This window comes from Tetrao urogallus, assembly GCF_951394365.1.
Source record: "Tetrao urogallus genome assembly, chromosome: Z".
NCBI lineage: Eukaryota > Metazoa > Chordata > Aves > Galliformes > Phasianidae > Tetrao > Tetrao urogallus.
Window position 1 is genome coordinate 41,481,324 of NC_136816.1, and position 144,179 is coordinate 41,625,502.

The 144,179-nt window shown below is 38.7% G+C and overlaps 3 protein-coding genes across 4 annotated transcripts; 1 reads left to right on the top strand and 2 right to left on the bottom strand.

Moving 5' to 3' along the window:
* Positions 1–1,707: 1,707 nt before the first annotated feature.
* Positions 1,708–22,454, bottom strand: ACER2 (alkaline ceramidase 2; the record flags this gene model as incomplete). Its single annotated transcript, XM_079549040.1, has 6 exons — positions 1,708–1,894; positions 2,555–2,692; positions 7,703–7,840; positions 15,037–15,178; positions 16,105–16,219; positions 22,347–22,454. 6 exons carry the CDS (start codon positions 22,452–22,454, stop codon positions 1,708–1,710), a joined length of 828 nt encoding a protein of 275 aa, XP_079405166.1.
* A 2,850-nt stretch (positions 22,455–25,304) lies between these two features.
* On the top strand, positions 25,305–30,369 carry RPS6 (ribosomal protein S6; the record flags this gene model as incomplete). The annotated part of the gene is made up of 6 exons (XM_079548104.1): positions 25,305–25,310; positions 26,097–26,228; positions 27,079–27,289; positions 27,871–28,017; positions 29,375–29,532; positions 30,188–30,369. 6 exons carry the CDS (start codon positions 25,305–25,307, stop codon positions 30,281–30,283), a joined length of 750 nt encoding a protein of 249 aa, XP_079404230.1. The 3' UTR covers positions 30,284–30,369.
* An 8,267-nt stretch (positions 30,370–38,636) lies between these two features.
* Positions 38,637–114,660, bottom strand: DENND4C (DENN domain containing 4C; the record flags this gene model as incomplete). Of its 2 annotated transcripts, XM_079548908.1 has the most annotated exons (33): positions 38,637–38,773; positions 40,528–40,592; positions 41,656–41,809; positions 43,434–43,551; positions 44,252–44,497; positions 45,358–45,547; positions 47,038–47,220; positions 47,972–48,147; positions 55,561–55,670; positions 57,035–57,211; positions 59,583–60,734; positions 62,022–62,162; positions 62,943–63,068; positions 65,168–65,314; positions 65,647–65,791; positions 67,284–67,412; positions 68,095–68,301; positions 68,796–68,928; positions 70,339–70,469; positions 70,922–70,957; positions 72,081–72,226; positions 73,154–73,372; positions 75,428–75,528; positions 78,133–78,308; positions 78,662–78,806; positions 80,069–80,127; positions 80,744–80,810; positions 81,694–81,935; positions 83,330–83,499; positions 84,758–84,827; positions 85,637–85,889; positions 93,204–93,521; positions 114,561–114,660. In XM_079548908.1, 33 exons carry the CDS (start codon positions 114,650–114,652, stop codon positions 38,637–38,639), a joined length of 5,961 nt encoding a protein of 1,986 aa, XP_079405034.1. The 2 variants fall into 2 exon arrangements, with proteins under 2 accessions (XP_079405034.1, XP_079405035.1); XM_079548909.1 differs by lacking the exons at positions 65,168–65,314; positions 114,561–114,660 and having other exon boundaries at positions 93,204–93,505.
* Positions 114,661–144,179: the final 29,519 nt, after the last annotated feature.

Below are 144,179 nucleotides of genomic sequence, written 5' to 3' on the forward strand. Positions count from 1 at the left end.
ATAAATATTCATTGCTGCAATGAAGTAAAGATTTGGCTGCTTTTGTGATCCATTAATCAATCTGACAGTAGGCTACTTACCCACCTCAAAGTTGTCAAGAAGTTATATCCCCTACTAACAACTTTGCTTTAAGGGTAATAGCATACACATCAGCTTCCATTTTCTCAGCATAAATTTGAATACAAAATTATTTAAAAGGTTTTACAATGCTTGAAAGCTAATTCACCCCAAAGTTCTTCTTAAAAGCCATTTTCCTAAAGATGATATTGTACAGAGTACATACTCATATTCGTAAAAAATAAGGACGTGAGACTCAGTAGCAAAACATAGAGAAAATGTTATTTCTTCGTCTAGTATCCAACAAGGAAATATCACTTAACTAAAAACGCACATCTAAATTCTTAACCTACATACACTTCTGATATTTGGTAGAATTTAAGTAGACCCCATTTTCTCCAAGTAATCACAACTAATATTTAAAAAAACTTACCTGTGCTTTGCACTGTTTTGTTATCAGATCTAGCATTAATAGCTTGCAAGAACCATAGGCATTCCAGAACTTAAATCCCAATGTAAAACTTTAAACTAACTGCACCCCTTACAAAACAAGCTGAAAACTAACAGAAAGCTTGAATCTACTATTCCTTTCTAACGCTGCAAGACTGAATATCACATTTCATTGATTACTGAAATCTGTCTTTTCTCTTTGTTTTTAAGCAGGTACCTATACTACTTATTTTTTTCCTAAATATCATCAGCAGAGCACTACTGGACTACTGTTTATGTCACTTTGCAAAGCTTTGCTGAGAAGTTAACTCTCAAATTAAATATACAGCTAGATACCTCAGGAGTCTTAGCAATTTAACCACACTATCAATTTTGGTGATCTGTGCTCTGACATATTTCTGTGTAAGCTTCAATAACAAATTCAATACCAAACATGTCTGCAGAGGTAGAGAAGGATTTCCACAACATTTCTGTAAAAGGAAAACGTGCAGCATGTTAATGTCCACAAATCAGCGGAAATATAGGAACATTCAAAACCCCTGAATTCCTATTTAGTTTTAGGGACTGGATCTTCTGTCAGCTATTTCCACACTTACACTGTCTAATTGCTTTGAGCCAGATATCCGGTGATAATCATTTTTCACTGGTCTCCTGCTGTACTTGGGGAAACAATCAAATGCTTTCTGATCCAAATTGATGCACATCCAGACTCCCTGCGTTACACTCCGGGATGGGAGGAACATGAGCACGCCCTTGTGGCCGATGTGCAATTACATCTACTTCTCAGCCGAGAAGGACACACACATCAGAGCTGAGGACACAAAAATGGCAGCAGGCCTCTGATAAGTTTCTCTTATAAAGAATGCCTCAAGACAGAGGTTAACAAAACTGAGCCAAGCATGAAACATGATCTACTGCAGGGGCTTCATTTCTAGTTATTGACACTTGGGAAAAATTTTTATCAAATGAAATGCTACATTTAAAAAAAAAGTGCAAAATAGAGCCAACCAGAGAAAATAGTTCAAGGGCTTTCATGTTCCTGTTACCTCTCTCTTCTCTGGAAGTTGCCACCTGTTTCTACGACTTGGGAAGGCTGCTTATCTTAAGAAGATAAAATACAACCCTATTCATTTATCATTGTTTTAGATACTGTTTGAGCTGGAATGAAAGTTGAAAATCCATCCCACTCCACAGCTAACTTCATGTGATCTTCACCGGTGATTTCTTGTGTGCGCAGAGGAGGGTGACGTACGGAACACCAATGAATGCCCATCTCTCACTTGGCCAGAACTTTATGACTGGGCCCTGCTCAGGGATCTCAGAGGCAGCGTCGAAGTAAGCGAAACAGACACAGCCTAGGTAAGCCGCAAGGCAAATCAAAATGTGCCTGAGAATAGAGCAAACCCCCCCACCAAAAAAAGAAAAATTCAGTAACAATGACTTCAATGAAGTTATCAAATACATCAGCATGACTTAAAATCAGTCTGTTACTCTCCTTCTTTTCCTAGTCCCTAACAGTGCTACTATACGCCAACGGGCAAAGAATACAGAGAATACATAAAGCTACAAAACTGGATCATCCTCTACATAAACTGTCTGCAGCTTTCTGGTCTCTTTCCACCTTACAGAGTTGTTTAGAAATGATGAATTATAGCACTTTGGATAAGAGATCACAATTTGCTGTGACAAAAGAAAAAGCTGTTCACTGCTTCCACTTCATCCTCAGCTATTAACTGTGGATGCTTGAGCCTTTATGGTCATTGCTTCAGTTGAGCGGTGCTTTTGATTTTTAGTAGCCAGTAGGGACAGGAAATTCAGTTGCAATTAATCAACTTAGTGTCTGAAGAATGTGATCAGGCAAAAGAGCCTTCTAAATCTGCACCCTGGATAGCGTGAGACTTGCTCCTGGCTTACAATCTTACCAGTAAATCCGTTCAGCACCAACCAGAAATAGCCACTAGCAGCCTATGGACACAGCACAGAATGATACTGTGGTGAGGATCTGTCATGCTTGATTCAAACCGTGGAGATTATGCACAACACTTACCATACACAGTGTAAATAGGGGAAGTTAAATGACGACCAAATTTCACAAAAAGCTTTGTCACTGATCCAGCAGAAAAGTGCAAGCATCCACCAAAGACCTGAAAACAGACCAAGTTTGTACACACGCAGGTTTTCACACCTGAGGAGAAAAATACAAAGAAGCTACTGTAAAACAAAGCAGTATTTGCTTGATTCTTGATGTTCTTTGGCTCTAAGCAGCAGAATATGGGAGGGGAAAGGAGGGGAAAAAAAGGCTAGGCACATCTTTAAAACACCTCCACTATAAATGCCCTGAATGGTGGAGCTTTACTTACAATAATATGACTCTGACGTGAGGCACGTGAGGTTACAAAACAAACCTCTCAATCAGTAACTGTGTTTTGGGCATTATCTTAAATACCAAAGAGCAAATGGTGAGCAAGCACTGAAGCACTGAGGGGATGAGGTCCCTTTCAACCCCTACAATTCTGTGATTCTGTGATATCTAGAACAACTAATTAGTCAAACATCCTATCAGTAACAACTAGCCACTCAGCAATCAGTCAATTTTATTCACATTCTATCTTCCATCAAATTGCAACTATATGAAGATTGGTAATAAAGAGGAACAGAATGAGTTTTTTTTAATTAGTTGGTTGATTTTTTTCCCCTACAGTACTGCAGTTCCAGAGAACTACTAAGGCACAGGAGCAGAGGCATAGGATACAAACAAGTATGTTTCAGTAGACAGTGCAGGCATGCACATCTCACACAGAATTCTTCGCATCGTCTAAACTGCAATTCTCTCCCTCCACAACAAACCATACTTGTTAACACAGAGGTACACTGTAGTGAAAACATTTGCTGTGATCACATGCAGTGAGGTCTGCAGGTAATCATCACCAAATACAATAAGAGATGCAAGAGTATGTGCCTAGCACTGCCTGTATTGCAGATCTATTCAAAAGCTCACAGTTTTATTCCCCTATATGATGCTTTGCTTTTCCATGTCTTGGAATTACACTAAGAACTATGCAGCTTTGCTCAGAAGACTAAAATAAAAAAAGGCAGCATCAATATTCTCTTGAAGTTATTAGCTTGCTCTCTACCCACACTTGCTATTTTGAGATTAGGCCTCTTTGTACCCTTAGATGCACTCCTGATACTTACAATGCAAAGCTAGCTTGAAACATGGGTAGTCCTATGTGGCCAAAGAATGTGTGGCTCAGTTTCCCCGCCTTCTGATCTAAGCTATTATTTGGGATTTTCCCCCATTTTTTCAAATTAACTGTTAAACTCTTAGTGCTCTTCACAAGAATCTGAAATGCTACTAGATAATTCTTGCTTAATGAGCAGTCATTCTCATAGCAGTGATGCATACAATAAGCATCTGATCCAAATCAACTAATGAGATGACAAAATAATTTGTTAAAGTTACTTATTTTAGCTAGTTGTCAACAGTAAATCAGTGACCCAGCTGTCCAGCCAGTACAACAAGGAATACTCAGCCTTCACGGGAAGACGCTGCCCCCTACGTTATTTTGCATTCTACTAGGAGTAGTAATGCCAACTCTGTCTACAACTTTTCATTACATTCTTCCTCATGTTAGACACTCTTAACTACTAGCACCCACAGATAATGCCTCCTGCCTCTCTGTGGAGGAAAAGCAGAACTGCAGCAGCTATCACGGCTTTGCTAAAGGAGTCCAGCTAGGCATTCAGAAAAAGTGAAAATAAAGTACTCTCTACCGAAACATTTTTCTGAATACATTGCAGAACCAATAGTTTACCTTGCTCTGGTGCACTGCAAGCTAAGCAAATTGCACAGTTTTCTCCACAAATCTGTAAGGTATTTTTTAATCTTGAATGCTTTAGATGACATTTTTGAGGTGTTTGGGATTAAGAAACTCCTAAGACTGAGTAGGAGGCACCTCTACAGCCAGTGGATTAATGACAGAAAAACTACCTACTGCTTAATCTTGTTGGAATTTTCTCCAGTGTCCTCTGCACAAATTGGCTTTAGGGTCAGGCATGCTTTTTTAAGTCATCTGTAAATAACATCACAATCAAAATCACACTAATCTTCAGGTATCACAATCTTCCATGACAAAGGCATCTACATGACTTCCACAAAAAATCAATATTCCACATTGTGGAACAAAATGGCTTTTTGTTTGGCTTGAATTCTCCAGTTCATTTGACAAATAGCCTTTAAGAGGCTATAAAAAGCGTGAAGAAAAGACTGAGGAGATTTTTGAGTTGCCTAATGACTTCTAGAGCACAGCTACAAGAATTCATTCTCTTGTGAAACAAGCCAGTGAGAAAAATACAATTTGACAGGTTTATAACAGAAACCATATTGGTAAACTCTCTTCCTATTCAACAGGTTAAGACTAGACTGCTATGCTGAGTGACTGTGCATTCTGACTGAGCAAAGGTTGTGTGTACAGACAATATGGAGCCTTTCCAGGACCCATCTGAGGAATGTAAATAAATATGTGCAATTGCATTCCATTTAAAGTAGGTGGCTTGACCTCAAACAGACAGCTCCTTTAGTCGTGAGTGACCACACTTGTCAGTATCTGAGTAGTTTTATCACCAAGGGGAGAGGTAATTACCATCATTACTTCAAACACTGCTGTATCCCAGACTGGTGTATCCCAGGATATGAGAGACTGGGCTGGTGCACACTTCCAACAGTATTATCTTCCAATGTCATGGCATCCATAACAAAACTTATCAACTTTTCTTCAAATCAGTGTAGTTGCCAGACGTTGATTAATAACTTGACTTTGACACAGATAACTGCCTTGACAGCCTAGTTTTAAACTTCTAACTAGTTTAACCTTTTAGTCAAAGGAAAAGTGAAGTGAGCAAGCTGAAACAATGAAATAGAGTTCCTCCACAATGAGACTGCTAGTAGCAGAATCAAATATGCACAGACAAACATGAAGGCAGTGTGGTCTTCACTGCTCAAGACAGAGATGTCAGCTGAACAAGAATATCCTACCACACATCTGCTCAGGGAAATAGTTACTTGCATGAAGAGGACACTAAATCATACTAATCTGATGATGCTATAATCTTCATTGTTATTTGGCCTGGACCAGCAAACAACATAATCCACAGCTGCTTTCTAGCTGATTGCATCCCTATGACACCCATGAAGTTTTTCTGTTTGAACAGAAATAAGAAAAAAAAGTGTAAAATGTCTCGTCTTTCGGGAGTGAGTATGCATTTAACTGCCTTTTGCTCTTTTGATCATCTTACATCCACAGCATGTCCTTAGCACTCTACTCCATGAGTTCTGCACTTAAGAGCATAAAGCTCTTTTGTGCAAATAGTCTCTCCTCATCAGAAATGAATGAGTGGCAGAAAATTCTCACTTGAAAACAAAGTGTTTCTGATTTGCTAGAATTCAGTATAAGATTTATAACAGCCTACAAAGGGAATAACACTGTGACATATTATACCAGCACACTTATTTAAGCACAGATCAGAAGAAACTTCTCTAAACCAAGAAGTTCTACTTCAGCAACTTTTCCTTTCTTTCCAAAATATCTGCATCACAGATTAAGAACCATAACAGCCTGCCAGGACTCAGCCATGTATCCCCCTAGCGACTGCAGCAGTGGAGAACAGGAGAATCACAGGCATTAAATAATGTCTCAGTTGTTTTTTCTTCAGCAAAAAGAGATGGGATGATCCCACTTCTAATTTGAATTTATCATGGATCAGCATAGCTTAAAATGAAATCAGTAATTATCTGCCTTTTACATTTACATCAAAAAAATACCAAAGCTATTACATTATCCAAATAGGTAATTCAGAGAGCATATATCACTCTAGGTCCATTTTTAATCATCACTTCAAAGGAAGGTCTCTGTGTCTGTAATACTCAAAAAACTGATAGGTAAACTCCACATATTTTAATGCAACATGACTTCCCACATGGAATTTCAAAGAGCAAGTACATGTAGGCATATTAATTCCTAGATATGATCCAACAGTATTCAAACCTTAAAGACACTTAACTATTCATCCTCTCAAGTTTCTCAGGAGCTCATGCCTGAAAAACTGAAATGGAGGCTCAAATAATAGTTCAATGCCAGACACAAATTTCCCTTTGCCCTGACAGTGATCCCCTGGTGCTTTCTTAAAAATAAGACACACCTACTAGCATTCTTAACCTACCAGCCTTCTCCTCTGCATGGAACTTCCATGCTGCTTCCCAAATTTCTCTGACAATAGCAATAGCTGCTGCTTAGCAGAACATCAAAAGAAAAAAGACACAAGAACACTTATTCAGAACATGATTTGCAGATGCTTACACTGCAAGGGAAAGCAACATCAGAACAGGATATAGTGGGAAAACAGGACAATCTCACCAACAGAAGCAGTTAGAATGCAGGCATTTTGTCTTACTCTACATTATTTTGATGGACATTTTCAGATGCAGTGTAAGAGCCAACATAAGTCTGTCTCAGACACTGAAGAAAAGTAGGAAAGGAGAAGTTTATACGCGGATGCTTGCCTGGTCCTTTCTGCCTTGGTGAGGAGATGCAAAAAAGTCTCTCATAGTCATGGTAGGACTCTTTAAAATGTTAAAACAAACCTCAGACTATTTTCTACCTGCAGTCTGGTTTCACAGTTTCTAAGGTGACTGAAAGGTACCCTCTGTGACCTAGCGATTAATCTTATCTTTGTCAGTCTGGCTCCAGCGTATTATTTGTGTGATGTAAGACTGACAGTAAGCCCTGTGAGCTGGCATATCTTCCATGCATGCTTGGACCTTGCTCCCTGCAGTACTCAGGCTGTGATCATATGATCATCTCACTCCTGTGCTACACAGTAGAAAAGCTGTCACTGGAGTGAAACTTGCCAAAACTCCACAATGAATAGAGTTAGATCAGGAGGAGGGAAGAGATACAATGCAAGAAGATAGACAACATCTGATCTGTTATATGAGGCAATGAGTATAATCACCTAGGGAAAAAAAAATCCTTGCTAAAAATGTCTGACCTTACAGAGCAATCTCATGCCAGATCTGTACAATGGAGAAGCATTTCTGATCTGCTATCACAAACAATGAAGCAAGATCTACTCTATCATTGTATGTTGGCCTAAGGATCTCCAAAGGCAATACTGCATTCAGGAGAAAGGTACTCACCTCTTCAACTCAGCAATGAGTAAAGCTGTGCAAGGAACACCCAGAGTCATTAGTGAGATGTTGTTAATGGCAGGTTTAATGAAGGCAAGGCAGGTAGTAACTCCAGACAGGACACCAACAGCAGCTTTAAACCGGCTCCTGAAAGTTTTTTTGTGAAGAGGAAAAGTGCTTTTAACTCAGAGCTTTTAATCAGTAAAGACAGAAATCTTAACACAACTTTAATAGCATAACAAAGCTTACATTTTTTTTGCATGTGGTCAGGAGTGCACTGACAATGTGCATATAAAATGGATGAGGATCCTGCACACAAGTGCATACAGAGTGCATACTCTGCTTACAGAGTTAATCACATAGCTAGCCTTTTCCTGAACTACAGTTTTCCAAAGCAGCCTTGTATATACATAGACATATGTGTGCATGTGTACACAGACCCACACTAATCACTGGTTTCAAAATCTTAAGAACCTGCTCCAATTTTTCTTCTTCCACAAGAAGCTGAGAGCAAGATCGTCTCTGTATCCATTACCGTACTTCCTCAAATCAGCTTTGTGTCATGATTCTTCTTGCTTTTAACATGGATTTTTAGGATATTTTTGTTACTATTACAGTACTAGCTTTTAGGGCCGCATTACAGTCTGTTTAGTACGTTCTTTGTGTCAACGAAATCACAGTTGGGCCACAAATGGACAGTGACAACTTCTAAAACAAACATATATTGTTTTTTAAATTTCAAATTTGGACTTTTAAACAACTCATTTCTAGTCTGTGACAGGACTGTGGAAGATACAGGACCACTACACTGCCTCCAGGCTACTGACCCACAACTCCATAAAACTAGTTGATGTTCAGGGATGGCTCTTTTCTCCTTAATTCCACATCTCAAGTAGAATCTCAGTACACCTGTTATCACCGTTCCCTGATCATCAGTATTATCATCCTCATCTTCACCAAACTCATTTCACGGGCCTCTTGTTTCAAAGCATCTTAAAGTTGGAAGGCAACACATTACTTAAGCAGGAAGGTCTGATCTGATGTGAGTGCCTTAATGACTAAAGATACCATGAATCAGTCATGGTAGATAACAGCATTTTCAACATTCAAAATCTGAGTGTGAGAAGGATGAAGAACGTAAAAAATCAGAACAGAGTATTGGGCACATATAACTCTAGAAAAATAAGTTAAACAAAACAAAACATGGAAATATGTATGTGTATGTACATATAAATTTGTGGTCTTCTCTTCTATCCCTTCAGTGGCGGGGAAGGACTCTGAGAGGATCAAAAAAGCCCTCCTCATCAATAAATGGCTTAGAGGCTGGTGCAGGCAGAAGAACTTTGGTTTTTTTGACCATGGGGCAATTTACTCAGTTCCTGGCATGACGGCTGCAGATGGAGCTCAACTGGCTGCAAGGGGTAAAAGGATCCTAGCCCAGGAGCTGGCGGGCCTCATTGAAAGGTCTTTAGGTCAGAAGGGGGAAGGGGACAAAATGAGGACTGCTGAGGTTCAGGTATTTCAAGGTTCAAAAGTGAACTTGATGGGTGACGAGGGTGGAGTTCGAAGGGATGGAGTGTGGCAGGGGAATGCTGCCTCCCTGAAGTGCCTATACACTAATGCGCGCAGTATGGGAAATAAACAGGAAGAGTTGGAGATCTGCGTGTGGTCACACGGCTACGATCTCATTGCGATCACAGAGACGTGGTGGGACAGCTCGCATGACTGGAATGTTGTCATGGAGGGCTATGTGCTTTTTAGGAAAGATCGGCTGGAGAGGCGGGGTGGTGGAGTTGCTCTTTATGTAAGAGAGCAGCTTGAATGTATTGAACTCCACCTGGGGGAGAGTGGTGTAGCAGTGGAGAGCTTGTGGGTAAGAATCAAGGGGCGGGCTGGTATGGCTGACGCTGTTGTGGCTGTGTGCTACAGGCCCCCTGATCAGAAGGAGGAGGTTGATGAGGCCTTCCACAAACAGTTGGAAGCAGCGTCATGATCCCAGGCGCTGGTGCTTATGGGGGACTTCAATTATCCAGATATTTGCTGGAAAAGCAATGTGGCCAGGCATGCGCAGTGCAGACGGTTCCTGCAATGTATTGAAGACAACTTCCTGATGCAGGTGGTTAAGGAATCGACGAGGAGAGGGGTACTGCTGGACCTTATTCTCACTAATAGAGAAGGGCTTGTCAGAGAAGTAAAGGTGGGGGGCTGCTTGGGTTGTAGTGACCACGAGATGGTGGAGTTCAAGATCCTGAGTGGAAGAAGTAAAGCAAAAAGTAGGATTGCTACCCTGGACTTTAGGAGAGCCAACTTCGATCTCTTCCGGGACCTACTTGGAGCTGTCTCATGGGCTAGGGTGTTGGAAGGCAAGGGGGCCTGTGAGAGCTGGTCGGCATTTAAGCAGCTCTTCTTCCAAGCTCAGGATCGGTGTGTCCCTGTGAGGAAGAAATCGGGAAAGGGTGGCAGGAGACCTGTGTGGATGAGCAAGGAGCTCGTGCACAAACTCAAAGGAAAGAAGAAAGCCCATGAAATGTGGAAAAAGGGTCTGACTACTTGGGAAGAATACAGGAATGTTGTCAGGGTCTGCAGGGATGCGACAAGGAAGGCTAAAGCCCGCCTGGAATTAAATCTGGCAAAGGGGATAAAGGATAATAAAAAAGGTTTTTTCAAGTACATTAACAGTAAAAGGAAGACTAGGGAGAATGTGGCTCCCCTGCCAAGTGACGGGGATGTTCTGGTAATGGGGGATGCTGAGAAGGCGGAGATACTGAATGCCTTCTTTGCTTCTGTTTTCAGTGAAAAAGCTCCCCCTCGGGAATCTGAGACCCTGGAGGTTAGTGAGAGGATCGGGGGAATGGAAGACCTCCCTTCTGTCAGGGAAGAGATCGTCCAGGAGCGCCTAGGCAACACCAATGTTCACAAATCCATGGGACCTGATGGGATTCATCCACGGGTGCTGAGGGAGCTGGCAGAGGGGATTGCTGAACCGCTTTCTGTCATCTTTGAGAAGTCTTGGAAGACGGGGAAGGTGCCTGAAGACTGGAGGATAGCCAACGTCACCCCAGTCTTCAAAAAAGGCAAGAAGGAAGACCCAGGCAATTATAGGCCTGTCAGCCTCACCTCTGTCCCTGGAAAGGTGAACAGCTTGTACTGGATGTTATCTCCAGGCAACTGGAAGAAGAGGAGGTTATCAGGAGTAGTCAGCACGGGTTCACAAGGGGGAGGTCGTGCTTGACCAACCTGGTAGCCTTCTATGATGTTGTCTCTGACTGGGTGGATAGGGGGAGAGCAGTGGATGTAGTCTACCTTGATTTCAGCAAGGCATTTGATACTGTCCCCCACGACATCCTTATAACAAAGCTGAGGAAGTGTGGGATAGATGAGTGGACAGTGAGGTGGGTTGAGAACTGGCTGACTGGCAGAGCGCAGAGGGTCGTTGTTGGTGGTGCAGAGTCCGGTTGGAGGCCTGTAACCAGCGGTGTTCCTCAGGGGTCTGTGCTGGGTCCGGTCTTGTTCAACATCTTCATCAATGACCGTGATGAGGGGATAGTGGCCACCCTCAGCAAGTTTGCTGATGATACGAAGTTGGGAGGATTGGCTGACACGCCTGAAGGCTGTGTTGCCATTCAGCAAGACCTGGACAGGCTGGAGAGCTGGGCAGAAAAAAACCAGATGAGGTTTAACAAAAGCAAGTGTAGAGTCTTGCATCTGGGGAGGAATAATTCCATGCACCAGTACAGGTTGGGGGATGACCTGCTGGAGGGGAGCTCTGCGGAGAGGAACCTGGGTGTCCTGGTGGATGACAGGTTGGCCATGAGCCAGCAGTGTGCCCTTGTGGCCAAAAAGGCCAATGGCATCCTGGGGTGCATTAAAAAGAGCGTGGCCAGCAGGTCGAGGGAGGTGATCCTCCCCCTCTACTCTGCCCTGGTAAGACCTCATCTGGAGTACTGCGTCCAGTTCTGGGCTCCCCAGTACAAAAAAGACAAGGATCTCTTGGAAAGAGTCCAGCGGAGGGCCACAAAGATGGTGAAGGGCCTGGAGCATCTCTCCTATGAGGAAAGGCTGAGTGAACTGGGTCTGTTCAGCCTTGAGAAGACTGAGAGGGGACCTGATCCAGGTCTATAAATATCTAAGGTGTGGGGGGCAGAATGGCGAGGCCAGACTGTTTTCAGTGGTGAGTGGAGACAGGACAAGGGGAAACGGCCGGAAACTGCAGCATAGGAAGTTCCGCACAAACATGCGCAAGAATTTCTTTACGGTGAGGTGACGGAGCACTGGAACAGGCTGCCCAGGGAGGTGGTGGAGTCTCCTTCTCTGGAGATGTTCAAGACCTGCCTGGATGCCGACCTGTGCGACCTGCTGTAGGGAACCTGCTTTGGCAGGGGGGTTGGACTCGATGATCTCCGGAGGTCCCTTCCAACTCCTACAATTCTGTGATTCTGTGATTCTGTGTGATTCTGTGAAAAATCCCAAAATCATAGAATTGCGGGGGTTGGAAGGGACTGCAAGAGAACAGCAAGTCCAACGCCCCCACTGAAGCAGGTTCCCTACAGGAACAGTAGAGTCACCCATGTAGGTGTCCAGACGAGTCTCAAATATCTCCATAGAAGACTCCACAACCTCTCTAGGCAACCAGTTCCATCGCTCTGTCACCCTTACCATAAAGAAGTTCTTCTGCATGACTATATGGAACTTCCTATGTTCATGGTTTAGTCCCACCAACCTTCAGATATTCATAAACATTTACCAGATCCCCTTCAGTCTTCTTTTGCCCAAGTTGAACAGACCTAGGATACTCAGCCTTTCTTCATAGCAGAGATGCTCCTGGCCCTTTATCATCTTTGTGGCCCTCTGCTGGACTCCTTCTAGATGATCTCTTTCTTGAACTGGCAAGCCCAAAACTGGACACAGTATGCTAAACGTGGCCTCAGTGGGGCAGAGTAGAGGAGGAGCATCACCTTCCTTTATATGTCTATGCATAAATCTGATCTGTTCTCAGATAGACGTTTTTGTCCATTAAAATTCTTTTCTTTTCTGTACACTTCAGAAAGAAATCAAAATCTTAACAAATACTGACAGTCTTTAGGAAAATAGTATTGTGAAAACATGAGCATGGGGTACATCCTTCAGTTCCTCTCTGCATTTTTATGGATCAATTATAAACAGCCAGATCATTATGTATCACTTTAGTTTTATCACCAAGTTGAAATAGGATTTCTCCACAAAAGTATTACTACTCCTTTTAGAAAGGATATCACGTAACCTTATGGCTAATTCTACAAATCTATAAAACAAACTATCAGAATATGGTGATATATAGCATGCAAGAATTCCTTCAGGCTTTTGAGGAACAATGTATGTGCAGTCAGAGAAATTATTCAGGAGACTGAACAGTTCTTCACTTTAACTAACTATCTAAAAGTCACATAATCTACCAAATAATCTCATGAAAACCTCTGCTTGCTCTGTAAGTATATGGTATCTTACAACAGGACTACATTACAGTATGAAAAAGTACTAAATTCACGGTAATAACTTGGCAAAGCTATTGCATTACGGACTACATATGATAATACAAGATATACTCCTCACAGTGCAAGCTATTTTGAGGAATACTCAATGCAGGCAACAACCTTCTCTGTGAAAGCAATTGAGTATATGTCAAGGAAATAAAAAATAAAGAAAGTAGACAATAGTATGAGAAAGAAAAAGGAAGGAGCCTTAGCAGTTTTCAGAGAGCAGAACACTGGCACTGCGATTCCATTATTCCATTATTATTCCATTATTATTCCACCTCTTCATAATGTCAGATTTTTTATGCATAAAAGAACAATATGCACAAAGATTACACCATATTTTCTATGTAAGGGGGAAAAAAATCACAAACAGATTCTTTAAACTCTAGTTATAATGCTCTTCTTGCTGAACATCCCACTGGCCTCAGCCCAGAGAGGGCTTGGGGCAGAATGGCTTGAAGACTGTGTGGAAGAAACAAACCTGTTGGCTAATGCTTGCCTAAACAAGTGCCAGCGGTGTACCCAGGCAGCCAAGAAGGCTAATGACATCCTGGCTTATATAAGAAATAGTGAAGCCAGCAAGAGCAGGGAGCTGAGCGTAACTCTGTACTCAGCTCTAGTGAGGCCACATCTCAAGTACTATGTTCAGTTTTGGCTCTGACTACGAGAAAGACATCGAAGCACATTCGGAGAAGGCTAGCATGGCTGGTGAGGGGTCTGGAGCATGTTTCCAGGAGGAGCAAGGGAAGGAGCTGGGATTGTTTAGGCTGGAGAAGAGGAGGTTTGGGGAGACATTATAACTCCCTACAATTTCTTGAAAGGAGGTTGTGGCAAGGTGGGGGTTGGCATCCTCTCCCACGTAACTAGCAACAGGACCAGAGGAAACGGCCTCAGGTTGCACCATGGGAGGTTCTGATTGGATATTAGGAAAAAATTATTCTCTGTGAGAGGGTTAGGCATTGAAATGGGCTGTCCAAGGGAGGTGGTTGAGTCATCATCCCTGGAGGTGTTCAAGCAACATTCAGACGCTGTACTAAGGGACACAGTTTAGAAATATTAGTACTAGGTGGATGGTTGGACTGGATGATCTTGGAGGTATTTTTCAACCTTGGTGATCCTGTAATTCTATTTTAAAGCTGCAATAAAAAAAAATCCATTGCAGCAATGAGAGACTTCTAAACAAACAGCATACTTAGTCTTCGAATACTTACAAACTACATTTAACCTCTGGCTTAAATGTTCAGATAAACATTAAGCTGACTTCCACAGGTACATTCTCATATGTATAATCCCGGATATACAAAAGGAACATGAGAAGATAGTACCTGTTACTTCATTTCAGGTGCAACTTACATAAACTATTCATGTCGACAGGACATGAATATTCATATTCGACAGGACAAGGGGAAACGGCTGGAAACTGCAGCATAGGAAGATCCGCACAAACATGCGCAAGAACTTCTTTACAGTGAGGTGACGGAGCACTGGAACAGGCTGCCCAGGGAGGTGGTGGAGTCTCCTTCTCTGGAGATGTTCAAGACCTGCCTGGATGCCGACCTGTGCGACCTGCTGTAGGGAACCTGCTTTGGCAGGGGGATTGGACTCGATGATCTCTGGAGGTCCCTTCCAACCCCTACAATTCTGTGATTCTGTGATGTCTTTCTAGAGCTAACAAGAATAGGCACTTTCAGAGTCAATCATCACATCCCAAAACTTGAAGTTTCAGGGCATAAAACTCAACATCAGGAACACAGACTCAGGACTCCTGAACAAAAAGAACATAAGATGAAATGTTTCAAGAAACAGACGTGTATTACATTGCACGATTACCTGTCATTCCGAAAAACTCTTGGTAGATATCTTCTAGGGAACCACATGGCAAGAGCACACATAAGAACCCACAGTATAGCCAGCTCATCCAGCATCTGGCCCAGGAAACTGAGGGTGGCATGAAAGTAAACAGATCCAATTCCTGAAAGAGTTGATCAGAAGTTACAGTCAGTAGTTACAGTGCTGTACAGACTAAAACACGCTGCTCATTATCAGGAATTCATAGCAAATAGTTCATACAATCTGATCTAGAAAAAAAAACAAAGCAAAACACCAGCTTGTCTAAAAAAGCAAACTAAAACATCAGCACCTCATATTAAATAAATCAATAAATAAATATAGATAACTATTAAACACACACATTGCCAAAGAGGGAGCTAAAGGTGCCATCTCCAAGTGGAGAAGTAAATATATGCAAAAAAAACATCGTGTAGTAAATTTAAATGTAAATACGATTAAGAAGTGAATTCAAATGCTCTTTCTGAATTTTCTCAGTTTTCTCAATAACACAAGAACGGATAACATGAAGATGGAAAGCAGCATGTGATGACTATACAATCTAAGTTTACAAGTGGAAAGTGGCACATGGCCCACATAACTCTGAGTACCCCCTTTAAAGTTGTTAGTGCTTGTAGAACTGAAAAAGCTCAAGAATTTGCCATCTACAATATTGCTAAATCTGTGGATTAATCATTAAAATGTCTAACTACTAAGCAAAACCTGTTATGTTCTCCAATTTTGTTAAGAACTCTTAGCAATCATTAATTCAGCATCAGAGGATGGAGAGTCAGCACTGCTCTAGTGTAAGCCTGGATACAATAATAGAACTTGTACAAAGGAGAGACAAAAAGGGTGCAGAACTAAGGTCAGAGTCCCTCCGGACTCCAACTGCAAGAGGCATTTTCCTTTCAGAAACTACATCTGCTTTTGCTTCAAGCAAGTGCAAGCAAACTCTTCTACAGACATCAATATTGCTTTGTTTTGCAGAAACAATCATGCACAAGCAGGAAAAACCGATTTCCTCTCTCGTTCATGCATGAGCAGGCAAACAGAGATTAATCAACTTACCGACCACAACTAGTAGAGTCCATATTAAATATATTCCGCTGTTGAAGCAGGTTGCATATTGACGGAATAAGCACATGCATATGGGTGGTAGAACAAAAAACAAGACGTTGCTTATCTATTAAAAAAAAAAAAAAAGTATCACAAAGACAGAAAATAAACATTTAGTTTCTATAGGATAATCCATCTACAAAAAGTCATTCAGTGATACCTCAGCTCAATAAAATGTGGTTCTCGGATTCTGCCAAAGCAGATCAGTTTTTGCAAAGTATCATTAAGCTGAACTTCATAAGCTAGTAATAGCATAAAACTCCAAGCAATGTAAATTGTGGCTAGTCACACCTTTAAATGACTTTTCAAGTCTATTTCCAGAGGAATTTTATTAGAAGGCTGTAAATACTCCGCTGTAATTCAGGAAGCCTTCAACAGCAAACAGATCAACAGCAGGGAGCTGTACCAAGTGAATTCTCTTCTCAGTCCTTGTCAAATCCAGCATGGAAAAAGCACTAGATAGGCTGTTCAGTTTTGTTGAAGTCAGGTCAATGAACAATTGCTATTGTTTGGCAGACCTGAAACACAAAGTTAAGCTGAAAGAATTTGAACCATTTTTCGAAGGGTTAAGAAAGCTTTAAGTTGTAAATACTCTATACACTTTATTTCTTCCCCTGGTTCTCCGTTACAGAAGTGAAAAAATAAAACTGAAAACTAGTAATAGGAAGGTGAAAAGGCTGATAAGGTAATTCAATTGTCAAAAGACAATTGATAACTATTATTTTAATGCAGCATATGTGTCTTGAACAAAGATCCGTTTTTAATTGCTTAGCAACAATCCAAAGCATCATTCTTTGGTTACACTCTGAAAATGCTTTACCTGTCACTAGCAGGAGCTGTTACTGCAGTATCACACAGTTCTTTCAGTAAGAAGTTGTCTATGCTGAACGCCAGCCACAGACATACTGCTACTTCACAATGGGACAAGGGCAAGGATGAACTTCCCAGCCTTGATCTCACAATCTCTGGCAGCTAACTGAGGCATGTGACAAAATAATCTCTAGCAACGTTCCCCTAAAATGGACTTACAAAAGAATTCTGTGATAAACAGCATTCCTTTGGGATAGATCTCCTCCTCTCAGACACTCATGGACACTTAATGACATGAATAAAAATCTAATAGAAAAGGATTCAGGAACGGCATACAGAGAAGGCATTTATTCATTTCATAACTATCCACCATTCAACTGTCTCAGACAACGTGAAAGCAGAGGTTGCAGTGACTAAAATGGGCACATCTAATTTAACTTTTGCAAGACTCGTCAAAACATACTCCTAGTTTGGCATCCAAACTGACAAATAACTATAGCAGTAGCTTTTCTACTTCATGTGTGCCACTTTCCTTCACACTGAAGGTACCTCCTCAAAGACAAGCTGCATTTCTTTCAAAATTCATTTAAGTAAAACACTTAGAAAGATCTATCACATGCTCATTTTAGAGATGTAAAATCCCATATCTTCCCTACCTAGAACAAAGCTAGAGCAGCCACTAGAAAAAAACAGCAGGAAGAAATTTCTGTATTGACACCATCTTTAGACACCTTAACAAACTAACATCTGCTGGAGCATGTGTCCTAAGGCTCCATGAAAAGCGCACAGACAGTTTCACTGCCGTGAACATCTGGTTGTCCAAAGGTGGGGTGCAAAGACAAAGAGAAAAGAGGGGATGGATAGAAAGATAAAAGATCGTGGCAGCTTTCAGAGACAAAAAGCTTGAGTTTCCTACCACAAGGAGAAGTCACCATGCTTCTAGCAGTTGGGCCACAATAATAACCAGTCTCAATGGGGAAATACTAGAACAGAGCTACTCTCTGCTCCCACTGGATTGCCCTTCTAAACCAACATGAGGAAGGACAAAATCCTCTGGCTCATTTTGACACAGACCAGGCCCTCAAGGACTCACACGTTTTCACAGAAGCTACTCACACTGCTCAGCTTTGAACTGCCAGCTTACTCTGCCTGGCTCCCAGACTTCTCCAGACTGTGGTCAAAGCTGCCCGAGTGCAGAGCAGGCCAGAGCCTTATCAGTTTCATTTAAACGTCTTTACAAACTGTCGTCTAATGAATCCTTTCTCTCCTTCTGCAAGCTGAAGTATGAAACCAGCCTCACAGGTATGAAAAAGCTGTCTGCAGCGTCACAGACAAAGCACCTCCTAAGTAGCAATAGAACACCTCAATCCACCAAGGCAGCAAATTCTGCCACCACTACAATGGCAGGAGGCACCTAGCAATGCCAGAGTGCAGCACATCCCTGAGGATGCAACAGAAAGACCAAAGACTTATTTACAGACAATGTCCTAAATCACATTTTAAGAGACAAATTTGCTTAAGTTGCATAAAACCTCCACATTCACCCAAATATGCTCATGCAAACATCTTCCATTCACATAAAAGCCACCCACCACTGTGCAGCAAAGATATACTGGGCCATCTGGAACATACTCATGGACCAGAGTTGTAGTCTGCTACCTTCTTTTACAAGCAGAGAGTGGGAAGGCTCTCCTTATCCTACAGCAGATTGGAAACATAAACAATGACTGGCAGCAGGGATGATGGAATATAAGCAGGTCCTCCGAGAGCCTCAGAATGCTCTGAACATTTTAAGCCAAGGTTAGGTCAAAGAGATATCAAGGAAAAAAATAAAACAACCCAAAAAATGGTTATAAACTAAGGAATGTGAAAAAGAATCTTTTCAGTAAAGTAAATCAGACTAAGTAATCACACTGAGTAAAAACTAGGCTAGATTTATACTCACTGCAATGGCCTACAGGGAAATTACATATCATTGTAAAATCCGAAAGAATTTTGATGCCCAAATTCTTTTCTGTTAAGTTTGGAAATAAAACATGATACTACTGCCTCTCTTTCATGAAATAACTCAGTTTTGTTTCTTATATTCCACACACAGTAATTTCCAAAAGGTGTATTCATACCAGAGCTCTGGAACATGATCTGAAATATGCTGCTTAAGTTCTCTTAATTTCAAGTTCACAGTTAACTACATCAACACGAGAACTGACTAGCTGGATTTCAGCCTCTGCTATCAGCCTGGCTCCCTACAAGAACCGCACCCTTAGAAACACTGCCAGGATTAATGCCAGGTTTCCCAAATAAGTGAGGCACCTATCCACTGGCCTCTGATTTTAGAAAGTATGTTGCATAAACAAGTTTTCACGTAATACACAACTGGCCTATATGATTTGGTAATGTACAATTCAAAAGTCTATAAAGTTAAGATCGGTGCAAGAAGTTTAAAGAAGAGGAGTACCTAGAATTTCCTTTGGGATTTACAAAAGGTAATTCAAAATTACAGGAAAAGGTAAGAAGCCCATCAATAAAAGTCCATCCTCTGGCATTAAACAATTCTGGACCTCTACTTTTAATTTCCAACTACTTACTTTCATGAAAAGAACACAGGACACAGATGGAATTCCAGTGGCCAGCTCAGATCACGACCACATAATTTTGCCCACAGTCTGTATGTGATATTTCCCATGGTCTTACCAAAAATTATTTACTATTTGCTAAGTCAGACTGCTAGCAGCTGCAGCATTCAGCCACTGAGGCTGCATGTCTTGTGAGAATGGGAAGCAAAAATGGAATATCTCTTCAGTGAAGTTAGAGGTTTGTATCTTCAGCATTCCGACACAAGAGCACACCACATATATATATTGCAATACTAAAGTAGTAAAAGGGGTGTTGCCAGAGTATAAGCATATTCTCAATCTAAAAGCCTCTAAAAACACTTATCTCCTTGCTACTACGGACCAGACAAGGAATAAAACCACTGGCAATACTCTTTAAATGGAAATTTGGCAATAAATATATGCATAATTGGATATAAAACACTAAACTGAAAAGTACCGATTTCACTAGTAACAAAAAAAGTTAGCGTTTTCAGTTTTTCCAGAAATTTTTTTTGTTTTGTTTTCTTTTCTTTTGCAAATACCTCTGCACATGTCATCTCTTTTAAGTGTGCGGAGGTATGTGCTTTTGTTCAAGAGTAAGATTACACTGTATAAGGATTAATTATTAAATAGCAAAATAAAATTTAAAAAAAAGCTAGTTTTCTTATAATTTCCTAGTTATGAAATATTTTTAGTGTGTAACATGAAATCATCTTGGACGTGTATGTTTTATAAAAATTGTGTGACTAATTCGTGCAGAACTGCTGAACAGATATTCTTCTACTCACTTAATCCTGATGAGCACTTTGATTTGCTTTTTAACAAGATCAAGTTAAATTTACGCATAACGTTAAGGTTGAGTCCCACAAGAATAAGTAAATGGATCTTTCTAAATATGTTTCAGATAAGCTGTTCCAGTTTTCTACTTATATACTGCATGAGACCCAAATGACATCTCTGATCTTAGCTGGGGCAATCTAAAATGCGGATTAGCAAGGTTTTAATCTACAGCTTGAAGACCCAGATCCCACATTCAGGTCTGCTGAAGAATGTTACCTGAAACTTCTAAAGGTTTTCAGTCAGTGTCAGAACAGAAACATCTAAGAAGGAATAAAATTCAGAGTCCACTTGCAGCACCTGCCAGGGCCAAATCTTTCCTGCCACGCTGTAAGAATCTCTCTCTCCAGGAAGACAATCACTCAGCCCCCAACAATTCACTGCAAATTAGTTTTCAGAAGCTGCAAATACAGAAGTCAGTCTCCATAATCTCTTCACTACTGAAGCATATCTACCCTCAACAGAGCCTCTACTCTCCATGTTTTTGATGTACAGTTAGCTGATTTGGATGACGCTTCTGCAATACAGAGAGTTTCAGGGTAAACTCTGTGTTGTGCCTCTCTGCTAGTCTGGAAGCTGAGTTAATCACCTGGACATATTTGCAGCTCCCAGCATTTCGCAAGCCTTCTTGCCACAGCTCATCAGCTCAGAGCAGTTGGAAGGATATCCAACCCCCTGCATTGCTGGCTTCAAAACACATCGCTTCTTCAAGAAACTTATTGTTTATCCTGACCTTTTCCTCCCTTTGTTTTTGGTTCTTGCACAGTGACATCAGAAACAAAGAAAGCAGACTGTTTCACCACACACCCTCAAACACAGACGATACATCACTCAGATAACTCTGGTGCTGAGCTACAAGGAAAAACAACAGGTTAGCCATGTACACCATGCACAGTTGAATTATTTGTTATAAATGGAGTGCATCCCTGGGTACACACTCCTGTGAGGGATGAACACTCGAGACACCTCTTTCCTTCACAGAAGTACAGCACCAGCATCTGATGTTAGCAGTCAAGAAACACAGTCTGAAAGAGAGCTCAGATGAGGACAGAATTTGGGGAAGAAATTAAAAGGTCATTTTGAAGTACATAAGTCAGACAAAGCAGAAATCCCACCTCACACCTGCCACAGAACATAAAACCCAGAGCAACACCAGAGGCATGTTGTTTGCAGCGCTCCCTCCCAGTGACATGGTAAAGCACATCACCAGAAAACCCGATGATGTATGATCTCACTCCCTGTTGGATCTGTTTGTCACTGCAAACTCTCAGATGAATAAACAGGATGCTGGGAGCAGCGCTCCCCTCCCAGATCTCTGCGGTGGGGAATACTCTTCCACCAGTGCTCCCTAGCAGCACTCCACAGCAGCTCTGGGCTGGGATGACAGGAGTCAGGAGTGAAACAGGGCTCCTAGAGGAAGTAACAATTACTTCGGTCCTCTTTCCTCTCCCTCCTTTTTTCACCTTTCTTCCTCCCAGCAGCACTGCGCTGACTGCACCCTGCAGCCCTCTGTCAAACTGCTCCTCTAAGTTTGGCTCTGGGAGAAGGCAAAGCTCTAAAACATGGTTTTGCCTGCAGTCACCGAGTGTGCCTGCTAGCGGCCCGCCCCTGCCCGGCACGCCGTCGGGCAGACTTACACCTGCACCACTGGGCAGCAGCTGCGGCAGCACGGCACGGGACACCCGCGGGCAGGCCAGCACCGGGCAGGAGGACATGCACGCCGTTCGCTCGTAGCTCGCAGCCCTGTCTAAACCTCCGGATTTTTGCCCCTGCGATACGAAACCGCACAGCTGGCTGTCACTCCTGGTACCGCGTCCGGCAGGACACCGGCGGAGCCCCTCCGCGAGCCCCTCAGCACCGCCAGCCGAAGGGGACCGTGCCCGGGCAGGCGCCAGACCCGCCCTCGCAGCCCGCGCCTGTGCCCGGCCCGCGGACCCTCCCACCGCGCACCGTGTTGTAGAACTCGGCGATGGCGGGCACGATGGTGTAGTTGTCCTCGCACCAATCCACCTCGGAGCTGCCGGCCCGCAGTTGGTCCCACCACAGCATCGCGCCCATGGCGCCCGCCCGCCCCTGCCCGGCGACCGCGGCTCGGCGGGGCGGGGCGGAGCGGGGAGGGCGGCGCGGCTCTCCTCCCTCCCACCTCCCTCAGCCCCGCCCTCGTGGCGGGGCGGCCCGGCTTGCGTGGCTGTGGCTGCCGGGGCCTGCTTCGTGCCATGGGGCGCTTCCCAGGCGTTTCTTTCCTGTTTCTCTGCCCTGTGCTCAGCGCGCAGCCTGCCCGCCTCCTTCCTGCCCTCTCCCAGCCCGCCTTCCTTTGTGTGCATTAACAGTGCTCGTTCTAACGCTTGGATGAAAATGGCTTGTCACGTTTTTTCTGCGCTGCTTTGCCCCTTGTCCTCTCAGCTGAAAAGAGCCTGGTGCACCATCTCACTGTACCATCCTCTGAACTCCTGCATTTTGGGTATTTATAAGCAGTGATGAGATCTCTTTTCTGTGGGAGAAGCTGTTTCTCCAGGCTGAACCCTGGTCTCTCAGGCTTTCCACGCAAAACGAATGCTCCAGATTCCTAATCATCTTTGTCGCCCTCAGCTGGACGCTCAAGAAATTTCCTTCCTTGAACTGAGCGGCTCAGAATGGGACATGGTACTCTAGATACGTTCCTGCAGGCACCTCCAGGTTCTTAGGCTGGAGATGGTACATTAGCTGGCCCAGCATTCCACACGCACCCACACACACTTCCCACTACCCGTCCGTCTGTTCATCTGCCTTTCTCCATAGTCACAGACAGTGCAGCAGACAGGCAAAGGAGAGCAAGCCTCTGGAACTCAACTACTTCATCTGAAGCAAAGGTTTCTGGCTTACTCAGGCCTTGGCAGGTTGCCTTTTAAAGGAAGCACACTTAAGTGAAAGCTGATCTGTGTGCAGTAATACCTGGACTTCGCCTCTAGAAGACGATTTGCACACAATGATGGTATTTCCTGTTTCAGCCATATCAACTGTTCAGTTCTAGGACAGATCTAGCAACTCAAGACACTCTGTGACTGCATTGTTTGTCTTTAATGAAAAAGGCATTTTTTTCTTATTTTAAGTAAAAATGGATGGAATACTTTTCCTAAAGAAATGACATAATTCCCAATCATAGAATCATCAAGGCTGGATAAGACCTCTAACATCATCTAGTCCAACCATCAACCCATCACCATGTCCACTAGGCCATTTCCCTCACTGCCACATCTACCCTTTAATTGAACACTTCCAGGGACGGTAACTCCACCGCTTCCCTGGGCAGTCTGTTCCAATACCTCACCACTCCTTTAGAGAAGAAATTCTTCTTAATATCCAACCTGAACGTCCTCTGGTGCAACTCGAGGCCATTTCCTCTTGTCCTATCACCAGATGCCTGGGAAGACAACCCTCACCTTGCTACAGCTTCCTTTCAGACAATAGTAGAGAGTGGTAACGCCTCCCCGAGCCTTCTCTTCTTCACATTAAACAATCCCAATTCCCTCAGCTACCCCCAAAAGACTGTGCTCCATACCCTTCACCAGCTTTGTTGCCCTTCTTTGGACAAACCAACTGTATGACATAGATGCAAGGCAGGATTTTCCTCTGAAGATCACTCATGGCACTTGTTAGATTCCCCATGCAGCATAAGGAGCCAATTGCTCACATGATTTAACCATCAATGCAGTACTAAAAATTTTTTTAGAGTCCCATGCCTACTAGCCATATTGTCCTGCCAGTTGCTAACAGTATGTAGATAGTCAATAGTTCAGTTCTTCAAATCTTCTAGTTTTCAAACAGTGTCAACAAAAGTGTAGTGTTAAGGCTGCGTATAATGCTTCTCCAGACAACTGTGCCCTTTTCCTCTCTGCTTTCTGAACGACAAAGTGAAAATTGCTAAAAAATTTCATCAGTATACCTGAGTGATAAAATCATGTTGCTTTGTGTCTTACTGTTCAGTCAGCTGGCATTATTCTCCTGAAGATGCAGGCTGTCACTCTAGGATTTTGGTTGGGTCATTCCCATGTCTTTATTGGGAAAAAAAAAAAAAAAAAAAATCATTTTAAACATTTGAGAGTAACGCCCATACCTGAGAACAGACATGCCCCACATTTTGGAATTAGGAGTCACTTGGAAAATCTCTGTTACCGACTTTTAAATGCTGCAAGCTCTCTCCAGAGCAGGTTTTTGCTTCCCTGAAGACATTAAGCTTTTTCAGCATTCTCAGTTCCTTTAAGCAATCCCTTTCCCAGAAGCACGCTGCTTGCAACTCCTGGAGTCTCTGGCTGTGGTTTGTCAGTTGCACCAGCCCTGGACTTCTCTTCCTGCTCTAAGCAGATAGCACGATTGCTAAATTTGAACTCTTGTGCACGGTGGATTCAGTCACATTAGCCGAAACTCTGAAGTTTGGAAAGCAAAAGCATGCAGTGGAAGGAAAGAAGTACATTTCTAACAATTATCAAAGCCATCCACTCAGTTTCTACAACGGACGGTTACTCAAACCGCAGTGACCATGCAGCTACGTGCCCGCTTTGGAGGCCGGGCTGCCTCACATCGTCCTGTTACGTAGCTGCCCGTCGGCCCGCACCTGCGGCAGTGACGGGGTGTAGGCGGCCTGGAGTTTTTTCTGGGTCAAAACCGCGGCTCTGCAGCCGGTCGCTCAACGAGCCCCAACCTGCGCTCACGACAGCCGGAAGCGGCTCAACCATCGCCGAGCACTGACGGGCCGGAAGCTGCCTCCCACCACGCCCTCTGGCGAGAGAGACCTCTCTCGCCATTGGACAGCCGCGATCACGTGGGGGCGGGCGCGGCGCCGGCGGACCGCTCTCGCGAGGCTTGGCGAGTGTATGTGCGGGTTGCGGGCGGAAGTGCGGCCTTTTTGTGCGGCGGCGCAGCTCGGTGAAGATGAAGGTAAGTCTGTGGAGGTGACCTGGGCGGTGCTGCGGGGCGGCTGGGTTCCCGCGCCACAAATGAGCCCGGCGCTGCCTCTGGGTCTGCTGGTGGGGCCCGATGGGCTGCGTCGGCGGGATCGGGGCGGTTGCATAGACTGGATGGCCGTGGATTGCGGGTGGTTCGAGATGGCGGCCGCGCGGCTCCGTGCCCCATGTTGGGGCTTCTTCCTGGGTTGTGGGCTCTGGGTTATGGGTCGAGTCGCTCTGTTATAGGACTCCTTACCCGCCGTAAGGTGAGGAGTAGAAGGTTCCTACTGGCAGCAGCGGAGCTTTAGCGAGGAGGTACTGGAGCTGGGCCTGCTCCTGTGGCCTCGTCTCTGGGGAAGTGCTAGGCAGCTGTCCCCTGGGCTACTGGCCCTGCAGGTAGCCCTCGGGAAACTCAGGTGATGACCAAGGCATAGCGCAGCTATTTCAGGTTGTCTGTGTTGTTTCTTTGATAATAAAAATGTGAGGAAGGGAGTACAGTTTTCTGTTACCTGTACCATTCTTTGCTTGGTGGCAGTCAGTTTAGAGGGCATAGTGCTCTACTTGTGGTGAAGATAGTTGTACGGGGAGAGGGTTTTGTATCATTCTTGGCACGCACAGATCTGCCTGGTTCTGTAAGTGCAGTAGTAACAGTGTACTGCTAGTAATCTTCTGAAATTGAAATGTCAGTGTGAAGCCAGCAGTTCAATGCTAATTTTCTCAGGAGATGTCACATGAGAATTTTCAACTAAATCATTTATTCTTTTTTTCCTACTATCAGCTTAACATCTCTTTCCCAGCCACTGGCTGCCAGAAGCTTATTGAAGTGGATGATGAGCGCAAGCTGAGAACGTTCTATGAGAAGAGAATGGCCACGGAGGTTGCAGCTGATTCTCTTGGTGAGGAGTGGAAGGTACGAGTCAGAAAGATGTGTCAGGTGCAGTCAAGTTGCATAAGTTTTCCAGTTGATAATGTATTCTGTGTTGCACATAGCAGGGATGTTAAAAGCATCTCTTAAAATGTATATTGAATTTAATGAGTAGGCTAGGTTGGTTTTTTTTTTGTTTTTTTTTTGTTTTTTTAAGTCCACATCTGTTAGACTAGTTTTCTGTTCTTGATTTGGGTACCCTACCAGCATTCAAGACAAATGAAGACTGTACCACAGAAGTCTTAACTGTGTACTGAACAAGTTCAGAAAGTGTTTAGGCTGTTAAGTGCACATGAGAAAAGGCATGTTGAGCTTAACGAATAGGTTTGGAGTAGCCAAATGTCAATATGGGCAGTTCAGCTGAGCTTGAATAAGCTGATGTTTGTTGCTGCTGTCTCCCCAAAGAAAGCAATAAAAGCTATTTTTACTGACTCTTTAATAGAAACTCTTCTGTTGTATGCATATATGCATTTAGTGATGTTAGCAGACTTTGGTTAGGTTCAGTGTGAAGGAGAAGAAAAGGTTGGTAGGAAGGGTTGGGGCTTAGTTTGATGTGTTTAACTTGTAATAAATAGGAACTTGCTGCTTGGATACATCTTTAAGGAGGCAATAAATACTATTTGGGGTAGGTAAAGATACATTTCACATCTCTGTTAAGTAAAAAGCCTGAACTGTTGAAATGATGTTTGTTAAAGAAATACTTAGTGTCTGTAGTTACAGTAACTTTTCTGATGGTACAGCATTTGTTAGGAACAGGATGCTGTCATCTCCACCTCTTCTCATTGAACTGATAGGGATGTGAGCAACTAAGAGGTGTATTTCTCTGTTTCTGCAGGGTTATGTTGTCCGGATCAGCGGTGGCAATGACAAACAAGGCTTCCCTATGAAGCAAGGTGTCCTTACTCATGGACGTGTCCGCCTTCTGCTCAGCAAGGGCCACTCTTGCTACCGCCCCAGGAGAACTGGAGAGAGAAAACGCAAATCTGTTCGTGGTTGCATTGTTGATGCCAACTTGAGTGTTCTGAACTTGGTCATTGTGAAAAAGGGTAAGATGAAGCAGTTAGGATATAAGTAGGCCCCTGGAAAGAACCTGCTTGCTAGTGGCTGTAAAATTCTGTGGAATGCAAACTGTCTCAGTCTTAACAGTCTAACTGAACATTGAAGTTCTTTCTGAACATTGTATTGTAACTTTTAAAACTGATCACTGGGAACCGAAATATTTTCACAATCACAGCAACATTATTGCATTGTCAGAAAGTGCAGACAGAGGTCATACTACTGGCAGGTGTACCCCAGATATTATCTATTTACCTAAGCTGCTCAGAAAGTAATGCTTCCTGTGTCTTTCCACGGAAGTGACAACGGATCCAAGGATCAAATAACATTACTTGATAGAGCAAGTTGTCAGCTACGGAGTGCTACTTTTGAACATAGGCACCACCATTAGCTATGCATTTTCATCAGCAATGAACAAGAGCAAATGTAATAAAATAGGAGGCATTACTTTTGCAGCAGCCCTTGTAGCGTCTTGCTTTTGTAATGCATTTTAAATTAAAAAGCAACCAAGTTTAAGAGATGTTTAGTAGATGCAGGATTATTTAACATACCTAAACTTGCTTTATCAAAGGTGAAAAGGATATTCCAGGGCTGACAGACACAACTGTGCCTCGTCGTCTTGGTCCCAAGAGAGCTAGCAGGATCCGCAAGCTGTTCAATCTCTCTAAGGAAGATGATGTTCGCCAGTATGTTGTGAGGAAACCTCTGAATAAAGAGGGTAAGAACTCAGGTTTTACAGCACTGTGATTGCATGTCATTTTCAGCAGATACTGAGTTTCATGAAGTGAATGATGTATAGTAGTATAGCAAGGGGTTTACTGTCATAGTATTAAAGTTCTGTCAGCTGTTAATTTATGGATAAGAAATAGGCATTTCCCTTTTCCCTTCATTTCCATCCCACCACTTTTCTCTCAGTCTGCTGTGGCGCAGTTTGAGTTTAAATATTTTACAGACTGTAGTGTCATTACTATTTGTTCTAATAATCTGAAAGCAATTTTAATAAACCAGGGACTAATTTGAGGTATAATGTCCTTGAAACTTGTACATTAAGTGGAGGAGAAGAGCAGGATTGTATAGACGGTACTGTTAGACTTTTCCCCAGTGCTTAGAACAAGCTACAAAATTATGTTCTCTTGAGAGAGTGGTGTTCTGCTTCCTACACATCTGTTTTTAGAGCATGTAATATGTTTCTGTTGCATTTGATCAGGAAACAAAAACAGAAGGATTTTTAAAACAACAAAGATGGCAGTATGGAAGCTTCTTAGGAAAAAGACTGAAAAGTGAAATTTTATTTTCTGCATCATTGGAACTGCAGTGTCTTATTAAAGACTGCGACTCTTGTCGACATAAGACAGTTCTTGTGTCTACTGTAGTTAAGCTGGATCGAGTAGTGAAATGTTACAGATTGTATGTGTAGTGGAATTGCAAGGTCAGAGCCTGAACCAATGTGTGAGCTATGTGAGTGCCTGGGGGGCGGGGTAGAGCCATCCCTTCTGTCTCTGTGATACTTCCCCTGCCATCCAGTCTGTGTGGATCCCCCTTCCTCCCCCACTCCTCTCTGCTGCAGTGTAAGGGGGAGGGTCACATTCCTCAGCTCATCCTTTTCTCCAAACTGTTACTGGGAGGGGTGAATTAATTTCTCTTGGATATATTTTCCTATTGCACATATTCCTCAAATAAAGGCTCTGTCATTGCCTTTGTTTGCCCTGCAGTGTGTATTGTTTGTAGTAGAATTCTGAAAGCTTGCTCTGGAATTGAGATGATAACTTTCCCAATTATTAAAATGTTTTAGGTGTAGGAAAAATGTTTTCTGACAGGTATTTTGAGACACAAGGTATATTCGCAAAACTGCAGGAATTTAGAGATGTGATACTTAGTGTTTCCCTGCGAATAACAGATCAGTGTTAAGATTGTATTCTTTTAATGCTATGTGTGACAATGATTGGGTCACCTAGACTAGACTGTTAGTGATAGTGTTAGAGTAAATGGAGTGTGCTGTTTTACAGTGGCTAGAGGGGCTTACATCCTCTCTGGAAGACAGCTTGTCACACTACTGATTAATAACTCATTTTAAGGCAAGAAACCCAGGACCAAGGCTCCTAAGATCCAGCGACTTGTGACTCCTCGAGTTCTGCAACACAAGCGCAGACGTATTGCCCTGAAGAAGCAGCGCACTCAGAAGAACAAGGAGGAGGCAGCAGATTATGCTAAGCTCTTGGCAAAGAGGATGAAGGTGCGTGTCCCCTCATAACATGGCTGTTACCTCATACCTGAGAATCATGGCGTTTTATAAGCTTAAAAATGTACTGTAGATAACTTTGACTGGTAGCTGAATGCAAGTGTGAATGTTTCTAGCAAACAACTTTGTGGAAGTTGCTATTCACTTCTCCCAGTTCTGCCAACTGGGAAAGCAGTCGAGTTGAGTCTGATCTGTTTCTGAGAGCTAATTTTGAAGAAAATAATGGGCAGTTATAGCCCGTGACAGTTATATGTTTTTGCAGTATGAATTTTAGTTCATATTAATTGGAGTCTGACTAGGCTGCTCCGTTAGAATCCAGAGCTTGTGTTTGAACATAAAGCAACAGTGAAGTAATACTCTTAGGATATTTAGCACAGTAGTGAGTGTTTTGTGAGTTCCAGACTGTGATAGAAGGTAGACAGAGCTCTTGTGTGCCCTGAATTCTTCATTAATATTTCCACTGTTACTTTGGACACTGATCTGTACGGGCTGGAGACACATGGGTCTGCACAGATTTGGTACTTACAGAATTCTTCTGGTCTGGGAGGAGTTTATTGCTGGATTTTCTTTGTGTGCTTGATAATGCCTAACACAACACTGCACATCTCTTGACGCTTTTTGTTTTTCGCTTTTTGTTTTTGTTTTTCAGGAGGCCAAGGAAAAACGCCAGGAGCAGATTGCTAAGAGACGCCGGCTTTCTTCATTGAGAGCTTCTACATCTAAATCTGAGTCAAGTCAGAAGTAAAGATGTACATGATACTGAAAATAAAACCCTTTTGTGGTTAAATTTTACTGTGAGACTTCCAGTGAATATAATTCCTGGCTATGTCTTAAAATAAATGGTAGTCTAGACTAACTGCAGCACTCAGACCTATACGGAAGATCAGTCTGTTCTTAAGAACTTGTAATGCTTTTTGTGAAAAGCTCCAGTTTACCTTGTGCATACATATGGATCTTTAGAAGCAAGATTCACCTGCTAGAACAAAACCTGATCTTGTGTTTCACAGTGGTTAGTTTTTATCCCAGTCTTAAGCATTAGATAGTGTTTCCAGGTGAGGGAGGAAGCCGTTTGCTTTTGAGTATATGGTAATCTCTACTGCCTTTGGTGATTCTTGTGAGAGTTAAATGCACGTATTTCACCATTTTGTTCTTTAAATCAGTACTGGTACAGAGAATGAGTAAGCCATCTGCCGAAATGTTTGATTTAATAATTTCACTCTTTAACTTAGTCCTAGTAGTCTGCATGTATTTAGAATGTATTTAGGTTATATTTTGTGGAGATCACTCAGTCTTACAGGAATTCTGCTGTGACTGCATATGAATTAATTGGTGTTGGAATAGGATGCAGCAAGGAAATTTTTAGGTGCCCTCAAATAGTCAGTATCTACTTCAGTATTTTCTTCACATTTGTGCTTCTCTTTCAAGTACAAAAGCTTGAACTCATAAAGCTTTACCACCACTGTAGAAATCAGAGCTGCTGAACAGGTGATTTGCTGGCAGTAGATTAATGGACATGGAAGGATCAAATTAACCTTCGTTGAAGTCTGGTTTGAATTAGGAATTGAAGCATAATCATTTCCAACTCAGAGGCAGCTAATAAGGTAGTGTTTAATCTGTCTGTCTGTTAGCAGTACACCACTCCGCCACAATAGGTTTTGCAGTAAGGTTTTGCATAGTCAGCAGCTGCAGCTGCCATCTTCAGGTCAGGTCAAAGTCTGATACAAAACAGGTGACAAAACATTAAGTGCTTTTTGGCAACAGTAGCCTGCTTGCAGTGTTGGTGGGATGGCTGCTCCACAAGGCTGAAGTTGTTCAGAAAACTTAAAGCTCAGCTGTGAAATAGGTACCTGACTTTTCAGGAAAGTAATGGACTTTGGGTACAACTTCATCTACTGCTACCTGGATCTCCACAACCATGGAACTGAGGTCATTTCTCCCACAGTAACTGCTGCATGGTGGTATTCGACTCTTGCAACTTAGAGCAGTGCTGGTACTGCGTCAGTGTGTTGGCTGTTGCTGAGTGGTTCTGGCACAGCAACAAGGCTGGCTCTTGATGCTCTCCTCGGTTGGGAGGTTGAAAGTGAGCAAGAGGCAAGTTGGTCACAGGGTAGGCAAGCTACATCGCACTAAGCAGTAAAAACTGGGAAAGGAAGAGAATGCTGAAAAGCATGTCTCTCTCCTGTGTGTAATGAGGCCTTGCTTCCCAAGACGTGGTTGAACCTTGCTTGATGTGAAGTAGAGAAGAAGAATTCTCTCCCTCTGCTTCTGTTCTATTTATGAAACTACTCTTATCTCAACCCATCAGCCTTTTTTCATCTTATTTTCTCCTCCCTGCGCTTTCAAGGAGGGGAGGTGAGAGAGTGGCTCACAGGAGCTTAGCTGTCTGTGAAATCACTCCAGCAGACCGCCACAGGGAACTGTAGCAATGTCTTCCTCCTTCTGCTTCAACAGTTACCACCAAATGAGATCTTCCTCCTCCAGCCTTCTGAATCCCCTCTAGGCTGAACAGTCCCAGATTTCAGCCTTTCTCACAAGCACTGAGTCGCACAGAAAGATCACTGCTGTCTACCTCTGCCCGTGTTAGGATTGCTCTTTCATGTAAAAGCATGCTCCTCAGTCATGGTGATGCTGGCATCCCCTAGGAACCCTAGGTTGTTTCTGCCAAGCTGCTCTCCAGCCCATGCTGGTACATGAGGTTATTCCTCTGCGGGTGTAAAATTTGTAGCAAAAGACATTATTGAAGATGGCAGAGAACCTGTGAATGAACAAACAAAAAGCAACCCAAAGTCTTCGTTCTAACAAGGTTATAAAAGAAGCATCTGAAAGACAAACTATTCCTGCAATTCCCAACACCTGATGATCTCCACAAGCTGCCTTTTTGTTAACGCATTCTCGTTTGTTTAGGCGTTTGGTTCTGCTATTTTTACTAGTAGATTAACGAACTGGTGACCATAAGGGAAGGCGTTTCAAAGATATTCAATCAGAAAGGCCTGAAGCGCTTGCCAGTAACTGGCAATATCTACTGTTCAAATTTCGTCTCAGTGTCAAATTTATTTATTATTTAGAACCTAAGCATGAAAATAGGAGGTAGGAGACTCGCCAGCGTCTCTTGTGATCTGCAAGGCTGCATCGCTGAAAGCGTAACTCAGCAGCATCAGTGAAAGAAACAGACCTCACAGCAAGTGTTTAGTAACCTGCAGCCATGAACCTGTTCTCATGTACCTGATTAATGATGCTTTTCCTGGTGAGCAGAGAGCAGTAACTCTGTGATTACGAAGCCATGGTCCGTGTCTTCCCTGTAAACACAGCTTCTGCCTCCTTCAGCCTGTTTTCCATTTTTTTTTTTTTCTCTAGCTATGCTAGTCTCGTGATACATGGTTTGTTTATGATCCCTCAGAGCCATCTTCTCTTAGAAACAAAACTGCCCAAGACAGTGGCACCCACAGTGGTCAATGGCTGAAGTTCCAGATGGAGATCAGTGATGAGTGTTTCACTCAGGAGCCAGCACTGAGACAAACATGCTTAATACCTCCTCAATTATAGTGGGATCGAGTGCACCCTCAGCAAGTTTGTGGGTGACATCAAGTTGTGTGGTATGGTCAACATACCCAAGGGATGGGATACCACCCATAGGGACCTAGACAAGCTTGAGCAGCGGGCCCAGGAGACCCTCATGAGGTTCAGCAAAGCCAAGTGCAAGATCTTGCGATCGGATCACTGCAATGCCTGCTATCAGTACAAGCTGGAGAACATAACATTAGAGCACAAGCCTTGCCAAAAAGAACCTGGGGGTACTGGTGGATGGGAAGCTGGACATGAGTCAGCAATGTGCCCTCACAGGCCAGAAAGCCAACTGTATCCCAGGCTGCATCAGAAGATGCACGGGCAGCAGGTCCAAGGAGGTGGTGTCGCTCTAATTTTCACTGGTGAGGCCTCTCCGGAGTACTGCATCCAGCTGTGGAGTCCTCAGGACAGGAGATACATGGAGCTGTTTGAGTGATTTTGTTTTTGTTTGTTTGTTTTTTGCTTTCAAGAGTAGCAGTGGTGAGGCACTAGAACAGGTTGGCCAGAGAGGCTGTGGATGTCCCATCCCTGGAGACACTTAAAGGTCCAGATGGATGAAGCTGTAGGTGTCCCTGTTCGTTGCAGGACATTTGGACAAGATGACCTTTAAGGGTCCCTTCCAACTCTAATGATTCCATGGTTCTACAAATCTGGGTGTTTTTTTTTTTTTCCTCTCTCTGTCCTGCTTCAACTGTTCTAGTTCTTTCCCCCCATTAAGCATTCATTGAGATGCTATGAAAAAAAGTCCCAAAAGGCAACTGAAAGTCTCTGATTTTGCAAAACTATAGGCTGAATTTCCATTTAAGATTAAATTTTGCCAAACAGTTGAATAATTGAGACTTCATGAGGGATTTGTACTTACTTTATTTTGCAAAACACATTAAAAATTGTTTCTTAATCTAGGATATCTATACAAAATTCAGAATACATAGAGTGCCCTTTTAAACTCAAGCAACATTTTTCAAATTTACAAAAACATTACAGAGAAACACTTGTTAATCAAAGCACAGTAAATGGATGCCATTTTTCAACAGTTCAAAACAGTCTCTAAACCAGTGCAAATTTTATTGCATTACAGAAAACTTTCCCACTCAATAAATCCATAATTATTCACACCACATCCTTTCATCCTCATTACAATACAGTTTATTTTAAGCTCCTAAAAGGAGTTTAATGTGCTTCTAAAAACAGCAAACAGTCCCTTTTATTTGCACCACTGACTGATGCAACTGAAAGACAAAAAGGAAAAGCAATCAATTTCTCTCCTCACATGCATGATATACAGCACAGTAGAAAACAGAACTAGAGTTCCATTCAGAACTTCAGTCTCAGGCTTTAGAAGTTAGAAGGGTGTCTCATTTGTTTTTTTTAAAAAAGGTCAATGAGGAAAAGCTGATACAAAGAAGGCATTTTGAAGTTTTTATTAGTTGGAACTGGAAAAACAAAAAGCATCTGTGAATAAGATATCCAGCTTAACACTTAATTAACGTTATCTGCACTGAAGTAGCTGTTCAGTTAACTTTAAGGAGAGAACTTTCGAATTTTAAAATGCGAAACTACTGTGTGAATTTTTCACCCACTTATATTTTAACATTATTTTTAAAATGTCATTTCTGTGATCTGATTTAGCACACGTGTTGGAAGTATGCCACTATGTTGCAGCTATTGAAATAAAATAGTAAATCTAATGACAAGCATATTCTTCTAGCTGCAGCAATACAAAAAGCCATTCATTCACAGTTAAAGTGGAATAAAATTACTCAAGAGTCCAATGCATTTTGAGCTTATCAAATGTGTAAATCCATTAATAATAAGTAATTTGCAAAATGAACTTATTTTTTAAATACACATAGTAAATGCAATATTTTCTATTAAAATTGTATTAGCTAAGCTTTAGTTACATAAAATGTGAAGACAGTAATACAGAGACGTTTGTAGTAACCTGTGAAAGCTGGTACCTATTACTGTGCCAGTACTGCAGCTGTATCAGCCTCCTATGCATACTGGATTTTGACAGTCATATGTTGGTAATGTGCCAGAATATGTTCAAAACACTAAAGAAACATTTTGGCATTTTAGAATCCTGATTTTAAAACTTTAAGATCTCTTTTTTTTTTTTTTTTCAATTCTGCAAAAGATAGGTATTTCGTTAGAAGCAAACTACCGACAATATCTGGGTGAAAGGTGCTAGATATCTTCCCAATGTAACTGACAGCAATTCAGCATTCGTAGGGCAAGGGAACTTCTCTCTGTAAGGTTTGTTATTGCAACAGAAACTTTCCAACTTCTTGGGCTCACTTGAAATTCCATTAAGAGTTTGCTCCTGCATATGTTAACAGGTTGATTAGCACCCTCATTCTGTACAAGCATCACAGGTTCTGAATGTAATATTTGTCTACAAACATTTTCTTCAGGTTCATACGTAGGAATTCCAAAGTACATGCAAAAGAACCATACCAGTGGGTGTTCATTTACATGCCAGACTACAGAGAATATTCAGAGGCAAGGATTTTATAAGTGAGAAAATGCTACTGTTTCTGCTTACACTGAGAGGCAAACAGAAGCAAAAACCAAGCTTATCTCCCTCCCCCCTCCTCAGCACCTCTGTCTTGCTGTTTTATGCACTATGTATTCATATAACTTTGGAATACTAGGAGTAGGTGTGAAATAAATCAAAAACATTTGTAGGTAAATAGGTCATTCCTACGTGGCCCAAGAAGTTCACACTGTTGATAACTGCAGAGAAGAATGTATTCTGCCTTTACTGATTCATTTTCAGAGTGACAAAAGGTGTTTTCCAATTGACTAATATTAAAGCAGGAACAAGAAGTGCCATCATGTACCAGAGAGAAAGCAACACAGAAGCAAACCTTTGGTTCCCAGTTCAACTGTTATCATTTTTTTGTGGTTTTATTGTTGTCTTATTTTCTTAAAAAAGCATCTCTTTATCTGAAAACTAACTGAAAAAATAGTTTTAAAAAAGTCAGAGTTCTCTTTTTTCATCTGAACTACAGATTTCTTTAAAGAACTAGCTGAATTGTTAGCTATCAAAAATCAGGTGTTACAGAAATCCAAGTTATAAAGAGTAAGTGCTCACTTTTGCCTCTGTATCTATGTTAGAAGAGTTAATTTCAGTAGGCATCTCACAACTTCAAGTAATTCCAAGCAGGAATTCCACCATTCTGAAATTCAGGTACAAAACAGAGGAATAGAAGCTAATTTGTAGTGTACAAAACATCAATATGCAGAAGCATATCAAAGCAAGTTAAACTTCTGCAAAGATGACCTAAAATCTTGCAGCGATCCTTTTTCCTCAGCACTGTCATTTTTTCTGCTCTAGTTTATTATGTTATGTACCCACATTAGCACTACATGTTGTGACACAATCTACTTTGGCAGTTTCTACAGTAGTACTGCCAATTAATTGCCCAGTTTTCAGTAAAAGGTGAGAAGGCTGTTCTACAGTGAAGCTGATCTGCATACTACTGTTACTTATTATTATCTCATTTGCAATGGTGTAAAAGTAATTTAATGTCACCAGTTACATAAAAAAGCACTTAATGGGTACAATTTCTTTTCAATTTAATGAGCTTGGAGATTTTAACAGTCACTAAAAGGTTGCCTCCTTGTACGTTGTGTCACAATCAGAAAGTTTATCCAATGAACACTCAATTATACTCGCGTAGCTGTATGTTTAAGATCAGTATGAAAATATAAAGTTTGCCTTTTTATATACAGAATTATTAAACTATTTGGAAGAATACGTTAGACACTGAGTCTCTATAAAGATGGAACCATGCATGTAAGTTGTCTAAAAGGAGAAGAGGATAAAATATCAAGAATCAGGCTCAATTCTTCCATTGAGATGGAGGTCTGAAATCTGGAAGCAACTGCTCATAAAACCCAAAGAATAAAGAATAAAAAAGAAAAGTTGTGCTCTTTGCTTTTAATTGTTGAAATAGCACAACATTTTCATCAGGAGAAAATCTGTGCAGGCAATATCCCCATACTGAATTAGGGCCAGCACTTTTAGACAAATGGCAAGGAAGCAGTCTATAATGCAAACATATTCTGTCACAGAGAGTGCAAATCCACTCTCTCAGTCTTTCAAGAAAAGTTGCTTTTGTTGTTTCAGCTAGAACCTCCCTCATCATTTTCAAGAATAACAACCTTTAAGAAAGATTGGTATGAAGTGAACGCATTCATACTCAGATGAAGCTATAGTTCTAGCTGCGCTCCTTTAACATGCTACAAATCCTTCTGTTCTTTCCCCAGGAACAGCTGTATCAGAAAAACCCGTCAGTAATTTTCAGAAAAAAAATAAAAAAATAAAAAAACCTGAAATAAATCTTGCCATATTTCTTAAGTAACAGACAAATTTAAACTACAGAGCTGTGTCCAGGCTCTTCTTTTCTAAAGATATGACTGCTGTTGTCAACTAGTATGGGAGGTGAGGAAGTGTCTTATCTAATAGAAGCAAGCTGGACGTGGATTTACCTTTTTAGATCATTCATTCAAGCAATTCACTGACGTGAAGTCACACCTTGAAGACCATATTTATAAATAAATTTTAATTGAAATATTAAATTTGGACTGTCAGTGCAAAACAATTAACCCACAGGCTAGCATGAAACCATGGGGGAAGGTAATAAAGAATTCAAGAGAAAGAAATTTTCAAAGCATACTTGCGTGCATTATAAAGCATGTTTTGAGATAAGGTCTGTTTGACATACCTTCTCTCAAATCCCATTGTCATCTAAGCTTCCTATCTTACTTGTAGAAAGCCTTCAACTTCTGAGTCACTTAGTGTAGAAGCCTATAATTCCTTTGCAGAAAACAGCAGTATGTCCATAGGATCTTCAATTCGTCTGACAGACAAGACAGGACAACTGGGGAGTTTCTAGGTTTTACAACTGTAGGCATACACTCAAAGACCATCTTGAATATTAATTGGAACAAGGGTAAGGACAAGGGTAGCAATTTTAGGTACTGTGATCTGTTTAGAAGCAACTGCATTGCAATTTCCAATCCAAGGACTCAAATATTTACATTCACACATATATACTGCACACAACAATGCAAAAGATCCCCTTGAAGTAAAGGTCATTTTAAAGAAGTACTGAAGGACCTAAGCGCTCTGTATCAGGGAAGGTCTTTCATTAAAATACACAGATACTGATAGCCCTTAGGAAACTCACTAACTTTAGTTTCCTATTTAATTATCAGCTTTCTGAGCAAGTTGACATTGAAGGGGCAAAGATGTAAGAAAGGAAAAACATATACAGGAGAAAATGCAGATAAATCACTGAAACCAACTCCCCCTATTAATACATTTTACAAACATTTTAACATAGTTTACACTGCATCTCATGAGATGAAAGACAAGGTTATATGCTGTAGATCCATGAAATTACTGTGACAAATTGCTCAATTATCATTTTTTATGATTCAAAAGCATGTATGTATATCCCCATACTCCTTTTTTGTTCACCTGCTTTTGTCTTGATGAAGTTTAGCATGTGGTTTCCTCATTTTTATATTAAAGGTGCTCCAAAGTACTTCCGACAGCACTCAACTCTGCTGCTTGGTGGTGCATCTATTTTCTGCATTCTTTCGAGAACATCTTTTGGCAGATTTTTATGTGCAAGTCTGTATTCGCTATCAAAGACTTCTGAAATACAAAGAGCATTATTAAAGTTATTTAAGAAATCATGTCCAGTGAGCAATACTTTTCCTATAAAAATATTTCTGGTGATTTTTATAGAATAAAAAATTATTATCTTAGGATAACTGAACTAGCTACCGGATTTTTTTTTTCCAAAAAGGTTCTATGAAAGAAACTAGAAAGCATTTACAGGCTGAAACATCAAAAAGCATTGCAGTGAAAGCACAACATGCAAGGAGTTCTGCTTCCAAGATACTTCATGTCACATGGCTCAGAGTGAGCCCCATTGCTTGCATGTTGCCAAACAAATGTTAGAGGACAGCAGGATGGGATGGCAAGCAGCTATGTAGAAAACACAGAGCTAGTGCAAGATATGTGAGATGAAAGAAAAAAAAAAAAAAAAAAAAAGGCAAAATTGGGAGCAAGTTCTCAGTCTTGAAGTAACACTTCAAGAAAAATGTTGTTTAAAATAATTTAATACTTGTTCCATAGAATCAAAGATAATTAAGGCTGGAATAGACTTTTAAGATCATCTAGTCCAACCATCCACCTCCCACCAATATTGCCCACTACCTCCATCATTACTACATCTACCCTTTCCTTAAACACCTCCAGGGATGGTGATTCCACCACCTCTTGTGCAGTCTGTTCCAATGCTTAATCACTCTTCCCAAGAAGAAACTTCACAGAGTCACAGAATGGCCAGGGTTGGAAGGGACCTCAAGGATCATGAATCTCCAACCCCCTGCCACAGGCAGGGCCACCAACCTCCCCATTTAATTCTAGACCAGGCTGCCCAGGGCCCCATCCAATCTGCCATTGAACACCTACATGGATGGGGCATCCACAACCTCTCTGGGCAGCCTGTTCCAGCACCTCACCACTCTCTCTGTAAGAATTTCTCCCTGACATCCAACCTGAATCTCCCCCCCCTCAAAACCATTCCCCTTGTCCTGCAATTGTCAACCCTTTCAAAGGGTTAATTCCCCTCCTGTTTGTAGGCTCCCTTTAGGTACTGAAAGGCTGCAATGAGGTCACCCGATGAACCTCCCATGGCACAACTTAACGTTACCCAGGAGAACTGATCAAAATCCACCTCACCACAACATCCTTCTATGTAATTGCAGAGAGATGTAAGGCCTCCCCCTGAGCCTCCTCTTCTCCTCATTAACACCCCAGTTCCCTCAGCCACACCCCATTAAGACCTGTGTTTCAGATTCCTCACCAGCTTTGCTGCCCTTCTCTGAACACACTCCAGGGCCTCAATGTCTTTCATGCAGTCAGGGGCCCAAAACTGAACACAGCATTTGAGATGCAGACTCACCAGTGCTGAGTACAAGCAGGCACTTCACTTCCCTGCTCCTGCTGGCTTCGCTATTTCTGATACAAGTCAGAATCTTGTTGGCCTTCTTGGCCACCCAGGCACACTGCTCGCTCATGTTCAGCTGCCTGTCAGCTAATACTATCAGATTCCTCTCCTCTATTCATCCTTCCAGCTACTCTGCCCCAAACCTGTAGCACTGCAAGGTGTAATCATTTCATCAAAAACAAAATTAATGGCCCCATGCAAACTGAATTTTCAGAGAAGTGAAACCTACTTTAAAAGTGACAGCACAGCACTTTTCTTTAAAATGCAGCAAGTGAAAAGTTACTTAGAAATACACAGATGTCAATTTTCTTCACTAGTTTTCATATAGAGTATTCACATATGTTGTACACATACCACATAAACTACAAAATTCACAGTATTTTTCACTTACCAATGTCAATGTTCTCTCTTCCAAGAGATACCAGAGACAGGAAAAGAATTTCTCTGTAAAAACTCCTAGGAAATATTTTGAAGGGTAAATAAATGAACTTGCCAACTATTCTCAGTTTAAAAAGTCACTGTCAAAGACACTACTCTTCCATTATATAGTTTCTGCAGCTGTTTTTTTAATCATGCTTGTGAAGGATGTACGTGATCTACACGTCCAATAGCTTGAGGTTTTCTGAAGCCTAAATATTTGCCATTAGATTATGAAGCTGTATTAAGCATGGATCTCAGTAGTTACAGTGGCTCTGAAAATGTCCCTGTCAAACATTTCATAAAGCCTCCAGAAAAACAAGAAATGTAGAATTAAGCTTCAACTCTTTATTAACTCATTGCTGCTTGAGGCTGAAATACACAGAGAGAGCTTATTTCACAGATTAGCTATACTTGTTTTGTTGTTTGTTTCAGAAAGTAAAGATCTCTCTCAGAAGGGGTACTATCAAACTGGGTATTAATATTTACCTTGTGAAAGATTCTCCTTTAGGCAGATCAACCTCGTTTGTTTTTTAGTAACTACAAACCACAGAAGCAAAGTTCAACTTAACATTGTAGACTCCTGAATGCACTTTGGAAATTACAAACTGCAGACTGTGCTTTTGTCTGAAGCGCTTTTTGAATTACTGCACAGATGGCAAACGTAGAGTGTCTCACTTCACTAGGGATTATGTTGCATCCCATTCTATTAGCCACTTCTACAAATTGGCAAAACTTCTGTAGCTGTATCTAGGCAGTTTGTAGACTATTCCAGATTATGCAACAGCACGCTGCATTTCTGCACTTAGTTAGATGTGGGGCAACATCTAAATCCACAAAGTACCTGTATTTTTTTAAAATCCATTTTTTAGAAGCTCATTCTGACTAAACAGTTACATTTCTCCATTTGATTTTAGATGAGTTCTGGCTACAGAATGCATCTGTTTGTAAACATAGCATTAAGAATTAGGCACAGTGTTGAGTGGACATAAAAGAACGTTAATATTCCCTGGAAGTCCTTATGGAATTCTCAGTGTGAAAAGTGTATGGTCTGATCTTTAACTCTGAGTAGTAAGAAAGTAAGAAGAGATTTTCACTTTACCTCTGTCGTTTCACATCTGGTTTAACTTTCTGTAGAAGGAGATGGATTGGTTTAACAACGTTATTATGCTGAATACTCAGTTTAATGTTCTCCAACAAAGTGTGTGTTGCCTGCTGATCTTCTGCCACTGTAGAGGGTTTCTTTTCAGAAGAATCTGGTTAAATATAGCAGCTTAGATTCTTAGCAAAGATAAGGATTGGTTTTTTTCCAGTTCAACATGCAGAAGGCATTTCAGAAAATGAGATATATATACAGAATCTCTGCTCAATTTACACAGATGCATCACCACAGAAAGGCTCTGTCTGCTTCTAGGCTTTACTTCACCACAAATGCAAAAGTATCCAGACTCTCAGGATCACAGATGACAGAGAAGTACAAGAGACTTCATACGTTAGCTGCTATAGTTTAGACACATTGCTGTACTTAACCTTCTTGGAGTGAAATTTAGATTTTTTTTCTTTTCCTTTTTTTTTCCAAAAGAAAACACCATCACATTTCCTATGAATTTTACTTTCTTGAAATTCGCTGATAACTTTGGGACTACATATTGGAATAAAGTGCAGTTGCATCAAACAGGAAAAAGTTACCAAGACATCTATTACTGTGATGCTCACACTGCAACTAATGTAACATCATTTTTTATTTTTTTTTTTTTTTTCAAACAATGACTCATGAGAAAATATAATCCAGTTACTGGCAAAAAAATGAGGCTATTGATTATGCAGTAAGCACTCAGCATGTAAATGAAATATAGACCAAACCTGGCCTGACAGTTTCAAAAATTGGCATGTATCATGTATCATTCTGTGAAGACACTCTGCAATATGACTGCCCTTCTTTCAGCCCATTTTAAACAAGCCTTTTCCTTCTTTATTTACTTATTTGCTCAAATACACGTAAGTACACATCTTCACTCATAACTGTGTACGGTGGGGATGCTTTCCATATATTAAACTCAAATCAATATGCTTTGTGCAAGTTAAAGAAAATACATATCATTCTGTGCTCTCAACTAATTTCCTGATCAATCTGGTTATATTTAGGTTACTTTGGACAAACGCTTTTTTCATTACCTCAAAACCAGAACTGGCATGCTGCTATGAATATTACTGTGAAAACATATTGAAAATGCACAGATTTTAAAAATTAAAAAGCAGAATGAAATGTTGGGTCAACAAAACCTTTTGGAAAACCTTTTTTTTTTTTTTTTTTTTTTTTTTTTTCCAAAAAATTTTTACTAATCATAAGTAAAGAAATACTCAGAGCCAGCATGCCACATGTGATGATTTTTCATCTGTCCAAACTAAGCTATAGTAGACAAAGGTTTTCTTGGATCTTAGATTTGGCAGTCAAGTAGGCTGCCAAATGCATTTATTAATGGGATTTGAAACCTTTCATTCATTTATAAATACTACAGCTACTGTTTCGAAGTACTGTTTTCTACTAAATTACTGTACAGCTATAACCAGATAATAACAAACATTCAAATCAAGTGAAGCTTATTTAATACTGAATCTAGAACAAATCCTCCCTTCCTGTCCATAAGCGTGTAGCATATGAAGAACTGGTTACATTCTTCTTCACAGAGATGAAAAACTACTGTCACAAATAATTTGACTTTTGAGACTACATTGAGTATCTAAGGGATTGTAAATACTTCCTATACTAAAAATGATACCCAGCTCTATGAGTGTTATAAACTTTACACACTACAAAACAACTATTTTTTCCTGCAGCCTCTACTCCCTCTGCTTTCTTGTCACATTCATTTTACTTACTGAGATTTCTCCAGGATATATACAGAGGCTCCCCTGGCTCTTGGTGGAGGTTGATATTGTCCCACAGAAGTTGGATATATACTAGCTTGCTATCTTGAGCAAGAGATGTCAAAGGAAGCTATAAACACGAGGAAAAGGAAAAAAAAAAAAGAACAAAAGCACACACTTATTGTATAAATCTGCTCTTGTACTCATTTTGCAAACAATCAAACAAAAATATTTAATTTCTCTTGAATCTAACAAACAAGTAAACTGATATCTTCTAAGAGCAAACCGCATTTTATAAACATTTTATAACATTTTATAGTTTAGCTGAACGTACAAAGATTGTTTATTTTTCTATGAAAATTTGCAGAATATATTTGAGTATTCATCCTAAACTAATTTTTGTGTGTCTAATACGTTACTCTATTTGTAACTATTTATTAAAACACAACTTAGTGTCTTTTGATTCAAGTAAGACTTGGTAAGCATATTTACGTGCTGATCATACCAACAACTAGAAATTCTACTTGCATACATATCTCAACCATTTATTTCCATAATAAAATATGTGGGACTGAATAACTCCATAATTGATCAAATTAAGAGCCTCTGAAACCAGTAACAGATTAGTGATTACTAATAGAAGAACACACATTGACTTAATCTTATTAATCTTATTCTTATTATCTTTTTAATCTTATTCTTTGTGCAACAGCAACACTTAATTTATTAAATTCAAACTGTTCATAAAGAACCTACCTATTTTTTTGAACCAAATTCTCACATTTAAGGTACTGTAACAGCTTCAGTTCTAAATAGAGAAAGTTACTAACCTGCACTCCATCATTACAATGTTCAGATGTTAGAATAAGTCCAGGTAAATTGCTAGGTAGATCCAACCTTCGGAAATACCAAACCAAGTTCCAGAAGATTATGGGGTGTTGATTGATGAATTTGGACGTATGAATTACTTGCTCTCCCTCGTTTTCCAATAGGGATTCAAGCTCCTTCCGCAGTACCAAAGGGCTCAAGTAGGGTACGGATACAGGGAGAGGATTAGGTCTTTCAATTAAAGGATCCTAAAAACAAAACAAAACCAAAAGTTCTTACTAGAATTTTACTTCAGAATTACTTTCCCTGAAAATCCCCCATTGTAACATTCCTTTTGACATTTGGAAGAAGCCTCTGGAAGTACTGAACATACACTAGCAGTATCAGCGGTTTTGACTGTTGAGGTGTGTCTTACCTTTACAGCACAGTCACCTAAGCTCATTTGCTTTCTCTTATATGAAAAAGATAAAAAGCTGATTTGTTATAACTTGTCTCTGACTACACAGTTTCAAGCTGCCTAAGCTTGTACTAAGCCAGTGGCAAATGGATATAGCAGAAAAATATTTAATTACATCATGTATGATACTTAATCATCAGTACTTGTCAAGACAGCCTCTTGCCTACAAAAAGCACTAAGAGAGAGGAGCTTACTTAACTTAAGAGAGGAGCTTAACTCAAGTTATAAAATAATGTAATACTCTGAACATGCCTTCTACTTTTTTCCAGCCAACCCATCAAGTAAGTCTACTAGAATATAAAGGAGAAGTCTAAGTAAAAGCAGGAAAGAGGAACGGTCTTTCATTCATGGCCTGCTGTGTTGTCCACACTATGCGTTTAGTCTTCTGTACTAGTTATTTCTAAAACAACTTTCCAGCTTTAGAAAGACAAAGAGCAGCTCAGTTCTGACAAAGAGAACATATTACATTAAAGTTACAGTTCTTCAAACTGAACTAGGAAGACACCAAGATTTGTTATAAGAACATGAAAAAAAATTTGGCCATTTTTGTTCCCAAAACAGGCAACAAAGCAAGCAGCAGAACATTATTCATTTTAAATTCATTGTATTCAACACTTTATTGTCAACTCAGCATGTGACTTTGAAACTTACCACAACTTCTTGCAAACTATTTGGAAGACTAACTGTTGAAATGCCATGAGACGGTCTCTGGGAAAGATCAATGTTTTGCAGTGGACCTCCAACACTGTGGCTTCGAGTTAAAGACACTCCCCTTTTTGGTGGATTATTGGCAGACATCTTCATGGTTCTGAGATCGTTGCTCTGTTCTTCTGCAGCTTCACTGTTTCAATTTTAGAAGAGAATATGCTAGTGTGAATGATTCAATATTCCATTAGCAACAGGAAAGGAGCAGAGAATGGCCATCAAGTATCTGCATGGAACCAAGTTCCTCTATCAACAAGGAATTTGCTCAATTAGCTCCACAGTTTAGGGAAAAACAGAATCTGTCTCTTAAATTAATGAGTCATACACACACACACACACACACACACACACACACACAAAAAAAAAAAAAAAAAAAAGATAGGTATGCCTAAAGGATCAATCTGAAAACACAGCAGTTCTATACAGGCCTCTGGAGTAGCCTCATCATGCTCAAAAAACCCAGCATGTTGTAATAGCAATGTAAAGTTTTGTCAATACACAAAGATGATCCTGCTTTGGTAAAAATACTACAGGAAACAAGGTAGTATGTCTGCCAAAAAGGAAGTAAAAGGTTTTCGAAAACAAAAATTGCTAGCGCTGAACTTTACCAAGATAATTAAGCAAACTCCTACTATCGGTCATCGAATTTCATGAATGAAATCCTACTACTTGCAGAACACACCTTCTACGTGCTTTATAACTGAAGCAGTGCATAAAAGTAATTCAACTACAACACAGAACTATAAAATAACAAGAAAAACAGAAGCTGCCTGCTTCCAAATGATCTGCAAAGAGACAGAAACAATTTATTTAGAGGTGTGGATTTTTAATTTGTCTGATTTTGTTAACAATATAAGACCAAAGATAAGAGTTTAACATTCTACCTTTCATTTTAAGGGAATTAAGACCAACTGCTATTACACTGATGAAAGTTTTAACAGTCTGAGAGAAGCCTTAATAAGAGATATTCAAGGCTTCCAAACTGAACGATGAAAAAGCTATTCCACCAAAATATAAACAAATCCCAGCAAAGCTTTCACAGCAACAATATCTCAGTTCTTTCGCCTTCCAGTACAGCACCTTTTCCTCAATGCTTCTTTCCTCAAATTGTCCAAAAAGATTTACAGTTTGAATTTGAGTTTTAATTTTACATCAGCATTGTCACAATACTTCCTCAGTGTAAGCGTGGATCATTCCAATGGCTTTCTTTTGAAGAATTCTGCAGCAAATATACCTTTTTTTTTTTTTTTTCTGTGCTATGTAGTGGACTGCTATGATTCTAAACAGAGAAAGGAAGACTAATGCCAGAATTTGTCTTTAAAAGCTGAAGGCCTTGTAAAAGTACTGAGTAGAAGCTTTACCTATTTATAGCAGACAAAGATTCAAGTTCTATTTCTGCAGACAGTTGTGTGCCTAGAAGGCACTCATTTACAAATAGACTCACATATATCGATAACAGTACACTTAAAACACAGAAAAAGAATAAGAAGAAGCAGACAATCAAGTTATAGTTGGATTTTTCCATGATGCATGGTGCTTAAGCTGATTTTCACTCTAGAAATAGACTAAGAACACCGGAAAGTGTTTATACATTTCTGAGAGATTTATTTACTCTTTTTTACCTACCTCTGCTCAGTTGTGGAGCTTGATTCTTCAGCTATTGTGTGGCTGGAATGTGGGTGGTCTGAAAAACTGATCAAGTCAGTAACAGCTGAACTGGACAGCAGCTTCTGCTCCAGTACATCCGTGGTTAATGGAGTATTGCTACTTTGTAAACTATCTCCTGAGGTACTTTGCTTCAGGAAAAAGCTAAGTTAAAACATGAATGGGAGATGAGGGGAAACAGGCTAAGATTAAAACATACATTCATTTAAATTAGTATTTTCAACATTTACTTTCAAAAGGTAGCAAAAATCAAGAAGAACAACATTTAAAAGCTTGACAATGCTGTCATAATCTTCATCTTATTCTCTCCTTAGCAACTTAGAAAGGGAGAGTGAATGAAGATATAGGAAAATTGTATCCACAAAATAAGAAATCCTACCCTATACTCTAAGGATATATAGTTACAAAGAAACTTAGTTTGTAATAGTTCTATATCAGTAACAGTGTATCAGCACCAGACGTATCAATAAAGACAGCTGTTACTGTAACATAACTTTAGAAAGTAGGAGATTGTGCCTGACCACGGACACAAGAAAACAGCAACATGATCTTGTTTTATAAGTGTATTCTGAGAACACATACTAGCAATTTGTGTTTCAGCATTAAAGAAACAAAATGAAAACAGACTCTCTACCCACTGTGCAATAAAGCTTAGGAAGAAAATATCATGACAGGTAAAAAATGCAACCACTTTTCTTTTGACTATTTTACTACAAGAGCCAACAGTTCACACAATTTATAATTTCCTTCAGTACAATTGAAATTGTTGGACAGTTACATTCTTAAAAACATTTAGACAAAAATGCTGGAAGGTATAACAAAAATACTTTCATGAAAAAACATTACTACATATAGGTGAAAAGGCAGAAAACCAACATCTGTGAAGCTCACTAACCTTGCAGAACCACGTAGGTCTTTAAACTCAATATTAAGTAAAGGTAGAAAAATACTTTTACAGAAAGGACAGGTAGTGTTCAAGTTTGAATCATCTGCTGTCCATCCAGCCATAATTTCTTCATCATAAACCAAAGCATCACAAGCTCTACACTGAGAGCAGCTTGACATCAAAACCTAAAACAGGAAGGAATTAATATTATGATTCTTCTTTTAGGATTCCTTTAAAATTGCCTTTGTTGGCTCAGCACTTACGTGAGTTTCATAGAACCCCAGAATGTCTTGAACTGGAAGAGACCTTAAAGATCACCCAGTTCCAACTCCTTTATCATAATCAGGCTTGCCCCCTATTAAATTACATTATCCACAGTCTCATCCCATCCTGGTTTTCGGCATCTCCAGGGATGGGGCATCCACAGCTTCTCTGAACAACCTGTTTCAGTGCCTCACCTCTGAGTAAAGAATGTCCTCCTAATTACTAATCTAAATCACTTTTATAATTTAAAACCATTCCCTCCTGTCCTACTACCGCCAGTGTAAAAAGTTACTCTCCCTCCTGTTTATAAACTCCTTCCTTGAAGTACATAAAGTCAGCAACGAAGTCTCCCTAGAGCTTACTCTTCTCCAAGCTAAACAATCCCAGTTCTCTCAACCTTTCTTCACAGCAGAGGTGCTCCAGCTTTCTTACCATTTCTGAGGCTGTCTTTTGGACCCACTCCAACAGCTCTGCTTTCTTGAACTGTGGGTCCCATGTCTAGCACAGTATTCCAGATGGAGCCTCATAAAGGCATAGCAGAGAGGAGCAATCACAACCCTTTCCCCACAGGCCACGCCTATCTTGATGTACCACAGGTTGCAGTTGGCCTTCCAGGTTGCAAGAGCACACTGCTGGCTCATGTCCAGCTTTTCATGCACCAAGACCATCAAGTCCTTCTCTGCAGGGTTACTCTCAATTAGTTCTCCCAGTCTGAGCACATCTAGGATTGCTCCAACCCAACTGCAGCACACTGCACTTGGTCTTATTAAACATCATTAAGTTCACATGGGCCCTCTGCTCAAGCTTGTGCAGGTCCCTTTGGATGGCATCCCTTCCGTAGCAAACTGTGCGTGTGCGTGTGTGGTATTAGGAGCCACAGTGTATGCTGTATTAGGAATGGCACTGATGGTGAAGAAGAAAAATAGATGTTCCTACAGGTGTTGGTTACAGGATCAAATGGATACAGAATGTAAGACCAATGGGCATGATACACCAGATTGGGAAAAAAAATTCTGTGATCCCAATTAGAAGAAAACAAACAAGAAATAGGCCTTGATGTAATCTCAGAAAGCAACCCAGATTTTCCAGCCTGCCTAAATCAGTGCAAAAACAGAGGTCAGATTCAAGACCCTCCAGTACTCAAGTGAGAAGTTAGAAACGAGTTAAAGACATTTACCTGAAGAAGAGGAGGCAGCAGATGAGGCCATTTATTATAACAGAGACCACCAATAAAAAAGGTGGAGCAAAGCCAATAGCTTTAAAAAAAGCTAATAGAGACCACCAATAGCAAAGGTGGAGGGGGCCCTCAGGTGGTTACCCAAACGGTGCTGCATATGTCAGCCAAATGTCAAAAATCATAAAATCACAGACTCCTCACAGTTTGAAGGATCTAGTCCAACTGAAGGCCATCTAGTCCAACTTGCCGGCAAAGAACAGGGACATCACAGCTAGATCAGGTTGTTCAGGGGCTAATCCAGCCTCACCTTGAAAGTTTTCAGGGACAGAGCATCAATCACATCTCTCAGCAATTTATACCAGTGCCTCACCACGCTCACTGTGATTTTCTCCTAACATCTTACCTGTCCACCCCCTTTGAGTCTGAAGCCATTTCCCCTTGTTCTATCACCACAGACCCTGCTAAAGAGCCCCCTTCTTTCCTGAAAGGCTGCTATCAGGTCACCTTGCAGACTTTTCCAGGCTGAAAAGCCCCAAATACCCTGAAGAGATATAAAAAGTTAACTGAAGAAACTGAGACAGTGTATGCGTGGAGAGTATTACTGACTGGCAGAGATCAAGTCTTGCTTTCAAAAGATGATGCACAGGGATACTGGGGGCCTGAATTTTTCTCAACTACCAATGATTCATCAGAATCTTGTTCCTTAAATAAATGGGCTGCTTATTCTGCTGACACCCTTGAAAAAGGTGTATTGAGACCCCAGCTGTAAATCGTTTGATACAAAGTTTGCAAAGAGCTGTTTCCAATCAATGCACGATAGGTGTTTAGTCTAGCAACAGCCTTCTCCTGTGTTATTTGTACTTAATCCCTATAAAAATAGCCCCCAGCTCTGGGTCTGCCAGATACTTCAAAGCTGAGGGCTTTCAACTAGACATGAAGGGAGAAGGGGATAAAACCAGGTCTGGTCGAGATGAGCCTAGAGGAATAATGAAAGGGTTGAGGGTGAGGTAAGGAGCTCAGCTGAAGTGCATCTACAACAATACATACAGTGTGGGCAACAAATAGGAGAAGCTGGAGGCCACTGTGTGGCAGGCAAACTATGACTTAGCTGCCATTACGGAAATGTGGTGAGATCGCCCCCATGACTGGAGTGCTGCAGTGGATGGCTGTAAGCTCTTCAGAAGGGAAGGTGGTGGTGTGGCTCTCTGTTAGAGAGTGCTTTGATGCTGCTGAGTTTGGGACTGGGAATGATAAGGTTAAGTCTGTATGGATAAGGATCAGGGGAAGGGCCCACAAGGTAAACATCCTGGTGGATGTCTGTTACAGACTGCTTAACCATGATGAAGTGACAGATGAGGCATTCTATGGACAGCTGGCAGAAGTTGCACAATCACCAGCTCTTGTTCTCATGAGTGACTTCACCTTCCCAGATGTATGTTGGAAACACAAATGCAACACAGAAGAAACAGTCTAGGAGGTTTCAACTGCATATTAAAAATAACTTCTTGATGCTGTTGGTAAGAGAGTCTAGCAGGGGAGGTGCCCTGCAAGACCTGCTGGTCACAAACAGAAAAGGACTGGTGGGGGACATGAAGGTCAGCAGCGGTCTCGGACAGAGAGACCATGAAATAGTAAAGTTCTCGATTCTTGGTAAAGTCAGGAGGGGGGGCTGCAAAATTGCTACCTTGGACTTCCACAGGGTGGACTTGGAACTGAACATGCTGATAGAGAGAGTCCCTTGGGATTCAGTCCTGAAGGGTAATGGGGTCCAAGAAGGCTAGATGCTCCTTAAGAAAGAAGTCTTAAAGACACATGAGCAGACTGTGCCCCTGTGCTGCAAGATGAGCTAGCAGGGAAGAAGACATGCATGGATGAACAGGGAGGTTTTTCTGAGGCTCCAGAGGAAAAGGATAATGGCCACAACAACACCAGGCAATACTATAGACTTGGTCCAGAGTGGATGGAAGACTGCATAGAGAAAATGAACCTGGGCATATTGGTTGACACTTGGCTGAACATGAGTCAGAACTGTGCCCTGGTGGCCAAGAAGGCCAATGACATTATGGATTGTATCAGAAACAGTATTGCCAGAAGGAGCAGCAAAGTGATCACTCCACTGCATTCAGCCCTAGTGAGGCTGCAGCTGGATTACTGTGTTCAATTTTGGGCCCCTCACTACAAGGCAGACACTGAGGCCTTGGAATGTGTCCAGAGAAGGGCAACAAAGCTGGTGAGGAGTCTGGAGCACAAATCTTATGAGAAGGGGCTGGAGGAGCTGGTATTGTTCAGTCTGCAGAAGAAGATGCTCAGGGGAGACCTTATTGCTCTCTACAACTTAGAGGAGGTTGTGGAGAGGCGGGAGTTGGCATCTTCTCCCATGTAATTGCCATTATTACAGGGAATGGCCTCAAGCTGTGCTGGGGAGTTTGAAGTTGGACATTAAAAAAATACTTCTCCAACACAGTGGTTGGGAGCTGGAACAGACTGCCCAGGGAGTCACTGTCCCTGGAGGTGTTCAAGAAACATTTGGATGTTGTAACTGGGGGACATGATTTAGTGGTATTTGGTGATTGGTGGATGGTTGGAATGGATGATCTTGGAGGTCTCTTCCAACGTTGGTGATTCTATGATTCTATACGCAGTTCAATTATAAGGACTGTTTGTGGAATGTGCTGGCCTTGCAACCTGGATAAAGAGAGACCATGAACTAGGGAAAAACAGCCCAGGAGTTGATAAACTATACAGAAGGATAGGAATCATGGGGAATTATGTTAAATCTAAGCCAGCTGTTAGGAGAATAGAACTGCAGGAAAATCACTCTCTCTCTGAATCCCTGGGGACAAGAAAAATTATATCATGGACTGAAGGAATTGAGAAGAGCATTCCCAAGGATTTAATGAACAACACAGCTGATGTCTAGTTTGAATGCATTAAATCATCACTGCCAATCTGGCTGCAACTGAGCTTCAGTATCTATTTGCATTACAGTAATCCCAAATTCCTGTACACAGTGGAATGCATCTGAAGACAAGGGCTATTATATGCTGAATCAGAGCATCTTCAGGGCCTATCAGTTTTTATAAGAATTGCATTTCTGTTTTTACTTTTAATGATCTCTTGTAAACTCAGATTGTAAATAAACTGGTAATATACTGCTTGCTACTGTAGCATAATCACAGGTATAATGATTTTGTATGGATGGGTTGTTTAAATATATGCAATGAATCAGTTGCCATCTAAAACAATCTCATTAAAACCAATCTCAATGTCATTAAAAGACATTATTCAACACCTCCAATAGAATGATGATGGAGGGTAGTAAGAGAAATTCTTTTGCGTTTTTATACTTTCATCCAAAGGATGGTTAGTATTGCTTCTTGGAATTGTAATTATTATTGTGTTGCTTCTACTTTGTATTCCATTTTCATACGTAAAGTCTGCTTGTTCTCTTTCTTATTTTCCATGCATTATGTACAAATCAACACTATCAAAGACGACCTGTGAGACATTCAAATCTTGGTGAGGAGGACAATGCTAACTGAGAAATCACTGCAACTGTGGGACTGAATTCTTGGATCCTAAACTGGTTCCCTGACAAGCTTTTTTTTACAATTCATGGGATGGGGGAGACAGTTCATAAATGTGGATTCTAGCTATTTTTCTGTCTGTAATAATTACATGCCTTATGACAATACTATATTAAACTCCAGAATACTATCTCTCTTTTCTCTTCATCTGTGGTGTGCTTAGAACTACCTCAAACACATATAGGCAAGACTATGACAACACATTAATGACTAAAGATGGGGTTGGAGGAGAAAGTTCTGACGAAACAGGATGGCCTTGGTCTGGCCAAAACTCCATTGTTCAAGGGAGACAGAATGACCTTTAGAAGTGACCAACAGATATTGTAGATGTGACTGCAGGCATGCCAAACATGCAGACCCTGCAAATCCAGCAGGCATAAAAGGATGCCTGAGAAAAGCTTAGGCACGACTTCTGGATCATTCTGGATTCTGTGCTCCAAGAGTCTGAGAACCCCACTCCCAAGTCTGAGAACCCTCTTTCTCTATCCATCTCTCTCCCCCTCTCTCTCCACTCCCACTCCCCCTTTTTTTTTTTTTCTCTTAAAGTTGCTAAGTAAAGCAAGGCTCATTTTGATTTCCTGTTAATCACTGAAGTATAGAACACCAGTTTAGAGACTTGAATTTATTGCTGCTACTGACTATACTCAAGTTATCTTCTCCTCATAACTTCTACTATGAAAGGCAAACAGTAATCATTTTGGTTAAGTATTTTGAGAGCTAGAAGAAGCATAACACAAATTCACCATTTGCAATTGCTCACTACTGTGAAGGCATCAGCATATACAAACTGCAAATCAATGTTTCCACAGAAGTAGAAATTAAAAAGAAACCTTTGTGATGAAAAAAACAGATGGTTAGTTCTTACCTTGTAAAAGTCTCATTACTAAACTAGATCGAGAACTGGAGAAAATATGCTCAGAAATACTACTGTAGTAGCTGAAAAATGATTTATAATAGCTCTTTTACAGGCTTCCCCTTACTTCTTTGTTTCATTTGCACAGGAAGTAACAAAAAACACCACCAAACACATAATGTAATACTTAGATCAACAGCAACATTTTTCTTCTATATAAGGAATATAGTTTATATATAGAATTGTAAGGTAGCACCTTACATAAGTTGACTAGGCATGCCCATCAAACATAAAAGACAATCACATGGGACCTAAAGAAAACAACATGAAATGACTGTTGTCTATTTTTTGAACTCTGAATATATCTACAAGCAAAAATTGAAATAGAGAGGCAAACCATGTCGTTGTACAGTGCTAGTCTGGTACAGAATTTTTTTTTCTCTCCATAGCAGCCCTTATTGTCCTGAATTTTTAATTTATGAACAACATAACGTTGATTACACATCAACATTTTAACTGTTGCTGTCCAGAGCTCACACACCACCAATGCCTTTTTTTTTCTTGTCCCTCTCTCTGCTACCCCAGCAAGTAGGCTGAGGTGAGCAAGAGACTGGAGGAGGACACAGCAGGAGATACTCCATCTTACATGATACCATCCTCAGCAAAAAAACTGGGTGTGATGAATAGCTTTTCTAAGGTAGCTGCTGCACAGGGAGCAATAGTCTCCTGGTGGTGAGTGACTGAGAGTCAGCATCACTTGTTTGTTTCCTCTTCTCTTTTTTTTCTCTCCAGTTAAGAAATAATATCACTTTTATTAAACTGTTAACTGTTGGAGATACTCCATAGGAGAGCCACAAGGATGATCAAAGGGCTGGAGCACCTTCTCTACAAAGACAGGCTGAGGGAGCTGGGCTTGTTCAGCTTGTAGAAAAGAAGGCTGCGGGGTGACTTCTAGTACCCAAACAGCGCCTATAAACAGGAGGGAGTCAACTCTTTAGAAGGGTGGACAACAGGGGAAATGGTTTTAAGTTGAGGGAGGGAAGATTTAGGTTGGATGTCAGGGAGAAATTCTTTACAGAGAGTGGTGAGGTGATGGAACAGGCTGCCCAGAGAGGTTGTGGATGGAGGTGTTCAAGGCCAGGTTGGATGGGGCCCAGGGCAGCCTGGTCTAGTATTAAATGTGGAGATTGGTGGCCCTGCATGTGGTGGGGGGGTTGGAGATTCAAGATCCTTGAGGTCCCTTCCAACCCTGGCCATTCTGTGATTCTGTAAACTGTCCTCATCTTGACCCTCAATTTTTTTTTTTCTGTTTCTTCCCTTCAGATTCTCTCCTTCATTCTAATGAGGTGGAATGAGTGGATAAAGGGGTTTAGAGACATGTAGAGACAACCCACGACAATTATCTAGTAGAAATAAATAATTTTCTTAAAGGAAAAGAAAGTCTGAAAGGAAAAGGAGACCTATTTTCATACAAACTTCTGCTGTTCATCAAGTTTTAACCTTTTTTCCTAAACTATCTTCTCTCTAAATGAAACATTCATAAAAGCACTTGAAACACTTTTTCAAAGTGTTGATGTCACATCAAGCCCCTCTGCAGCATAAACATGCAGAAATATTTATAAGGAAAAATTCAACTACAATCCAACTGAACAGATAGTTAATTCACATAATCATACCAAGTAATTGTATCTTTAATTTATGAATGTATTAATCTTACCTCCATTGCGTAGTTCTGGAAAATGCTGGATAAACTTGTGTTATGAGAAGAGCTGAGCTCTGACTTCTCAGAATCTGGAACTTTCATACTTCTTGGGAATGAAACTTCACCTGCACAGGAAAGAGTAGTTCAGGTCTTCATTCAAGAAAAGAAAGGAACAATTCCAAAACAGAACTTCTATTTAGCCAAGACAGAAACAAGTACCAGATCTCAAAAGAAGTGCACAGCTCTGTAACTTTACTAGAATTGCAACGTACAATGATATTCTGATTAACATTTCAAACTTGTTTTTGTCTAATAATATGGAACAGTCAGGTAAAATGAAAAAGCAACAGTGAATAAAATCTGAAAATACAGAGAACAAAGAATGGCAAGGGGCAGGCAAGACTGCTCAATATACATAATCTAGAAAAGGTGTTCAGCATTTCTTGAACAATGCATCTGTATGTAAATAACAAACAGAAGCATAGCACCAGGGGAGACGCACGGCATCACATTGCCAGTACTGTGGTTAAGTATTCCCTGGCTAACGTTGCCATAAAACAAATAGTTTTTCTTCATTAAGGCTAGGGTTCAGAGTTATGAGCTTTAATGAGAAGAGAAAAAACAGCTGGAATACCAAAAGTAAATGGTTGGAATCTGTTTAACTAAGCATTCACTATCAGCATTACTTTGAGTAACAAAATCTCCTCTGACTAAAATCCCTACTAGAGCCACCTTGAAGAAGGTTCCTTTGCTTCTTTGTATAAAATTTGTGAACAAATTTACATACCCTGGACAGCTGAAACAGTTTGTTAGTTCTTACTACCTTCTCAACTCACTGGGATTAGAAAATTAATCTTCAGACTTAACATTTCTAACAGATTTTGCTAGAAAGGACCATCTTATGACAAGCCTGCTTCCTCTCTTGATGTACGTGGAATTTATCATACTTATATCATTAAATTACAACAGAGATAGCTAAAACAAACATGAAGATGTTTCTGCAACACATTTTTTTTCCCACAGATTAAGAGTCAAATCTGAATTGAAAATGATTAGATCTAATTCAACCAGTTTGGGGTCTGAGGAAAAAAAAAAAAGCAGTTTGGCTTACAGGTATATATTTGTCAATTATTTTCCTTCAAATCAAGTCTGCATCCAGTAACTCCTATTCCACATGAATGCTGGTGGTTTTGCCTCCATTGGTTATGCAACTATTTGCAGTTCTTGAATATAGAGGAATTATTTTACAGTTAAGTCCTGTGTTTTGTATCAGCATTTTATATATTCAGCAAAGAGAAGGATTAGCTATTTACTACTGCAAATGAATGGAATTTATGAAATAAATAAGAAGTCTGTGCTTATTTTAAGAGCTTGAAATGATTTCAGTTTATGGTAACACTGCTTCTGTTGTTCTAAATGATTTCAGACATAACAGTTTCACTCAATTGTTATATTAATAAACAGATTTTGGAGAAAAAAAAAAAATCACCTGCATTGTAATGTTGTCTTCCTGCTTCTCCACTGCTACTGCTACTGCCAAGACTAGTAGTGCTTTGTGCAAGCTCATTTGCAATTAGTCCTGGGACTCCAGTTCTTGATGACAGATTATCCCCTAAAATACTATCTTCAAAACCAGCAGGGAAGTTGAAGTCTCCTGGACTGTTTTCTTCCTTTAATATTAAAAAGAAAAATCAGCACTTTTTTAGGTTAATTTAATTCCATCTTTATCTTCATCGATAATTAAGTTACTATTATTTTTACATGAAAGATACACGTAGACAACCTTCCTCTATATTGACAAAACAGAAAAAAATACTTTGTTACAGGAGAAACAAGAAGAGAATGGGAAAAAAACAAAAAACAAACAAACAAACACGGAGTAACAGAAAATGCTATAAATTAAGGGAATTATTATGTTCCCTTCACCAAAATTCTAAGGAGTAGGTCAACATAACAAAAAAAGACTGTGAAGAAAACCTAGGCCATTACTTAAATGAAACAAAACAAAAAACCCAAAGAAATAAAAGATCTCTGAAAAGAACCATTAGTATTTATTATTATTGGAAAGATATAGGCAATAACTGGACAAAAAAAGAGAAATGTATTTTTTTATTTAGCAGAAAAGACCGTATTAGCAACATCAGTTAAATGTGTTTCAAGTAGAAATAAAACTACGCAGCTATTTCCTTTCTTCCCATTTCTTACAGAGATGGGGAATCATGGAATCATAGAATCACAAGGTTGGAAACGACCTTCAAGATCATCTAGTCCAACTGTCCTCCCATCACCCTTACTACCACAAGCACTAAACTGTATCTTATAGCTCCTCATCCAGATGCCTCTTGAACACTGCCAGGGACGACAGCACAACTTGTGGCTATTTCCTTGGATCCTGTTTGTTGAGAAGAGGCCAAACCCCTCCTCATCACAGCCTTCCTCCCTTCAGGAGGAACAATCCCAGCTCCCTCAGCCACTCCTCATAAGATTTGTGCTCCAGACCCCTCCAGACCCCTCACCGGTTTTGTTGCCCTTCTCTGGACATGTTCCAAGGCCTCAGTGTCTTTCTTGTAGTGAGGGGCCCAAAACTGAACACAGTACTCGAGGTGTGGCCTCACCAGTGCTGTGTACAGAGGAATGATTACCTCTCTACTCCTGCTGGCCACACTATTTCTAATGCAGGCCAGGATGCTGTTGGCCCTCTTGGCCACCTGGGCACACTGTCGGCTCATGTTCAACCAACACCCCCAGGTTCCTTTCCTCTTCACAGTCATCGTCAGCCCACTACTCAGCCCAAGCCTGTAGCGCTGCATGGGGTTGTTGTGGCCAAAGTGCAGGACCGCCACTTGGCCTTGTTGAACCTCATCCCATTCACCTCAGCCCAGCAATCCAGCTCATCCAGATTCCTCTGAAAGGCCTCCCTTCCGGCCCCTCAGGGAGATCAACACCACCTCCCAACTTGGCGTCATCTGCAAACTTACTGAGGGTGCATTCAATCCCCTCATCTAGGTCATCAGTAAAGATAGTAAACAAGATGGGCCCCAGTACCAACCCCTGGGAGACACCACTTTTAATGGATAGCCAGCTGGACTTAGCTTCATTAACCACTACCTGTTGGGCACAGCCCTCTAGCCAGTTCCCTACCCAAAGAAGAGTATACCTGTCCAGGCCACCAGCCAGTTTCCCCAGAAGAATACTGTGAGAGACTGTGTCAAAGGCTTTGCTGAAGTCTAGGTAGACTACATCAACAGCCTTTCCCTTGTCTACCAGTCTTGTCACCCAGTCGTACAAGGAGATGAGGCTGGTGGCAGAATTTGAAAAAGGAAACAAACTGTCTCTGTCTTATCAGCCTTGAGAGAAAACACAAATCCTTACAGAGCAAAGTACCAGATAAAAGTGTTAACCAGATCAAAAAGAAGTGTTTCCAAAGACAGACAAGTACTTTTGGAAGTACAGTAGTAAGATGTATATAGAAAAGGATTACATTATAATATCCATCTCTTACATTCTAAAATGTTTAAAACTGAAGATGACTCTTCATTAAGTGTGCTCACACAGGAACTTCAACATTTAATTACCAAATTCCTGAATAGTGTATTTACTAGAGCTTGAGCCATCTTTTATTGCATGCAGCTTTAATAGTCAACAACCTGACTTCTTAGGCTTGCGGAATTCAATTTTTCACTTTTTTTTTTTTTTTTTTTAAGCAATACTGTATAGTTTAAGATTAAATAATGTTGTTCTTACTGGCATTTCTTGGGGCAGTTTCTTTGAAAATAAATATAGCTACAAGTGTAGGAAAGAAATATTGAGAACGTAACATGTTGAGCTTTGAGTTCACTACATCAGGACCATTTAATTCACTTTCACCTGAAAACTTTCTCAGTGCCAGCAGAAAACTCCAACATAAATATATATTTTTAAAATTAGCTAATAAAATTCATTACTTAATAAAAACACAATGTCGTGAAGGAACCTTCTGGCACAGAAGTTAGCACTCTTAATTTTCTCTACCAAAATTTTTTATTTTTGAAAAATACTTGCCTCATCATCTGAGTAGCTATATGCTGAAGTTACAACTCCCCACATCTTGCTGGCCACACTGGCAGCCTGTTTCATGCCTGATTTTAGGACATCCATTTTTGGGCCAGACAATATGTTGTCTAACTTCAGATTGGACAAAGTTGTTACAACTGATCCTAAGGAGCCATGCGGAGAAGAACGACTCAGTCCCGTCAAAGATGAAGATCGCTCCTTTTGAACTCGTGGATGCATTTGTTGTTTTGGTCGTCCAGTAAATGTTTTGGATCTAGAGACAGAAGGACTTCTGTGATTTTCATAAGACTCAGGGAGTGGTGGAATGTGATCCAAAGGCAGGCTTGACCTCCTTTCTTGGTTGTGACTAAATGTACCAGAAGCTTCTGTTTCCCTGTCTGGTTTGTGCAGTTCCATGCTGGGAAACTTACTACTCATTGGGCTCTTGAGATTCATATAGTTCTCAATTTCATCCGCCAAATTCCGCGCTGCAACTGGTGACACTAGCTTTTCCTCAGCCTCTGGGAGTCTTGGTTGGATGCAGTCAGTAGCCAGCAAAGATAAAGGATCCAAGCCTACTTCAACATCTTCCCTTTCAATAGGCTTAACCACCCCATAAAAGCTATTCCTTTTAGTAGTTGCATCTTTGGATTCCACTTTCTGGTTTTTGGACTCAGCTACCTGTTCAGTTTTCATGTCCTCTACCATTGTCACATTTTCATTTCTTCCATTCTCAAGATGCTCCTGCCCTTCCCCAGGTTCCTCCAAGACTGGTGAAGTTCTGTGCTCCAATTCCCAATCACTACCAGTAACACAACTCCAAGTGCCATTTTTGTCAGAAACCTGTTGGTCAATGGCACTATCAAAGCTGTAGGATTTACTTGTATTACAGGGTGAAGTTTTGGCCCCAGATAAAGCTGCCGTTAAAATCTTGGCATCTTCTCCCATCATTATTGCTATTTCTTTAGAATGCAAGTCCAAGCTCCCTTTTTTCAACAGCATTCCTGCTTTGCTTTCACTGCTGAAACTGCAGCTTCTCTCTGAAAATAGTTTCTGCCTCTTCTGTCCTTTCTCACTTGTCTTCTTAGGAGGAGCATCACCAAAGACTGCATCTTCAACTGAATCCTGGGTTACGGACAGTAGGCTTGAAACAGTTTCTAAAAGAGAAATGGCTTTAATGTGGTATCCATAACCATCAAAACTGTTGCTGTCTGAAGTCATCTAGCATTTCTACCGAGAAGACAGTAAGCAACAAAATCTCAAGGTCCCATTAGAAAGTTAAACTGATATTAACATACTATTTTGCTGGATGCAAAGTTACCCTGCAGATCAAAAATCTTATCTTTTGACTCTGTGAAGCTTTTTCTGGCTTCTGCCTCTTTTCTTGTGCTTTCCCCCTAGCAGACAGTAAGTAATACTTCAGTGATTGAAGGAAAGTACAATTATAGTTCTGTGTTCTAATTAATTTTTTCCTCTGATCTATCTTCACAGATTCATACATCAAATTCCATACTTCATTCTGAAGAAAAGTATAATGTTCAGGCACAACAAAGAAGCATGGTTTTGTTTATGATAGAAATACATAGAAGAACAACAAATTCAGCAAGTATAAGATATTAACAAATCCTAAAAACTTTCCCATTTCCTCAAAGCAATATGTCTTTAGAAAGGTTAGGTAAGCAAAAATTTTTTACTTCTAATGATCTCCATAAGGAAAGAAATCCTACTGTATTAGTATTCCAGTAGAGCACTGGATGTATCATACCCACTTGCTTGAGAATATTTGAGTGTTCTACTGATGCAGCTGCTTCTTCTCATAAAACTTCTGACCAATTTCTTGTCTAAGACTCAACTCCTTGATATCAAACTAAATGCTGACAACCCTCTTAAAAAGTCCTGCTGTTCTGTACCGGACCACTGAGCATGGACTACATTGCCTTAGTCAAAGATAGGCATAAGAAAAGGAGGGAGAAAAAGAGCCCCAAGATTTGTCTGCCATATATCCATTAGTCTTCCTCATTAAAAAGCACCAGATTTGTAAATAAATCTTGTGTGTCACTGAGAAGATATGTACTGATCCCAGATTATACACTGGCAGCATAAGACACTGAATGTATGTGACTTGTCCAAGGTCACCAACATTCAGGTGACCAAAAGTCAAAAGTAAAGACTCTAGTTCTCCTGGTTTCCTATTACATTACTAAAACTTGTCATTGTGGGACAAGAAAGACCTTGAGTTCAATCTACTGAGCGCTATTGGTTTTCAACCTTAATATCCATAAATTCTTTTAAAAATCACCTAAAAAGGATAATAGTGGAAACTAAATATTGTTAAGACATTTGCACTTTTATTGGAAGTATTTCTTTAGTAGCACTGACGATGTTGCAAAACACTATAGCACAACAAGCTCAAGACTTCAGCAAGTTCTGTTTCAGTGACTCACCACCACTGTTTTTCCTTCCACTGCAATCAAAAATGCCAGATGGAACTTTCACAATACTGTTACCCCAAGCAGGCGGATCTGCTGGACTATGAACTTCTACATTTAGCTGTTTCTTCTCATCAGATTCCTCAATGCAAACATCTAAAAGAAAGATAGTGTGAATTTTAGTTAATTAAACTGAACAACTCCACATACACTGCTACAGAAAACAAATACTCTGTTCTGCTATGCAGTTACAATCTGAAAGGTCAGTCCTATCAGTAGGTAGCATTTTTGGGGGGCAGTATCTTGGAATACAACAGTAGAGAGTATGACAAAGAGAGTGTGTGGCTCATGAGACTATAGTTTGTGCCATTTTCTTTCCTTGGTGTTTTTCCAACAAATCAACGCAGAGTAGCAGTTCTCAGTTTTTCATGGAAGACTGTTTGTCTAATGATAACATCAGAAGCCTGATATAACTGACATACAGGATTTATTAACACAAATACGAAACAGATTCAGTAACAAAATAACAAATCACAGAAAAATTAAGGACAAAATCTGGAGAAAGGTGATTTTCATATTGTCTTCAGTGGGAAAGAGCTTTTAGAATAAGTAGTGCCTTTTATTAGGCCTACTGGTACAACTTAAAAAATGGTCAAGAGTTCAAATACACAAAGGAGAGAAATGGAATACAAAATACCATATGATTTAGCACTTCTCCATTTTTTTCATCTATACTACATTAGTCACATAAAAGACTATTTTCAACCACATGTACTCCACTGCTGTTGTCTCGTGCACAGCAAATGTCTAGCAGATTCTATGATGTTATATTTTGACCTTGGTAACATTGAGTTTCAAACGTTAGGTATTTGCAGTAGACTAACGGATGAAGAAAGTATATTAAAAACATCATCAGTATAAACACGCATACTTAACCTCCTATTAGCTCTTCAGCTTTAGAAGAAATGTCTTCTTGTACTTGTGTTTCACTTGCATGAAGATTATCTCCATTATCCCTTAACAGTTCATCCTTAGATCCATAGCCCTGGTCTGACTGACAGCCTGTTCAAAGGAATAAAAATATCAGCCGCAGATTAGTTTTCCCTTGCTGAATTTTTCAGTAGGAAAATAAAAAGCTGAAATTAATTTGTTTCATGTTCTATCCTGCCAGAAATGTTCAGAGTAAGAATCACCAAAATGCCTAATCTGTGCACAGATCTACTTGGTAATGGTGACAACAGAGATAATTAGACTATGTAGTGCAATCGACGTTTTCTAATTTACATAAAATTACTTTTATGCTATATAAGCATTATTTCTCCAAGAGCACTTATTTTAACACCTTTCCTTTCTCATTATTAAGAAATTTTTCATTGCTGGGCAGTCTATATTATCATGTACATTTACAAAAGAGATTTACAACTACAGTTGTAATTGAATCAACTTCTACAATGAAAACAGCTCTGAAAACAACTCTACTGCAAACTGTGCTATGTTTTTGCAGTATAGTACAAATTACAGAAAGTAACAGAAAAAAATTAAAAACCTAAACTTTTAAAACAGTAGTTCTTCTGTGGTACCTGCCATATTTGACACTTGTAACTCATTCTCTTATGAAATAATAAAAATACAGTCCAAAAAAGCTACCACAGGAAACAATAAAAAAAAGACTCATTCTTTGTTCACTTTCATTGAAAGTGCTGCTGCACATGCAGAAAATATCCAAATATTATGTGAGACATTCCACTGCAGCATGCTAAGCAAGATTATTTATATGCCTCAGAGTACCTATCAGAATACAGGACAGTATTTGGAAAGATCAAATTGTAAGTAAGATACTGGGTACAAAATCTAAGCTAACAGTACAAAAGGTATTAGAAGGTTCCATGAAATTTGAATGACTGATGCACTCTTAATTTTTCCAACATAGAGCAAACGCAGAAACATGTAACCATCAATTACAACATTTGACTACTGTGCAAAATAACCTTCTATACACAAAAGCTACTTCTGATATTCTTTGGTCCCTATTTTCCCTCTAATCTCATCTCAGTGACGTTAGTCTCTCCGCATTTCACTGAAGTGAAAATACCCTACCAATAAATGGGCAAATTACCTGCAGAAGTAACAGCCAAGGGTAGAATTAATGTACATGTGCATCCAAGGCTTCACACCATGTAAGTCTGCACCCCACACCATGATAGTCAAGGACAAATGCAGCACCCAAGAGACAGCAAAGAGCAAAAAGCAGAGCAACAAGGGGCAGAGAGAAGGAGAGTTCAGTAACGTAGGCAGCCATATCAGATGAAGTTCAGGAATCAGACACCAAGTTCTCTTCAAAGAGATATCAAAAACATGGAGAGTGTGCAAGAACTATTTGTACAGTAAGTTTTGAGGTAAAAACAGAAAGAAAGTTTAGTTGAGACTGTGCATAGGTAGCATGTAACGAGCAGCAGATACTAAAAATCACAGATTTTTATCTCAAGTTGTTATTTTCTGTGTATTCTTTCCACTTCAATTTAAACACCAGTGCACACTGCACTCAGGGCTAAGTTTTTCTCCAACTTATCAACTGTCTTTCCATTTACATTAGCGTGCCTTCTAAAGACTGTATGACAAGAGTTCAAATCATTTATATATTTATTCCAAAAATTAGGTGAACTCCGGTGAGAAACTCAGTCATGGCCCTTAAAAGCATGATTTACTATGACCTAACATAACATACTAATTCTAGGAATGATAACTAGACCATCTCATCATTAAGCAGCATTTCTAAGCATTAACTTTCTCCCTCTTTTCCTTTAATATAAACAAGGACTTCACTCAGTGGCCATTCATTTCTATGAATAAATATGCAGAAACTGAACACCAGAGGCTTCCTACCTTTTATACAGATTAGCAAAGCAACGTTCATGAGATCACAGCATGGTATTTAGTTTAAAATAACTGTACTTCTGCTACACTTCACTCTAAAGAAGGGGCACAAGCTGTGACAGAAGAGTAATATTCAATGACTATCCTTCACAATGATTAACTTCATGCTTCATTCTCTACAGCCTCACGAGGGGAACATGGTGGTGGTAAAGGGGAAATCAACAGGAGAACAGAATATTTTGCCTTTTAGGGGACTGTTAGTAGTGAAACCCAGCAGAATCTAGTACCTGTGCTAGAGTGATTATCAATGGAATCAAGCCTGACTAAGTCACTGACGAAGACAGTTTGTTCCCCACTGTTAGCATCATTAGAACTATCCACGCTACCATGGCTCACCATGTCCCCATCACTTCCACCCGTGGTATTCCGCAGAGCTAAAGACATGAATGAGAGCTGGTTAGTAAAAGAGGATTTAAAATTTCAGACTTTCAAACGCATCTAACCTCTTCAGACAACAGCAAACACTTTTGCTTGCACAAATTAAATGAGAATATGAAATTCCAGCAACAGACCTTAGACAATTCGTACTTCAGTATGGGAAAGACATTCTAAGACAGATCTAAGCATCAAGTCAACATCAAGTCAATTTTTATATACTTTAGGAAAGAGTTTCCACTTGTAAAAGCCAGGATGTTAGCTGCAGTCTCTCAGAAACCAAGTCATGCTGTCATTCGGCAGAAAAAATTCACTTCATCTAACTTATTACCTGATATCACAGATATGCGTGGGCTCTGCGTTGCTTTCTTTAGGCATTGCCTAAATTGTGCTGTGCCACGAACTACATTTCGTACCTTTGTCCACAGAAATATGCCGCTGCGGTTACTGCTAGGCCAAGGAGATTCTAAAACAGCCTACAGAAAGGGAGATTGCAATAACAACATAGTAACACATTTACACTAAGGAACACAGTACAGTGAGAATGTTTTCTTTCCATGCTGAGAAAAAGATATTATCTACCAGCAGTGTGAAGGACAAATATTTCCATTTCTGCTTGCTTTTCCCTTTTATGTGACAGCTGTAGATTCACTAGCTGAATGGCAACTGACTGTGGATCAAGTTTTGTTCAGATAAACAAGATGGATTTCATTTATATTAATATCATATAGAAAAAACAAAAAATCATAGTACAGACTCCTTTCTTCTTACATTACAGAGGTTACTATGAAACTCCATCAGAAAAGTACAGGCACATCAAGCAAGGAAAGGAGGAAGCTACTTCAACTAGTCTAATTTCAACCAGTCATGAGTCTTGTTGCCTTAAAGGATGTACCTAGGAACAAATGGCCTTAGAACTCTGGAACAGTTTGGGTTAGAATAGACCTTAAAGATCACCTAGCGCCAAAGCCCCTGTCATGGGAACAGTCAACATCCATTAGATAAGACTGCTGAAAGCCTGGCTTTGAACACCTCCAGGGAAAGGCATCCACAGCTTCTCAGCACAATTTATTGCAGTATCTCACCACCCACTGACTACAGTGTTTCTTCCAAATACCTAACACAAATTTATCCCCTTTTACTTTTAAACCATTCTCCCTCGTTCTATCACTAAATCACTTTCTAGTACCCTCTTAGGTACTAAAAAGTAAAGTAATAAATAAGTAATAAGTAAATAAAATAACAAACACATATAAATAAAAAATCTGGTAATTGAAAAACTATTAATGTACAGAGGTTGCTCCAAAATTTATTACTTCCACTTGGAAGACTTCTACTTCCCATGGAAATTACAATAGTTACAAAGAGCACAATAACATCACACGATTGAGTAAGTTCTCATCTACAAAACACTATTTTTCAACACAGTTACCACCATTAGCTATGCATTTTTACCAGTGATGAACAAAAACCTGCATGCCAAGATCATAAAAATCGGCACCAGTGGGCATCAACTGTTTCACAGCTGCTACAACAATGTCATTTCTGAAATGCATCATCAAAGGGTGCCATTTTTTCAGCATGAAATAATTCAATTACACCTTTTTGTTTCAGATGTACTTACATGTTGTTTTGTCAGACTGACTCTCGGCTGCTATCTGTCACATGGCAACAAAATGTAACAGAATACTGGTGTAAAGGTTCAACCTCTCCTAGAATACTATTAACATAATGAAATAGGAAGCAGTTCTTTCATACCAGCCCAAGTATATTTCAACAGAATTAATGATTAGACAAACAGCATAGGAATATATATATACATAATGCCATAGATCAAGTTAAATGCGCCCAACAGAATCAACAAATTTTACTTGAGCCTTTCGGAAGTCTTGACACTGTACTACAGGGCAAGGAGATCAACAACGAGGAAGACATTTGATCAGTATCCTTTGTCAAGATTTCTCCTACCTTATTGTAATAGCCATAAGTGATGGCATTTGGCTGTATTCCAGCATTTTTCATTTCAAAGAGGACTCTCACAGCCTGAACAGGCTGACCCCACAGTCCACAGAGCTGCATTACAACTCTGTAGCAGACCTGATAAGATACAGAAATCCATTAATGAATTCATGACAAGTATTTTAAAAACAGCTGAAGGTCTTCCAGATTTCCAATTCTTACACATGCATACGGGAAAGATACATGAAAGTAGCTACTCAACTAAAAGCTAAAAGAGGGAGCAAAAATTAAGCAGGAAATCACACAAGCTGAAATAACATCAGCAGCCACATTATTAAGCCCTGACTTCTCCTATGTCTCTTCTGCTTGCGAAAGAGAGGAGGGAAATACACACCCATTCAAAGAACTGGGATAACTTGCTTCTTTGTGTCTGCACATTCTACTGCGTACAAATCAATTACACCTTCTGTTCACTATGATGGTGGAGTATTAATTCAAAGTTCATTTTAAAAATAGGGATATTCAAGAACTTCTTACTGAAAGAAGTCTGAAAGAATACCAGCAACATTAAGTTGGAGTACCTGAAAAAACTATCATGATGTTAGTGATTAAAAAAACAGGCTACAAGACTATTTCAATATAGCTTTAAAACAGGACAAACTATAAGAATGCTTCACCTGCTGTTGCCTGTGAAATACTATAGTATTCTATACTATATATCTATATATCTATATATCTATACTATTCTATATACTATAGAAATACTATACTTGTACCTTGTTTTCCATGTTCACTGTAATGATATTTTATTTACACTTGCCTCATCTAGTGGTTCCACATCAGTTTTCCTCATTTTAATTAGAATATCATATGCCTGCTGCAGAGCTTTGACCTTAGGATGTGCAACTCTGACGTAGGCTGGCAGACAAATAAACCATAAGCTGTAACTGTGGCTGAAGAGACACTTGGCCCACTGCGGAGGGCTTACGTAGAATTTCTTGGCTAGCTTATGAGCTGTTTTTATCTCCTGTAAGGGTGAAACAAAACAACAACAAAGAAAGACAACAGAGATGGAACAAGCAGAATCTAGAAATCATTACTAACTCAAAAACCAGACTCTTAAAGGAAGCATTTAAAAACAACAGACAAACATTAAACTGACTTTCCACTCTTAACACTCTCTTACTAAGGCTCTCCACAAGTGAGAAAAGAGCATATGTATCCCACCCTCTCCTTTATATTGCTCCTTTCATTCAAGCACTGCTTTCAATTTCTTTTTTTTTTTTTTTTTCTTTAAATATACCGCCTAAAGCTTTAAAACTGGTTTGAAAATAAACCTTCATCACAGATGCTAATTTCTTGCTCTCCACTTCTTTCCTTTGCCAATGTTTCTTCCCAATAGCGACACTGAGACCTACTCTCCAATAGCATAATTTGTAATATAAACAGGCAGTGGTAATTTTACAAAAACCTTTGTCTCTTTCAGTATTCACACAGTGGTTACCGTAAGACATATCTGACCTGTTTCGTCCTCTTTGCCATGAGTGCTGGACTATTTGAAATGCTGCATCCAGCTGGGTGTTTCCTGAAGGAGAGCTTGAGTTCCTGTGGTCTGTCAAAGAGCTTGAAATCTAGTCGTGGGAAGTTTTTATAGCTATATAGATTATCAAAACAAAAAACAAAAAAACAAAAAAACAAAAAAACAAAAAAAAAAAAAAAAAGAAGAGAAAAGCTTTTCCTATATCCATTGATAGCCCTATGAAGACAACTTGTGAACAAAAAACTAATAAAGAGAATAAAGAACCAAGAGGAAAGGACAGTGAGCATGCAGGAGTGAGAAAATGAGATTCTTTGAGTCCTACTCAAAAAGATACTGAAAAAGGAAAAAAAGGATATTAAATCTTAGTCAACTGTGAATTCAAGAACAAGACTGCCATTCACACCACAGAGGACAGGGAAGTAGAGATGATGATTAATCAGGACAACAGCAGGAAACAGAACTTTTATAACATCCAAGAAAGAGTAAGAAAAAGCAAATATACACTTGCTGAAACTCCACACTTCCTGCATAGGGCTGAAAAACACTGAATGAAAGATTTGAAAAGCTTTTTCTCTTTCTTTGTTTTTGGTTCATTCTTAGAGATCAGTAATATTGGGAAGATCCATTACTCATCCTTTCTGGGTGAAAGAAAGAGAATGTACTCAAGGTACTACAAAATACACCTAAATGGCTCAATGACAGATACATGTTGAATACATAGGTCACTCCAAATGTAATGATTCCTATCTATTTCCATGGAACAACAGCTACAAAGCACAATAACAATACATGATAGAGCAAACTTTCAGCTACAAAAATCTATTTTTCAATACCGTTACCACCATTAGCTATGTATTTTCTCCAGTGATGAATAACAGCCTGCATGTCAAACTTAAAATTTTCACCAGCAGGGGACGACCAACTGTTTCACAGCTGCTATGATGGTGAAATGCATCACCCACCACTTCACTGTGACCATATCTACTGCTTGGCCTCCATAAACATTGAGCAAGCATTATAAATGTCTGTAGGTACAACTTTTTTAGCATGGAAGAATTCAGTGACACCCCTTCACTTCAGATGCACTTCCATATCAGATGCCATTTTGTTAGACTGCCCCTCTGCTGCCTTCTGTCACATGGCAACAAAATGTAATGGAATACTGTCAAGAAGGTTTAACTTCTACGCCCATGCCACCAACATCTGCCTCTGATGTGATAGGCAAATATAATAAAATCGGAGGCATTACTTTCAAAGCACCATCATAACAAAGAATCGGTATAAATCTGGCAAACAGTTACAGAAAGCTTAGAACTAAAATCTGCTTGCCCTCAAACATACACAAAATACTGACCTCTAGACATTCAAAAAATTAGCAGAGTCCAAACAGATCACATTTCTATTGATGTTATACATAACATCTTATTATAATAAGTTTTGAACCAAGTTGGAACATTTGCCCTATTTAACATCATAAGCATTCAAATACTTCAGTTCTTCTCTATTTTGTTCTTTGAACTGTACCTGTATTTTGGAGCTCGGTCTTGTCCATCATCAGGAGGAGGTTCTGGTGGCATTATAAATACTGTGTGTTCACTTTTTTGTGATTCATCAAGCTCAATCAACCGTGCATCTTCAGCAGAATCTACATCAACCTGAAAACAGAATTTGTAATCTGAGCTCTGAAAGTAGTTTCAGGATACAATTAACATTATATATATGTTGTGTGTATATATATAAGTGCATATATATATATATATACACGCAACAATACATATATATATACACACACAACATATATATATATATATGTTGTGTGTGTATATATATATGTATTTTGATAAAAATACAATTAACATTATATTATATCACAATATATGTTTATATATGTTAATATTAACTTTACACATACACATATATATATATAAAGCATCTATGATTAAAATGTACATTTGAATGTGTAAAGTAGATTTTCAATATGTATTTTATATATTGTGTATCAGCACAATATAAACATATATAACATTTATATTTGCTTTCAACATTCAAGTCTACAGCCCTGGCTTGTCATTTCTATTTCATGATAAAACATTGAGAAACAAAGTACCTTATCTCCTTTTTCTGTTCCTTTATCTGGAAAGAGCTACAGAAAGAGGAAGAAAAAATTAGAGCTTTTTCTCAACTTAAAAAAGATTCTATATAGCCTTATTACAGCTGTAGGATTTACTGATGCATCAAATGAGCAACACTTAAGTTTCCAGACTACTCTGGAAACAATTAGGCTCGCTTTCATAGAATTACTTCACTGAAAGCAAGAAAAGGTAGTTATCATCATGTTTTCAATGTTAAAATTACAGGCTAAACATAATTTAAAATCTATTAAAGAAAGGAATTTAATTTAACTTAATTGAAAGAAACTACTGTTAAGCAGATACTTTCAATATGAAAATTTAAGTCTGTGACACATTAATAACCTGCACTAAGTTATTAACATTATTAAACAGAGCACAGCCCAGATGCATAGCCTGGATGCCCAATACTCAGGAGAAGAAAAATGTATGGAAATTTAGAAATTTCATGAAATGTTTCAAAATGTTAAATGATCCGAATCAATACAGAATCAAGAGATTCACTCTGTAAGAACTTGGCACAAAAGTGAAGGTTCTATACATACACAAATTAACAATGCATAAAATCCTTTAGCTCCTAAACTTTAATTTGTCAACTTGCCATTTTTCAAATGAAGCTACGACCTCAATAACCTACCTAGACTAGAGCCATGCTGAAGAGACTTTGTTCCAAAAAAAAACCAAACTGGGTAACATCAATCTTAGCTAAACAAATATAAGCAATTAAATGAAGTGTTATCTATGGAAATCAGTTTTGACGACAAGCCTGATCATTTGGCATATTTTTGTTCAAAATTCAAACTGCATGAAAAAGAACACCATATGTGACCACTGGTAGATAATTCCAAATTACAGGGAGGCTGAATACTGTTTAAAGGGAATAAACAAGGGTACTGTGTTATAAGATATTGGTACTTCTAGCATTCGCTAATAGCTTGAGCCCTCCAGGATTTCGATAACAGTTTCCTGTATTTACACAGAAAGTGGTAGCCACTCAACAAGATGGAGGATGACAACAACAACTCAGCAATACATCTCACACAACACTTGCTAAAAGGATACCAGTCTTTACAACTAAAAACCAATATAGCAAGTAAAATGAAGTATACAGTTTAATGATATTAGTATGTTTTTCACCTTTTCTATGCAGTCATCAAAAAATGCCAAGCCTGTGTCCTTGTCACTCACAAAACTGCACTCTTCAATAAAGCTGCTGAATATTTGCGTTTTGGTGAGGTGTGTATAGAACTTTGCATACGCACGGTCTCTACTTTTCAAAAATCCTGGTTAGAAAAAGGAACACAACTAAATACCAGTTACAATTTCCATAAAAAACTGACACAGAACATATCAACATAAACTATTTAAAGTGCAAATAAATAAAATGCTGGCTTTTTTAGCATAAACAACTACTTATCACTACTTGCATTCAGAAGAATAGAATAAAATTTTTAAAGGTAATTTTCCCCACACAGTTCTTGATACATGGCAAGTAGCCACTTCCTTGTAATCATTCAATTTATTTGCTGGATTTGTTTGCTTTTTATGCATGGAAAAGGAGAGGACCACCTCATTGAAAAGCATTTAGAAGAAGAAAAAAACTCTTCTGATATCAGAAGAGGTGTTACACCTGAAAACACCTATATCTTTCTGAGACTTGGAATAAGAACATCTCCTCTAGTTAACTCAAAAACAAGACAAAAAACCACCAGTGACATTTCAGCTGGCATTTAACACAAGAGCATATTAGAAAACTTACGGTGATAAGGTCAGGAAAATAAGAAGATATTTGCTAACTACTGTTTATTACGTTTCTGATCTTTGCTAAGCACTCTCTTATATTCCCATCTGCACCAAAAAAAAAAAAAAATAATAATAATTTGCTCTTCATTACTAGGCTTATGGCATTTTTGCTATGTCCAATTTCAAAGACATTATTCCCTAAGAGTTGCCCTTAGAGAATATGCCAAGCAGAGAGGGTATCCCACTGTTTTCTCAATACCAGAGCTCTTAAAAAATGAAAGTTTCTGTTTACACACATCAATGCTCTAATCAATTTTGAATAGCCTGATTTTATATAACTGCAATTCTAAATATAGCCAAAAGCTGTATAACCAAAGAAAAATCTAAACTTTGAAGTTAAACAGCTCCACAATTCTTAAACTGTAACACTGCCAGTGTTATCAGTGGCTGATTTATCTCAACCTCACCTTGATGATCAAACAAAGAATCAGCAGCAGTTGCTTTATTTGAAGGTGCCTGGGTGATAGGTTTAAGGAATGTTCTGTAACCCTTTAAAATAGATGCCATAAAACGCAGGAAAGCTTCCTGGATCTCCATCTCGAGTTCTGTCATCTTCTTCTGCCAGGAAAAATCTGCTTCAATAGGAGTCATCTCCACTGCAGAACCTTCTTGAGTTTTCCTGTGAACTAGCAAACAGCAATATATAGAATCCTGTATTAAAATGCAGTGCAGGTGAACAGACAACTTTTGCAAGATGCTGATGAAGGTATGAATCTTTTTTCTTTTTTTGTTGCCCATATTCAAGAATTACCTACACTGGAAACTAGATTTTTCCTTGGCCCTTGATTACTTTCCAATTGATCAGGCCCATATAAGAAACAGTTACCTCAGCAGGTAAGCAGCAGTAACCTAAGCAGCAGGCTTATGTGTTTTTCCTATCTTATCAAGCCCTCACTGATCTAATGAAATGATTCTCTTTTGAGTTAATACTACCACATACACAACTAATTGTTGTCTTTCAGTAGTACATCAACTGAAACACAGAGGAGTGATCGAAGCAAATGGTGAACAAAAGCAGATGACATCCAGAGTTTACTCTGGCATTCTTCAAGAAAAAAGATAATAGCAGAAACTGCTGAAAATTCAACTTGGAACAGATTACAATTCCAGATTTTTAAAATAAGTATAAAAGTAAATAACAGTATAAAATAACAAAAGAACACTGGTTCTGCTCCACTTAACATTGGAAAACAGCTTGCAGCATTTATACATATAGATTACTCTGAAAGCAATGCCTCCATGGAAACTACAACAGCTACACAAAACAAACAACACTATATGATAGAGCAACACAACACTATTTTTCAACATACCACCATTAGCTATGCATTTTCATCACTGATAAACAACAGCCTGCATGCCAACCTCATAAAAATCTGTACCAGCTAGGATGACCAACTGTTTCACAGCTGCTATGTCACTGCTGAAACACACCACTCACCACCTGACTGTGCTCACATCTGTTGTTTGGAGTCCGTAAACATTTAGCAAGCATCAATGAATGTCAATAGATGCCATTTATTCCTCATGGAGGAAATCAGTTCCATACCCTTGCTTCATCTACACCTTCATATCAGATGCCATTTTATCAGACTACCTCTCTGCTGTCATCTGTTGCTCAGAGGTACACATTCAATTATAACTTGTAATGAAATATTGTTGGGAAGGTTCAACCTCTACTGCCATACCACCACCATCTGCCTCTGACATGGTGGGCTAACACAATAGAATAGGAGGCATTACTTTAAGAGCATTCCTTGTATCAGATAGAGCATATGGGATTTCCTGCTGACAAAACAAAACAAAAAAATTGATGCTTTCTAACAGATTAGGTAAAGACTATCTGAAAAACAAAACAAAACAAACAAACAAACAAAAAAAACAAATCCAAGGCAAGAAAGCCCAAATCCTAATTAATGCATTTTTCTGTTCCTGTAGCTCACCAACTTTGTATATCTGTTGTATACCTATGAAGCTATGAAGCTATGAAGCTATGAACCATTGGACATGGTTTAGTAGGAGCTATTGGGAATAGGTGAACGGTTGGACTGGGTGATCTTCTAGGTCTTTTCCAACCTTAATGATTCTATGATTCTATGATTCTAAGCTGTAACTATCCCTGTTACAGCAAAGCAACTGAACACACTCTGAACCATCCTATGTTGAAGATTCTATCTATGGACAGAAAGACACTATACATGAAATACGCTCAGTCAGATACAAGTTTGTTTTTGTCTTTCCAAGTTATTAATTTGATGACCAGTTTTTTTTTCCTTTTGACAAAATACTTAGTCAATATTTTGCTTCTTGATTATTATTGTAGTCAGCATTTGAGATATTCACCAGTGTCTGCACAATACCTGAAGCACTGAGCACGTAAGATACTGCTCATTTCCTCTATCATTTTTTATCAGATTCATGAACATGGCTGACACTGAAATACAAATGTTTAAAAATGTTTAAAAATTCCAAATATGAGGAAGTCACAGGAAAAGGAAAAAAGCAAAAGAAAAGAAAAATTTACATCACGCTTTACGAAGAAGTACTTACATTTATATGCTAATTATAATTTAAGACTTGTAGATGTGTATCAGAAAATTTAGTAGTTCTTTTAATATTTATTTTCCCTGTTTATGCAGTTTCTGTTCTTATCCCTTCCCATTTTATTTTATATATTTCACCTGCTGCCAGCTGTGGGTACAGCTTCTTTAAGGTGCTGAGCAGACTTTTACATGGCTTCTTAGGAAACTGCTTCCAGTTTGTGCTCTTCTTGTCATCTGATCTAAGAATAAAAGATAAAAGAATATATAAAAATACAGACCATATAGAAAAGAATTGCTTACACTGAACTACGTTAATTCATTTTCAGAAAAAGGAATTTATTTAAAAAGAAATCTGTCCACTGCCCCTGTTTATCTGAAATGAAATTTAGGAAAAAAAAAAAAAAAAAAAGGCAGAAGATTGATATCAACTCAGAATTTCTTTTCCTCAGGAAAGAACAGTATAAATTGAATTATGAGTCAATTGTTCTCCAGTCTGGCAGGAGGACCTGCATTAATACTTGATTTAGACTCTTCACGTTTGAAGTTTCACACTGTTGACTTCCCTTTCAGAATTTTTATTACTCTCACTGGTACAGTCCAGGAACACCAATCTCTATGCGATTGCTAGTTATACTACAGTACATTTGCCTTATTGTTATTGATACAAATTAACATTGTTTTGGAATACAATATGAACTTGTTGAAAGAGAGGAAGAGAATGCCTATGTAGCATTCTGCATCAATGCATTCAAATGGCACAAACATATCACTTAAGAAGGGAGTCTAAGTTTCATAAATTAAAAATGCTTGCAGATGTCATGCCCCTTTTTATTTATTTTTTCCTCACAACAGCATGTCTTTAAACAGTGTGTTTTTGTTAAAAAAAAAAAAAAAAAAAAAAAAAAAAAACAAACCCCACACAAAAGAAATTCTCAAATTTGCACCCAAGAAAGGATACTTTCCTTAATGAGTTTTTGATGTTACTTTCACAGACAGTTGAAAAAATACAACAAAAAACATTAAGGAAGATGTTGAATGAATAAAAGACATTCAGTATTTCTGACTGTAAATGAAGCTTCAATCTATCATAGGGAAGATACCAGCAAACCTCTCCTAAAAACACCAAGTCAGACACACTGATGTACTAGAACAGCACTGAATTCTTCAGATATTTTTCCTGTATCGTGTAAAAGCTGCACACAAAATAAAATCAAACATTAACACTCCCTGAAGGTTTTAGAACTCTATATAATCTTCAGCACCATCTCATTTACTTCAAGTCAAATGTAAGACATTCAATTTCTCCGTAAGTCAAGTAAATGGTATAAATTATATGTATAAAAAACTGAAAGCAAAAGCTGATCAGCAGATTAGCTACTGAAAAAGAAATGGACTTATAAGACTCAGGGAAAGTGTCAGAGTCCTTTCAGATGAGCAGAAATGAGGTCAATAACTAGTGTGTTTTTAGCTCAGTATTCAATAACCAATGCAAGTAAGGTTTGCACTCGATCTTTCTGTCACTCATTCCAACAGAATCTTGACATTTTTCTCTCTCTACTACTACTTTATCTGCTTCATTTTTCTGCAACCCAGACTTTAATTTCCATTCTTGTTGTGAATAAACAACCAACCAACCAGATACTTTTCTTCATATAAACAAGTTAGCTTCATTGCATTCCTTCAATGTGTTGCTCTTTCACAATATCTGTTACAATTTTTTTTTTTTTTTTGATGACATAATACTTTGATGTACAACAGTGAAACAAGGACCAAGGAGAAGAAAAAGGCAAATAAAATGAACGCAATCTGCTTTGCTGTTTATTCCTTTCTTTGGTGCTAGTAATAAAACAACGCACCTTCAGCAATTTAAAGGAAGCATTTGCTTCATTAGAGCATCACAGAAAGGGTTCTTTTGACATAATCAAAGCAGAAAAGCATTCAACTGACCCAAGTAACTAATTTTGACTCAAACTAGTTAAAATGACAATTAAAAGTGATATAAGATGATGTTACAATTGTATTTTCCTCACACACAAAGAAGTGCATATTATTTACTTACTCACACTTTCATCTTTAAATAGTTTAGAAATTCTTTCTACTTATGATCTAACAGACTAAAATGAAAAGATAACTCAGCAACTTAAGAAATTAAAAAACTTATTCTCAATTCAGTTATCTTCACTTCCATTATGATCTACTACAAAATGAAGTTATTCTAGATAAGCCTCTCCTGGAGAAAATGTGGAAAAACTTGTCAGGCAATACCTTTACTTGAGAAAGTAAATTAAGACATAATTAAATGAAAATACTGTGTACCAAATGTAGACAGTCCAAAGGATCTTGTTTGTTTGATCTCACTGAGAACTCAGCTCTTGTAACTTAAGAAAAATTAACACTTAATTAACACTGACATAGTGTCCTCACTGCAAGACAGCATCAAAAACTGCCATGACGAGTCCTGAAACTTTCATGTTCATACCAATACTCAGTAAACACATACAAACCAAGCTCCAAAATGGTGGAGCCAGATGAAAAGGTGTAAAATAGTGGGATAATAAAAATAAAATATTCTTATATGGCTTTTCCTGCACATTTTCCTAGTGAGTACATTATAATTGTTACTTCATTTATAATATGCATCTGCATCACGTATTTTCCAGCAGCTCCAAGTGCTGACCCTTCCTTTATTAAATTTTAGCTCTCTAAGAAACATGTGAAATGAGAAAAAGATTAGTGGGCAGGCAGAAACAATTAGACAAAATAGGTTTTAAATCAAATTTTCTCTAACGTAGTTTACCAATCTCTGCATCTACAGATAAATGTAAAAACCCCATATAACTTACATGTACACCATGTTTGTGTCTAAGTCAATGCACACAATATCCTGTGGTGGATCATACAGATCAAAATATCGTGAATCAACTCCAACAATAAATGGAACAGGTGCACTGAGTACGGTGGCCAGAGACAAAGGACAGAGGGGGATATATGGACATTGCCACTGAAATGGAAATATCATCTGAAGGAAAAATGAAATGAAACCAACGCATTAAAAAAGAACAACAGATATTGCACAATAAAAAAAGGTGAAGTTGTTACATGCAGTAAGCTGAAACTGCTAAGAACCTTGCTTTATGTGAAAAAAAAAGACTACATTTGATCACTTTTTACAGCACACTTCTTAAATATTTATGAAAAACGTTGATCATTTCAACAGTTACAATTAGACATGCTAGGGTATTTTAACTAAATGATATTGCTAGGAAAAATGATCAGTTGATGCATCAAGCATTCTAATTCATCTAAGCTTCACAGTAATTATGGAGTTTGCAGCAATTTCCCTCGCTGCTGTACCAAACATTTTGTACTTACAGCTACTACAGCTTCGGCAACTCCTGTCAACACAGCCGGTCTAAGAGAATGGAGGAGGATCTTGCCTTCTAACAATACAAACAGTAACAGGGTAGCACAGTTTTCCGGTCCAAGATTCATGAGTAGAGTGCTGAAGTTTGCTCCACTAAGGGGTGAGTGGAAAAGGGGAAAAAAAGAAGAACTTCTGATGGCTGTTTTGCACCTAACAGTTGAGTAATCATAGTATGATTATCACACACAAAATAGCCAGTCAGCAATCACCCCAACACAAGACTTGGACTGCCACAGAGAAACCTAAGTTCAAAATCCAGTCTTAAAGAAACTTACAATACAACACACTAACTGTGCTTTTTATAGCCCTATCATACGTGCACAGGCATCTAAATTAACAATACAACAGATTTAAGGTATTAGCAACTAATCCAAGTACAAAATAACACTAATAGTTTCAAACAATGAGAAAAAGGCAAAAATCATGTTGAACAGTATCCATTTAATGTTAATATCACAGTATCAAATCTAATATTAGACAAGCGAAAAAAAACAATCCATCCTTCTGATATCAAAATGCATTTAGTTTCTGCAATTTAATCTCCATTTTATTTGTTTGGACACTGTACAGACATTTCAGGAATTTTATTGATAACTGTCAGAGGCTTAGAGAGGTCTAAAATCTGCCCTTTGAATAGTGCTTACATCTTACTTTGCAGCTTGGTGTCTGGCTACAATTTTTCCCTTAAATGGCTGTGTAATGGATGTGACTAAACACGGGATCTTTCTGCATACAGAATATTATGTATGTTAATATTTAAGGAAAAAAAAAATTTTTTTTTAAAAAGGGACATATTGGTTTTTAACTTAAAAATGAAAGAAAATAAAATAAAAAGTCAAGTCACATCCATAGCTCTAAAAGAGTAGGCAGTACTCCCAGAGGCTGCAGTAATCCTCAAACACAAATATCAATTTTAAGGTATAAAATTTCCATTTCCAAAATGTTTGTGCATTGATTGATTTCGAGTAAATGCTTGATAAAAGTACCTCCCATGGATCCATAAAAGGGATAAATAATGCAAGATTTTTAAAAAGTCTATTTGTGGTATTATAAAAGTTGCTCGCTACATATATTCCAAAGACACAAGATATTGAAATACATATATTTTTCCCCACAGTCTACTTCTTATTTCTACAATAATCTGGCAATCTGTCTTCATTTCAGAATCAGAATACTATTCTTTCATAAGGAATAGGTCCATGACAAAACAAAAACACTGCCTGGTATTCAGAAAATGTATTAAGCTGTCTGATTGAGAGAACTAATAATATTGCAGCAGTGTTTGGTTTTCTTTTATGCCTCATTTCTATTTGGCTCAGGATGTTTCAAGCAGCAAACAGATTAAACATTAATACCTTAATGGCAGTGGAGTAGAAACTGGCTGGGACAATATTAATGCATCATGTGCAGAAAGCTGAAACGCATAAAAAAAAAAAAGCATGATTACTAAGAACAATTCCAAACTTAGTGAGGTATAATATTTAAATCTATAATCTAATAAAATGCTTGTTAGGTAGGGTCACAATGTCACACAAGAGATGCAAATCAGAAAATCTTCGGAGCTTCCGTTCACTAAGTCAACAAGTTTGTACTAGTTACCGGGATCATTCTCGTAAGTTACAAGTAACTGTTTATGACTCAGTGTTGAGCATGTAACTGCTGCTAGGTGATTAAACAAAGCAGAGGAGACAATGCCACAGGGGAATAACATTTGACCAACAATAGGTGGTGGAAAAGTGACATAAACAACTCCCCGGCGACATAATGAAAATGATGTCCGTAAAATGAAAGAGCAGTGTATGATAGAAATTTCAAAAGCACAAGCAGGACAGCTTCTGTGGTTTATATTATCCGCTGTTATACAACAGTGTAAGAGAAGGAGACTCTACCCCACCAGTTTCCTCTCAGCTCCTTACAGCAGTAACTCAAAACTGAATTAAAAAAAAAACAAAAAAAAAAGGAAAAAAATTCCAGGCTTTTGAAGGCAGGAAGGGTTTGTCAATCAAAATGAAAGCAAAAATTTTGCTTACCTGCACAAGAATTCTTGGTCTTTGTGGTGAAGGGAAAGGTATATTGTGCATAAAATGGGAAATGTGCCTGAAAAAGAAAGGTAAAACCTTAGAAGATTAGAACTGGGGACTAAGCAGGGACTGAATACAGTGTTTGTAAGATTCTGGAATACCTATGTTTCTGTACATTCTAGAAGTGCATTTGCTATTTGTTTACTGTTTTGCTGCATTCAGAAGCCTATTTACACAAATTGAAACAAAGAAGGCCTACTCACCTACATTTCATGGAAAGTAAAAAGTTAATATTGGCAGCTTCAGATATGTACACAAAATACAAAACACAATGGCTTTTAGGCAAACTGGTGGCAAAACTCCATACTACAAAGTTTCTAACAGGGCTTAGCTAGGAAAAGCAAAATACTTCATTGCTGGAAGACTAATGCAGTTTTAAAGATAACAGATTTCAGTGAACTTTTAGGACTCCACACAGCAAAATTAACTTTTGTAAAGCTTTGTATTTTTATAGACAGAATGTAGAGGAGGCAGAGAACAGAGACCAATCGTCTGCATTATTTGCAGTGTTTTAATACAGACACAGACATATATTGCTAATGCAGAGTCTCTGCGCTTGTGTTTAATAAAGTACAAAACAATAAGCACTGGCATGTGCTTGTAGCTCAGAAATGTTCTGAATCTGAGAACTTTAAATGAAAGGTAAACAGGCTCCTGAAATTCTAGCAGAAAAGCAATGGTAAAATCTGGTTCACAATCCAGTTCGCACTCCTAGCACTGCAAAACCTACTCAGATTAACTGGAAGAAATAACAATTTCTATCAGTACAATCAGTACAATACAAGCTACACAGTGCAAAAGACAGGGCAAATATAGCAGCTATGAAGGCGTGACATATAGATCAGATGACTACTTGAACTGATATTTATACATATTAACCTGAAAAATAATGAACGTACTTTTCAATGGGAAGAGGATGAGGTCCAGAGACAGAGAGCTTGTAGATGAACATAAGAAATTTTCGAAATGCATCAAAGAAAGGCCAGTGTGAAAGAAGGCAGATACATTTATTGGAATTGATGGACTTGGAAGTGACCACTTTTCTCTCTACAGCTGTCAAGAGTCCCAACTGCAATTGTTGCTTTTCTGTTAGCAGCTCCCGAGGATAAGGCTCGTAAAACTGAATAGCAGCACCATAAACCTAAAAGATGAAGAAACACAGCTGAGTAAGTCAAGTATTTAAAGGGAGTTTGGGTTAGAACTTCGGAAGCATTCATAAGCCATTGGTGTTTGCACACAATAATCGGTTGCTTGCTAAACTACTTATCCTTTATATATAATGTACAATAAATATCCTTATAAAAGAAAATACGTAACATTTTTGGATCTCTGTACCTCCCTTCCTCTTTTTCATGCCACTTCACTCTAAGCATTTACACTCAGTAACATGGGACAACCTGCAAGTGGACAAACAGTCAGCTCTGACTACCACATCCTGACTAAGCTGAAGGCTCAAACTTCCAGAGTAAGGTCAGAGAAGAAGACAACCTTTCTTTTGAATGAAGGTAATACCGTACCATTTTGAAAAGATTATGAAGTACACTGACAGTCTCAACTGGAATGTCCTATAACACCCACCACAGAGTCCGGATTTGGTGCCTTCCGGCTTTCATCTGATTGGGCTATTTAAAGATGGACTGCGTGGGCAACATTTTCTTAGCAACAATGCCATCAGCAGCAGCTCGTGTGGATTTTTTTTTTTTTTAATAAGCAAGGCATGCAGGCTCTTATCACTGGCAAAAATGCATAGCTAGTATCTGACAATGTTGACAAACAGTGTTTCATAGCTCAGAATTTGCACAATTAAGTATTGCTACGGTGCTATAGTGCTATGGTATATCTGTTGTAGTTTTCAGGGAAATTAGTAGGTGGCATTACTTTCAGAACGACCTATGTACAATCCTGTTTTTGTTGCATATAGCAGACACCAACTTCTAGCATGTGGGCGGAGTCATGCAGCATATTTTTGGAGCCTGTGTGCACTCGTTTATGTGAATTCCAACATCATCACTAGTCACAGGAGATCTACACTTCTTGAGGTCTTGTCACAGACTTCCTCTTCATACCTAGCTTTCCTCTCCTCACTGTGCTTTTTTCTGGGAACTATTTTTTTGCTCACATACACAGATAGCTACAGAGCACATTCATACCAATTCAAAAGGAGCTAGTTTTTGAGGTAATCACAGGGAAACCAGAACTTAAACACTTTTAATACTTGACAAATGATCATCGCTTCAACATGGCTACCTTTGCATTGCCAGGAACTTTTCTTGAAAGAACAGAAGAATCCACATCCTGTGTTGTTAGTTTTACTAGGCATATGGTTCTACTTACACATGACTAAATAGCACAAACTCTTTCACCTATATTCTTTTCCGTTTACATCTGTCTCATAATAAGGCTTATGACATAACAGTTTTCTAAGTGAAATATGTAATCATTTCTTTGGTAGTGGCTGTCAAACACAGAAGAGATTATTTTATCTTGTCAGCAGATCAAATTAAAGCAAAAAGCAGTCACAATGTGTAGCTATACCTTTTCTGCAGAGGAACAGGTCAGTACAAATGTTGAGAAGACTGGTAATGGATATTTGGTTTGAGGGTCCCAGCATTCAATAGTAGCTCCCATAGGAAGGCAGAAGAGAGGTACAGATTCTGACAATGGGAATGATTCATAGTTCTCTTGAGGATATCTGAAAATTAAGCCTTCAGTAGGGAAAATGAAAAGTTAGTGAATTTGCTCTACAAGCCCTATATAAGCTATACATTTTCCAAAATATGCAGAAAAGTCTGCTGCTTATCAGAACTTAACAGCTGAATATTACATCTACAGAATAAACTCATTTAACAGTAAGGCTAAATCATCCCACTAACAATCAATTAGAAATTTCATGTGAATATTGAAAAATTCTTTTTCAATAACTGCTCAAGTATCTCTACATAGTAAAAACTGACCACTGAGGATTTTGACTTCGGAAATTATCTGTGTTATTTAACGTGCCATTGAAACAGATCTTGTTACAAAGAAATCCCTATGAATAAAGTGATAAATTACCTACTATAGTAGCAGTATCTCCACTGGAAATAAGGTAAGCTAGCTATCTCCTCACATTTTCTGCTAAGCACTTCATACGTTCAGTTAAAAAGAAAAACCTTTACACTGCTTTCAGCAGTATAGTTAAGTCTTGCTTGTAGAAAATGAACACACAAGTATCTGTTCACCTTTGCAGTTCATCTCATTTCATGTTCCACTGACTTTGTTATCTATGCATTCAATTCCTATTTAGCAGTTTACACTTCTCAAAGGAACTTCTTGCATTTAATGATCAGTAGACACTACTTGGGAAGCTTTTTTGACTTTTTCAGGAAAAAAAAATCAATAGCAATAAATTAAAGTTATATATAAAACCCAGACTTAAAAGGCTTTCTTGTCACTTCTTGTTCAGAGTATTTGTCACCCTCCTTTACTATGAAATAAGAGAATAGTTGTAAAACTCAATGAAACGAACACATTTAACTTGCAAATTCATTGAAAGATGTTGATCTGCTATGAAACGTTAAAGGAAATACAAATAAAGCTGACTGGAATTCTCAATTACTCCTACTCCATCACCACCAACACAACACAAAATATGAATTCATTCATTACACATGCAATGCTTGCTATGCTGTCCATTTAAAGTCCCAAGCTACCTACTCTGTCATGATATAAACAGAATTAATACAGAACAGTGTTGTTTCTATGAAGGCTTCCCTCCCCCATTCCTATGGGAAAAACTGAGGTGAGCAGAGAAGGCATTTAAAGGAGGCGATTTCAACTGACATGCTCATTTGTGGAAGACAATTACAACAGATAACACTTAAGCTTTTGGAATTTTTTATTTTTATTTTTTATTCATATTTCAGAAGGAATCTGAATCCTTCTGCTAATGCATTGAGACAGTCTGCTTTTGAAATTACTTACCAGCTTTGTATGCTATAGAGTTAGAAGCCGGCACAGACTTCTTATAACAAAGGTATACGCTGGAGCCCCACTGAAAGGCACAAAATTCATGGTAAGAACCAATAAAGATGACAATAGGCAAGAAATGAAGTATAAGCATTTGAATATACTCCCACTTACAAACAGATCAGAAACAAAGTATTACAGAACAAACATTCTGTTTGGCTGCTGAGTGTATTTTACTCATTGAATGAAGAATTTGCCCTTTTCTCATTTTTAGAGATTGCGTATTTGCATAAAATAACCATACCACCACACTATTCTTTGAGTTATCACCACGTTAGAACACAGAAATGTGAAGCAGGTAACTTTCAGCTTTCACACACACAATTTTCTTGGTTACTTAAAGGCAGACTCATCAACAGTGGTAAAATTCTAAACAAGATCGTTAGAAGCTTTAAATGTACTACTATAAACTGACTACTTACATTGGGGTTTTTTGTTGTTTTTTGGGGGTTTTTTTGTCGTTTGTCTACCATTTGAGGAAAAAAATTGCATACTGCAGCCAGAGAAAACTAAACACAAAACTGACTAAATAAATATGAAGCGACTGAAAAATAAAAGTGTAAGCAGTAACTAACATTCTTACGTATCAATAGAAATAACATAGTAAGAAATTTCTTTTAACGGAAAAGGAAAAAAAAAATCAGAATAATAAATTCTACAAAACTGTTCATACACATAAAGAAAGAAAGAATTATGCAACCATAGAACATCAGCTGAACAAGTGCCAAGAAGAATCCAAGAGCTACCTCTTTTGTGTTTGCTTTCTTTTTTCTCTTACTTCATTTGCAATTAAAAAAAAAAAAAAAAAAAAACTTAAAACATCTAAATACTCACCATACCACAATTTAAATTCTTATCAACTTTGCAGAATGTATGAGGAGGAGTTTCTCCTTTGCTGGTAACAATAACACAGATATCTGTCACTGCCAATGAATTCTGAGGTCGTATTGAAGGAGCCCTTCGATATGTGATAAAGATCCGTTGAGAAGAAGCTGAACTATTGTTAACATTAGCACAACGACCATAAGGAGTAGCTTGAACCACTTCACAGCCTGAAATGATACGTTCCTTCCCTTCATATAGAACCCTGCAGACAGGAAGGAAACAAAAATATTGCATGCATTCAGGTACACACAAAACTACATAGGCAAATGTAAGAACTAATAGACAGTAGCATCTGTCTCACACAGTACATCTGAGTACTTCTTAAAAACTATTCCTGCTAAAAGATTGTGTAGACAGTAAGTGATACAGAAGTCTGCTTCCTATGGGACAAAAAAAAAAAAAAGAAAAAAAACCAAAACAATAATGGTTTATATTCATAGTTTGGTTAGAATTTCCAAGGCTATAACAAAAATAAATAAACAAACAAATAGCAGGCACATGCACACCAAAAAAAATGCCCAACGCCACAGAGAAGAAAAAAAATAATATATAATAACTGGAGCTGACTGTATTCCTAGAAAGCAGAATATATCTCCTAAACACCCATACTGACGCCTTCAAACAGTATCTGGATCTTTTTTAGCCAGATCAATAGCTTATATTGCTGTACTCTTACATAAATGAGATAAAACTTCGTACTTCTGTCCTTTCTAAACTTGCAGCCCTTGAGATCTGACCATGACAGGAAACACTGGAAGTCAAACTACACATCCATGTGTACTTTTAAACATCCAGACATTAAGACAAGCTCAGTGTTCCACACTTTACTCCAAACAGTGATGACTTTGTTCTCTACAGTATCTACGGACTACCTGACATATTCAAACAGTTTTTCATGTTAAAATTTAGGAGAAATGTAACGAAACTGCAGTGGATGTTTTTTAGTTTTCAAAGATTCAACCAACAGTTTTCCCACAGGAACGCAGGCATCTTTAACGGTCCTAAAGTTAAATGGTCCTAAACGTTTGACAGGCTACTAGCAAGTATTAGTTGAAAGCTCTAGGTAGTCAGATATATAAGCTAAAAAAGTTCTTTTTACAGATACAATAATTTTCTGAACTACCAAAATAACATACCTTTTAAAACTCTTTCAAGACTGTGACCACCTTTAAAGCAGGATGCATATAGATGCATTTATACATATGCATACATAAATATTACTGTTTATTCAGATTCCACATAACAAAACATCCTGTCATAGTACTGAGGACATATGAGAACTATAATACTGTAATTCTTAACCAAAACAAAGAGATCAAACAAGTTGCTAGTCATTAACCTGCAATACAAATCTATTCGGCTATCTCATGGGAGACAACATGATCACCTTCAATAATTCTTTAAGATGTAAAGAGTTGGCTCAACACACTTTTGTTACATTTAATTTAAGGTGTAACCCTGGATTAAAAAAGAGCATACCAAAAGTATTTGCGAGCTGCATCACTTTTAAAACAGTACTCCACTAGAAGATGTATCTAAAGAGAATATTAACAGATCAGTCTCAATGGAAGTTTCAGTTACATTTTATTTCAATTTAATGCATTTCTGTTAGAGCACAACTTAAAGTTATCCCAAAAACAGCTGCCAGCTGACATCTTTTGAGATGGAAGATCAAATTAATTAGACAACTCTGGCAGTTCAATGTAAAAGGTTTACACAGAATCACCAAGGTTTGAACTGACCTCTAAGATAATTTAGTCCAACCCTCCACCTACCATTAATAATCCCCCAGTAAGCTGTGTCCTTCAGTACGACACCTAAATGTTTCTTGAACAACTCCAGGGATGCTGACTCAACCAATTCCCTGGGCAGCCCATTCCAGTGCCAGACCACTCTTTCAGAGAATAAATTCTTCCTAATATCTAATCTGAACCTCCCCTGTTGCAATTAAGGCTATTTCCTCTAGTGCTACCACTAGTTGAATGGGAGAAGAGGTCAACCCTCACCTCACCACAACTTCCCCCAAGGTATTGTGTAGGATCTGTAAGGTCTCCTTTGAGCCTCCTCTTTTCCAGACTGAACGCTCACTTTCCCCAGCCACTCCTCGTAAGATTTGTGCTCCAGACCCCTCGGCAGTTTCAGTACCCTTCTCTGAACACGCTCCAGGACCTCTATGACTTTCTTATAGCGAGGGACACAAAACTGAACACAGTACTCGAGGTGTGGCCTTATCAGAGCTGAGCACAGGGAAATGATGATTTTCCTGATCCTGCTGGTAGCACTATTTCTGCTAAAAGCCAGGATGCCATTGACTTCCTTGGCCACCTGGGTACATTGCTGGCTCACGTTCAGCTGAGAGTCAACCAACACCCCCAGGTGTACTTCTTTCACACAGTCTTCCATCCACTCTGCCCCAAGCCTGTAGCACTGCCCAGGGCTGTTGTGGCCAAAGTGCAAGACCTGGCACTTGGTCTTGTTGAATTTATTGAACTTGATGTGTACAAATGCTTCTAGAATAAAAGAGGCTGACCAATTTTCAGGACTGCAACAGTGGAATCACTTCTCCCATAAACAAGAGAAAAAATGAAAGCTGTCCTCAAATTCCAACTATTTTTCTGTCCTTTAGAGTCCTTACGCAAAATAACTCTTTACAACAATTCTTATCTCATTTAAGATAAAGCAGAACACAAATATTATAGAATGAAAATACACTACAATGGGAGTCAGAATTAGGGTCAAGCAGAGGGAAAAGAGTTACCTTCTCTTTCTACTGCCATCATTATTACTATTTATCTAAACATGTAAATGTACTTTATTATTCTGGGATGTTCCAGATGCTCTATTGCAGTTGTCACACTAGCAGGTTTTAAGGAACAATGGAAGATGCTGGCTAGTGAGATAATCCTCCATTTTATTTTAAGCTCCCTGAAACTTGAGTTCACACCTCTAATAAAGAAAAGTATTAGCCCAATCAATTAATGCAAACTTTCAGAAAATAGTTACGCAGAATGAGATGCATTCTTGACACAGAAGCTCTAACCAAACTAAAGCTTCCAATTTAATTAAGAAATTTAGCATTTTTTTACATATATTTATTTGCACTAGTTACCAAACTTAAGCATTACTCAGTAACGCAAAAACTCTGCATAAGAAAAGAAATTTAGGACTCTGTTTGATCTCTTCTACAGAAAGTGTTACAAAGATCAAAATCACTTACACTTAAACGCATTTCTCTGTCAAGTTTTCCTTCATCTAAGAAACCAGTTCTGGAATTCTCCTCTATTCCTAACAACTGAAATCCAGTGAGAAGAAAACCACAAAACAGCTTGGGATGGAAGGGACCTCAAAGGTCATCAAATCCCAACTGCCGTGTTACAGGCAGGATTGGCAGCTACTAGATCAAGCACTACATAAGATTGCCCAGGGCCCCACTGAACCCGGAATTAAACACCTCCAGGGATGGGGCATCCACAGCCTCTCTGGGCAACCTGCTTCAGCAGCTCAGCACTCTCAGTAAAAAACTTCCCCTGACATGCAATCTAAATCTCCTCTCCTTTAGTATAAAAACATTTCCCTTTGTCCTACAACTATCCGTCTGTTCCTAGGTTCTAGCCTCTTCCAGGCTAAACAAGCCCAGATCCTTCATCCTGCCTTCATAGGACTGGTCATCTTCATGGCCCTCCTCTGGACCCCTTCCAAAAACTCCACATTCCTTCCATGCTGGAGGCTCCTCACAAAGGTGGAACAGAGGGGACAATCAACCTCCCTCACCAAAGAGATCTTATTTCAATGTATTGCTGCACCTAAATGGAAACAAACCTCAAATCTCTGTTCTTGCTGACTTTTGGAATGTCAAGAAAAATATTTGGGAAGAAAGGAACAGAATGACTAGTAGCTGAATTATTTACCAATGCACACACTTAAAGAACTGAATTTTAAAACTATACCAAAGAAAAAGACCTTACAGATCGTTGCCTTAGTACCAAATCTTTATTCTTCCAACTAAAAACAATCACAGTTGCAACAGTTAGACGACTGGCAGACTATGTGAAAGTGAGCAGCTATAGTAGGAAGTCACTAGCAGCTTACAGACCCTACAGCTTAAGAACCAGGAGAAGAATAGGAAGGGCTGACAATGGGATGGAAACAGGATAGAAGGCACAAAAAGACAGAACACAAGGAAGATGACAAAGAAACAGCAGAACAACGCTTCCACTTTGCACATTCCTCCAAGCGGCATTTCTTTAATCCTTTTCCCTAAATATATATATAAATCTTTCAGGACTACTATACACATACACACATGCACACATATACAAACATGTATATACACACACATATACAATGCTTATTTGAATGCTCAGGTGGCAATATAAGTAAAAATATTCGTCATTTTAAAACATACAAATGAATAGGTTTACAACTTGAAATTGTGTATTTGCTGCATAATGCTACAAATGTAAGTAACTTCCTTAGATGTAATTATAGTTGGTTTTTTATGGAGAGTTATCTCATGTAAGTTAATTTTATTTTGTTTTATAAATAAAATTATATAAAATTATAAATAAAATTATAAATAAAATTTATAAAAAAATAAATAAAAAACCTCTCTTATAGTAGTATATCTTACATTACAAAGTTGTTTGTTTATACATTGAAACAATACCCAGCTATGGATTTAACCCTTTTGAGGAGATAGTCTTCCTCTACTAAGTCTATTTAGTGGGTCAGCTGATTCAAAGGACAATTAAAGCTAAAACATTCCTTCATACATAACTTCCAACTAAAAAAAAATCAGAATAAATTAGCCTTCAGAGAGTATATTTGACCTAAAATACATCTCTTGTCCAAATTCCACTTTTATTTGAACACACTGAAATTCACAAAGTAGATTGCTCAAACCATCTCTTGAACACAGTTTTGCAAAAAAGCAGGAGCAGCAATGGAAAACATTCATATGCACCACTGCTCAGAGAGAAAAGCCTGCCACTACTTATTAAGTGTGACAGCCTTATTAGATCTGTGTGTAACAAAGTACAGAATAAAAAGCTACTTGCCAAATACCAATAAAAAGAATAGATCTACCCGGAAAGCTCATAGTAGACAGATATTCCTCTATTTTGCTTGTCAACTGATAATTAAAAACCGATCCAAGCACTCGAGTTCCAAAAGTTGAAGGGACATGAAAATAAACACATACTAGCAGAGTCCCTTCCACAGAAGCATAGGATGAAGGCTGGTGGTTTAGATATCACTTCCCGCAATTTTCCTCTGCAAATTTTTCCTCCTGCTGAAAGTTAGTGGAGTTTCTCACATAACTCAGTCACAAACTGCAGTTCTACACATCACAACAGTTATCCTGCAGTTTCAGGCACACATACAGAAAACAACTATTTTAAAATCACAGTTTCACTGAAGAACAATAAGACATAGTTTAGATAGCTAGGATTTACTAAAATTTGAATACATAAGGCTACGTAACTTGTACTATGTTCATCAGATCACAGATCTTATCACATAACTCACTTTGTTACCAACATTTCACTACTAGCTTTTTCCCCCAAACTCAACTCTACTCATCAGCTAGCATTCACAAACTCTTAAGTCCAAAGAGTATGTAGTCATTGCGCCTGACTTGCTTAAGCATATAAATGACATTAACTACACTTATCACTGACAAAGACATGTGATTTTACTTCACTCTTCATTGCTTATTTACTAAATGAGGAAAAGCAAACATATTTATTGGATTACCACCATTGTTGCAGTGACCCCCCCCAATTTCCCATTTTCTTTTGCTCCACTAGTTCTGTATTCCTAGTAATTCTACAACGTCCTTACCAGAAGAACAAAGAAACAGTGCTATATGGAGCAATTTGGACAGTATTGCAGTGCTGCACGAGTTGTTATAGATGGAGCATTTCCTCAAGATGGTAGTAGCACAAAATTATTACACTCATCACCTCAAAACTCTGGGGGGGATTTTTTATCATACACCTTAAAATTTGAAACTCAGAATCCTGTAAGTACTAAAATTAGTTCAGAGATTCCACACTCCCTTTCATTTATTCGGCAACAAATTTACAGCATTCATGATTCCCAGACACACAGATGGTTCAGTTCTACTCTGCTGTTGGTTTTTTTTTTTCCTCTATAGCTTAACACTCTAAATTATCACATATTTTCATATACAGATAAACTAATTTGATAAAGCCACAAACATGTTAATCTTCAACAAACATTCTACATTTATTAAGCTATATGCTTGCGAAATTGTTTAGAGCCACAGATGCTCCCAATTTTATTTTGTCATCATATTGCAGCAGCAAAATGCAGCCAAGAACACATGTAAGATAACACAGAAACTGAGGACTTCTCAAGAAAAAGAGGTACAGAAACGTCACAGAGATCTACCTCACTGCAAGTAAAGATTTTAGAGCTAAGAATTAACAAATGTTGCAGTTAAAATATTTAATTTGTATTGTAGAGACTGAAACTGAAAAAGACAGCACTCATCTGTGCAACTTCTGAGCTCATTTTAGAAGTAAGCCTAGTATTTTAAAAATTTTTGGAGATCAGCAGTAATTTTTCCATTCTGAAAGTCAGCACTGATTAAAGTTAACTGACTTAAAACAAGTTATGGTTTGGACTTCAGGGGAAAAAAACCTTTGCATTTCTGGAAGATGAAAAAGGCTTGAGTTATTTAAGTGTATACTTAAAAATTATCACATGTAATCAAGAGAAAATGAATAATTTCAGGAACCATGCAAATGTCATAGACACCATGATGCTCTAATACAGTACAATATACTAAAGGCTTACAATTACCGTACTAGTAAACCTGTAGAAATCTATACTTCGGGCAAAAATAGAAAAGTTTTTTTGTTTTGGAGATACAAGCCTGAATAGAGTTGTCAACAAACTATATCAAGTGTTTGCAGCTGATTATGTCAGAACTCACAAGCACCCTTGTAAAATCTCTCACCTCTTTCTAACGCAGGCTTCAAGACACTTGGACAAGTAGTTAAATTTAGATCTTTTGTTTCACTGTACTTCAATTTTCAAGCGATATCTTTCACTCTAAAGTGAGCTAAAAGCGAATTCTCATAGCAGTATTAATTTCTTTAGTTATCACTTCCAAGTGATTTCACATATTTAGATATTACATTTCTGTGTTTGTACAATTCTATATGTATACCTTGATTTTATAATATTATCTTACCTTTCATAAAGCCTGCAGCAGAGAACTTTATTTCTCCTATTTGACTTGCTCCACATTTAGGTATATATGTAATCTCAAGTTATAACTTTCTCATTCCTTTCAAAAAGACAAGTTCACTAGAAGACTGAAAACTTATTTCAGAATAAAAATGCTACACAGATACATGAAACAAGTAATAAATATTCCAAACTATATGCTTCCGTTATCTTTTGCATATCTGTTTTCAGCATCACCAGTGAAGAGCAGGATTTTATCATCACTACAGGAGGAATTAAATAGTCACAAATATCTCACCCGATGTCAGTAAGAGGTGGTTTGTCTCGGCCTCTCTTGTAGCAGAGAAAAAGTTCAGGACTCTTAAGACTTCCATAGTTTAGATTGGCTTGGAGGGCTGTAGGGGTGGCTTCTACACAGGTGTACCCCTCTGGGACAGTTTCACCAGCTGATTTAATTATCACAGCAATGTCAGTGATTGGAGCCTTCGGACCGCTTTCATGACGGCTTATTTCTTGGTCCAAGAGGTTTGAAGCATCTGTATCAGTCAGTCCTGCCACTACAAAATAGTCAGCCACCCGTGGGCCTTTGTCTTCTATCATGGTTATGAAAGTACTCCTAAGGAAAATGAAGAGAAATAAATCAAACACACTGCATTCAAAATAAACCTTTTCCTAAACAGCTGTCAAGCTATCACCATTTAAAATATTTCAGAAAATTAAGCAAATAAAAAAAATTCTATACAGTCTTCAGAGAATTCAATAAAATTCTAGGAAAACTCCAGAAGAAAAAAAAAAAAACAACTCAGAAAGATAGGCAGGCAATTACATTCCAGTTCTAGTGCTGTAACAGAAGTGTTTTAGCACAAGGAAGTTTAAGTGAGATATAGAGGTCAAAGTTCCTAACACAGCAGCTGCACAAAAAAATTGCTTGGCATTAGCTATTAGATCATTCAAGCTCTTCACAGGCCATAAATAAAAGCAGGTACCCCCTAACTAAAATGATCTGTATTTTTCTGGCATCATTTACTAAGTAATTTGTCTACAGAATCATACTTACTTTTTTTCCTCTCAGAAGAGAGAACAATTTAAACTATTTGCTCACTAGTTTATCATCTGCATGTTTCACCCATTTTGTTCCGTATGTTAGGCCTAATAGCAGGCACACATTCAGCATTGACACATTCAGCAGGCAACTTTAACATTTGGAAATAATTTACGGAAATCACATATCCAAGCCCATGTTTCATCAGCTGATTAGGCTGTATATATCACTGTTCAGCTGCACATTCTAGATCTGGAAAGATTTGTTCTCCAAATTCTCAGCATGTTCGTTTAACATCTGATTTTAAAACAGTGGAATGCATTTTTTTTAATGAGCAAAACTATCTGGCAGACTACACTTCTATATCGCAAGTACAATTTCAAGTATCAGTTTTCATGAAATACCTATCCCTCTCAAAGCTGATGGAGAAATATTTAAGAACGATCCAGAAGTCCCTTATAATCTCTACAATCTCTTCTGTGCATAAGAGCACCAAAATTGAGAAATGTCTCATATTTACAAGATCCTCATTGCCACTGTAATTGCACAGACACTAACATGCACTAACAGAAAGGTGGCCTGGGAGTATATGCCTATTTTGCCTCCTTTCTCCAGTTTAGTTCAATTCTGTCAGATGTTCTGTCCTCAGATCTCTTGAAGAACAAGAAAACGACCTCAATGCCATATCTGCTTGTGAAGCTTCTGAGTGACTTTCAACTTCACAACTCACTGCAGCTCATCCTCCTTACTGTCATAAACAGCATTAAACTAGTGATCAAACTCTTTGCAGGTACATAAGTCATCATGAAATGCACAGGCTAATGGCTTCAGGTTGACCTCATATAAATTAGTGCTTCCATTAAAAAGACGCTCCTCATACTGTTACTACTCATTCCCACCTCACTTTTGACCAGAAACAGAATCTATGCAATTACGAAATCAACTGGAAGAAGAATTGCTCTGGCTGAATGTTAACCTGGCAAGGACTGTCTAGTGTTCAACCAAAGTAATTATGCGGTGACTCTATCTCAGCAGAAAAGCAGCAGCTTTCAGCAGCTGCACTGCCTTGCACTGGATTAATCATAAAACCGCAATTCTAAAATGTTTCAGTTTACCTAAAAGTAAAATAAAATAAAGAATAAATTAAAAAAAAAAGAGAAAGGAAAAACTTCTCCCTTAAAAAAAAAAAAAAAAAAAAAAAAAAAGTCCTGAGCCAAAATGGCTGGCATGGCTCTTCTAAAGTCAAATTTCTTGTTAAAATTATCCAGTCTTTTACTACTCCCTACAAGTTGTCATGTCTCAACATCATGTTCTTTCAATGTTAAGAGTTAAAACACTTACACATAGAGAAGGAAATAAAACAGTAACAGTATACAAAGCTAAAAAGCTCACAACAGTTTCTATTTTTGACCACAGTTGTAGTAACAGAAATTGCACTAATGTTATTTAAAATTGAGTAATGTGGGTTTCCTTAGTAAACAGAAGAAATTAATTGAAAAGGACTTGGAAAAATTAAATACTAAAACATGAAAGGTTAGAATGGAAATTATGAGAATCCTTTCCCAAATTTTTCCAGTGGGAATCAATGAAACTGTAGCAATTTTTTGCTAAGGAGCATACAAATACAGCTACGATTTTACACTTTTTTCTTAGCTATGGTTATGATTTATTTCATAGCAAATCAGTGTAATGTGGAAGGCAGAAGTCAGAGTCACCTGACAATTCAGCTGAGACTTGGCACACAAGCTTCATACGTCAGCACAACATTTAGGAAATTTTTTTTAAGTGTTCCAAAGTTCCTTTCTCCAAAATTAAAAGATTTCACGTAAGCACTACAACTCAGTTATTTGAGAATATGTTTTCCCATTTCACAAAGATTTAAAGCAAAATGGCTTCTCAAGAGAGATCTTAGTTTTATAGCTCTTCCTAAGCCACAGCTATCTCAACAATGTATGGGCATCTTCTGTATTGCAACACTTTATAGATATAAGTGCAGACTAAGCTACAAATTAACAGCCATCAAAATAGAAACAGATCTTCAGACTTCAGTTACCCTAAGGATGTTTTGCCTTCTGAACTGCAGTGAAAAAAAAAAAAACAAAAACCAAAGAAGTGCAACTTGTAGGGCTTCAAGATGAAAAATGCCATTTCCCACTCTTTTTGTAATACCTCGTAAAGAATTAGCAAACATGCTACTCTTAGTACCCTTATCTGAGTGTCACTGGACACATAAATTATCTATGATCCACACCACAGAAAGGAACACTCCACTTAAGCCAAAGGCCACGCTCAGCAAAAAACACAAAGAGAGAAAAGCACATTTTTTTTTTCACTGCTCAAAGCCAGAAATACAGCCCACATTAGCTTTAACTTTCTAAAAAAGACAACAGTTTTTCTAACAACTGGAATGTAACTTTTATGGTGCTTCCATAATGTTATATCTAAAATATAAAAAGTCAGCTATCAGCTTCATGTGAAACATAGCCTTTCTTAAGGGGAGATTTCATAGTAGAATTGTTTTTGGAGAAAGGTTTCTCACTAAGACACTATTATGAAAAAATGCTAAATTATTAGAAATAGCTTCAGTGTTTACTGACAGCACCCCGAGCCTTCAGTTACAAGCTTCTTTCCACACAACTACACTGCAACTCTCTCAATTTACAGTTAGCTATAACTGCAACATGAGTCATTCTTGTGAAATAAAAGAAAATTGTGAGAGCAAAATACAATCAGCCACAAAGAAGTGAAGATGAAGAAGTACTGCATTTGCATTTTATTTCATAGCTGTACTGCTTTTATTATACACTTTAAAGCTTTTCAATTCCAAAATTTAGATGAAGTCCTCAGCCTTCATTTTACACAGATTACCAGATCTGAAGACTTCTATTCTTTAGATATATACACATACATGTTAAAAAAAAAAAATAAAATAAAAAAAAAAAAAAAGGAGTTCTCCTCTGTATTACTTACAAAAAAAGGGAAAAGGAGACAACTCTTAACTTCAACATGCCATAATCTGAGTAACAGTAAATACTCATCTTAACCGTGTTGGATGCAGAACTGCTTTTCCAAGATCCTTCTGCAGAGAATTCATTTATGACATAATCTGCTTTACTGCTATGCCCACTACTTGCAGTCAAGGAACATTTGCTTGTAACAGAGGTGTGAGATGTATTCACCCTGCCAAAAGTTTAGATAATCTCATTTATTTTCGAAAACAACATACTAATAGAAGATTCTCGGAAATGATGCTAGGAGGGGCATTACACAGGGAAGCTTTTATCTAAAAAGATTTTGAAGTATTTCAGAAAGCATTTAAAATACACTCTGGACAGCCACACAACAAGATCCAAGCTCACACCAAACAACGTTGTGCAGAGCAGTTGCAGAGCCAACTCGGGAAACAGAAGCAACACAAACACATAAACCTAACATTGGTTTTTAAAACTCCAAATAGAACTTCTTCAATTATCTTATCTCCAGGATGAAACACTACAGCTGTAACACATTGCCCCAACATCAAATGAGCCAATTGTGCTGAATCAAAACTGCTTCAGTGTTTTGTTACCTGTCTTTAGAGTATAGTTTAGATCTGCTCAAAAAGAGTGATGGAGAAAATAAAATTTGTCCACTACTTCCCAGGAACTTTCATCTTAGTAGAGACTAGAGACCCTTTTTCTAGAAGAGTGTTTTTCATCAATGAAGTGACAAAACTTACAATGTACTCCATGATATCTGTCTTTGAAAAGGTGATAAAATGATCTAATTCAAAGCACAGGCCACCCTTAGTTCTAAAACATCAGTTTTCAATTATTCTCTTAAATTTGATTGGTAACCTAGCATAAGTCCAGGAACAACAACAACAGAACAGGAGAATGTGCTTTTGGACAAGCAGACTTAAACAAGATAAATCAGTACTTTACTTGACACTAGTAAAGAGAAGCTATCCTTCGAAATCTGTGTGTATGCACTCCTTTGGGAGTAATAATATCTACCCATGCAGTATAGTTGTCCTCTGCTCGTGTACAGGCAAATCCTTCACTAATTGTTTCTTCCAACTTCCAGAAATAACTGGCACAAATGTTGGCTATCAACAGGCAAAGACTAAAATGAAACCACGCCAAGAGTGTGTGTGTGGATGTAAAAGGTTTGTTCAGTTAACATCTAACTGAAATGATTATCTTACATCTTCTCAGAAAGTTAGTAAAGTCTCAGTAGGACAACTAGCATACCCCCCAACACACAAAAAAATCAAGTTGGTTGTAAAAGCCCCTTATTTACTCATCTTTGAATACACCACTGACCACATAGAAAACTTAATACAGACTAACATCCTCAAACTGAATTTTCTAAGTTTTTCCTAAGCCTATATTGCACACCGGGAAAAAAATACATGAAAGTAAGCTAAACTTTTTTTTTTTAATATAAAGAATTATCCATTAGGAAGAACTGAAATCAAAACAGTAGAAAGCTAACATTTAATAGAAAACAGTTTTAGATACAAAACATATGCAAATCTTCATGCAAAAGAAGAAATCCATTTTACTTCTTAGCATAGTGTGATTTCATTATGAACAGCAACAACTTCCTGAAAAAGCAGAAGGCTTGCAAGATAGACAGACTCTTTCTTTACACCGGTCACCTTTTCTTCACTACCTATAAGAACACAAAGAATTGAAATATTCTTGACCCTGAATGACAAAAATAAAGCCTATTTTCATTGTAATTCAAATCCAGAAATCTAATTAATTGAAAATACTGAAAACATGGTCACAGAACTGAAATTTTAAAGGTATTTCTGCATGTGATAAATGATTAATGCATGAATTAGCAAACAATTAAATTTACTTCAACCTTCTTCCAGACAGTGATGGTACCAAAGACATTTGTGTGGAAACAATCTACTACTTACAAACTGTTTGTGTGCAAGCATACTGCATGCACAATGACCAAGTTATATAAAGACGGCATACTTTCCTCAAAACAGAAAATATTTTTATAACAAGGCTAGTAAGGAATTAAGTTTCACTCCAGACTCAAGAATAATCTCATCACTTTTTGTGCACTGTGTCTGAAAGATCTATTTTGCAATCAGCCAACCAGCAGCCAGCTTAAGATCTTTAAGCAAAGCAGATACTGAGCACAACTCAAGAGTCCTAACAAACACGAAGTTTTGCAAATGAGTCATACTTCACTACTGTCAGCAAATGAGATAGAAGAAAAACGTACCTCCACTCTATCCTCTTGATTTATTCCTAAAATAAGCTATCCTAAAGACCAGGGAAGACAGTGAATTCACTAAATTAGCTTAAAAAACAAAGATTCTACTGGACAAGATAACTTGTCAGGAGGTCATACGCAACACTTGGGAAATTTGCTGGCTAAAATACAAGTAAGACAGAAGCATTACTTTGCTTTTTCAGCCACTGCATGAAGCAAAACTTCACTGACCAAAAAGGGATAATCATAAACAACCAACTCCACAATACAGAACTTAGTAAGCTATTCAAACAAGTCTTTATACTTACCATTTCTTCACTGTTTCCAGTGAACTAAGGAGAAGAGGGGAAAAAAAACCCTGAAAATTCAAAAAGAAAAGTTCCCTTCTGTGGTGCAGAGGGGGAAGATATCTGCATCTTTTTCTCTATTCACACTGGCTTTTCTTTCATCTTGTTCAAGAGTAAATGGTATTATTGGTTATAGAATGGGAAGAACAATTTATTTTCCCTTTGTGAAAAAGAATCTTCATTACGCTTGTTAAGAAATCTTAACTTTTTACCACTGCAAACAGTGCAGCATTCTTTTAATGAGTCACTTTGGAAACATCCCTGAATCACATTAGAAGCACTACTTAGCAAACAAAAGTCAAAGAGTTTAATATATGTAACTAGCAAGACAACTTACTTCTTGAACTAGTAACAGCTAAACTAAAATTCAAAACAGAAAGAAGGTAAAACAAGATTTGTAATTGCCTTTCATGAAGCTAAATATACAATTGGCAAAGCACAGCAAAGAGATAAAGCTAGGCTGCACTAGTCCTTCAGCTTGCACCTCCTCTTCCTTCTGCACACATCTCAAATACCAAAGTCTCTATGTGATCTCTTGCAGCAGTTGTAAAGATGAAAACACGACAAAATTTGTGCAAAGAAGTTAACTGCATTGACTAAAAAAACCCCAATTTTTGCAAATATTAGTGATATTAAATCACAACAAGGCATTTTAGTTACTATGAACAGGAGAAAGCAGAACCTTAAGGCCTGAGCTCAGTACATTTGATCACTAGTGAGGGTACTGACACCTAAGAGCTTAGGTTGTTAGTTTAAAAAAAAAAAAAAAGAAAGAAAAATCAAACTGAAAAACAATCGCGATGAAGCTGCTATCTCTCATGAAGTTTGTACTGATACAATTAGTACAATATTTTTACAACTCCACAGTAGTGGAATTGCATCAACAACATAACATTGAACAAACAATAGTACTTTCTTCAGGCTGCATTCTACCCTACTTGCATTCCACACCCATAGTAAGGAAGGTAGTTCTCAATACTAACTGTATTCAAGAAAAGAGAAGCTCTCATTCTAAGTGCCTTCAATTCTGTATTTATTTAACGAGATCTTAATACATGAAAGCTAATAATCAAAGTTACTTTGAAAAGTAACAAAGAACACAATAATGGAGTCAGCAACCAAAGTTTGTTTTAGACTTCTCTAAAACATGCAAAATGCAGATTTGATTGCACCACACAGATGCACCCTCACAGGATTAAGCATAACTGGCACAAATAATCACCAGTAGAGAGTCACCAGTAATTTAAGAACCAAAATGCAAAGGACGATGCACGCAGGGTTCCCAAAGAGCTTGCACTCCAGTCATTTGTTCCATTTCAACGCATCTTTGCTAACACTGCTCACATCTTTATGCTTGTCCATATACTGCCAGTACTAAGCAAGCCCCTCTGTGCTCAGGTAAGTATGCAGCTCCTACCTATTCATTTCAATTTGGTGTGTGTGCAACAGCTGAAATTGGGCATTCACATGACCTGTGGACAATTTAAGACTATTACAGAATGGAACATTAAAAACTCATTCAACAATGTTGAACATGTTCAGATTAACAGTTTATTAGTCCCATACAATCTGCAACAAGAGAAGAAGAACCCCTAGATGTGCATTTAAAGACTTTCTTTTTTAGAATGCATATTATAATGTCAAACTAGAAAATGAAACAGTCACTCAACTAAATCACAAGATCATTCAAAAACAGAGTTAAGAAAACAACTTCATAGACATGCAATGCCCACCTGTCCTAACACGGCCAGCTGTGGAACAAGAATGGTTGGATGTCACTTGTGACTGGGTCTGAACACGCACATATGCAAATATGGGACTATTCCTTCATTAAGTTTTCAAGTGAACATTTCAGAATGTAATGGCTGTGTAACTACGAGGGTTACAAAACACAAGCTGACTATTTCATAGTTGTCTATATTTCCAGAAAAACAAATCTGAGGACAAAGTAAGAGATAAACACCATGTCAATTACTTAAATGAAGTATTCTTCCAGTATGTTTTGTCGTTTTGTTTTTTCTTCTTTTTTTTTAATTTTTTTTTTCTTTTTTTAAATCACCTAGTTGAACTTCATCCAGAAAACAAGTTCTGTCAAGGTTTTATAGTACAAATAACCTCAGGTGAAAAACTGCTATGTAAGTAAGGGCACCACATCTTGGAATACAACTAGGTGAAACAGCTGCCTTCCCCCCATCCCCAAGAAACAGTCAGGTGTCTTAGTTCTGCAAACTGAATATTTGAGAATAAAAACATTTTTGCTTTAAGCTTCTGGAATACCGAAAAATAAACAACTTCATGAAATACGAAAACCCAGCACCAAATAAGAAGACATACTTTAAACCCAAAGACCAAAGGCTAAATAAAATACCACAGCTAGAACATTTAATATAAAAAGATATATAAAGATATATAAAGATATCAATAGTTCTTTAAAGCTTGACTAGGGCAGACATTTGGTATCTCTGAGGATTTATTACTGAGATTTTCCATGAGCATCAGTAACAAATGCTCAGCAAATAATTGGAAACAGCCTCTCTTCTATGCCAACGTAGCTTTTCTTTCCAGATTCAAACTGTGGGCTTTTAAATGACACAGCAGTGTGATTCATATTATAAAGGAGTGGTGATGAAATTAATCTAGTTTTGTAAATCCACTACTGTAGTAAGTGATAATTACCTACCAATAATTAACTAGTTTTGCAAGACATATACAAAAATATATAATTGATCTCTATTGCCCTGAATTTTCCTTGTATTTCGTTGTCCTGCCTTATGTGCAATTCCCTGGGTTGCTTAAACAAAAAAATAATCAAAAGAAGAGAGGAAACTAGTCAAATTTTCAACTTTATATTTAATAAATTGAAATTATTCAGCAAAAAATTAAAGATAAGTTGAAAACATCACATTCTGTCTTAGGATGCAGAACTTAGTTGCTTTGTTTTGTTTTGTTTTTAAGGGTGTTAGCAAATCCAGTTACTGTTGCTGTAGAACAGTGAGTCAGTGACATTACAATGTAAATGCTTATATCAAACACAGAAAAAAAGCTTTCTGAATCAAAGTCTTGCAGTTACGGTTTAAACCTTTAAGAATTACAACTGACTGACAAAGTCACTAGGTTAATAGACCCTGTGACCCAAGATAGTCAGGACTATGAAGACGCCACTCAGAAATATCCTACTTGGAAAGAGAATTGGAGGCAGAGTAGAGGAATGGGCATGGTAAGAACTAAAACCTGCTCCAGGCTATATTTACCATACTGTACAGTTTTTTTGGGTTTTTTTTTTGGTGTTTTTTCTTTTTTTTTTAAACAGTAATTATGAACTGTCCAATAGTACAAAAATTGGAGCAGTTACAGACTATGAGGCCAAAATGCAAATTCTGAAGTGACCTTCAGAGACTGGAGGAACAGCAGCTGGAATCAATTGAAGACAAGTTTGGTACCAGTAAGTGAAGTTCTACATCCAAGGACAGAAAACAGAAATTGAAAATATGTCAGGATGGAAGAATGATGATCAGCAAGCAACTATACTCATTTAGTAAGCCAGTTTCACCAGGCTTTCAGTGACAAGAAGTAACCACTCCAGCCACTGGAAAAAAAAAAAAAAAGCAAAAAAAAAAAAAGCACACAAAGAAAACTAGTAATAAAAATATCAGAAGAACATTAATAATAAGAAAACTAGTAATAGTTTTCAGAGCAAAGGAAGTACATTATAAAGTGTACTTACTGCCCCAGTTGCAAGCTTTAAAGGTTAGCCATGCTCACTATTATGTAATGAGTGAAACATCTGCAGCCCTGGAAACATTCTTTGCTAGAGAACGCTTTCTGTAATTGGAAACTCTGTTGGAGCAAAGTCAAATATAGTAGCCTGAAACAAAAATAAAACAGTAAAGAAAAAGTCAAGAGACAATAGTCCAGCAGTTAAGTGCCATCTGGGAGCCCAAATCTCCTAGACTTTTTTTTTGTAGGATTTTTTGTGCTTTTTTTTTTTTTTTTTTTTTTTTTTTTCCTCCATGGTTTTTCTTTGCTGTTTTTTGAGCAGGTAGGGCTGGACAGTGTTTTGTGTGGAGAGGTCAAAAGGAGGGACAAAAAGATGTTCTATTTCAAATTCAGCTCAGAAGTTAACCAAGTAAACTAAAAAGTCTGATACTTGTTCTCTCTACTAAGAATTGAAAGTTATTAGAACCAACATTATTTTGCTAGAATCTCTAAAGACAGATTTGCCAGATCATACAATCATACTTTCATTTTGTTTCTGTTAGCTATTCATAATACAGAAAAGCACATGCTTCTTGAAAATCTCCTGATACCACAGGTCTAGAATACCCCTTTTGCTAATTTTGAGGAACTCTGTTTTACATCTTTTCATCTTTGTGTGTACAAACACAGCAGCAGACAGATTGTCACTCCCTATAGATCCCTCCATTGACAACTTTATCACAAGAAGCCTAAGTCGCTTCATCTACAATTTCAGAACTCCACAGCCTATACCCACCCCACTAAACACATTCCCAGTTATTGAGAGGATGACTCCCATTTTTATCCAGCTTATGACAGCAGCATCAGAACACTTGGTTTCATGTCAGCATTTTCATTCTCTCTCTGCTGCTTTTGAAGCTTGGCAGGAGCTTATTAACACTTCAGAAAGACTGTCTTTTAATCCTCTTGCCAATTTCTCATTAAGAAACACTCTTTTGCCAAGATGGCTTTAAAAAAGTCCAAACCACATGGTTGATAGCAGTTTGAATATTCATGGCTTTTGTTTTATGCTTCACCAATAAGGAGCCTAGAGGATGAGCTTTTTGTTCTTTACGCAGCACTAGCCTTTATCAAACTCTTAATCTGCAGCAGTTTTGCAATGAGGGTTTGTGCTAGCCCTTCTGCAGCAAATGCTCCAAGACCTTGCCTACATACTATTTCTGCATCTCCATTGCAGCAACCACTTCACAGATCACTTGCAGTGAAATTACTACAAACACAAATCAAACATAAATGCCTTAAAGTGGGTGCCTTCAGCTTTCAGAACTGCTTTCTGCATTGTCAACTGTTTAAGAAAAACCTTTACAGACAAAGAACAAAGAAATGGGTAACAGCAACCTCAGAAATTGCACTAACAGTCAACAATTGCCCCCCATATTTCTTTCTCCAAAAACAGAAATTATTGCTGAAATTTACACTGACAAAGATAACATTCATTCTAAGATAAGAATATTAACACTGTATATCCAATGTATATTTTCTTATTTATTTTATGCTGAACTGTTCAGTTACTTGTGAGGCAACAAGAAATATACATACTTTTTTTTTTTTTTTTTTTTTTTAAATCACAGAAGCTCATCAACAACACCAAGAAATCTTCTCCCCTCTTCTGAACTCCACAACGTATTTTAAAAACCTTGCATTTCCATCTCTTGAAAGCCTTAGTTACCTACCCCTGTTTCCTGCTGTGCTTACTTACAGCACTGAACATACATATGGGAGAACTAAATATCTGAATCCATTAAAGTCTGAATGTACGTGAAACGAGATCATTATGTGTACTCCCAAAGAAAACATTTTTGAAAGATCATGCATCATAAAGATACTACTTACACAGACAAATACATCAATAAACATTTTTCTCAAGCAACAAAAAGCTATTGAAGAATAGGAAGACTGAGATTTTGTGATGAAACACTATCATTCACCAGCTGGCAAGTAAATGTGAAGGCTGACCCATATTTAGACATTCCTTATAATTATCATCTAACAACCAAAATATCTCTGCTGTATTACTCAGCATTGGTGGAGTTCTCAGACAAAACATTTACTGTAAACTTGATTTTCTGGGAATAAATATACAGCCTTTAAATAGCAAAAGTGCTTAAGTATGTTCATTACAAAGAACATACCAGCTGAGCTAATAACACACAAAAAGCAGGGAAGAAACATTCGTGTTTAAAAGTTTCAGCCAATGTTGCTAACAGTGTCCAATATATCTAAAAATCTGACCAACTATCCCTTCGGAGAAACCAAAGCTAATCTATGATAGGACTTTGAAAACATTCTGAAGGCAAAGATGAGTACTGAATCCATAGTGCAAAGGAAACACAACGCATAAATCAGTATGGCTTTACTGCTTAAAACCATTGTGCTCTTCACATTATTGCTATTACCCTTTGTTACTATAAACGTCCATTTCTGTCAGAGTTTAACACATTCACTTCTGCGTATATTAACATACAATCATAGAGTATGTTGGGTTGGAAGGGACCCATAAGGATCATTGAGTCCAACTCCTTGATATGTATGTATATCAAGGAGAAGGGTGGGTACCTACTCCAATGTAAAATACTCTTAACAAATGTTTTTTGTTTAGTTGCAAACAATTTAGTATAATGAAAATAAATACGCCCTCTTAAAAATAAAAACAAACCTGTTTCGTTTCCTGAACTCTCTAAAAAAGTCAGACAATATTTCCCACATGACTCTCATCAGCACAGCCCCATCCCTCCACCTACACCCAGCTGCTATGGTGTATGCACACATAGAATATCACCATTCAGAGAGGACTGGAATTCACAATTTCTCACTCCACAAAAACAAACAAACAAACTACATCAGCTATCACAACCTCTTCCCAAGTACACCATGTTATAACATCTTCACTCTTCTCAATTGATAAAACTCCCCACTACAGTGATTTTAATGCTTCCCTTTCTTTTGAGATTTTTTTCCTTCCTTTGTCATTTCTTAACAGGGCTAGGGCAGCAACAACACTGAGTGCTGACAAAAAGAGCAGGGACACAAATAGAGTCATCTGCAGTAACTTTGTACTTATCACTCCAACAATTCAAAAGCAGGCGCTCTAACTCAGATGATCAACCCAGTCTTTGTCCCTTTGAGGAAAGTCAGCACACAAAACAGAGAGGTGACAAATCTTCAAGGACTAAAAAAAGCTGGGTAGGATAACTAAATGTTGACAGCAAAACCTAAAGAAACTTCTCCTCTGCAACTCAGAAGAGCTTTCTATTAGATTACATCCATTACCGCTGAACAAAATGCACTGCTGAATAACACCATAGTCTCTGCTTAAGAAAAAAAGAGGAAAAAAAAAAGGTATCAACTATAGATATAGTTGACAAATCACTAGAACACCACCTGCCAACTTTGCTGGAAGTATCGCAGGCCACATATCAAGCTTGGAAGGTATTTTACCTGTGCTATAAATGCCACAACGCTATAAAAGAATTTTCATTTCTCTCAAGCAAGCACTTGAGTTAAACACAAACTAAGGAGTTTTAAAAGGACACAACAGGCACTCAAGGCTCAAAGCACAATCTCTCTTCTCTGATTTGTGCGTCACCAGTTAGTGCAGCTAGGGAAGTATTTTAAAGTTAGAGGGCTTACCTTTAAGACCTTTTCCCCCTAACAGAATTGGTTCAATCAAGAAGATTAAAGACCAATGGTTTTGAAGTTAACAGTGTATGCTGTGTACATGCACTATGAATCTCACAAAGAAGAAAGCAGAAAAACTATAAAATGACTACAAGCAGCATTTGTTCTGTTTTCTTTAAATTAAACTGAAATGTCACATTACTCACTTCATTCACGGTGAATGAGTCATCATAACCCAAAGGAATTTAAGGCCTTCACATATAATTATCTTACATGACCAAGTATACAACAAAAGTTAGAAGCACAAAGGCAATGACACATACATCAGACTTAGAAAATGACACGCACGAGGCACATACAGTGATTTTGAAAGGCAATCTTTCTCTTTGACCTACTCATTCCTGCACAACCTATTCCTTCATTTACTAAGCATTACGTAGGCCTGGGTTGTTGGTTTTTTCGGTGTTTTTTTTTTTGGTTTTTTTTTTGTTTTGTTTTGTTTTTGTTTTTGTTTTTTACACAGAGGAGTTGCACTAGCTCAGCCAGGACTGAATAAAAAAAGTTATCTGCAAAGACACAAACGTATTATGGTATAAGCTTCAGTGTAGGTACAAAATCAAAACCTAATTTTTATTTGCAAAGTCTGTTTCTACTTACGACTTGTGATTTTCTTATATCAGTGGGGTTTCAAGTTTTAGTTCATTAATATACCAAACATTAGTGATTTTCTTCCTCTACATTATCCAGGGAACAAAGCAAACAGTTTTACATAGTAAGAATTACTACTTCAAGCTTAAGACACAAAAGGAAAAACAGACAGAACAGCAAAAAAAATCCTTAAAAACATGCATTCCCCAGTGCAGTGCATGATTTTAAGGTTGGAACACAGTCTAGTCTTTCACTGCTCAGTCTAACTGCAAGAACTCACTTCAGGGGTAAAGTTAACATTGTGCAGGCAATGTGCAGGCGATTGCTTTTTCTGGTTTTATCAGAACTTCAAGAAACCAATAATTTCCTTATTCAGGAAGATCTCCCTTGTTACGTCCTGCTTACACTTTGATATTCAGAACAGGAGGAAAAAAAAAAAAAAAAAAAAGAAACCACAATGAGGCATACTGCACCAGTAACATCTTCCAGTATTCTATCCCACACATTAACCCACCACATTTATACATCACAGTAGTTCAGGACTTAGAAAAATTCACACGAAAGTGACTTTACTCTTCCTCCTCATGCTAAATCCTAATTTTTATTTGTAGATATTTGTGGGAACTATTCAGAAAAAAAAATCTTGAGGTTTCAAATAGCTTTGCTAGGTTCCTACCTACAAGAACTGCAAAGAGGAGCTTCAAAGGCTAATACAGTGCAGCTACAGTGAGGCTTTTACTGGGAATTGCTCCCTATAAAGCTAAAACTAACTTCTGTAAGTATTCTTCTTTACGTCCTTACATCCTCAGTGGTTTCAGAAGCTTAACAGCTACAAGACATACATGTTTTACAACCGTTAAACATTTTTCAGGCTATCCATATCCTTGAAGGGATTTCCTTTGGCAAACACATGGCATACTTTTAATGATTTATGGAATCCTGCAAAAGACATTGTCTATGTTTTCAGATTAAAAACAAACAAACAAACAATCACAACTCAACAAATAAAAAACATCAGCACAGTAAAGTTCACATTATCTTCAAGCAGAACAATTTTCTGCTACGTAGATTTAGATAGCCAACATATTCTCATTAGGGTCATTCACTACTTAAAGCATAAGCAGAAGAACTCAAAGTGCAGAGAAAACAGTGAAAGTAGTGGTCTAAGTTATGCCCTAGTCTAGGCAAGCTGTTGCTATTACTTCCAAGGATGGCTGGTTGATCAAATAGTGAAAAACTGGACACACCTGTTTCCAGATTTTGCAATAGTCTCACGCAATGATTAAAAGTAACTGACCGAGTAACTTGTTGCTGTGACTCAGCAGTTTGCTTTATGTTTCCTTTCTATAACTTTCTCTGACACAGATACCTGTAGAAGTTTCAAGACTTAGATATCCAGCCATACTTCACCTTGATTTCTTGCTTTTCCTGAAATTAAGTGCTTTAACTTCTTCATTCTGTGCTTCCAGCTAACTGTTCTCAAGCTGTAGTTCTCTTTCTCCCATTTTCAACCACATTTTCGTGTCCTCTTAACGCAGTAAGACGCAGTGTATGCATTACAGAGATGAGGCAAGAGGATATCTTACTTGAAGACTTCTACCTATATCAGGTTTCTTATCTTGGTAAGAGTCCAGTTTCTTTCCCAAGGAATAACAAAGAAGGTTAGAGCCATGCTATGTGACACCAAGAATAGCATCACTAGGTTGCCCTAGAGGGGAAAAAAGAAAAGTTTTGCTTTCACCAGTAACACAATGCCTCAACACAAAAGACTTGCAAAGGGGAAGAGGAGCACTAAAGAATGCATCAGTGGCTGGACTTCAGCTCAAGCATTACTGATCAAAGTCTGTAATTAATTAGAAAGACAAAAGCTAACATTGAAATGGGCAGGTTCAGGAGAAAGCAAAAACATGAAGTCCTTTGCCTCTCTACTGAAAAACCATGAAGTTTTGTAGAAGAGTTGCAATTCGTTCAGAACTAGAAAACACTTTCATTTCAAAAGGAAGAAAGCTTCAGCTATCTTGGAGACTCATAATTGTAAACTCAGCTTTTGCTGCCAGAGCTGAACAGCTTAATTTGCAAGTCAATTCCTGATTTACACTATTTTTTAACATCTTTTAAACAGAAAACACACACACACACACACACACACAAAAAAACAAAAACAAACAAAAAAAAAAAAAAACAAAAAAACCCCAAACAAACAAACAAAGGGTCTTGGTTGATGCTTTAAATGCATCAACTCTCTTCAGAATTCTTTTAGAGTAAAGAAAAGGAGCTGTAACTTACAAAATGACGATGAAAAGAATGAGGCAGCGCTGCCTCATTATATTTAACTGAACCAAAATAAATGACACATTTAATGACACACAAGCCAACTTTGGACATGAAAGTGTAGGTATATTTTTACTTTCTCTGTATCAACAATCCTGCAATCCTCAGTTCGCCACTATTAAGAAAGTGAAAACTAAGTCACATGGATAAACAAATAACATCACTACAATATTTGCTATCCTGAAAACTGTTTTCAGGTTTCCTGCATGCCAATGCTAAGAGTAAACACCAGGACCCCAGATATACCCTTAAGAATCTGTAAGCAAAAACAAAGAAATACAGTGAGACTGTATTAACTAAGACCCAGCCTTCTGCTCCATTTCACTTTGGAATAGTATAGCCCAGTATAAATGTACTCCTAAAACTTTAAAATAAGTAAGTTTACATGCATACTTTTTATGACAGATGTTGTCAAAGGAGTTGCTGGAAACAGACACATTTCACCAGAAACTATTTTGTAGTCCAAAACCAGTCCTGAACTAACCTGCTAAGGTTCTAACAACAGAGGCCAACGTTGAGAGCTAGTAGCTCCACAATTTTCCAGAAACAAATCACTATCATTATCATTATATGAACCGAGTATTTCCAACACTGCTTTATCCCATAAGAAAGAAGCAGCACTACATTTCCGTATAACCAAAGACAGTGCCTTTGATTATCAGAGTTTGTGAGAGGGATGATTTTTGTAGCAAGACAGAAGCTAAGAAGTAGATGAAAGTGCAAAGGCTTCAGTTTACTGTCTCATAGAAACACTGTTTGAGAAAAGCAGGTCACATGCTGCAATGCAGCAAAGTGATACTTGTTTAACAAATGTGAAGAAGCAGTAATGGCCCTAGCAATTCACATGGGAGGTAACTTAATAAACATTGACTATGAACCCCATAAAATACTTCACAGTTTGTCCACACCAAGACCTTCAGTATCTCAAACATGATTCAGGAAGAAGGTATACTGAAGGTAGACAATCCCTGCTTTGGGATAACAGGCCACTCCATGAAAAAAAAAAAAAAAAAAAAAGGTTTCATGAGACAGATCTCTATAGCTCAGGTTACCTTTAAACAAAAAGATGCCAGATTAGAGGTTACTTTATGCTCCTTTTTCTACATGAAAACAGTATACACACCACTGAACATATCAGACAGTCTTTACCCATACTGCTCTATGCTCGTAGCTGCCACTGAAACGTATCTGAAACCTCAACAAATAAGAGAGGTAATTTTTAAATAACAGTCAAAAGACTCCCTTACCTTCCTTCCTCTTGTATCTTTGGCAATAATACTGTTCCCTCATCACTTTACTGAGTGATGACTTTATTCCTTCTGTATGTGTAAGCAAATTCAGATGTGTCCTCAAAACTAACTCTGGAACTTATTTGTCCTACAGCATGCAGAGATTGAACTCCAAACAGGATTATCTACTGGTCAAAGACACACCTAAGTAAGAATTGTGTTCATAAAGATTCCATTCCAAAAAACTATATTTCAACAACACTGGCACTGCTACCTCAAGTGAGAATTCATACGTGATGAGTCACAGGGATGCTATCCAGGTCATTATTTGGATATCTTAGTTTTGCCCCATCTGGATGGTAGTGCAGCTGAAGTGAACATCTTCATTAATAAGAGATTCCAAGAATTAATCAGAAAAAAAATTTCACACACAATCTTTGATGATTCAAACACTCAAACAAAAATACTAGCACACAAGATTTAGTCCATGAAGATCTCATTTCAATTCCATCAGGCTACATAGAGCCAGATCTTAATCAAAAAATGAACAATCAAATGCAACGTTACCCTCATTCACACATGTTTAAGAAAACATCCACCTTAATGCACTAATATTAAAAAAAAAAAAAAAAAAAGATTTTTTGTTATTTTATACATGTGCATGCATACCAACATATGCATGTTGGTAACCATTTTAACATGGAAATTTAGGTCAGAAATATTTAAATTTCTGGTTTCTACTGAAATATTCCCCTTGCACAATTCAAGGCAGAATGCGTTAGCATTTCAGTTTCACCAGAATGGTAATAAGCAGCCAGCCAATTATTAAAGAAATTCTTTAAAAAACTTATAACCGTCACATGTAATAAAAGTACTCAAGCTATCTAACAGGTTTTTTCTGTTGTTGTTGGTTGACTGGTTATTTAGAGGTGTTCTTAGAGCCAAGCATTTCAAATACATACATTGGTCTGGACAGTCAATTAAGTTTGGGCATGGCAGGCCTTCACAGAAAAGTCAAAATAACTTTCATTTTCTAAATAGGTGTGAAGTAATTTGCATTTCAGCATTTTTCTCCCCACTAAAACACAGAGAATGTTTACTCCCTTAACTTCTAGTATACCTTAAAAAGAGTGATGCAAAAACTTCTACTAACCTTGTGTTCATTAAACACCAAAGAAAACAAACAAACACTAACAAAAGCAACTAAAAGGAAATGATTTTCTTTTTACCAGCTTATGTAGGCTCGAGTTTAGCTTGTTCTAAACTGTCTCAATGAGCCAAGAAAACGGTATAAAAACGAGAAAGTACCAGTTTCCCAGAAGTTAACACAGGTTAGGGAAAAAAGAAAGCAAATCAAACACCCTGTTTGTTTACTATCTAAGTCCTCACGTCTAAAAGTTTAGCCACAGGCATTAAGTTTGAAATCAGCCCAACAGTCTGTGCTTGGAATGCACTTGATCATAGCAGAGACAGAAAAGTGGATTACGATCTCTGCAAATAAAGAATTTAATATAGTTTCGTTCAACTTGTGGATCTTTTCTGCAATCGCTGCATTGACAATATGTTAACTTACACTTACGGATGCTTAGGAAGATAGCATTACATCAGCTTACATGGCACTTAGAAAGCCATACAGCTTGTGGAGATAATTTTCCCATGTTGATCTATGAGGGCACGAATGCGTCAGCAAACCCTGACGCTGCACAGATAATCTAGCCGCGATGCAAGGACGCACCAGATACCCCCAGACAATGGCAGAGGGTGATTAATAGTCACGGCTCCAACTTTTTTGTTGTTGTTGTTGTTCCTTAAACCTGCAGAACCAAACGGAGCTAGTTTCGACGCTGATACGATCAGCTCCCCAAACACCGCGTGGCTGTTAGCAACCTTTACCACCGGGCGGCACGGAGGGGGGACGCCGATACCCCACCACCCCCCCGCCGGCGGGGGTTAAGCTCACGGACGTGGGGCCCAAGGGAGGAGCTGGCACATGGAAGGGCTGAGAGGAAGGAAGGTGGGAAGGAGGACGGAGCCGCCCGCGGCCCGCTCACCTGCGGGGCACCTGCGCCCGCCCTCCCGCGCTCCGGAGCCGCCCGCTTCTGCTGGGGCACGGAGCGCGCGGGACGGCGGGGGCCAAAGCCGTCTCCGGGGGACAGCTGGCGCGAGGGAACGCGAAACCAGTCGCGAGCACTTTAAAAGGAAAAATAAAATGGAAAGCTCAGAAAACGCCCCCGCCCTCCCCGCCCCGCTCGGTGTCACGGCTTGCCCCGGCGACGAGGAGAAACGGGAGCCTTTCCCGGGCGCCGAGGGGACGCCTCGTACCCCTGTGCCCCCTCGGCGAGTAGAAAGCTTTCCTCCCGAGCTCTGAGAAAAGCGAGGGGAAGGGCCCGGCGGATGGGGTGCTCCCGCCAGCTTCCTGCCACAGGCGGAGGGATGAGGCGCCGGGTCCCCCCTCCGCGCCTGTCAGCCTCTGCCTGCCCGCCTACGGCCGCTCACCTGCCGCCTGCCCTCCAGCCGCCAAACCACCGACGCCCTCCCCCGCGCCAACGGTCGCGGCGCTCCCGGCCCGCAGCTTTTCCCCGCTCCTGCCGCCGCCTCAAGAGCAGCCGGAGCCGCCGCCGCTGCTCCTGTTTGGGAAGGAAACGGCCACCATGTTACTTTCTCCCCCGCAAACGCCTACAGGCGGGTCCAGGCCCGCCCCGAAAAGAGGCGGCGGCGGCCGGGGCAAGGGGAGCGGCTGCTGCGGACAGGGGGCGCCCGAGGGCGGCGGCGGGGCGGGATCAGCCGGCGCTCGGAGCGCGCGGAGAGGCCGCGCCTCGTGTGGGGCCGAGGCGGGAGGGGCGCGCGGCGCCGGGGAGTCGCGTCGGGCTGCGGGGGTTCAAGCGGGCGTCCCTCTTTGAGCTGGCGTGGGTCTGTGTCCCTGCCAGATCTCCTCTGCGGGGTTGGTTGGTACCCGAGCTTGGTGGGTCATTTTAGCTGCCTGCCTAGACAAGAGTATTTGCTTCGTAGGTGGTGCTTCTTACCCAAATATTTCTGTAAGGGACAAAGACGTAGGGCTGTACTTGTTTAGAGGGGTATTTGTCAGGAGGTTGGAAGTTCGTGTTGCAGAGTGTTCTTAGAAAGCCCATTCAGTTCCTGCCCTCCTGCCTTAGGCTGAGCTGTCTCCTACCAGATCAGGCTGCCCAGGACCCCATCTGGCCTCATCTGAAGCACGGCCACGAATAGACACCCAAACATCTGTGGACAGATGTTTCAGTGCCTCTTAGCGATGAACATCCCCCTGACATCTAATCTAAATCTCCCATCCTTTAGCTTAAAACCATCTCCCTTTGTCCTATCCCTATCTTGTCCCTCTGTAGCTGATCTCCTGCCCCAGAGCGAGCATAACAGCACTTTGCAATCCCTCCCTCAAAAGGCTGAATGGTATTTTTTGATAGAGTGACTGACGCATGAATTTGCCTCACCAGTTAGGTGGGTTGTGCTGTATCTCCTTGGCCAGGAGTGCAGAAGTGGTTGCGCTCCCTGTTTTGGCAGATGCCTCACCCCACTGTAGCATGCTGTCATGGAAGCTTTCTGGACAAGATAAATCAGAACTGCCCTGCCTTAAGTAACAAGCCATGGGCTGTATCATATGTAAAATATGAAAGGCGGAGCTATTTTTTTTTTTTTTACTCCAGACCATAGCTGTGATGGAAGTTTTAGGGCCACATTTAAGGCTAATATGTAGCCCACTAACTGTTCTTAAAATGCAGAGTAAAGGTTTCTGTTTACATCCAGCATACAGGAGGATAAATCGTATGAGCTACAAGGCAATGACTGTTTCAATAACTTCTCTCAGTTGAATATTTATGAAAATTTTTAGGCTGTGCTCTGGAAGATTATGATTTTACAAGACTTTAAATACTTATATGGCAAAATATCTGAGCAGACCTTGCATGGATTAAGAGGCTAGGGCTTGGCACTGTCACCTATAGTGGTATTTGCCATCAGATACTAAAAATGAAAGAAAATACACAAACTAGAGCAGTGTTGCTTGAAAATCAGTGCAGAATCATAGAATCACTAAGGTTGGAAAAGACCTCTAAGATGTCCAAGCATCAACCCGTTACCACCATGCCCACTAAAGTAACCACTCTGTGCCACATCTGCACATTTCTTAAACTCCTCCAGGCATTCAATCTGTTCCAATACCTTATCACTCTTCCTGAGAATAAGTTTTTCCTAATATTCAACCTGAACCTCCCCTGGTGCAACTTAAGTCCATTACCTCCAGTCCAATCACTGTTACCTGGGAGAAGAGGCTGACTCTCACCTCTCCGCAACCTCTTTCCAGGGAGCTGTAGAGAGGGGTAAGGCCCACATTGAGCCTTCTCTCTCTTGACTAAACAATCCCAGTTCCCAGCTGTTCCACATAAGGTTTGTGCTCCAGATCCTTCACAGCTTTGTTACCCTTCTTTGGACCTCGTTGTCTTTCTTGTAGTGAAGTACTCACAGTGTGGCTTCACCAGTACTGAGTAGAGGGGGACAGTCACCTCACTACTCCTGCTGGCTATACTATTTCTATTACAAGCCAGGATGCCATTGCTCACGAGCCAGATATACTGGAAATGTATGTTGACTACTTTCTGTTAGAACATTTTTCTAGCTTTAGCAGGCTTTTATTCTAATATTTCAAACATTACTATTATATTAAAATTATGTCAAGTGAAAAAGTACTAGAGTTTAAAAATATTCCTTTTATTTTACTAGTTAAGGTCACATTTTTTAATTAAAGCCTAAGCCTTGCTCACTAACTATTATTTTGCAACAATGCAGAACCAAATTTGCTGCAAAATCTTCTGTCCCTGTGGAAGATGAGGATGCAGTACTGCAAGAATTGTTCATCTGTACAAAGATATTTCAGTCTACCAATATAAACAAGGAGTAGCATTCCTAGTCAGAGAAAACAGAGAAATAGACACTGGCTACAGTACACAGCTCACACTGACAAGTTCCTGTGAGGACCTGTTCACTTTTAATAAGTGCATTAGTGTTGGAGACTTTGTGGGAATTACTAGAGACGTGCCTTAAAAGGGCTTTCTCGTCTCTTCTAGCCATATGTTTACATGGTCTCATACTAGTTTTGACAGTCACCAGAACTTGCACTAAGCCCATTCAATTTACTAACACAATAGGAAACTCAACACATTTTGCTGGTTTAGTCCTCAGTCAGCCACTGAGTAGCAGAACTGGCATGGAAAATGAGGTGACCATACTTTTCACAGCAATGAGCCACTGTGTTGCTCAAGTCATTGTTAAATTCCACCTACCCAACTGAGAGAACAAGGTCAAGACAGAGGCAGCTAATTTATGTTCTTTTATGCCTTGCTGGTCCAGAGAATTAAGCTCTGATCCTTACAATTAGAAGAATACTTTTTTTTTTTTTTCCTTTGAAATATCACAGATTTCTTGATTAATCTTTATTTGTCTTTAGCAGGAACACTTAATCGAAGAAGCAATATATTCAGTAGCATGCATATGCCAGACAGCTGCTGACTTATAATGAAAGTCTGTGCTTTAATAATCTTAACATTACAGCAAATGATTCAATGATTCCAAGTATCACAAAATTTTGTGTTCAAGGTAGGTTTAGATAATTTGCAAGCAATTTCAGTGAAATTAATTTGCCACATCTACAACTCCGGAAAGCCCTGATCTTTTAACCCTATTGTAGAAAGTGATTTGTTTACTCTTGCTGCCTCTGACATGCATAGACGAGGGTCTATGCATGTATGCAGGCTGAGCCTATGATAACCTTACTTGGAGTCCTTCAATTTGGAAATGCAATTCTCTACAGATTCCTGACTAAGCAGTTGATTATTTCCTAATTTCATACATGTTGGAAGTTTTCATTCCTTAATCCAGTTCTTTACAGTCATATGTATTATGGGCACGACCTTGAAGACCACATGACCTCTGGCCTTTGGAACTGCTGTATGGAGTGAAACTTTTGTCCAGAAAGTGGAAAATGGAAATGAAACAAATGTCCTAAGCAATTGCGCTAGCCGAGATCAGTTCAAAAAATGCTTGAAACAATGATGTCAGTGTAAGATGTGGAAAATCCTTCTCACTGTTTACTTTCAAATAGCTGTGTATGACAGAAGGCTCTGAGACTTAAGCATTTGATCTTATTGTGAGGCTCGTTATGATTTCACAGTGTATTACTTGGATTTATGATAGAATGGAGCTGAAGATTCACTTGCTCTTCCTGGCTTTCTTCACTTAATCAGTGACATACAGAAACTTATCAGTTATTGTTGGACATTGCTCCAGCTTAAAATCTACACCTGATTCACTGCAATTAGAAGTGTAACTTTAGTTGACAACTCTATTCCAGCAATTTCATCAATCAATCAATCAATGTATGAAATTGTCAGAATTTCACTAGCTCTTATTGTGTTGCAGTATCAAATACCTAGTCAGACAGGATTGCCTTGCTAGAAGGCAATAAATACCAGCCAGGCAGCAGAGACACTCCTTTCTTGACACAGTCTTTAAATAACTAACAGACGCTGCTTAAAATACTGGCTCAAACTGAGGAATACCTTAAAATCATTCACCTAAGTTATCAGTTTATCTTTATCTTCTCTGCATGAAGTGTGGCAGGATTTGTTAAGATTTTTTATCTTCCTTTCTCTTTTTTTACTTTTTAACTCTTATATTCTTTTTCCCACTACAAAGTTTCAGGTACTGTTTCTCTGCATACTGCATAGAAAATAATGGGCCTTACACTTGCTTTCAAAGTACATATTGTTCCATTTGCTATTATTTCCTAAATGAGCCCTCAGCAGCAGGAAAATACAGGTTACTCCTACTAAGAAGTATGGAGTGCACTACCTTTTGGTTTTGTTGACTTGAAACAAAGAGTTTTAATAAGCAGAAGATTTTTCTATTATCTCTTCTAGGAATCTCCATTTCTGGTCTTCACTGTTGACTTTTTCTCTTTTTTTCTCCCCCCCTTTTTTTAGTGCATTCATGAATTAGTTGTTACACAATTGTTACTTCATTCTTCTCAACTGAATGTTTCATACCCTGCTGCATGCTGATCCTGACCATTCAGCCTGAGAGAGTGAAAATATCCAAATGATAGTGGTTTTTTAGGTACGCTTAGATTTGTGACTTATATGACTCTTAATCTGTCTGTAATTGCTCACTTAATTTATTGTATGTTAGTGGGAATACTTGAACACAATTTTTGTTTTAAATTATGGTTAATTTATGCTGATTCTCTGTGGCTTATGCCTAGCTAGTCTCACTTATGACCTCTAAGTACTTGCCTAAGTCTTACTGCTCATGTTGAGTAATATGACCTCATTTATAATTTATTTTTCAAGAAAATTAATTTACTTGAATCATTTCTGTAGGCTCTGATAAATCTCATGATCTAAAGTCTCCACTGTTTTTGTCAGAATAGACATCAGGGATACCTATCTTTGTCCCATTTGGACTTCTGTCGTAAAATGGGGACAACAAAGAACATTGAACTAGAGGATAATGAACTTGGTTCAGGTTCTGTTACACTTGTAATCACTTTATATAACGCGAAGTACAGCTACAGAAAGTAATAATCAAGGTAAGGAGAATGTTCTATCAATTCATGTTAAAGAGAAGATGATGACAGTGTGTGGAAGAAAGGGTTCTCAGTTCTTGGGGATTATTGTTTTGTCAAGATTGTTGGCAATTAATACTGAAAAGAGCAGTGTTAGATAAGATAGGTACATAGGTGAGTTTAGAGATGTAATAATTTCAGGCAATTATACAGAAGATGCCTTCAGGAGATGTCTTATGGATGGACTGAGTGGTCTTGCACAGTTTGTCACATGGTCTGGGTTGTCTTGACTAGAATAAATAAGTACCTTCACAGGGAGTATTCAGGGCTTTTCATTTAACGAGACATAAGAAGTAATATCTTGAACATAATGGCATACAAATTCAGCAGAGAAATATTACACACTTTCTCACTGTATAATAATAAACAATGGAACCAACTGAAAATGTAGATAATTTCATTTATGGATAGTTTTCTGGAAAGTGTTGTTTACTTCTGTAGACTAAAAAAAGTGATATGAGTTCATGATTTTTCTTGGCTTTTACATCTATCATTAGCTCCCAACATTCAACTTGTTTATTTTGAAATAGAGCCTGCATAACTAGCCTTTTGTTATTCTGGTGAGGACTGATTGGAATTCAGTAACACAGAGCAAAATTCATGTGTTATTTTATTTATCCTTAAAAGAAAGATAAAAGATATGTGTAGAAGGCTTTGTAAACATTAATGGTGTGTTTCTTGTTAAGACTCCTGGAATACTGGTGGCATGCTCCCACAAAACCGAACAAAACAGAAAATGAAATGAGGGGAAGTATGCAAAAACATTAGCACTATGTTATGTGTTGTGGCTTAACACCGATGGGCAGCTAAGCACCATGCAGGACCTCTCTCACTTCCCTTCCTTAAAAAGGAAAGAAGGAGAAAAATAGCAAGGAAAAGTTCATGGATTGAGATTAAGACAAGGAGATCCCCCACCAATTACAATGTGGACAAAACAGACTCAGCATAGAGAAGATTAGTGAAATTTCCTGCCGATTAGTTAAAAACAAGAGCTGTAATTACTGAAAGCAAACTAAAATCACCATCCTATTCATCTTTTCTATCTCCTGCCCTCAAGAGACTCTAGGAGACAGGGATGCAGTCAGTTCACAGTGCTTCATCACTGCCACTTTTCATCCTCACTTTTCAGTGCTCTTCTGTGGGGTCTTTCCCGTACTTCTCTAATAGGTCCAGTGTGAGCTTAACAGAGGCTGCTGTTTCTCTCACAGTTCTCACTCTCCCAGCTGCTGTTGCAAGGCAGTCTTTCCATTTCTTCAATGTGCTCTTCCAGTGGCACACTCAGTATTGCTCATCACTTAGCTCTGGCCATTGGCAGATCCCTTTTGGAGCAGCTGTAACTGATGCTTACCTGACAAGGGTCAGCTTTTGTGGTCTTCCCACAATGGCCAACCATACAGTCCCTCTGCTACCAAAATTTTCTCACATAAACTCTATTCCTGCTGTTTTCATTCAAGAATTAGAGGAGCAGTAGTTGTTACGCTAAAAACATACAAAACGCTATTTGAGAAGGGAGTGTGGGAATGGTTGGGAACTGGAACTGTTGTTAGGGTTGTCTTTTGTGAATCCAGGTTTCTGGAAAATGGCATTGCATTGGTAACTCCTTGCTAGGAGTGGGATATTTTCTCCCTGATAGTTAATCACAGACCTCTGCTGCTTTACAGTATCTTTCTCTCAGCTACAGTATTTCTCCCTAGCCAAATCTTCCCTGCTGCAACTTCTTATCTGACCTCAGCTTCCCACTTAAGGAGGAATATCTTAAGCATCTGCAAGGATACTTAAGAGGGAGAAAGCTTCCTATTAAGCTGTTCTCATGCTGGGATGTTTGGCCATGTACTAATAGAGACCGGATTTAGTATGTCTGCAGAGACAAATGTCTTACTGCAGTCTGAGACCCATTAAATCAGGCTGTGATTACACAAATACTTCAAGCCAAAGGAGGAGGCCTCCATCATATCCCAGTTCCTGGTTCACAGTTTTCATTTTAGCTTCTTTATGCTGGCAAAAGAGACACACCTGTGCAGTGAATAAAACCAAGCAACTAACCTATGATAAAAGAGAGAGCAAATTTAGTTTTCTTTTCCCTTTGCAAGTGCTTTTGCTAGCAAAATAAAAGAATCAGTATGGGCAGAAGCATTCTTTTCCCAAATTAGCCAGTCAGCTTAAGTTGTCCTTCAAAAAGTGCCACTTGAAAAGCAGTGTCATACTCACAGTTGATCTAGTTGTACTGAGGAGGCAGATAAGCACTGTTTGAGGTGTGGGCCATCAGATAGATCTGCATCATTCACGCTATTCAGGTTTCTATTGGGGGAAACAAACAAACAAACAAACAAACAAAACCCTTACCTTTAGAGTAAATTGTATAAGTGGACTTAGAAATTTTGATCTGGAAGCATGCACCTGAGACCTCTCCCTCAAAGGCAGAAACAGCCAGTCAGTGAGAATAATGGAGTTTGGTCCCAAGGTCCAGAGAATATGTAAATACATCAAGTGGGTGTGTGGTTTTATTTTCCTCTAACGGATCCTTTCCAATTTACTAGGGTTCTTTAGGGGGAAAAGAGTGGGAGGTCAGATCTGAAAGGCTGAGTGTATAGGCAGGTTTGTATGTAGACATAAAATGTTCACTCTTACTGAAGAGTGTTCAAGTGCAGAAGTGATTCTCTTTTAGAGCCCCACTGGTAAACAGCTAGTTGAATGCTAACTAGACACTTTTTTTCACAGGTTTTCACAAGCTCTACAGGTTTTGTATTCATCTGAACACAAAAGACTGCAGCTTTCCCAGAGACTTGTCTGCTCAGTTTTTATACCTCTTGCTTGTAACATATTTCTGGCATCAGATGAGTGAGGAATGAGGTAGGATATCACCCTACCCAAGGTTTATGTCACTGGCTCATGGGTGATTCATCCTTTCATCTTTCCGAAGTAAATAAACAGAGTTCTCTGCGATTTACCATGGGTGGTGGTTCCAGTCATGACCTTAAAAGTTTGTGTTCTTTCTACTCCATATATTTCTTTTCTTTTTTTTCTCTTTTAGAAGAGTAATTGTTTGTTGTGCTTTTTTTTTTTTTTTCCTAAATCTTTGTTAGTTTTCAACTTCTCTCTCAATTTTGTTACCTATCATATGGCCAACAGGCATCCTAATTACATTATAATTTTGTTGTTATTTGGTGGTGAAATATGCATACATGCTCCATGTGTATGTTGTTCATGCATATGTTTTCAGGAAACACCAAAAATTTGGTAGGTGAAGCATGTCCCAAAAGCACCAAAAATACACACAGCCACTGTATTTCCAGTTCTTCCTTACTGCTTCTAAAATAACTTGGATAAAGAGAGTAGAGGTGCTTAACACTTATCTCTGGTGATTGCAAAAGGACTTGGAATGGCAAGCAGCTGCATTGGGGGTGGGGGAGGTCAGATTGGGGGTTAAGAAAAGATTTTTCCCCAGAGAGTGGTCAGGCACTGAAATGGGCTCTCCATCGCAGTGGTCACAGCACTGAGCTGCTGGAGTTAAAGAAAGGTTTGAACTACACTTTCAGAATATAGTTTGAATTTTGGGTTGATCTATGTGGAACCAGGAGCTGGACTCAATGATCATTGTGTTTCCTTTCCAACTCAGGATATTATATGAATCCCAAAACCTCTATATGCTAATTATAGTATTGTATAAATAATATTCTAACATCTGCAGAGATATCAAGATGAAAACACAACAAACTGCTTTAAGTGTTCATTATTACTGACTAACCAGAAAACTTTGGAGTGAGGTACAGAAAAATGTCTGCTATAATATTGTTTTCAGACTTAACTGTCATGTGGGTTTATGCATGACACATTGCAACCCCCTGCTAAGACTTTGTTTCAATCTGAGATAATCTAAACACATACAAACAACAGATTTTCCTTCAATTATCCAACAGCAAATGTTGTCTTACAAATAAAATAGGTAAGAGCAAGAAGAAATATGCGGTTAACACTGAGTAAAATACATTGACCTGAATTAGTCCAGAAGTGACTTACGTTTCTGTAGTAAGGTAGATAAACTTGCTTGTATGTTGCCTAAACACAACAGGCTCAAAGTAATTACATTTATATTTAACAGAAAACACAGACTGTTGTCATATGCTCTACAGCAGTCTGTAGAAGTGTAACTTCTGAGGTATTTATTGCAGTACTCTGATACTCACATATTTTTTTAATGTACCTATGATAAAAGCTCAAACTTTATATGTATTCTAGTATTCTTTGACATATCCACTACTTGTGCACTCATTTTTTGTTATGTTCATTATGTTTAAAATGACTGAATGAGTGATTATTATTTCATTAAGATCTTTAGAGATACAGAATCAAACAATATTTATATATCAGCAGAAGTTTTACTTTAGTGTTTTACATTATGAGCGTATATGGACTGTGTAATACAAACACAGTGATTTAAATGAATTTCAGAACAGCTCTGTACTGTAGCATGAAGTCTGAATTGTCTTAATTTCCACATTTCTAGAATAACAAGTATTCTTATTTGCCAAGGTTTAAAATAGTAAGACTCCATGTAGTGTTAATAAAGATGTGAACAACCTTTAGTGTGATTAAAATCGGTATCAATGTGTGCTTTAATGAGAGACCAGCCTGTTATATACCATAACATCATGTACTTTGATGCTGAGAATGTGTCAAAAGGAGGCCAATGAATATAGTAAAAAGTTTAGAGGTTATGACTTATGAGGAGTGCTTTGAAGATATTTGCTTAGTTCACCTTACAGAAGAAGAGACCAAGCGAAGACCTCATCATGGTCTACAACTTCATCCTTGGGGGTTGGGGGGGGAAGAGAGAGAGGCACTGATCTCTCCAATAGCAATAGGACTAGAGGGAGTAACTTATGGTGAACTGAAGAAATTCATATTGAGTATTAGGAAGCTTCTTCACTGGGAGGATGGTCAAATGCTGGAACAGGCTTCCCAGAGAAGTCATCACAGCACCAGCAGTGTCAGTTTTCAAGAACAATTTTGACAATGCTCTGTGATGTCAGAGTCGCTGGCTTTGGAAGGGACCTATGGAGAGTCAACCCCCACTGCTAAAGCAGATTCCTTAGAGCAGGTAGCACAGAAAAGTGTCCAGGAAGGTCGTGAATATCTCCAGGAAAGGAGACTCCACAACTTCTATGGACAAACTGTTCCAGTTACCCCCATAGTAAAGGAGTTCTTCCTCATGTTTAGATGTGTTCCAGTTTGTACCCTTTTCCCCTTGTCCTCTTCTTTGGTACCACTGAAAAGAGCCTGGCTTCATCCTCTGGACACTTGCCCATATTTATAGGTGTAGGTAAGGTATACCCTCTCACTCTTCTCTTTTCCAGGCTTAACAGTCCCAGATCTGTCAGCCTTTCCTCATAAGGGAGGTGCTTAATTGTCTTTGTTGCCCTCTGCTGGACTCTTTCTTGTAGTCCTGTCTTTCTTGAATTGATGAGCCCAGAACTGGACACAGTACTCCAGGTGTGGCCTCAGCAGGACAATGTAGAGGGGGAGGAGAACCTCCCTTGTTAAATGAATAACTATTAGGTTGCCCCGCATAGAGTCAGAAGTTGTATTCAGTGATGCTAATGGATCCCTTCCACCTCAGTATATTCAATGGCTCTCCAATTCCTGTTATGAGCTTACTATTTTTCTTTCAAACACAAAATTTTGCTAAACTAATGGCAATACATTGTAATGCAAAGTTAGAGTAGCTACAATTTATGTTTAGCAAGCTCCTCAATTTTGAACAAACTATGACTTTTTTAAACATTATTTTTCATATTTATTTCTGACTATCAAAACATTATTTTGTATGCTTATTTCAGCCTATTACAAGCAGTTGTGTTAGCACATGCTAGCCTGTATCTTGGGTCTTCTCATTCCCTTTGTCTATCCTTTTTTCTTCCTCTTAACTTTTTTGTTTGTTTGTTTTTAAAAAGAAAATACACAAAAATTCCCAAAGAAAGAAAATTGCTATAGTGGCAGATAGAGTATACATTAAGCTATAAAAATATTAAAAATATTAATGTTATAAGTATTATAATGTTAATATTAAAAATATTATTCAGTATTAAAAATAATAGTTAATAAAATGTTTTTTGAAGTATCTTGTGATTCGTTATTGGTTTCTCTTTATCCTCTCTTATTAGATAGCAGAGTTTTTATGTTACTGTATTCATCTCCCATTGAATTAGAAAGCAGGGAGAAATGAAAAGGTTATCTGCTTTCACATACAGTCTAGGATAGAATTGCCCTTCTGTGGATGAAGTGACTGAACAAGCAGATATCATAATTCAGCTGTTTTCTGATCTTTTGTAGACAATGTGTAACTAAGCCTGAATCAGCCCATTTTTTGGAGACTTAGCATCGCAAGATAAAAGCTACTGTGATGCTAAAAAATCTTCCACAGAGATCTGTCACTATTAAAGACTTATAGAATCAGAATTGTTTGAGTTGGAAGGAACTCTTAAAGATCATCTAGTCCAACTCCTCTGCAACAAACAGGGACACCTACAACTAGATCAGGTTGCTTCAGCCTGACCTTGAATGTCTTCAGGGATGGAGAATCCACAGCTTTCTGGGCAACCTGTTCCCAGCTTCACTAACCTTATCATAAAAAAAAAAAAAAAATCCTTATATCCAATCTAAATCTTCCCTCTTTTTGTTTGAAATAATTTCCCCTTGTCCTATCACAACACACCATGCTAAAGAGTCTGTTCCCTTCTTTTCTATATCCTCTCTTTAGATACTGAAAGGCTGTCATCAGGTCTCCCTGAAATCTTATCTGGCTGAACAGCTCTTTCAGCCTGTTTTCAGAAGGGAAGTGTTCCATGCCTTGGATTATTTTTGTGGCTCTGCTCTGGATGCACTCCCAACAGGTCCTGCTACTCGAGCCTGACTAAATGTCTCTGAAAGACATTCCATCCCACAAGCTTGTCAATTGCATTTCACTGCACCCTACTGTTAATGTAATTGATGAAGATATTAAAGAACATCAGTCCCAGTACTGGCTCCTGAAAAACACCACCGGTCACTGATATCCACTTGGACATGGACCACTCCCTGAGTACAATCTTGCAACCAGTGCTTTGTCCATTGAACAAGCCACCCATTAAATCCTGTCCTCCCAATTTGGATGTTATGGGGGATCATGTCAAAGGCTTTCCTGAAATCAGGATAGATGTAATCAGTGGCTCTTCCCTTGTCACTGATGCTGAAATGCTAGCGTCAAAGGCCAGTAGAGTAAATACAGAATTTGTGAGTATTGACATAAAAACAAACAAACAAAATCACCTAATTTTGGTTGGTGTTCCAAACTCATTCTTGGTGGGAAAACAAACAAACAAACAAATAAGCAAACAAAAACAACCAATGAATTAGCGCATAGATCATTGAGTGGCATGCACGAAGGACTTTTTATACAGAAAAAGTACACTGCACAACTGGCACAACATAGAACAAAGCTTCAGCAAATAAAGGTGAACATAATTACTAGATCTACACCAGTGTAAAGTCATGTAGTTCCCTAGAACACTGCTAGTCTTTGCCTACTAAGAATCCTTCCATTATTTAAGTTATGAATAGTGTGAGAGCCAGCGTGTATTACTGTTTGGAGCAGCCATGATAAATATTGACATAGCTCGCTCCAAGGGTAGTAAATGTTCCTTAGCTGTTGCTTGTATGAAGCAAGACTGCTGTTGTTTCTCCACTATTGTTGCTGTCTCACTATTAGCATTATTTTGATATAATGGCATGTATAGCTTTGACGCACTCTAGTGAGTTGTTTTTGATTAGTGATTATACAGAAAATACGAGTCAGGCAGGAAAATCGTCTCCTTTTTGACCATTAGGTGGAGCTAAAAATCCTGCAAATGGAAAAGTTGATTCCAGTTCTTTCCATGAAGATCGCCCCACCTCTATTTGTTTTTGATATGCTTTCAGTTTTTCCCTGGTAGAGTATGGCCTTTTTATAAAAAAAGCTGTTCACAGGAAACTTCAAATTTCAATTCAGTTTCTATGTTACCTAAAAAGCTGAAAATGTTTTCAAAAATCTAGTAATAAAAATGATGGGAATGAAGGCTTCATTGTTAAACTGTACTTCCTAGAGAGTGTGAAATATGTATCATACTGTTAAAACACTTTGTGCTAATCTATATTGAAGCCTTACAGACGCAGTGCTTTCTAAAAGAAGGATTTAAGCTTATTTTGCTATGTGTTCTACTCTGTGCTGGTGCAGCCTCAACTTCAGTGCTGTGTACACAAAGGTAGTACGATATAGGAATGTAAGAATAAAACTATTGGAGAGCATCCAAAGAAGGGCTATGAAAAGAGCGAAGGTTCTAGTGGAGCTCCTCTAGTTTAAGGAGCAAGTTGATTTGTTCAACCTAGAGAAAAGGAAACTGAAGGAAGGCCTCATGGTGGCCCATATCCTCACAAGAAGAGCCAAGGGGCAGCACTGAGCTCTGCTCTCTGATAATAGCGATAGGATTTGAGGGAATGGCATGGAGCTGTGTCAGGGGATGGTCGGGTTGTGTGTGTGTGTGTGTGTGTGTGTGTATTAGGGAAAGATTCTTCACCAGAGTGTGGTTGGGCACTGGAATGAGCTCCCCAAGACTGTCATCAAGGCTCTGAGCTTCTGGAATTCAAGGAGTGTTTGGGTAATGCTCTCAGAAATATACTGATATTTGGGTGGTCCTGTGTGGAATAGGAGTTGGACTCATAATCATTGTGTCTCCTTCCAGCTTGGGATTCTGGATCTATGATACTGTATGGTAATGAGATCCCATAAATCAAAATGTTTACCTATATTATTTTAATTTACATGAATGTGTAGGTTGCTCTAAAAGTAATGCCACCAATTTATTCCCATGGAAACTACAGCAGGTACAAGGAGAGCAATAACACTGATAGAGCAAATTCGCCTTACAAAACTCTGTTTTTCAACGTAATCACCACCATTAGCTCTGCATTTTTGCCAACAATGAGCAAGAGCCTCCATTCTGTACTTATAAAAATCTGCACCAGCAGGGGTTTCACATAGCCGTTTCACAGCTGCTGTGACAGCATCATTACTAAGAAAATGTTGCTCATGCCGCCCACCATTAATCGGCCCAAACAGCTGTAAGTCAAAAGGTGCCAAATCCAGACTATATAGTAGTTCTTGTAGGTATTTTAGGACAATCCAGATAGGTTTGGCAATGTGCTTCACAGTCTTCAGAGTGATATGGGGTCTGGCACTATTGTGTTGCAAAAGAAAGTTTTTCTTCTCTGGACCAATTCTGGAAGTTGGAGTCTTCTGCTCAGTCAGGTCACAATGTAGCAGTCACAGTTGATGGTTTATCAGGGTTGCAGGAAATCCATAGGGATCATCCCTTTCCTATTCCAAAAGACAGTGTGTATGTTACTTTACTGAGGGCTTCGTCTTGAACTTTTTCTTCAAAGGGGAATTCATGTGTTACCATTCCATGGACTGCTGTCTTGACTCCAGCTTGAAATGGTGATGCCATATCTCATCACTGGTAACGATGCAATACAGGAAACACTCACCTTCAGCCTCATATTGATTCAAAAGGTCCTGACAAATTTGCATACGGTGTTTTTTCTGTATGAGCATTTGAAGGATCCACTTGATACAAATTCTGCAGTATTCCAACACTGCCACACCAATGTTTGCAATGCATTAAAGCCAATATTCATCTCTGTATACAGTTCTGTGATCAGAATCCACCAATTTGTGCAGATAAGCACTCTTGATTTCGTGATGTGACAGCTGTGTATGGCCATCCATAACATGGCTCATTTTTCATGTTGCTGTCACCGCTGCTGAAATGCACCACTCAGTGCCTCACTGTGCTCACATTCACTGTTTGGTGACCAAAAACTTTCAGCAAGCATTGATGGATGTCAGTGAGTGCCATTTTTTTTCTGTGTGAATGTATTCGGTGGCACCCCTCTGCTTCATCCGTACTTCCTTGTCATATGCTGTTTTGTCAGACTGCCCCTTGGCTGCCATCTGTCACGTGGCAACAAAATGTAATGGAATATTGGCAGGAATGTTCAGCCTCAATTGCTGTACCACCAACATCTGCTTCTGATATTGTCAGCCAACATAATGAAAAAGGAGGTATTACTTTCAGAGCAACCCATGTATTTAATACTTCACTAGTTTGGGTTTCATGTATTCCACTTGTCTGGATTGGTGCACTAAAATATTATTTGAATTAAACCTCTTATCTCTTGGACCTTAATACCTATCTATATTTCTGATGTAGACATTTCACTGGGAAAAAAAAAAACAAAAAAGGCTACAATTGGTTATGTGGGAGTTCTTGATACTTCAAGTGCATTTAAATATATTAGCTCTTGATGTTATGTGCAGTTTGTATGAACAAAATGTTATTGAGCAAATATTTGCTTAGAACAGCAGATTGCAATTTGAAGTGCAACTGTCCTAGTTTTATTTCACAGAATATACAAAAGTATTGAAGCAAAGGGAGGAAGGGGAGAATTTGTGGTTTACCGGATTGGTTCTATGTCCTACTGGGAGGAGGCCCAGCAACCCTCATATTTTACACTACATACTTATTTCAGAATCACTTTCCCTTGAGCTTTTCTTTTCCTCTTCTATGGATTGTGTGCTTTAAATTCTGTTACGCTGAAGTGTATGGAATTGCACAACAGATCTCTTAATTTCAGATGAAGATTAGATCAGATCTGTGATTGATAGTGACAGGTTTTGTGCCGTGTATCTTCTGCAGACTTTAACTGGAGATAATGTTCCAGAACTACTGGTAAGATCAGCTCTAATGTAGCATAATATCAGAAGACAATCAGAAGAACTGACTTAAGAAAGCATTTCTCAATCAAAAAATCCATCAGAAATACAGTTCTAAAAAGATATGAATATACATCAAGGAGCCATTTGGCAGGATCCCCTGTGAATCTGTTTTTGAGAGCTTAGTGGTTCCTAAGAGTGGGTTAGTTTTTAAAAACTGCCTTTTAAAAGTAAATGTGAATCCCACTGTGTTGTAAGTGACGTAAGTGAGCAGAAAACCAGCTTGGCAAAACAGGGACTTCAAGCAGAAAAAAAAAAAGAAAGCATGTGGTCTCTCTGTTTAAGATCAGGGAGATTACAGAGCTGCACTTCACGTTTCCAGGAAAAAAAAATAAAAGGAAAAAGCTCAATTATGGTTTCAGATAACAAAAAAAAGAAAAAAAAGAAAAAAAAAAGAAAAAGCATTTTAAACTCAGTAATGGCAAGAGAAGTTGTAAGGACTGGATGAAGCTGGACGTTTGATTACTACTGATGATGAAAGCAGAGATGCATTTAATGACTTTTTTTTGCGTCTGTCTTTAATGTTGCACAGTTCCACAAGTTGAACCATCAATGCAGAAGTATCTTCTCGTTTGTTGACACTGAAATTTTAAGGAATGAATTTTATCAGTCAAATATTTGTAAGCCCACTGAGCCTGATGGGATTCATTCCAGTATACTTGGAAAGTGAATTTTATAGCAGGATCCTTCTCAGTTAAATATGAAAGGTCTTGGGAAAGTGGGAACTCTAAGCTAGCCAGCACTGTTCCAATCTACAAGAAGGACATGGGAGAAGATTCTGGAAATTAAATACCCATGAGTTTAACTTCCGAGTCTGGACAAATTCTGGAGATTATCCTGGGTTCTGACATGGATTCACGAAAGAAAAGTCTGTCTTATTTATTCAATATCCCACTATGAATACATAATACACTTACTGGGAGAAGTGAGTGGATGTAGTTTTCTGGATTTTAGCAAAGTTTTTGATCAGGGCGCAGGAGTTGAATACATCCTTGGTAAACTTGCTGGTATTGCTAAACTGGAAGGAGCTGCTAATTTTCTTGAGAAATGAAAGGCTTTGCAGTGGGATCAGAATAGGTTGAAGCACTGAGCCATTGGAAGTGGCATGAAGTTAGGCAAGAATAAATGCAGGGTTCTGCACTGGGAATGGAGTAATGCCAGATGTAAATATTGACTGGAAGTTAGGTGTCTGGAGAGCAGCCCAGCAGAAGGGGATCTGGGAGTGCTGGTCAACAGCAATCTCAACATGGGCCAGCAAAATGTCCTGGCAGCCAAGAGAGTAAACTGCATTTCGGAATACACTAAACATGGCATAGCCAGCTAGCCAAAATATGTCATTATTCCACTGTATTTAGCATTGATCTGACCTCACCTGGAGTATCATAGACAGTCCAGGTCTCCACAGCGTAAAAAGTATGTAGAAATGCTTGAGTACATTCAGAGGAGGGCAATAAATCTGGTTAAAGGGATGGAAGGCATGTCTAGTAAGAGGAGGCTGAGGACTCTGATGGGAGAAAAGAGTGTGAAGGGTGACCTCACTGCCCTCTACAACTTTCTGAGGAGGGTAAAAGGAAGTGTTCATCTTTTCTACTTGCTGTCTAGTGATGGGATGGTGGCAGTGGCTCCAAGCTACATCAGGAGAGGTTCACATTAGACATTAGGAAAAACCTATTTACTGTGATGGTAGTTAGACATAGCAACAGACTTCATAGCAACAGACTTGCTAGAGAGGGGGTTGATGCCTTGTTCCTGTCTGTGGTAAAAATGTTTGGATAATGCTTTAAACTCTATAATTTAACTTTGAGGCAGCTACAAAGCAGGCTGATGGTTGAACTCAATGATTCTTGAAGGTCTCTTCCAACTGAAACTACTCTATTTTACCCCTGTTCTTAGAGAAATATAAAGAATGCTACTGCAGTCATGTTGACTCTGCATTGTTTTCCCAGTCTACAAAAGAAATTCTAAGAAAAGCTGTCTGAAACATCCTTTCTTGAATTTTGAAGGCAAAATTGAGTCTTCTGTTTTGATTTGTTTCGTTAGTCTTGAATACTCTTTCCAATAATAGCTTAAATGACTTTTATTTTGCACGGCAGGTTCAGAATCAGCGAGGTACATTTCCATGCAGAACATAAGTATATCATGACTGGATTAGATAAGGATCAAAAGCAAGAGGTTGAGTTTAAATCTAGTTCCTGAGCTAATGCACAGATGGTGAACGTGTGCAGGCTCTTTGATTGTATTCCTCACAGCTCTTTCTCTCAGCATTTCACAATTGTCTCTTCCAAGGCTGTGCAGTCACACTGAATAGAGCAGATCTTGAATAAAGACAACTAAACCTCCTGTTCAGTGCAACAGAAGAAAACTGAGGAGAAAACTTTTCAGGGCTAGTCAGTGCAGCTAGAGTCTGTTAGGAAACTCATGTATATTTCATGTGCATATGTAGCATTCCTGCCACCTATCAAGGAATTCCTGCAGCATAATGGAATCATTGCCCCATTCCATAGTTCTGTGTAATTCTATGTAATTCATTCATAGTTCTGTGTAAAATGCTGATGTTCCCTTTTTTTGTAATGCATTCTTTTTATAGTGCACTTCACCTAATCCGTGAGTTATACTCTTAACTCTCTGAGAGCTTTGCTGAACTTAGTCTACAAGCCGAATCAAGCTTGTTTAATTTGTTCACTTAAAATTTTAAATGCAGGAATTATTGCTGAAATTTCATGAGTGCTCTAATCTGAGTCAGGCTAGTGCTGCCATAGTAAAAGGTGGATAACATTATATTCCCTACTGCTTCACTCTGTTCCAGCTGTCTTGACCTGTACTGTGAGTACAGTGTTCATATTGGTTTGTGGTGATTGTAACTTCACAGTAATTAATATTTGATTTAAAATCACAAGAATTAATTCTTTAAACTAACTAAATAATCAGCTACCTAGATTGTTTTGCAGGCAAGTGCAGAGGTAGAGACAGAAACAAAGTCAATTTCAGGAGGAGGAGAAGATCATATATTTTAGTAGTTGTGCCAACTCAGTTCATTTCCAAGCCCTTTTAGAACTTCAGAGATCATGCTTTTAAATGTACACGTCAGTGCTGTGCTTTTGTAGAAATCTCAACTGCCTGGAGAAATGTGTTGACAAGAACTTCATGAAATTCAACGAAGTGAATTTCCAAGATCTGTGTCTGCAGTTGAATTAACCTAGGCACTATACGCTGAGGAGCTGATCAGCAGAAACAGAGGTTGGGATCCAGATAGACACCAAGTTGTCCATGAGCCAGCCATCAGTGTGTAATTGCCCCAGGAAAGGCCAGTAGTATCCTAAGATGTACTAGGTAGAGTATTGTCACTTGGTTGAAAGCGGTGATCATTTCACTCAGTGCTGGTGAGATATCTGGATTTTTTGTCTAAGTCTGGTCTCCCCAGTACAAGAAAAACAAGTAGCTACTGGGAAGATTCCACCAAGGTGCTCACAAGAATGCTTAAGAGATTGCAGCCTCTTTGCTATTTGGGAAAGGCTAAGATACCCTAAACAGAAGGATGGACTATTTAGCATGCAGAACTGTTGGAGGTGTATCACCAGCAGCTATAAATACTTAATGAGGGATGTGAGTAGAGAAAATGAAGTCCAACTTCTCAGTGTTAGGAGATAATGAGACAATCTGATACTTTGGAAATTCCACTTTAACATAAGAAAGTACTTCTTCATTGTGATGGTGGTCAAACCCTGGAACAGATTGCCCAGAAAAACTTCATCTTCAGATATATTAACTATGCAGTCCTTGGCAAGTTGTTGTGGCTGTTCCAAGCATGGAGTTGGAATAGAGACTCTCACAATGATTTGAGCCTTAGCAGTTCTGGAAAGCATCATGGATTTAGGTAGTATTTAGGTACACAGTATTTAGTAATGTTGCAAAAGTCATATTGCCTGTTGTATTCTTAACTGTTACTTACGTATGTCTTGTAGAATACACGTGACCAGAATGTGGTCCTTGGACTAGATAATCTCATAGGTTGTTTCCAACCTTGTGATTCTATGATTCTATGTGGCATACTCTTTTGAAGCATGGTTAACTTGCCATACAACTTAACAAAAAAAAAAAGAGAAAACAAATGGGGTATTCATAACTGAGCTTTCATTTAGTAACTAACATGCAAATGTAAGGTGAGATGTCTTTTCATTGTCTTGTTTTCAGTCACTTTTTTCCTTAAAGGCTCTTTCCAGTTGATATCTACAGTAAACATTTTGTTAGCATTTGTTGGACCTGTAACGAAGAAAAAAAAAAAACCTAGATTTTTTTTTTTTTTTTTTTTGTAATTTCCATAGGTGCTTGATACAGAGAGAAAATATCAGTAAGTTCACATGATCAAAATACATTATATTTCATGCTATTACAAAACCACATAAGTGTTGCAGGATATTAAAATGGTGTCTAGATATCTAGAAACTACCAAGAGGCTAGTTTCATACTACTTGTGTATAAGATGTCAGTAAAGAGAAATAGAACATGAATCTTAAATTTATTATTGAAATTTTTCTTAAGGCCATACAGCTATAAAGAATATTTTTACACAAGGGTTCAGAGCAATAGTATACTAATGTAAGGGCTTATAGGAGCTTTAAGGAGCAAGCAGAGCATGGAAGAGAGCTTGTACGAATCATAGAATCTTATAGAATCATAGAATGGCCTGGGTTGAAAAGGACCACCCTGCCATGTGCAGGGCTGCCAACCAAAAGACCAGGCTGCCCAGAGCCACATCCAGCCTGGCCTTGAATACCTCCAGGGATGGGGCATCCACAACCTCCTTGGGCAACCTGTTCCAGTGTGTCACCATCACCATGAAATATCTATCGTTCTCAGAAGAAGGTGAAAAAACTGTTTGCCGTTCTCTTTGTTGTATCTCTCCTTCTACATAAAAACAAACATTAACTTTGTAATACATTTCAGAATCTGTTGAATAGTTACTTTAATTCATTTAACTGGAGCATTAAATGTGTTTTAGTCATGATACAGCTGTGTACTTTCCATGCTTTCCGTACTTCGCTGATACTGGTAAGTATTATATGCATCTGCAAATAACGCTATTATGAAACAAATAATATAATTCCCACACAGTAATCCACATCAAGATAGAGGAAAAAAATGTACTTATTCTTGGTTATTTGTATGTACTGATTGAAGCTTTGTGAAAAAAACCTAGACAGGTGAATGCTGGATTAGAAGTATCTCTAAAAAATGCTGAAAAGCTGCTAAAGTCATAGTTGCTAACAAGGAAAAAGGGTAGTGGGCTTATGCATTCTATACTCACCTATTGCAGCAACCCGCATATGTTGTGGTTAAACCCTGGCAGGAAGCTCAGCACCATAAAGCCAGTTACTCATCTCCTACAAGGAGAGAATCTCCCAGGGAGAGAGGGTTGAAATGGACAGTTTACTGGGTTAAGCAAAAGCAACGTGCACTAGCAAAACAAAACAAGCACTTCACTTGATACTTCTCGCCAGCAGGCAGATATTCATCCCCTTTGAGGAAAGCAGTCCTCACACGTAATTTGCTCAACCTCCAAGCATCTCAGAGCTGCTTTTTGGGGTTGAAACTAAATGATCATTGTGGTCCTTTTCATCCCAGGCCATTCTATGATAATGGTTTCTTGGGAAGACAAATGCCTTCAATCCAAATATTCACCCTTTCTTTCCTTCTTTCCCCCAGATTTTAATGTTCAGCATGATACCATATGGTATGGAATATCCCTTTGGCCAGTCAAGGTCAGCTGTCCTGGCTGTGTCCGTTTCTAAATCCTTATAAACCCCCAGCCCATCACTGGCAGAGCTGCATGAGGAGCAAAAGAGTCTTTGGTTTTGTGTAAACACTGCTCTGTAATAATTCAACCATGTTATCATCATTACTTTCATCAAAAACTCTAAACCTATCATCGTATGAGCCTCTATGAAGAAAATTAATTATGTCCCAGCCAAAAACACAAGAATAGGATGGCTCTGCTCAGTTTTTTATTCAAATACCATCTGCACTAGTGTATGCCTGAAAGACAGCAGACTTAAGAAATTCATAATCATATAATCATAGAACTATAGAATCATAGAATCACTCAGGTTGGAAAAGACCTTAAAGATCATCAAGTCCAACCACAACCTAACCATACTACCCTAACTCTAACTACCCCCTGCTAAATCATGTCCCACAGTTTTTAAACACATCCAGGGATGGTGATTCAACCACCTCTCTGAGGAGCCTATTCCAGTGCTTAACAGCCCTTTCTTTAAATAAGTGTTTCCTTATATAGAACCTAAACTTACCCTGAAGCAACTTGAGGCCATTTCCCTTCATCCTGTCGCCTGTCACCATTGAGAACAGACCAACCTCGCTCTGGTGATATTTTGAAAAAGTTATTTGAAATGTGAGCATGAAAGTCATTCTAAAAAACAAATCAAAACAAGTGGGGCTGTTTCACCTGGGTTAACACACCTTTTACATCAAAAATATGCTATCATACTGCAGTTCGGTCTCTCAGCTCATGAATACCAGCCATCTTACAGCACAATATTTTTATGTTTTTATTCAGATCTAAAGCAATCATTATCTCCAGTAATCTAAGAAAACACAGAATAACTGTCATAGAAATAGAATGGCCTTCAAATTCTGACAGATTTGTGCAATGCCTTTTGGAATCTCTATTTTCTTCTTGAGATATGTTAAACAGATCACTTGGTCATCCTTTTATTATTGAGAAGTTTGTTTTTTATTCAAAATGATATTTACAAATATCACTGTCTGTGGTTCCAAAATATGTAAGTACTTATGAAACAGAAATGTGGAAGAAATACGTGGTGTGCAGTTTCATTTTGCTGTTCTTAGTTACACCCTTTCTGAAGAATCACTGCATGCCTATAAAGAAAGCTTTTGTTTCTGCTAGAAGTTCTGTGATCTTCCAGTTTATCAAAAAGACATCTTTAAAGTGTCTGAAGGGATTTAGCAAAAATATGGTACAGGCAATAATTATCTAGTGGAAGAAATTACTGTATTTCTGCTATGTTAATAGTTCTACCTTTAATATTTGCCTAAACGTAGTTACTGATCAGAGGGCTGATTAAGTAATGCAGCACTGTTAGGAAGATCACCCTAATTTGTGAATCTGATTTTTTTTTTTTTTTTTTTTTCAGCCTAGAGCGATTGGTTGTTATACAAAAGACTGGGAAGTTCGAAAAAGAAAAAAAAAAAAAAGAAAGAAAAAGAAACTCGGGGAAAGGTCAAGTATGAAGCCCAAGGCACTCCTGGTAAATATATTAGCAGCCTTGCAGTGCTGGTCTGACACATCCAATCGTGTTACTGAATAATAATGCCACAGAGTAGGAGGGGATAGGGTCTGTTGACTCACTCAGGAAGCCTGCTGACTGCTGACTCTCTGACTCACTGTTCTTTCACACACAGAAAAAGTGGCTCCTTAGGAAAAGAGAACTCCAGAAATTGCTGAAGAGCTGAAAAATGTCATGGAAAAAGCAGATTTATTTGTAGTTGTAAGCTATAGAAAGAGTATGGGTTTTAACCGTACATAACATGCAGTTTTTGTCTATTTTAATGTTAGTTTAGTTAGAAGAGTTACATCAGTGATGGCAAAAACAACAACAAGAAAACTACCAAAAATAAAAAAGGTGGGGAAGCCTGGGATTTTGTTAGGTGACAGAAGAAATACGAATAATATCTTGGTAAAGAATGACTAATGGGGGTTTGACCTGCTAAAATAACAAGGGAAAATGCTGCCGCAGAATACTTAGGAGATATTTAGAAAATATTTGCAGAAAGTGAGCCTGCTGGAATCCTCCCCTTTGCTGGCTTGGGAAGGACAGAGATATTCAAATGAATCTGTATGGACCTTGGACTCAGTGAATGTTTGCTGAGCTTTGTATGAAAAAAAGAACAAACACTCTCAGAGGATTTGGTTTGTTTATTCTTGTTAGATTTTATCACTACTTTGAACAAGTACATCGTTATTGGACATCAGCCTTAATTCTTATTTGGAAAAAAAACCAACAGAACAGTCATGACCTTAATGCTATTTACTTACCAAGCAGCTAAACTGAGATGGATTTCTCAATCTATTGGCCCAACTTTTCTAATGAAAAAAAAAGGAGATATCCTGTTACCTCTTTTTAGCTAGCATGTCATAATTTAGTCCTGTTTCCTTTTGTAACATCCTTCTGGTTTTAAGCTAAGTTTTTTAGCTGTAGAAACCTCAACTATCCGGCAGAAGCAGAAGGTCAACTTGGAGATGGTGCAGCTGTTGCCTGGAGACCACTGCTGGGAAGCTCAAGCTTCCCGTGGAGGCTGGTTTACAATGTTCAGAGCATGGCTCCAACCTGAACTACAGCTGCCATTACCTTGCAGCCCTGCCTATGCCTGGCTGTGGACCTAATAATCTAGGCTCAGATGCTGACACATGACACCCTAGCCTTGTGTTGGACTTTTCTCATTGCTGTGGACTTGCTTGATGATCAGTGGAAACATTTACAGAGCCTGATCATGACCCTGATTTGCTGATTTGCATTCCTGTCCTGATGTTGGCCCCATCTCACCACCTGATATTGCTCAGTGGCTGGGGCTCGAGGTTGTCACTGCCACTCCTGTGAACTCACCTTATTCAGGGGCTGTGAGACAGCTTTTTGGCTGGCAAGCTTTTGGGATTTCCCTCAGCACTCAGCTCCCTCCCTTACAGAGCACATGTCCCATGCTGCACAGCTGTAGATAGCTGCAGTCCTGAGCCTGGACAGCCAGACCTCCAGGTGCAGGGATTCTCACACAGTGCTTACATTTTCTAAGGGCTATGACTTCTTCCTTCATGGACTACTGGATTAAAAGTAGTTCTTGCCAGTTTTGTTTGCATTAGTATACATGCACGTGTGGACACTTATTTTGATATTTAAAGCAGTCAGAATGCTAGGTAACCTGGCGGAGAACTGTGGCTGTAAGTATGACTGATGGAACAATAAACAGTGACTACCCGAACCCAAGGACTCAGGATACTGGAAGCCAAAAGTAAATCTACTTATAGCAAACTGCTGACCTAGAAGGGGGTGCTGTGCCTGGCTTTTACAGATACACTGTATTTTCAAATATACCATCAGGAGTTCATTTGCACACAAAAGTCCACGCCAGCATCAGCTGAGTGTGATGCCTTTACTGTCCAGCAGAGACTGAGCATTCCATTACATCTGTCTTTTTTGTTCTCAAACTGCTATTATTTACATGATATATGACTGAAATATGCAATTCCAACAACTGTGCTTTGTTCTTGTTCTTGTAATTCAAGCTGCTTTTACCCTTGACCTGAAATCTTGCATGAGAGCTGTTACACAGGCTTACTGACAGGTACAAGCCAGCATCTATTGTTCATTTGATTATACAACAGAGCTTTAGAAGTAGAATATCAGGTGCTGTGTAAACTTTCATTCAAAGTTTTGATTTGAAATATCTGTTTTAAACTGAAAACCTGGGAAAAAACTAACCACATCTGAAGTTTTACTTTGGTGACAAAGTTATTCTATCAGGTTTTGTTCCATGGTGATTACTGTTTTGGATGAGAAAGACACAACCTATTTTCATTTCACCAGTGCGTGGGCAAGAGATTGTCATCCTTATTAAAGGTTGCAGCAGTTTCAGATCCAGCAGTTGAGTTGTGTGAATATTCATTCATTAACTTGTAGGATTTGGATGAGATAAGTTAACAAAGTTAGTAAGCTATCAGAAATAGCCTGCTTTACTTTGGTGGAAATGGATTGGGAGGTATTACACAATTGGCTCGTTGGGCACACCTGAGGGGGTACTGACTGATGTGGCAAGGAACAGTGAACAGCTGCTATGAAGAAGCAGTTTTTCTCTTACTTTGTATGCATCAGAGAAATACGACCTTGATAGTTTCATCAGCTAAAATGCCTTTCAGTTCCAGTGAATTTTTACATGTTTCAGAATGCTGGGTCATAACATTCTAAAACAAATGTGTGACTGCTCCCCTCCATAACAAATAGGCTATTAATACAGCTTATTCATTAATTATGTGTGAAATTAATACAAACGGATGCATCAAGTTAGATAATTACTGAGCTATCAACAAAAAATAATAAAGGATGATTTTCACACTGGTGTTATGGATTGCTAGATGATAGAATAATAGTAAGGCATGCAGGAGAGAATACTGCATACCTATACTATTAACTATAACTATTAGAATGAACTTCAGAAAATCTGCATAAGGGCAGAACTGCTTTCACTTTCATAAATTCAACTAAGCTTATGGAAATATCATTTTTTAAATTCTGTTTGTTTCTTCTTCAGTGCTTCATTATGTTTTCTCTTACAGTCTTGGACTGTCATGGAATTCCTGTTTCTGTATTCCTTTTGCTTTAAGTAGAAGTAAGAGTTAGCAAGAAACAGCCTTCAGTGTCCATCTGTCTTGCTAGCTTTCCTTGAACTTCAGGGCAGAGAACATTGAGAAGCACCTTCTCACAGCCTGAGTTTCTTGTTGGCTGCCTTGAACCTGTGTAAGCTAGCTTAACTGATTTTACCAGAAGTGAATTAAGAAATACTCCCAGGGAGTACTTTGCCAATAAATCTAAGGACAAAAGCCAGAGGAAGGCAAGCAAAGGAAAATATCTTCTTCCACTTCAAAGAGAAGGATGCTGGCTGAAGTCTCTTAGCCTTCACTTAAAACAAACAAAACAAAACAACAACAAAGAAACCCATAAACCAACAAGCAAAAAAAAAAAAAAAAAAATTCTAAAAACAATTTGTAAAATCACTGAAGGTGCAGGATTCACACAAACCAACCAATTAAGAACAAGGTTTTTCAGTCTCTCACTGCTGAAAATCTAAAAACCTTTTCATCATTATGATTCATTTTTATTTAGTTAGTCCATATGAAGGATGTTTTGCTGCTCAGATTAAGAAAATGTTCCCTGCTACGATGAAAAAAACAGAGCTACAAGAGTAGTAGTTTAGATGCAGGAGTCTCTTAAACTAACAGGAGCTTTGCCATTTATTTCAGATGATGCAACTCCTAAGCAAGGAGTTATCCAGCGGTTTGCTCTTGATGAAATAAGATCCCTTGTGCAATGTTAAGAAACAAAAAATGCAAAGACAGAAATCACTAATGAATCAAACATCAATTTAATGTGAATATGAAGCTCTGTAATTCACCACCTACCTACATAGGAGTCCTTTACAACGGAGTCAGTATAGAACTAATGCCCAGGAAAACAACATTTCAGAGCAGCACTTGCACTGTCAAGATTGCTAGAGGGACATCCATGGTGTCTTGCACTTGCAGAATGACCAACATGACTTCTGTGGCAATTAAAAGTGGAATTGTACACTACTGAAGTCCAGAGATAAAACACCTGCTACAAAGCATCTCTTCTGCAGCTCTCTAGCCCATTTCAACCACAGAAGAGTACAGAACAGATGTTTGGATCATTTTCTCTAGTGAACATTTCAGTCAAGGAGAAATTTAGGACCTGGGGACTATTAAAAACTAGATTAAAATATTTAAAAAGAATTTAAGATCATTGCCAAGACATCTGTTATTTACTGTCCCTTAATAAACCAGATTTGTTGTGAAAAACATTTTTTTTTTCTCAACAAACAGATTACAGGAAGTGTGGTATTCCTCTGACAAATACTTCAGGCAGTCCTGAGCTTGTATTCCAGCTGCACTGTTATTGTCTCCTGGCAGGCCTGCCTTCTCTGTTCTTTAATAAAATCTGTTGCCCATATGCACATAGCCAGGAAGCAAGGCTCACAATATTTATACAGATCAGCTTTCATTAGATGTGAGTCATTCTTGATCAAATCCTGTTTCTCTAGTCAGAAGTCATTGTCTAGTTGTCTATGGTTGGTAAGCCTAAGGCTGTCCACTGTTCCCTTACTCCTCTCTTCAATCACTCCTTTTTCATCTGAGGTGCTATCAGAGTCCAGGATCTGTTTTTTTAGGTCTTCCTTGGCTTCTTGATACTCCTGTGCCTCTTATGAATTTTGTTGGACAAAGAGTCATAGAATCATATTAATTGGAAGGGACATCCACTGCAATGAACAAATGATCAAAACTTTCCCAGAGATTGACTCCCATTGAGAACATTTCATATTGATATATTGATAAGAAATTGAACTGAACATTTTTCTCTTATGGTTTCTAAGATTGAGACACTGAAAGCTAGAAATCAGCTATTGAGATAGCCTCAGATACTAAATGTCTAATTTGGGATGCTTTTCAGAAATGCTGAATAACCAGAAACTCCAACTGAGCACTGAGAAAAGGTCGTATCATCTCCTGGTCCAGGTTTTCCCATTTGATAAAAGGCAACACTGTATTACAAAACACAGTAGGACCTAAATCTAAAACAGTTGCATCAGCATTATGGGATGCTTTGCTGCCATTTTTGAGCATGGTTAGTAAGGGGCTGTGTTTCTGAACGTCAGAATAGCATTTGGAAGTGAACAAATTTCACAACTTTCCTGTAAAGAATTTCTAGATACAATAAAGAGAAGCAAATTAGCAAGTCCCAAATTCTATTGAATTAGGTTAGGTCAACACAGATGGATTGCAGTTCAACAGCCTTATGCTCCTTTCTCACTGAGAGACAAATATCTGCAGCTTGGAAGTCATGTAAATGTGTTAATGAAATTGGGATGCCCAAGCTTATATTCCATGCCTCTCAGAGGAGCTAAGGAATTTGAGAGAATACCATGCAAATATTGTGATAAAAATTCTAAATCAGTTTTGAATTTAGCCAGTAAAAAGCCTGCAATAGGCCCTCTTCATTACCAGTGGATTTTGAACTCTGGTCTGATGATTCTCACTCCACTGCATCACTGGCCAGAATACATCATATTTTGCACACGTGGAATAATTCTGAGAGTTCATGCCAGCTCTGTGCAATACAGTTCAGCAAGCTTTAGTAAAAGTGTTTGATTTAGCAGATTGGTGAACTCTGAACTCTTTGCTACAGGTGAGTCATTATTTATAGGTTGTATCAAAGCAGCCAAATGGAGTTCAACCAGTGTAAGTTAATGTTTCTATGCATAAGTTACATATCAGTAACTCATATTTAAAGACAATGTTTTATCAAAAGGACAGTATCCAGTCTGCTCCACTAGTATGCTTTAGCTAATACTTAGCTAGTTTATGGAAAAAAAAATAATAATTGTGGTAGGTGGAGAATTATAGAAGATATCTTAGCTTTTGCAGTAGGGAAGTCTTCACTTGAGAGTGTAGAAGACAAGAAGGGAGGAAAGGCTTCTCCTCTGAGCAGGAGAAGAAGCTCTTTCTTGATCTTCCTTTGAAGAAGGGTAGCAGATTAAGCTTCAGTTGAACAGCTTTCTCCTAGAATATTCCAGAGATTTTTTAAGCCTTATCTTAAAAACATCTTTGTCAAGTTAATTTTTTATTTAGGATTTAATCCTCTAGCTAGTAGAGACCTTTGTTGTATTATTTTGGCTTGCACTAAGTTTTGCTGTGTGGGCCTAGAATATAGTTAAATTATTGCAGTGATAAGTGAAAAATAAAAAATACTTAATTTTCTTTAAGGAAATAGAGTAAGATATGTAATGAGTAACCTCAGCCACACCTTATCATATTGCAAAGGTCAGGAGTTATCTAAGGAATGGTAACAGATCTTGTGGAAAACCCCAGTAACTCACTGCACACTTATGAAGGGCATTTGAATGTTACTCTGGCTGTCTGAAATATGTTACTCTGGCTATTGGAAGTATTATGTTACCCTGACATTCATCCTCTTGATATAGAGAAATATGTTCCTCGATATATAAACCAAAATCTGAAATATCAGCTTTTTAAATGGACTTGGCTTATTAGAGTTATTGGAAATATTATCTAAATTAAAAGAGTGAATTTTACTGAAGCTGAGTGCAAAATGTTTCCTGATGTCAAAATATCTATGCACTGGAGACCATCACCATGGCCAGGCATCCCACTTAAATTCAGGCTTGAGATGTGCTGTTGATGTGCCTTTCTTCATTCTTGTTTTCTACTGCTCTTGAATTGCTTCCATTTCCTGCCTTCACCTAATACATGATTATTTACTTTGCCTTATCTGATGACTATTGGACTTCTGATGGGATCTGCCAGCATCACCAAACTCTCCCTGCCCAGGGACCCTGTTTAGACCCAGTGGGACTTTATGCTGCCACTGAGAGCACTGATTGTTCTGGGGTCATGCTTGATTCACAGCTCTCTGTCCTCAAAAGTAACCTGGCACATGTTGTTTCATGGCATTGAAAGTCATAACCAGCAGAAATATCCCAGTTCTGCACCAAAATAATTTCTCAAATGAAATCCTGACAGACCAGCAACTACCAGTAATATGCTACTGTTCTGATGTATCAAAATTTCTAAGTGTTGCTGTCTGACTAATGCAGGCTTCATCATCATGAAGGGTTTTATGAAACTTCTTGAGTGAACATGATGATCATTGAAAGTTACTTATATTTTATTACTATCCCCTTTCTGTTGTTGCCAGACCATGAGTTGTCAAGTAAAAACATCAAACAGAGGTATTTCTTACCTGTGTA